Source organism: Equus asinus, chromosome 7 (genome assembly GCF_041296235.1).
Source record: "Equus asinus isolate D_3611 breed Donkey chromosome 7, EquAss-T2T_v2, whole genome shotgun sequence".
NCBI classification, from domain to species: domain Eukaryota; kingdom Metazoa; phylum Chordata; class Mammalia; order Perissodactyla; family Equidae; genus Equus; species Equus asinus.
Genome location: NC_091796.1, coordinates 11,578,101 through 11,722,279, shown reverse-complemented (window position 1 = coordinate 11,722,279; position 144,179 = coordinate 11,578,101). Strand labels below are relative to the sequence as shown.

The following is a 144,179-nucleotide window of genomic DNA, read 5'->3' as shown; positions in this document are numbered from 1 at the left end:
TCAGAACCACTTGTAGTGTCACTTGAGTGATGGATCCAAATGCTTGCTAAGTTTTGATATGGAAAGGTGTAAACCACAGCTCAACATATGTATGTTGAACTATAAAACTGCATATAACATTTATGCCTCTTTATCTAAATAATTAGGTAATTGTATCTAGCTAGTTAATATCTGAAATAACAAAGCTATGCTTGAATTATGATGACTACTTTTTGTATAGCCAACATGTATATGAATGCATATGTGTTTTTATATATACATATATATATATTTGTGTATATACATGAATGTGTATATGTATATATATTTGTGTATATATGTATACATACTATACATATAGTATATAGACTAACTCACTATGCATAAGTATGTTTCTATTAGTTCACATGGTAACATAAAAAATGCATATTTATTCTTAATATAATACAGATCTTTAAATTTAATCTTTAAAATAAAAACAAAACATAAGTTATATCTAATAATAAGTGACTTTTTACTTATCTTTCCAGGAATTATGGTAAAATGCACATAACATAAAAATTTCTATTAACCATTTTTGAGTGTACAGTTCAGTAACACTAAGTACATTCCATTGCTGTGCTACCATCATTGAACTACAGAAATCTTGTCATCTGGAAAAACTGAAACTCCCAGTTCCTCCCTACCCCCAGCCCCAGTAACCATTATTCTCCTTTCTGTCCCTATGAATTTGAGTACTCTAGGTACCTCATGTTAGTGGAATCATACAGTATTTGTTCTTTTGTGAATGGTATATTTCACTTAGCATGAAGTCCTCAGGGTTAATCTATGCTGTAGCACATGTCAGAATTTACCCTCTTTGTAAGGCTGAATAATATTCAATTGTATTTATATAACACATTTTGTTTATCCATTCATCCATCAAAACAAGCTTGGATTACTTCCATCTGTTGGCTATTGTGAATAATATTGAAATAACGTGAGTGTACAGATATCTCTTTAAGATCCTGTTCTCAGTTCTTTTGGGTATGCACTCAGAAGTGGAATTGCTGAATCATCCGGTTATTCTGTGTTTAATTTTTTGAGGAATTGCCTTACTGTGCTCCATAGCAGGTGCACCATTTTACATTTCCACCAACAAAGTCAAATGTTCCAATTTCTCCACATCCTTGTCAACACTTGATATTTTCTGTTTTTTGATAGTAGCTATACTTATGTAAGTGAGGTGGTATCTCATTGTGGTTTTTATTTGCATTTCCCCAATTATTGGTAATGTTGAGCATCTTTTCATTATTTATTGGCCATATGTATATCTCCTTTGGAGAAATGTCTGTTCAAGTCCTTTCTCCTCTTTTAAGTTGGGTTATTTGTTCTTGTGTGTGTTATTGAGATGTAGGAGTTCTTTGTGCATTCTTGGTATAAATTCCTTTACAGATTTATGATTGGCATATATTTTGCCCCATTTTGTGGATTGCCTTTTCACCCTATTATGTCCTTTGATGAACAAAAAAATTAATTTTGATGTAGTCAAGTTAGTTTATCTATTTTCCCTTGTTGTCTGTGCTTTTACTGTTATATCCAAGAAATCATTGTCAAATATAATGTCATGAAGTTTCCACACTTTTTAAAAACTTTACGATACTAGTACTTTGGCAAAACTATTATGTCGATGCAGTTCATCATGTGTGTGTTTTACTTCCTTCATCTTTTTGCTACATCCTTCCTCTGCAGTTGAGCCTGCACACCCCATGCATGCATCGCTATGTTCCTTCAGACAATTTTTCATGAACTTCACAATTTCAATCACACCTTATCTCTACAAGTAGAGATCAACGTTGTTATAATAATACAGAACAATTCCATCAGTGTGTTTCTCTATCAGATTTTCTCTTCTGTCTTCATTACACATTTAATTTTAATATTTGAATGGCAGTTACTCTGTTATACTGCAGTAGACAATGGAAACAGATATGAGCTTTCCAAGCAAGTAAAATATTTATGTAATGGTTCTCAAAGAAAAATCTTTAATTCCTTGAAAGATTTTCATTTATTCTACCCCTTGGAGCACCATGATTTATTAACCTCTGATTGCCATTCCATCTTTATGGTAATTATAACCACTTTGTAACTAAAAGTTAAGTGATACAACTTGACATCTTCTATTTTAGAATTTTATCATACCTAATGAAAATAGGGAGCCTCGTTTCAAAACAATGTCCCTACTATCATCTGTGATTTATAGAAATGAGACACAGCTGACCTAAACAACAAAGTCAGTGGATATTCTACCAGTGAAATTCTTATGAGCTCAGTCAACAGAGGGTTGTCTGGCTTTCTCAAGGCATGAAGTCATCTTGTAGGTTCTCTTACATGATAGATCCATTCTTGCATGCCCGCATTCTGAGTTATTTGATCATTTTCTCCACACTCTGTCAAGAGAGTTCTTAAATCTTTGCTTTACTTAAAGCAGTCCATCACATTTCCAAGCTTCTTGGATCATTCTAGTGGTATGTTATGATAGGTTCTGATGCTATAGAAAGGAAGTTAAATCCTTAACCAAAGGAGAATCTTCCTACCCATATCAACAAATTTTACTTTATCCAAACTTAAATTCTTGTTCCCTGTTTCTTATAACCCTCATGGTCCATTCACAAGCATGCTCCCCAAGTCTCTAATGATGAGTATTAGAGAATTATACAGTTGCTTTGGTGTATATATCATTTTGTACACAGCTTCTTCAGTTATGCCAGCAGAGATGTGATCCCATTACTGGACTTGTGACCAGGAGAGGATGCAGAGATCCAATCTTGAGAGAAAAATATTGTCTTGAAAACCATCTGTTTCAGAATTTCAGGGTAGAAGTGATAGGCCCAGTGAGGAAGTCTTGGATAGAATTCAATACTATTGTGTGCCAACCCACAGTTCTCTGAGTCCCAGTTCTACCACTTAGCAGGCATGTGAACTGTGATCACGTTTACTTCCTTTCCAGGCCTCAGCCTCTGGACAGGAAATGTAGAAATCACAGTATATGTATATGTAATATATCTACACCTATACCTATATCCATACCTGTATCTCTATCTATGTATAAAGTTGAGAATTAGTTTATTCTTGGAATTTTATGTTGCAATCTGCATGTTAGACTTGAAATAAATGACAAAACCACCTAAAATGAGTATGAACAGGATTGTGAGGAAAACAAAACTTTATACAAGAGAAATGAATTTTGCCTGTTAAAGAGAAAAATTACAGGACTTCAGGATTATCTTTAAATAACCAAAAGGATACTCTTGTAAGAGGAATTAGATTTGTAGAATAAAACCCTAGATGAGAGAATTAAAATTAATGGATAGAAATTGTGGTGAGGATGATTTTATATCAATATGATAATATCCTAAAAGGACTTATGGAAAAAAGTGACTAAAATTTCTTGGGAATGGGCTTATTCTCACCTCTGCGTATGTGTTTCGGCAGAGGCAGGAGGGGCATTTGCCAAATATGTTGAATAAATTTATACACCTCATTAGGGTCTGGACAATATGCTAAGCAATTGACTTTTGATTTTGAGATCCCAGTATTTTACCTAGCTTCATTATAAGTTATAATTAATTCATGATATTTAATAAAATATTCAGGGACAGGAAATATTAATATACATAATGTGGATTTCTTTATTAAATGATTTGTATCATAATACATATAACACTTTTATTTAAGAAAAAATAAATAATTACTGACAAATTCAAAACAGCCTAGAGGCATGGATTCATTTATAAAAGTAAATATGAAATGTTACAGTATTTTCTCGCACTCAGTACTGCTGAAAGTCATGGCTAAGACATGTTGATGTGTTTCCTCATTTTATCTTTTATTGATTATAGATTTATTTTTCTACTGCTATTAATCAATGTTAATGCAACTTAAACTAAATCAGCATTATTTATTTTGTTCTATTTTTACGAACCTTGGGTTTGCTAGGCATAATAATGATTAAGTTTTACACAAAATACCATTTATAAAATGCCAAGAAAAAAATAAAAAGTTTAAATATTTATTTCAAATTTTCTAATAGAATTCGCATCCAAGAAGTTTTCATCAACTTTACTTCTGTTAGTTTACTATCATTTGGTGAATATATTAAATTTATATTGGTGAATATAAATTTCACCAGTTTCACAATATATCTGAAAGTGGCCTGGAGCATCCTGGCTATACAACTGTTTGAAATTTAAAACAATTATCCCTCCTTATAAATATTTATATTTCTCTTATTTTTAATAACTTCACTTTTGAAAAGAATGCCTTTAACAACTTCCAGGGAAATGGATGAGATATGACAACATCGAAAATGAAAATGTTACCCTATGTGATGTTTAATTTACGTGTCAAAACTAGCTGGGTCATGGTATCCAGATACGTGGTCAAACACTATTCTAGATATTTCTGTTTAGGTATTTTTTAGATGAGATTAACATTTAAATCAGTAGACTTTGAGTAAAGCAGATTACCCTCCATAATGTGAAAGGGTCTCATTCAATCAGTTGGAGGTCTTAAGAGGATAAAGACTGATCTCCCCTGAGATAAGTATACACACACACACACACACACGCAGTTTTGTCTCAACTGAGTTGTTGTAGTTTTCCATTGACTGAATCACAAGCCATGGTAGTGCTGAGATACCATAAAGATCTCTTGTACTCCAGATATACTCTTTCTTAGTTCCATCGTGGAGTAGTAGCCCAATTTTCTCTTGATAATCAAGATCAACATCCCACTCAGTACATCCTCCTTCTTTGCCCAGTTTGGAGTCATGAGGAGGTCAAAGTGGATAGTGGCAGCTGTAACTTCCTGTCAATGGAACCATTTCATCTCTTGGAGGAAACGTTTCTCCCATTAGAAGAGTCTAAACTGGGAAAGCCTAAAGTCATGTGGATAAGAAGCAAATGTTTTGAGTCACTTGGCATGATAGTGAGTGCAGCCACTCCCATCTCCATCCCCTGGTTCCTGAACTTTTAAATCCTGGTTATGGGAGAAACAGCAACATATTTTGACACTGATTTAGAGCATATACTGAGTCTTGATGAACATTTCCCTGGCTCCACAATGTATTACCACTTAGCTGCTACTGAGAGTTTTCAAAAGGCCATTCTGCCCCTCTGTCAAGCCAGTGAGACCAGTGAATTTCATGTGCATGCTTCCACTGATGCACTTTATTTACTGTGAAGTGAGTTCCTTTATCACCAAGGATGCTGTCTGAAGTACCACGACAAGTAGTGACTATTTTTCATTTTCTTTCCCACATCTTCTATAACTCTGTGCCTAGAGGCAGGCTAGGTTTGCTTCTTTTTACTTATTGTTACTTCCAGAATATTCACCCTCTTTTATCTTTAGGCACCAGCCTTGAATCATGGGTCTTCACCCTACAGCACTCACTACCCCTCCTGGTGGCAGTCATCCACCCCTTTCCTCAGCTCCCACTTGTCATCATTCCCTTTCATTCCTTAAAGATTTTTGCTTCTGTCTCACTATCCCTCTCTCCAACATTATTCCTGTCCTAACTTTTAGCGATGTCAATATTCACATATATGATCCTTTCAACAGCCTGACCTCTTTTCCTCTGGTAACCTTGTCTCCTACCTTACCTCAACCTAGACTCTACCAGACCACCACAATCTCAAAGTCATGCATCCCACTCTCTGACCATTGCCGCTTGTATTTCTCGCTTATTTCTTCTAGTGCCACGTCTCCAATAATCTTTCAACTGCTAATACCTGATCCAGTGATCCTATTGTGTTTTTGTATGTTCCTTATCCCTCACTTATCTTTACCTTCTCCTTACCTATCTTAAATTCCACAGCAAATTTCCATAATCACTTCCTAACATACTCTCTCAATGGCCTTGCCTTTCTTTTATGTTGTTATATTCTTCACATTCAAATCTTTTACAACTCCTTATCGAAACCCATTTTGGTGAAAAATACAATGGTACAAAATAACGTTACTTTAATTCATGATTATTAATGTCATGTGGGACAGAGACTCAGCATATTCTCTTAGTCTATCCAGTCTCTCAGTTTCCAAGACGACTAGTTCATATATTTCTCTCCTTAAACCTCTAAAGCCTTCTCCCCTACTGTTACTCTTAGCTGATGACCTGCTTTCCACTAAGAAAATAGAAGCTATCAGAAGAGAAATTCTAGAAACTCCCCCTATCTCATCGGTTTATCTCCCTGCTCTTGTGCCCATATCTTTGAACTTCTCTCTTAGACTGTGAATGAACTGTCTCTGGTCTCCTCGCTAAGACCAGCTCTTCCATGTGATGATTAGATCCCATCCCCTATCCAAGGACATTACCCTCATAACGTCCCACTCACCTTCTAGCATCATTAATTTTTTCTGCCTACTTGCTCATTCTTATCATTATGCTGTTTCTCCAATTTAAAAAAAAAAAATAAAAAAGCCTCAACCTCAATCCTCCTTCAGCTAGCTTCACATTTCTCTTCCTATTTTTACAGAAAAACCTTTTTGAAAGAAGTCTTTAACTCACTGTCCCAATTTTTCTGCTCTCACTTTCTCCTAAACTCAATTCAAATAGGTGTTTGCCTCTGCAACTCCACTGACGCTGCTCTTGTAAAAGTTACTGATGATCTCCACGTTGCTGAACCCATTGGGCAATTCTCAGTCTGTCAGGAGCACTTGATGCAGTTGGCCATTCCTTTCATTTTTATTGTTTTTTCTCCTACTTCTCTGGTCTTGTCTTCTCAGAATCCTTTGGTGGTTCCTCCTCATCTTCCTTGCTTCTCCATTCTTCCAGTTGCTCAGGCCAAAAAACTTGAAGTCGTATTCACTTCATTTTGTCTCAGATATCATAGTAAATCCTGTAGGCTCTATCTTCAAAATATATTCAGAGTCCAGTCACATCTCACCACCACCACTGTCACCAGTCTGGCCCAGAACACCATCATCCCTTGCTCTATCATTGCAGTAGCCTAAGAGATGTCCCTGCCTCTGTCTTTCAGTGTATTCGTAACACAGTGGCCATATGATAATTTTCCACATAAGAGATATCATGTGCCTTACTTTATTTTCATTTTACTTAGAGTAAAAATGAAAGCCCTCACAATGACTTAGAAGACCTTTTACCATCTGGTCCATTATCACTCTGACCAAATCTCTTACTGTTCGCATCACTACCCTGCCCCAGCCACACTGACCTCTCTGTTGTTTTAAAATATTTTAAATGTGTTCCCGCTTTAGGACTTCTGCACTTATTATTCTCTGTGCCTGGCATGTTTTCCCTCCCATTCCCCTTGTATTCTTGTCTCACTGACTCATTTCTTTCAGATCGATATTCAGATGTCACAGTCTAAGCGAATCCTTCCTTGCCCATCCTATCAAGAGTGCAACGACCTCCCTCCCTCAACACTGCTACCTTATATTCTTCTGCTATTCCTTTTCCCTAACTTTGTCACTTTCTACCCTCTATGTACACAGCATATGGTTGAGTTGGTATTTTTTTAACTCACTTCTGCTAATATCTGTCTTTTGATGAAATTCAACCATTTAAATTTAAAGCATTTATTTCTCCATTAGAAATTGTCTGCCATTTTATTTGTTTTTATGTCATTGAAGGAAGTGATAAGAAAGAAAAAGAAGGAAGAAAAAAGTTAATTCCCAAGAAAATAATTTGCTTCTATGGAAATACCTTGAAACTGTTGCAAAGAAATCTCTATAAATAAAGCAGGACAACATTCTTACAATAATACACTCAGAACCCTAAAAAAAAAAAGCAAGGCTAAAAGAATGAATAATTTTTCAATGCAATTTAAGGTCCTGGTCTCAGATTTTTTCTGCTTAGCAAAATTTGCTTCAAAAATACACATTCCAGATGATGGAAAATCTAACCACAAATCAATTTTTTGTGTAAAACTAATTGCATATTAGAGAAGATGAGTTTGGCTGCATATTGAGTGATGCCTCAGACACTATTGTAAAACTGTTCGATTTGCTTTATGAATTTTGTCATTGTGCTGTACGTTTTTAAATTATAAAAACAATATAAAGTAATAAATGAAACTCAGACATAGTAAACCCTCAGTAAATATTGTTGAATAGCTGACTATATGAATGAATAAGGAGAGATCACAAATATCATAATAAAATTATATGTTCTTCTATGATATGCTTATTGACAAATCTACCTATTTTCCATCACTTTATTTTTCATAGATCTCTAATAACTGCTTGGAAATCTATTGGACTATTTATAATAATTTATCTTGTAATGTCAATTTTTATAATTTCTGAATTTTTAAAATTGGAGAAGTTAGCAAATCTTGATAATAAGTATTTAGAAATTTAAAAATATGAAATATTTGCATGTTATTAGACCACAAAAATATAAAGTACCACAAAAAGTGAATGAAGTAATTCTGAAAAAAGTGAATACTTATGATATTTAAATAATTGCATTTATGCTGAAAATAATTATTTTTAAAATTAAAATAAAGATGAACCAAGTGGACAAAACCCTAGTTATCTTGGTATTCAACAAAGGGGTTAAAAGCACAAATATCAAATTAAGAAAGAGAAGCTCACTGTTAGAACAGAGAAATTCCAAAAACAACAAACACTTAAAAGAGCTCGCTCTGTACAAATTTGAAAATCTAGATGAAAAATATGCTTTGGAGGAAAATATAATATATGAAAACAGCAACCAGAAGAGACAGAAAGTCTGAACATTTTTTTTAATCGAAAACAATTTTTAAAAACTTCCTGATACAAAGCACAAAACTCGTGCTTTTTTTCTGAGGAGAATTTTACCAAATGTTTAATAAAAAGAAAGTAAAATAACACCTAAACTGTTTCAGAGAATAGAAAAGGAAGGAAATTTTCCAGTGTTTATGTGAGTATACTGAAGTGTGATGAAAGCAATGAGAAGACCATACTATAGGCAAATATCACTTATGAATATCAAGGAAAATTATCAAACAATCTCACAGCATCTTAAAGATAATACGTTATGACCCATTACAGCTTATTTTTGAGATTTAGTGATTGTATAGATTAAGAATTCCTTTAATCTACTGTATTATATTTATAGAACTGCAAAGTAATATCATAATGATTTCGTTAAATACAAAAGTTTATTTTTAAAAATTGAACTTCTTTAGCAAATACCTAAGATAGGCACAATAATTCCCATTTTACACTTGAAAAAACTGAGTTTCAGATAATTTAAGGATTTTGCCCAGGGTACACAGCTAGCAAGTGGGGGATGTGGGATTCCAGCCCTTGTCTTCCTGATTACAAATGTGACCGTAAGCCAGTTCTCACCAGTGGTTAAGCTCTTCATTCACATGCTGGGCACTTGCACTATGCCAGGCACTGTGCTAAAAGTTTTATTTGCATCATCTTGTTTAATTCTCACAACAGCCTCATGAGCTAGGTAATATCATTTTCCCTGTTTAACAAAAGTGGAAACAAGCCCAGAAAGCTTAAACAGCAGAAGTATGCAGCTGGAATCTGATCCCAGAGAGTTAAAAAAAATAAAAAGCAAACTTCTAATTATTAAGAAGAAGCAATAAAATGATACAATATAACATATGGTTATTGTTTCTTTTTACAATTTTGTATATGTATCTTAACTCAAAAGTCAGAATCTTATTGGTCAAAGGGTACAGACTTCCAGATAGAAGATGAATAAGCTTGGGGGATCTAATAGATAGTGTTGTTATATTGTTAACAATACTGCATCATATATTTGAAAGTTGCTAAGAGAGATCTTAAAGGTTCTCTCCACAAGAAAAGCAGCAGAATTATGTGATGTGATGGGGCTGTTAGCTAGCACTATGGTAGTAATCCATATTGCAATACGTAAGTGTATCAATAAACACATTGTCCACCTTAAACTTCCACACCATTATATGTCACTTATATATCAATAAAGCTGGAAAAAACCTGTATATAAATAGAAATAAAATCATTAAAAAGAAAGGAAAAAAAGAGAGATTGAGAGAGATCTTACAGTGCCGCCAAGCCCCTTCCATCATGTGAGGATACCCTGAGAAGGAAGAGGACCCTCACTGTACCAGGCTGGCACCCTGGTCTCAGACTTCCAGCCTCTAGAACTGTGGCAAATAAATTTCTGCTTTTATAAGACATTCAGTCTGTGGTATTTTGCCATCGCAGTGTGAACAGACTAAGAGGGAAATGTAATAAAAATTATTAATGATATATCTCTGATTTCCATCAGACTTTTACTGTTAGTCTCTAGGCTACAACGCATGAATAACTGTTGTAAGAGCAGAAAATTCTACAAAACTCATGTAACAGAACTAGAACGGTTAACATAGCAAAAGCTGTGCTACCCTGCTAACTGAGGTCCATGCAGAGTTCAAGTATGAGCAGTAGTGGCATGTGAGATTATGTCTAAACGACTGTTGATTACTCATTTCTTATTTTTACTCCAATAATAGATGCATTTGTTTATAAGGAAACAATGTATTATTTGTTGTTTATTTTTCTTTTGGGTTTGTTTTAAAACTTTTTAATAAAAAGTATGCCTTGAGAGAAGCTTTTCACTCTTCTGCCTGGATTTATAAATCCAGGTCTTAGCATTTGTTTGGAGGGAAAGTGAGGAATGAGAATCTGAGGTCCCCACATTCAGTATGTAGTTTTCAGGAATATAATTGCCCTATACTGCATATTTTATGAATTAGAAACAGGACACCACACCTGTGCAAACACAGCCCTATGGGGGAAGAGTGGGGTGTGGAATCCTGTCTTGGTTGGTTTGGAATGCTATAAAAAGTAGCATAAACTAGGTGGCTTATACACAACAAACATTTATTTCTCATAGTACAGAAGAGTGGGAAGTCCAAGATTATGATGCCAGCAGAGTCTGTGTGGTGGCTGTGGAGGGCCTGATTTCTGGTTCACGGACAGTGCCCTCCCACTGTGTCCTCATGTGGTAGAAGGGGCAAACAATCTCTCTGGGATATCATTTATGAGGGCACTAATCCCATTCATGAGGGCTCCACCCTCATGACCTAATCACCTCCCAAAGGCTCCACCTCCTAATACTATCACCTTGGGGGTTAGGCTTTCAACATAAGAATTTTAAGAAGACACAAACATTCACACCACAGCGAATCCCCTGATTTCAGGCATTCCTCTCCTCTTCTGCAGGATACAACTTTTGCAGTAGAGACTGCATACATGTGGCTGTGTCCGGATAGATAGCCACTCACTGCCCTGTGTGCTACATGGTAACATTGTGCTCATCATCCCTGGCAGAGACACTCTGGTTTTTCCTTCTGCAAGAAAGACCTGCTAGTCCTCAGACGGGGTGCAGAGAAGTGACTGCCGGCTGCAGAACAGACTCTCTTCTTTCATAGATAGCCCACTTGTCTTTCTGATTTCCGGCACATTTTCAGCTCATGTTTAGGGAAAACTGAGGCCCCTAATTCCTAGGTATTTTGTGCATTTTGTTGTACAAATCAGGTAGCATCTCGACTTCCTTCACTATCAGTTTAGGATTCTACTTTCTCGCATCTGTTTGGTCAGTTAGCACTTTTACATTTGCTTTCTAGCTTTTGATATTTTGTTGTTTTCTTCATTTACATTCTCAGTTTTTTTGTGGAGTCATGTTTAAAAATACCACTTTTGTCACTTTAGGGGGATTTTCTGAGGCAAGCAAGGTAAATCCCTACAGTCAGTCCAGTGATTTATGTGAAATGACCAGAGGATTTTGAAAAGCACGTTTTTATAGTAGTATTGATTGATTTGTCTATCCTTGAGGTGCTCAATACTAGAAGAGGAAACGGTGAAAGGGCAACCGTGGATGTGGGTAGAAAAGCAGAATAGTGCTAGAAAGGCTAGGGTGACATTTCAAATACAACCTAGATGATATTACACTGCTTAAAGGAGAGGATTCTTTCAAAGCTATTTCTCCTCCAGTCATATTCTATTAGTCACACATATAAAGATGACAATGTAAATTTTAGTTCAGTCCAAACATACTCTCAAAGCAACAAATAAAATGAAGTTGAAAATACTTAGGCTTCTCTAGTCACCTGGGACTGCCAATATTGTCCATTTTCTCTTCAGTGTAGACGAGCTGTTCAAAGGAGCATTAGTACAGGTGTCCTGGGCATATACTCACCAAAACCTAAGTGTAATTGCCTGGCAGCTCTCAAACACGTTGAAATTGACTTGCCTTGTTTTAAGATAACAGTTTAAAGTTGCTTTTTCCACACAAATTTTTTATGGGATTTTATGGGAGGAATTGCAAAAGTTGAATCTTCAAGAAGCAAATTTTCTCTTTCAGTAGTTAAGGTTATAATTTGAGGGAGTGTCAGGATGTGTAAGTCTATGTAAATTTTATCACTTGGAAGTATTTTCCTGCTGAATAACTCTAAACTTTGCTTATAAATAATAAACTCCATGACTAAAAATTATACTAATTTTTACCAATATATAAATATTTCTTCTGCTTTCCATTTGTTTACTGTGTGGGATGCAATCAAGTAGGGGTGTTGAGGAACTAGTGTTAGTAATTGCCTAGTAATTTTCTTGCAATTAGCAAAGATTTTTGTTGCTCTAGAGGAGAGAAAATAATATGGGAGAAAACAGAAAGATCTAAACATTGAACTAAAGATCGGGGAAATCAGCATTAGAAGTTTGGATAAAAGAAATTAACAAAGTGTGCGCAAAAGTATTATTATTTCACCTTCTGACACCATGAGCTAATAAACTGAAATATCTGTTTCATGACCTGCAGAAATTTAAAAGTCTTTTTGTTACTACCAAAAGCAATTATAGTCTCTGTTTATGTCATTGCAATGCCATTCCCCAGCTTGAGAAGAAAAGTAAAGCTTCATGAATATTTTCCCTATAGATTATCAGAAAAGATTAACACAAAAAGAAAAAAAACCCCACAGAATGATGTTAGTTCTGAGGAAGATCAAAAGCCCAAATACAAAGTCAGGAGATGGAGAATAAAGAAATATGATATGGAGAGAGAGAAGGAGAACTCTGGATTTCTTCAAATTACATTGCATATTATTGGAACTAAACAAATATCAAACTATCTAGAGAAAATTTGGTCCTATATGCAGATTTTAAAAATTGGAAATACATCTGTTGGGGTAAGCCCAAATCAAATTGATCCACATGCATGCAATTCCATTTGTTCCATTTTACCAAGTTAGATAGTGTTAGAGAAGCCCAAGGGACTGATGCATTGAACCAAAATCCCAAAGGAGATTAATTTATTAACTTAGAATGCGATATATTTGGGGTTTTAATTCATGGTACTATCTTCTGGAAGAAAAGCCATGATGAAGATCAAAGTATAGACAAGAATGGTGAAGAAAAAAATGAGACCAGCAAAGAATATTTTCATGTGACAATGATTTAAGTATTGTCTTTCTATTCTAAGGCTTAATTCTGTATTTAAAATATAAGCAACAACAACAATAAATATGAAATAACTATTTCCTTTATCGTTTCCCAATGATATCTGGACAATACACAAAACAATACCAAGCTTTTTAAAAACATTGTTATTTCTAATAGGTTGTGATCTGAAGGAAATATAATATTGATTTAAATGCTCAGTTATATAGTCATTTTTTAGTCCTAAACATAATGTGAATGCTGATAACTGTCTCTCCAAATGCTAAATTCTGCAGATGGCTAATTTCATTGCTCACATAATAATTTCTATTTGTAACATTTCAGAGGAAATGTTCTGTTATTTGGAGGATGTCACCACCTAGTCACTGGCTCTCAGTACGTAGCTCGTTCCTTGGTCCTGATTAGGAAGATTTTTTTTTAAAGGCTTTAACAATATAAATGAACCACAAACAAACGAAAAACAGGTGATTCCATTGGGAGAAAGAAGTCTCATTTTTTTCAAAGAAGAAAAGAAAGTTCGATATGACACTAGGAAGGAAGGATGGAAGAGAGGAAAGAAGGAAGGAAGAAGGAAAAGAGAGAAGAAATTGCATGTCCCATGACAAATTGAAAGTACATTTTCTTTTTAGATTATGTAATAATATCAGACCAAGCCTTTCAAGATTTATCAAAGTGATTTATACCTAAAAATTCTTCATCACCCTGTCAAACAAGAGTGGCCATGAAGGCACAGAATTACATTTGATGCAATGAACTTGTCTTCCAAGTCCAGAATTCCAAACTCTGTTCTTTAAATTTTTATAATCATATATTTTTACATCACTAAATTGTATCAAAATTAAAACACTTTTATTAATAAATAATGGCAAGACAATTTGGTCTCCGGGTACAAGATTGGAGAAATGACACATATTGTCATCCGCTATAAACTGAATATTTGCATCTCCACAAATTTCATATGTTGACACCAGAACCCCCAAGGTGATAGTATTAGGAGGTATGGCCTTTGCGAGGTGATTAGGACATAAGGGTGGAGCCCTCATGATTGGAATTAGTGCCTTTATAAAAGAAGCCCCAGAGAGCTGGCTCGTCCCTAGCATGGGAGGTTACACGTGAGATTCTAGTGAGAAGACGGGCATCTATGAGGAAGCGGGTCCTCAACAGACACTAATCTGCTGGCACCCTGATCTTGGACTTCCCAGCCACCAGAACTGTGAGAAATAAATTTCTGTCATTTGTAAGCCACACAGTCTATGGTATTTCGTTAAAGCAACCCAAACAGACTGATATAACATCATATATCTAATTTTAACTGTTGCATATTTGACACTTTAATGGTATTGATCTTTTGATTCATTAACAAGGCCTATGTCTTTAAATTATATAGGTCAACTTTAATTTTTCTCAGCACTACTTGTAGTTTTCAGAGTACTTGTGTTCATTCTTTTCAGAATTTTTCTTGTTTAATTTTTTGGATAACATATTGTTTTAACTTCAATTTATATTTCTTCATTGCTGTATATAAAATATAGTTGAGTTTTGTTTATTAATCTCATGTCCTGTAGCTTTACTAAACTTATTTATTAGTTCCATCGTCTTTTTTGTAAATTTCATAGAATTTTATACATACCATTTGTGAATAAAGACAGTTTTACTATGACTGTCCCTATTTTAACTTTAATGTGCAATCTAGTTGAAAAGAGGAAACTTTGAAAATTTCTAGAGGACAAGATTTCTAGAGGGATTAAAAAAACGTATTGAGCAAAACAATAAGAAAACTTTATGTTTTAAGAAATTAAGAATATTAATAGGAATGACTCTAACTCCCTCTAATTATTGCCCTAAAACTAAATGTGGCTTGTGTCTTAGGGATGGTAGCAATGATAGTACATAATAATTTTACTTGGTGTAATGCTCAAATGAAATGGGCACTAAGATTAACTCGAAAAAACTGAAATAATCTTTGTCTGCCTTCGTCTTTGGAATGAGGCTATTGTTATTTTTCTTTCCACACTGGTAAGATTACACATGTATTATATGTTTAGTTTTGTACAATACAACGTAGAGAAAGATAATTGCAGTTCATTATAAAGAGTCAGGGGATATCTAATATTGGCATATGAGAAATGATTGGAAAATGGGACCTGCTTAATTTGCAGTAGAAAAACCTTGGTATGAAGAGAAAATTTACATATGACAGCTGATAGTGGCCTCTAAATATCTGAAGAGCCCACACATGCAAAAAATATTCCCCCATCCCACCTACGTGGTTTAATGTGCCTTTCAACAAATCACGGGGTATTGGGTTTTATTAATTCACCTGCCTTTAAAGTGTAACATGATGACATTGGGCCCATTACCACCTTGCAATTGAAAAATCCCAAATCTAACTTCCCATATTGGTCCTGGTGGCAATGTTTTCACTCTGTTATTCACAGTTAGAAGAGACATAACCATTCATGTTGTTGTTTCTTGAATTTATATTTGGTACAGCTAAAGCTTTTCAAACTTTTTAGCATCTTGGCAAATAAATTTGAGATAAAGGACAATTATTGCAAGTTGGCAGTGTTTATACCATGAATTATTTACTAATTTTTATTAGAAATATTTGAATAACACTACCAAAATTTATCACAATCAGAGGAAGGGGATTTGTGCTAATTTAGATATGATTTTTAGAGCAGCACTCAGTTAAATTTTTACGTAAAATAGTAAATACAATTTTTTAAAAGCTTATTCTTTCTTCTCTTTTTTTCATGATTTTTCTACAAACCTAAGTTCTTAAGGAAGTTTACATTAAATATTCTATGCACCACAAAGAATAGCTTTAGGATCTGAAAAAAATTATTAATATTTCATCCTCACATTGTTCTGGTTCCTCCTTCCCCTATCTATTTGCACATCCCCCACTCAAATTATTCTCACTAGAAAATTGATTATTAGTTTTAATGTAGGCTTACATATTTTAGTAAGTGTTACAAATGGCTACAACTGAGTGTTCTTTGTAGTTCTTATTCTCCATTAATATTTAGGTTAAATCACATTAATCTGACCATGTTTATGAAACAAACTCTATTACTGAATAAATTTGGGATATATAGTCAGTCCCTTACGTACCATAAACACCTAATGGACTCAAATAAAGTAATGATATAGATAAATTTAAACATAATTCATTTTCAAGACTACGTCAAATAACTAACACACATAAAACACTATTTTCCCAGAAACTGTTGGAATTGCTTTACATACACTATGTCCCTCAGTGATTGTAGGTCTGGTATCAGCTCTCTCCTACCTATGAGAAAGCACAAACACACAGGCGCTCAGATTTGCTCAAGCTGGAAACAGTTGAACCGGTTTCACACTCAGCCTCTGAGGCTTCCCAGTCCTAGAAAGTACTTTTAATTTCCATCACGTTACAACAGTTCTTGTTGAAATTCAGAATACATTTGTTGACTTTGCATTTTATGGAATACATTCTATGTAATTAAAATTGTGATTCTTGTGCATAAAAAATTTGAATGTGATAAATTTATAAAGGTCAACTCTATGTTTTACCTGAGGCATTTTCCTTTTCACTGCAAATATGAACAACTATCCACTAGTGTAAATCCTTTCAATATTCACACTATGTCAGTGTATGACGAATCCTCTCAGCCACCTAAATAGTTCAGGAAACTTTCATTACTTTTCCTGTCATGCCTGTGATAAACCTTGAACTTCAAATTGAAATCTCAATTTAAATATGAATAGCCCAAATTGCTACTGTACAAGCTGGGTACCACTTTTAGAGGGTTGCCAAAGTCAGGCCACTTTCAAACGCTTTCAGTTACGTGTACAATAATACTACTTGATAAAATATAGAAGGAATTCCCAAATACAGTGAAATAATGTCGTAGAATTTTTAGATTAAAATAAATAAATTTAGGGGCTGGCCCCGTGGCTGAGTGGTTAAGTTCACACTCTCTGCTGCAGGCGGCCCAGTGCTTCATTGGTTCGATTCCTGGGTGCGGACATGGCACTGCTCATCAAGCCATGCTGAAGCAGCGTCCCACATGCCACAACTAGAAGGACCCACAATGAAGAATATACAGCTATGTACCAGGGGGCTTTGGGGAGAAAAAGGAAAAAAATAAAATCTTTAAAAACAAACAAAAATAAATAAATAAATAAATAAATCTGAATTATTAGATTAAAAGAGATAAGCTTGTGGAAGAATAAGTTCATTGATTTATTCATTTACCTAACTTTTATTCCACACCTTTTTTTTTTTTTTTTTTTTGGTGAGGAAGACTGGCCCTGAGCTAACACCTGTTCACCTGTTGCCAATCTTCCTCTTTTTGTTTGAGGAAGAGTGTCCCTGAGCTAACATCTGTGCACATCTTCTTCTATTTTGTATGTGAGACTCCTGCCACAGCATGACTTGATGAGTGGCGTACGTCCTCTCCTGGGATTCCAACCTGCACACCCCAGGCTGCCCAAGTGGAGCGCCCTGAACTTAACTGCTACACCCCCAGGCTGGCCCCAATTCAGTACTTATTTTAAAGCTCACATCCATGTTATCCATGATCATGGCCCATGATGTGGGGTATTTAAATCATTCATAAAGAGTCCAGAGTCTCCATTTAATCTCTGTTTCATAGAAAAGTCAATTCTATTATCAAGCTGTTTGAAATGCTTCCCTCTACCTTCCTGAATATCATTGACATCCGACTTCTACCTAAGAATAGCACTTCCCTGGAAGTCCTTATGGGGTACGCTGCTTGTCATCTCTCACACTGCCCTTACTCCAGGCTCATTTGTGGAGTGGAAATCTGACTTTTTCACCTCTCACTCCTCCTATCACTGTTGTCTACCAATTTTATGGTCATTGTCCCCCATTTTTCATCACATCTTTCTCTCTACCCAAATCTTGCCTTCATTATGGATACCTAAAGTCTTATTATAGATGATTCATCCTCTCTACTTTACCCACTCACCCTCAGGATCATACCTTGAAACCTGTCACCATAAATAATTGTTTCTCATATAAAAGAGAGAATTTAGATATCCCATTTTCTGAACATCCCCATATAACGTTCCTCTCGTGAACACTGTCAACTCTTCCCCAAGAGATTTCAAAACTAACTAGTCTCTAGGTCTCTTCCTTCAGAAAAACAGCACATGTTCTATATTACAACTGAAATAATAGTTATAAAAGCTAAATATGATTATGAAAACTCTTTTTATCATAGTTTATTGTAATTTTGGAGAAATTGTCCACAATTCTTCAATATAACAGATAAAGCCTTTGTGAACTAGTGCAGCTTTTACTCATTAATTTTTTTTGTCATGGCCCACCTCAAGGAACTAAGAAATACATTTGAAAAGACAAAGAAGAGTGTATTAGTCAAGGTTATCTAGATAAACAGAACCAATAGGATATATACATATATATATATATATATGTATATATATACATGCACATAAACAGAGATTTATTCTAAGGAACTTGGGCATTAGCAAGTTCGAAATCTGTGGGACAGGACAGCAGGCTGGAAATTCAGGTAAAAGTTGATATTTCAATCCTGAGTCCAAATTCCTTCTTCTTTGGGAAACCTCAGTCTTTGCTCTTAAGGCCTTCAACTGGTTGGATAAGTTACCCATATTATGGAAGGTAATCTGCTTTACTTAAAGTCTACTGGTGTAAATGTTAATCATGTCTAAAAAATATCTTCACAGCAACATCTAGACTAGTCTTTGATCAAACAACAGGGCACCATAGCCTAGCCAAGTTGATACCTAAAATTAACCATTACAAACAGCAAGGGAAAAAAAAGATGAAGGTATGGATTTTAATATACATTTGCACATCCATGCTGTGGAGATTTTAGTCAGTATGTATTGACTATGATGAATATGTGTAGCGAAAAAAATAATGGTAAGTTACTCAACAGTATAGTATCATCCTGTATAGATAGAATTGAGAATAAAGCAACAAATAATCTGTGAATATTTTCGATATACGTCCTTTGTATATGCTCATATCCTCTTATACTGGTACATTTACCTCTTTCAGATAAAGTGTGCTTCTAGGGCAAAAGAGTAAATACAATTAAATTTTTAAAAACATTTTTAAAGAATTATTCCTTTAAAAATTACTGAGAAGTAGAAGGGTTGTAGTCATAATATCTGGTTTAAAAGAAAAGAAAATGCGTTCTGGGTGGAGAGCTAACCACGGGAACATTTCTAATAATATATCTCTGTGTTGAAATAAAATATTGTCAAAATGGGGTAAATCAGGCAAGTTATTCTTCTCTTATGCAGAAGAACTTATTTTTATATCCTTCATTGACACAAAATGGACATGATACACTTTGACACCAAATGATGTCTGATCGCAAGAAGTCAGTTGATTTGGAGATAAACAGTCAACTTTTGATGTGAAAAGACACCAACAATACTCTCTAAAATAAATCTTTAAAAAAACCCCAAAACTAAACGGGACTTGGCTGTGGCCTGCCTTAGGCAGTTCTTGAGGCCTTACGGAGTCTTTAGAGTCACAGATTAGACTGGGCTGTGGGCCACTAGCTGTTACTTGCTTGGGGTGATTGACTCAAGAAAATGTTTAAACTTAGGAAAAGTAAATGCAAAGAAAAACATCTAACTGAACTGGCATCCTTTGGGACAGGTTGGTCCGGCACTGGCAAATAGAATTACATTGCAAGTAAGAAATGAAAGGCATGCATGAAAACTTAATCTTCTACTAGCTATATTCAAAAAAGTAAAAATAAAATGTCTGTTAATTTTAATACCATATTTCACTTAACTCAATACATCCACTATATTGTCCCAACATGCAATCAATAGAATATTATTAGTAATATTGTATATTCTTTGTTTTCACATTGTTTCTGAAATCCTGTGTGTAGTTTACGCTTATGTAACATCTCCATCCAAACTAGCTTCATTTCCTGTGCTCGATAGCCACATCTATCTTGCAGCCGTCACAGAGTAAATATTGCACACAGTAAATATTTAAATAAATATTAGTTATTGTTACCGCCACTGTTTTAAAGAATTTTATTTTATTTGAAATGCAAAGGAAGACATGAAATAGTTTGAGCAGTGATGTGACATAATGCAATAAGCATTTTAGAACAATGACCCTGCCAGCTGAGCAAATTTGAAGGAGACGAATCTTATATTAGAAGTATTTGAAGGCCAGTTAAGAATCATTGCAATATTCCAGGTGAAAAAGAATGATGGCCTGTAACAGGATGATAATGACAAATGTGGAGATGAGTGAATACATCCGAGATCTGTTTAAGACATGGAATCGACAGGACTTGATGATGGACCATCCCTGGAGGAGAAAGAAATGGGGAACATGATATATCACAACTAACAATCAGCCTCATCATCTTTTGGCATTTCCTGAATTAGGCCAGGAAAGATTGACAGCAAATTTCTGGTTGAAGTTTTGCCAATGAGAAACTTTGAAAGTCAGAAAAGCCAATCTGAAAGGTAGAAGAGAGTCAGAACCCATTATTTGTCCTCCAGTGGTCTCAGGCCTAAGCCTGGGTTGTGGCAGACATGAAGCTGTGCAGCTCTTCTAATGCTCCCCTGAAATTTCCAGCTACTGTTATAGGCAGTTGCTATTATCGTCTGAAATGTCCTCGTATTTCTGAAAGTTTTACTGGTTTTTCTAAAATCTAAGACTGAAATTGAGTTTGTAATGGTTTTCTGGGCCTTGACTTCTCCAGAATTCTAAAGGAATTTTAAGGATATCTTTTCCTGTATTAAATATCTACTTGCAGGAAGAAGTGGTTTCTATTGATTTTCTGTCTGACTCTGGCTAAATTATGCTTGATATCAGAAATAGGCTAAATTTCTCCCCTAATCTGCCTTATTACAGTTTCACCTCTACTAAAAAGAAGTAGTTGTGCGAGATTTACAGAGCAAGAGAGAAAAACAAAGGCAATTATTCCAGCAGTGATGTCAGATTCATGGGCTTCTGAGAAAGGAATATTCTGCAGCTCCTCCAGGCTTCATTATTTTTTTCCTGAAAATTTCCTGTCCAGTGGTATAGCATGGACATTTTCCAGCTATTTTCATAACTTTTTAATTCCCCAAAAACTAAAAGGAAACTACTTAGACTTTTGTAAATCAAATCTTCCAATAATTCTTCCATTTAATTCCTTCAATTACACTTTATCACTTTGACTTACCTAGAAAAGTCTAACTTCAACAGGCACATCACTCAGTCCTGTAAATTATGTTTGCAATTACAAGATTAAGACATAGAGTCAGAAAATAGTACATCTGGATTTCAACAACCACCATCACAAACTTGACAGTGTTTCTTACAATATTCTTATGGATACCTCTGAATAATATGGGTTCTGTGATAGCCTTTTTAGAAGATGTATGCATGTCAATGAGAGTGTCTAACTGGAGCTCACCAGTAGATACCTTACAGGGTATTAGTAATGATTGTTTACAGAAGATTACCGTTGAACTTTAAGCTTTCAAAATGTTTGTCCAAGACTTCCATCAAAAAGCAGAAGACATTTTATCACATTATCAGATGCAATAAGAATACATCGCATGATGTTAAAAATTCTCTTTGCCTTTTGATTTTAGCCAGTTTACCACTTAAGTTTATTTTGACACCTGTCAAATTCAAATCTTTAATTTATAAGAAGTCACAAGAGATCTTTCACCTGCTTGGCACTTTTTCCCATGTTCGACACAAGACTATATGAAAATAATGTTGGTGTAAATTCATGCAATATAAATGCATGATGGCATTCAGGCTGCAGCAGTTCATTTAATTCTTATTAACATGAAATAAGAGGCATCTATGACCCAAAAAGAGCAATCATCTCTCTCAGCTCTGCTTTAAGCATTCCTCTTTTTGGATAAGTGAATTTTCTAAGGATAATTTATACCTCTCCCAAGAGCCTTCTTTATGATTTCGTTGATGACCTATTAAGCACGCAGCTCTGTACTATGCCCTATGATTATTAAAGAGATAACTTTTTGGCATGATAAATTAGGATCAATTCAGAAAGGAGTAACAGATATGAATAAAAAAAAATCTAAGCTAACTGAGATAAAAAGATCAGTAACCACTATATCTTCCTATGTCCTGTAAAGTGTCACTATGGGACTTTGCAAATGAAGTAACTTGCATTTAATCCCTTTTCTAAATGTACTTCTCCATGCATTTACAAGTTTCTCAAAAAATGAATGTGGATGGAGACAGTGCTTTAAAACTATTACAGAATATGCTCTGTTGGTGTTAATTTTAAAATCAAGAAGGCTGATCACACTGGACCATGTTTCAAAATAAAATTGCCCATAAAGATACGGTAGTTCCATCCTGACAAATTCATGTTTTAGAAAAGTTTCCACAATTCTTTAGTACAGCATTAAACCCACTTCACTGTTAAATTATATAAGAAAAAAAATGATCTACAAGCTTTTGCTTTAAAGAAATGACAGGGATGGCCACTATTTAAAGAAGATCTGTATCTTATGAGAAGTACTGTATATGATAATCACTCTACCAAAAGTGTCCATTGAAAGGAATGGCTGCATTGGGAGAAATTATGGATGAAATGTGGAGTTATATGCTGAAAATCTAGGTTATTTCAAAGTCATACCATCTTTTTTGAACCAAGCCAAGTTAAAGCAAGGCTGACAGCCAAAACTAGTGCAACAGAAACATCTCTTTTAAGGATTGAAAATACCAAAGAACCAAGGGTAAAAAAGTAATTGCTAATCAGTTAATTAATGGATTGACTATTGCTTCAACCCACTGGAATATATCCAATTAGAAGCTTAGATAATATTTACCTGGATATAAAGGACAGAATATGTTTAGTAGTTGTAATTATAATAAACCTTAAGTATCAAGTATCTTATCATTTACAGTATTTTTTCAGATATATTTTCTAATTTGATCTTCAAAACTAGGCCAAATACATAAAGGAGGTGTGTCTAATGAATTCCTACAAAGAACTGTAGTAGGCAGAGGGAGGTTATGATGACGTAATTTGTTTTCCTCAATTCTATCCTCCTCTTTCAGACAGGTATTACTACTTTGGATTTTGCACACCAATAAAGTGAAATTTGGTATTTAAATTACCTGCCCATATCTTATAGAATCCATACCAGAACCTCTTCTCCAAGCATAATCCAGGCAAATTCCATATCATATTGTTTAACTCTTAGGATATTGAAAATAAATCATTATTTAAAGCACTAAAGTACTAAAATACAGATGTAAGTGCATTGAATTTCCAAAGAATATTCTAGAACAAGGGTTGGAAAACTGTGGCCTGTAGGTCAGCTGCCTAATTTTACAAATAATGTTTTACTGGAACATAGCTATGCCCCCTAACTTATATATTGTCTATGGCTGTTTTATACTATAAAATCAAATGTTGGAAAGTTGCAATAGAGACCATATGCACAGCAAGCCTAAAATATTTACAATCTGAACCTTTAAGGAAAGATTTGCTGACCACTGCCTGTAATTCACAATGGCCACAAACAATTTCAAATTACAACATAACAGCAGTGAGAAGCAGAGCTTTTCCTGAGGAGTGAAGGGTTTGTACCCCACATCAGGTACCTCAGCTTTTAAGACTTGGACCTGAGAGATGATCCCCCAAAACACCTAGCTTTGAAAACCAATGGAGCTTACAGTGAGGAGACCCATAAGACTATAGCAAACTGAGAAATGGCTATTAAAATGCTCAGTGGGCCCAGCACAGAAGCAGTCTTGAAAAGCAACAAAACTTCATGTGAAAGAAGCTCATTTGCTAACTTCAGAGTGTTGGCTTCGGGGTCAGGGGACTGCTAAGATACCTCCAAGGATGAGGCTGGCAGGCGCCATCCTTTTTTCTTCTTCTTTCCAGCAGGCACCATCATCACACTCTCCCTTTGCCTTGCTAAAATTTTTGGGAGAGACTTCTGGCACAAGCAACAATGGATAAAGAGCTTGAGGATGTCACCCCCATTCCCCACAACAATAACAGCAAATACTGAACAAACTGAACATCAGTGACTTTTCTTAACCCCATCAGAGAACTGATATTACAGGGCAAATTGCCACACTGAAATTTGGAAAGACGTGAATCTGGTCAATCACAGCTCAATCTACATCCCTGAAGGACAAGCTCCTGGAGCCTCTAACTGGTAACTTGGATGAATTGCTGGAGACTGAGTGTGGACCAGCACAAGAGTGAGAAACTCCTGGGAGCTGCAATCTTTTGTGGATTTCTCCTCTGGAATTCCAGCATGTCCTCATCGTAAAGAGCCAAAAACGAAGGAAAGGGAAGGGAAAGGGAGAAAGGAGGGAAGGAGGAAAGAAAGAAGGAAGAAAGGAGAAGGAAAGAAAGAAAGGTTCCTATGTTTCTGGCAGTGGGAAAGTAAAAGTAACCATTGTGAAAGTATACCCAGAACGTTCTCTGTGGGCCTATAGAACAACATATCTCCATGGCCTACTCTCCAGGGGAAAAGACCTTACTAGAGACATACTCACCTGGAGACACAGGCATTTATCTAACTGTAGCTTCCACTAGCTTTCTGTCTCACCTAAAGAGAGAGGGGAACTAAGAAATACTTGTGAAGGTCACAGGACAGGGACACAGGGCTATGAAAAGAGATTAATCATAAACTGAAATTTAATCATAACACTATAGAATGCTTCCTCTTCCCACACCTTATTACCACATCATCAGAGCTCCAGTAAATAAGAGTGGATTATAGATGAAATAATCACAAGGCATAGACTTTATGTAAGGAGACAAAAAGGACACTAGAGGAATTTGAAGCAATGAATAGAAAACAACTACTCACATTATAGATATTAATCAAATATATCAGCAATCACTTTAAGTGTGAATAGTATAAGTATACTCATTAAAAACAGAAATTGTAAGAGCGGATATAAAACTAACCCACTATACAGTTACTCGTGACTTAACCATGGGAATACGTTCTGAGAAATGCATCGGGTGATTTCATCATTGTGCACCATCATGGAGTGTACCTACACAAACCTAGGTGGTATAGCATACTACACACCTAGGCTGTATGGTACTAATCTTATGGGACCACCATCCTGTATGCGGTCCATCATTGATCGAAATGTCATTTTGTGGCACGACTGTTCATTGTATATATGAAAATAACTTTAAAAATAACTTAAAAGTAAAGTAAAGGATTTGGAAAGATGTACCATGCTAATGTTAATAAAAATTTGAATCAGTATATACATTTTAGACAAGGTAGATTTCAGAATAGGGAAAATATCAGGTATAAAGAAAGAAAATATATATAATGATAAAGGAGTTAATTCTTCATGAAAATATAACAGTCCTTAATGTGTATGCATTTAGCAAAAGAGTGCTAACATATGATGCAAAACTTATACAACTTAAAGGATAAATAGACAAATCCACTATTTAGTTTGAGACTTCGCATCTTTTTTCAGTAATTGACAGTTCAAACAGGCAGAAAAAAGTAATGATATGATTGACCTGACAAGCCTTATCATTCAATCGAATTAACATGTATAGGATACGCCATCCAAAACAACAGAATACATATTCCTCAAGCTCCCATGGAACATTCACTAAGATATACAACATTCTTGGCCTTCAAAAAACCTCGACAAATTTTAAGGCATAGAAATCCTACAAAGTATATTCTCTTAACAAAATGGAATAAAAAAAGAAGTCAGTACAGAAAGATATCTCAAAAATCTCCAAATATTGGGAGAACAAACAGCACACTTTTAAATAACACAAGGCAAATAATAAAAATCAAAAAATTTAAAACTTTTGAACCAAGTGAAATAAAATTACAACTTATAAAAATTTATAAGTTGCAGCAAATATAGTGCTTAGAGTAAAATGTGTAGCATTGAATTCATGTATTATAAGAAATAATGATCTAAAATCAATAACTTAAGCTTCCACCTTAGAAAACTAGAGAAAGAACAATTTAAGACTAAAGTAAGCAAAGGAAAAGAAACCATAAAAATCAGGTCAAAAATTGATGAAATGGAAAAACATAAAAACAATAGACAAAATCAATAAGACCAAAAGGTGGTTTCTTGAAAAGATCAACAATTAATAAACCTTTAGTCATGACAACCAAGGAAAAAAAGAAACAAATTATTAATATTAGAAATGAAAGAGAGATGATCAGTATTAGTTCACGAACATTAAAAGGATAATAAGTGAATACTGTGAACAACTCTTTGACCATAAATTTGATAAACTAGATGAAACAGACAAATTCCTACCAAACTCACACAGGGAATAATATATAATCTATGTAGGTCTATATTCATTAAAGAAATTGAATCAGGGGCCGGTCCCCAGTCTGAGTGGTTAATTAAGTTCGCATGCTCTGCTTCAGCAGCCCAGGGTTTCGCTGGTTCGGTTCCCGGGTGTGGACATGGCACCAGTCATCAGGTCATGTTGAGGCGGCATCCCACATGCCACAACTAGAAGGACCCACAACTAAAATATGCAAATATGTACTGGGGGTATTTGGGGAGAAAAAGCAATTAAAAAAAAAAATATTGGCAACAGTTGTTAGCTCAGGCGCCGATCTCCAAAAAAAAAAAAAAGAAATTGAATCAATAATTAATAACTTTACAAAAAAGAAAACATCAAGCCCAGATGATCTTACTTGTGAAATTTACCAAATATTTAAAGAAAAAATGACCAAATCTCTACTATCTGGTCTAAAAAATAGAAGCCAAAAGAACACTTCTTAACTCATTTTATGTTCATTCTATGAGGCCAATATTACCCTAATATCAAAAAAACAAAATTAAAACATCACAAGAAAGAAAAGCTTACCAACCAATGTTGCTCATGAACATGAATTCAAAATTCTTTAAACGTAATATCAGCAAATCAATGTATAAAAGCAAACACTAACAAAACAGTGTATAAAAAAGATTGTACACCATGACTGTGTAGTATTTATTCCAGGAATGCAAGCCTGGCTCAACACTTGAAAATCAGTAAATACAACCCACTATATTAACAAGTTAAAGAAGAAAAGTCAAATGATCGTATAAATTATTGTTTAAAAAATAATTGGCAAAGTCCAACACTAATTCATGATTAAAATAATAATTTCAGCAAACGAAGAATAGAGGAGAAATTCATCAACTTCATAAAGTACTTCTACAAAAAACCCACAGCTAACATCATATGTAATGTGAGAAACAACTCTTTCACCCTAATTGGGGGAAGGCAAGAGTGTTCCCTCTCACCACTCCTATTCAACATGGTATTGGAATACTTATCTACTGCAATTAGACAAGAAAAGAAAACTACAGATATGTAGATTGGGAAGGAATAAATAAAAATGTCTTTGCTTGATGGCGTGATTGCCTATGTATAAAATCCCCAGCAATTAAAAACAAACAAACAAATCTGGAGCTAAAGAGTGAGTATAACAAGGTTACACAGTTAATAAAAAGAAAATCAATTACTTCCCTATGTACCAGTACTGAACAATTGAAATGTGAAATTAAAATGACTTACCAATTATATTAGCACCCAAAGAAATCCTTAAGTATAAATCTTATAACATAAGTGAAAATTGGGCTGGCCCAGTGGTGCAGCAGTTAAGTTTGCACATTCTCCTTCGGTGGCCTGGCATTTGCCAGTTCGGATTCCAGGTGTGGAGCTACACACCACTTGTTAAGCCATGCTGTGGCAGGTGTCCCACATACAAAGTAGAGGAAGATAGGCATGGATGTTAACTCAGGGCCAGTCTTCCTCAGAAAAAAGAGGAGGATAGGCAGCAGATGTTAGCTCAGGGCTAATCTTCCAAAAAAGAAAAATGTGGAAATCTACAAAACTCTGATGAAAAACATCAAAAATCTAAATAAGTAGATATTCCCTGTTCAGGGAATGGAAGACTCAATATTGCTAAGAAGTCAACTCTTCCCAACTTCATCTATACATTCAAGGTAATTGCAATACAAATCGAAGAAAGCTATTTTGTAGATAGAGACAAACTGATTCTAACCCTTATATGGGCAGCAAAAGATCTAGAACAGTCAACACATACTGAAGAAAAATGCCTTAAGTTGGAGGACCCACACTACCAATTTCAAGGCTTGCTTCAAAGCCACAGTAATTAAGACAGCATGGTATTGTAATAGACCAAGGAACAGAGTAGAGAGCTTAGAAAAACTCATACACATGTAGTAACTGGCATTTGAGAAAGGAGCAAAGAGAATTCAACGAAGATAGGATAGTTTTCTCAACAGTGTTGGAACAACCGGATGTACACATGCAAAAAAGTGAATCTAGACATAGACATCACAACTTTCTCAAAATTTACCCCAAAATGGATCATAGATATAAATGTGAACCCCAAAAGTATGAAACTTCTAGAAGACAACATTGTGGAAAATCTATGTGATCTTGGATTGTTTAATGAATTTTTAGATGTTCAAAAGTATGGTCCCTGAAAAAAATTGATAAGATCTAGCTTATTAAAATAAAATCTTCTGTATGCAAAAGACTCTGTTTAGGGAATAAAAAGACAACCCAGAGATTGGCATAATATATTTGAAAAACATACTGAAAAATATATTTACCCCAAATATAGAAAGAGCACTTAAAGTTCCACAATGAGAAAATAAACAACCCAATTAAAATATGGGGAAACAATTCAACAGACACCTCATCAAAGAAGATATATAGTTGGCAAATAAACATATGGAAATATGTTCACCATCATTTTTAATTAGGGAAATGCAAATTAAAGCAAAATCAGATACAACTACAGACCTATTTGAATAGCTGAGATCCAAAAGCTCCTGATATCAAATGCTCGTGAAGGTGCAGAGAAACAGGAACTCTCATTCACTGTTGGTTGGAATTCAAAATGGCATAGCCACTTTGGAAGATAGTTTGGTATCTTAGTAAGCTAACCGTAATCTACCATATGATCAAGAAATCATGCTCCTAGGTTTTTACCCAACTGATTTGAACATTTATGTCCACACAAAAAACTGTATATGAATGTAAGCAGCACTGAATTATAACCCCAAATATAAAGCAAATATCCATGAGTACATACTGATATAAATAAATGAATGAATAAATAAATAAAGCAGGAAAATAGACATATCCCCCATGGAAAATAATTCTAAAAATTATGCACTTACTCTGGCCTCAATGAGAGGAAGCATAACTCCCCATGTCCTAGGTGTGGGCTGCACATACTTACTTCCTTCCAAAAAGTATAGCATGGAAAGAGAGAAAAAGAGTAACTTTACAGTAGAGAAAACTGACAAACAGTACCACAACTAGGCAATCAAGGTCAACATCTGCAGCAATAAGCCATGTTGATAGTGTGTATCTTTGATTTGATATGATGAAAATGTCACTTTACCTCAGTGATCTTCCTTCCAAAGTCTCATAACCCTTGGGGCCAGCCCAGTGGCATACTGGTTGAGTTCTCACACTCTGCTTTGGCAGCCTGGGGTTCATGGATTTGGATCCCAGGTGTGGACATACACACCGCTCATCAAGCCAGGCTATGGTGGCATCCCACATATGAAATAGAAGAATATTGGCACAGATGTTAGTTCAGGGCCAATCTTCCTTACCAAGAAAAAAAACCCTATAACCCCAGGCTAATCCTTAGGAAGACACTAATCAAGTTCCAATAGAGGGACATTCTACAAAATATCTGAGCAGAACTACTCAAAGCAGTCAAGATCATCAAAAACAATGAAAACCTGAGAAACTGTCATAGCCAAGAAGAACCTAAGGAGCCATGAAAACAAAGAAATGTGTTGTCCCAGATGACACCCTGAAACAAAAGAGACATTAGGTGTAATTTGAGTAAGTTAAGCACTTTATCTAATAATGATGCATCATTATTGGTTCATTAATTGTAATAAATGTATTTATATTGATGTAAAATGGTAATACTGGGAGTAGCTAGGTATGTGGTATATGAGAAGTCTGTAGTATCATCACAATTTTTCCATACATCTAGAATTGTGTTTAAAAATAAAGTATATTCATAATTTTCTTGGGATAGAGACACTTGTGGTCGAAGTTACCTCATAAGTCACACACTATAAAACACTGGCTACAAAATGAATGGCATCCTTTGATTTCTGCAATACAGTGTTCTCTCTACCACATGACTGCACTCCCTACCTAGCTGTCTGCATTTGCATCACAACAGGAATACACTCCTTGTGTATTTGGTGTAAGCCTAGCATTAAGGTAATTCTTGTGACCTGCAAGCTGAACAAGGTATCACGCGAAGGCTCTAACGTCCAAAGAAATTCCACTGTGTGTTAGGTAAACGTGTATGAGGCACAGTACTGTATCTGCAAAGTACTGTCACGTGAATGACCATCTCCTTATCAATCTTCCCCAAACCCAGCTCAAATAGCAACCCCTTAGGAAGTGTTTCCCCACCACACCCCTCTGCCCTATCCACCACTGGGCCGTGATCAGCCAGTGAGTGGCTCTCCTCCATTTTCCCAGCCCACATTATATTTACCTCTGATAGCATCTGTGTTGTGATACATGTCTTCTTGCACACCCGTCTCTTGTTTAGAATACGTATTTGGTGTTTAGAAACCTAGTGTTATTTTCCTTGATTTTCTCAGCATCTACTAAAGAGCTTGACATGTAATGGGAGCTCAGTAAATATTCATTCATTGGGATTAAAAAATGAAAGTTGAATAATTGTGCTGGCTTCACGTCATTAGAAAGAACCCAGGATGAGAACATAGCAGCATGATGGATTCTCACTATCTTGTGGTGTGACTTCTGCCCCTTACTATATATGTTACTATGAGATTTTATATATAAAAAAGCATTTTCCATCGCACAACTCTATGAGGTACTTAGGATAAGTTTGTGTGCGTCTGTGTACACGTGTCACTTAGCAAATTAGAATCAAATCATTCCCCAGAAATGGAACAATATAGGGATCACATAGATATCACATTTTAAAGATAATCATATTTTTCAAATGGATCTTTTGAAGAAAATAGTTTAAATAACAAAAGATGTTCTAAAATTTGCATTTTCACCTCTTCTTGCTACTTATAGTAGTTGAGGCATGCTTTGGGGACATATTGTCTTACAAGCAGTTTAACAGTGGCTTAGCTGTATGAGATTTAACTTCTGAAAAGATTAACATACTAACTATGCACTATATTTCCCCAAAGATTATCTACTAAATACTTGAGTATTCCAAACCAATATTCCTCGACTCTTTCATTATTAATGCAAAGCAGTATAGGTATGTTATTTAAAAATTCATTATTATTCTGATCTTTTCTCACCTGGGGCAATGTCTTAAGGCAAAGGCTAATTGTAAAAGCCACATCTCAGATCATTTCTACTTGAATTAAGGAACTGCCTGGAAGAAGAGAAGCATCTTGAATTGCTTTATAAAGGTGATGATGGTGAGATCAGTACGTCTCTCGGTGGGACTGTTGCCATGTTTAACATATTTAATGCATTTCAGCATCCTACTCTTCAGAAAAGCAATTAGAAGTCATAATGAAATACTCTGATTTACTCAATGTTACATAAAGTATAAAAATAAATGGAAGTGATTAGGGAAGGGGAAATTGGGGCCTGAAACATGCCTCAGGGATTAGTGCACATGCCGTAGAAAGTCGCATTTGGCCTTCAGAATTGTATGGCGTGTGGCAAAATAAGAGTCAGCTTGTAAATGAAGAGCTCTGCCCTAATAATGCTCTTTGAGTTCAAATCCCAAGCTTCCACAGCTTTGTGCAACCAATTTAATTAGAAAAGAGAACACATTATAAAGTAGCAAATGGTTTACAAGGGCAGAAACCCTTCTCCAATCTGGAATGCTAAATACTCTAAGAAGATTCACTCATGAAAGCCTAAGCTATGGCTTTCAGTCCTGGTTATCTTTCTATATTTTAATAAATCTATCAATTTTTATTAATATTGCAAACCAATAATAAAAAACCTGGAAACCATAATAAATTTTAGATTTTTGTTTCTGCTTTATCTCCACAAACCTCCCCTGTACACGGCTGTATATCTTAGTTGCATGTCCTTCTAGTTGTGGGATGTGGGACGCCACCTCAACGTGGTCTGACGAGCAGTGCCATGTCCGCGCCCAGGATCCCAACCCTGGGCCGCCGCAGCAGAGCGTGCGAACTTAACCATTCGGCCACTGAGCCGGCCCCGAAATTTTAGATTTTAATGTAATATAAAATTTTGTGTGAGTTGGTGCTACTTTATATATTTTTAATGACATTCTCCTCCTCTGAGCTGATAATGGTAATGTTTGCTTTGGCATACAATACAGAAGGCCCCATAGTCTTCCATCTAAGTAAAAGTGGGGAGAATGCACCCCCTGCTGGGGCAGATCATGTGGATGCCTTGGCTACCTTGCCCTTTGCCAAATCAGAGTCAAGTTTCATTTCAGCAATAGGAACAAGGCATTTCAAGTACCTAGTTAGGAACACAGTAATGATTCCATGCTAATACTGCTCCCCACGTTCTAATATGTTCTCTAGAAATATTACAGAGTAAAGATTTTAGATTATTTGCTTTCCCCCGTGGAGAGTAGAAAGAGCACGCAGAGCAGTCACTTCAGCACATTTGCCCTTTGACAATAGGTCTAGATATGCCGCTCCTGATTTAGTCTCACTCTTTCTTCTTTTCACCCTTTCTGACTTTATCATTTTAAAGATTTCCATGGTTTTTTGCCTGAAATTTGACCAGAAAACATTTTTAAATAAGAAATTTCAAGTTAAAATTGCAAATTAAGTTGACTTGTACCATTCTACACTGGCCACCATAAAAATCAATACCACATTTGAATACATGTAGGAAGGTCAAAAATAAAGTCAATTACAATTCAGAGTGCAAAAAATTGGGTGATTGGCATGCTTCCTGGTGTGTTAATTTTATACCATGACCATACATCCTAATATATAAATGTGCATTCAAGGAATCAATAGACTTGAACTGGTGCTCAGTAACAATGATGTCCATTATCTTGGTATTTGAGGTCATCTATTGGTCAGTTGCTGTCTCCTTTAATCAAGAAGTACCACATTCTTTGATGTGATAGAGACCAACCTTGCAGGCTCTACGAGGAGGGAAAAGTTAAAGCAACATGCCAGGCTTATCGTTTTGCTCTTGTTCCTAGGGCACAGAGCATTACTGAAAAATGCCAGGAAATCATTTTGGTTATTTATGCAAGCTTACTTTCTGTTACCCAACCAAATCAGAATAATTCACCAATTGCGTGAGTCTTTATGCTCAGTTTCCAGTCTCTCTGAATCTCAAAGGTCGTTGCTTAAAAATAACTAATCTTTCTCTCTAGTTAAGGATTAAATTACGGAAAAGAGAAAAACAAATCAAGCACATTCTAGTCTCAGTGATATATGATACAGAAAATGCCGAAATAGACGGAAGAGCAAAGGAAGCAGCAGGTGGATGTGGTAAAAGCAACACGAATGAGCGGTAGCTGCTCTGAATTCTCCAATGTGAGTTTAGAGGTTTTCTTCATACCCTTGCTTTAATCTTCTTTCTTTCTTTTGCTCATCATTTATTTGCTGTTCACGACAATATAAAAATCACACACAAGTATTTACTTGTATGCCCTTTATGAGGGGATTGTTACTATGGAGAGGGAAAATACAAGTCATATTAAGTAAATTAGTATACTGGCTTTTTATGCTATTGTCTACATAATGATAATTTAAGAATGCATATCCTTGAATAATCAATGTTCTTTCTGTAACCATATGTTTTTCGAGAGTGTCATTTATATGGTGTTTAGTAGCAATAACAAAAGATATATAATAATAATAGGAAAAGAAAAATGTTCGGCATTTAATTTTGATAGTAACTCAGTCCTAGTAACAATGATATAAAACTGGATAAGTATGTTTTGAAAAAGTAATACTAATCAACTCTTTGTCTTATGTATGTGTACATATAGCATACATGCAGCCATAATACCTAAAATAACAAAAAAATTATTGGCAACCAAATATAATTAAAGCCCCTAGGTTAATAACCTGAGGAGGTGACTTAAATGGAGAGACAGCATGGCAAAATGAGCAGAAGCCTGGAACCCGGAACTAACTTGCTTGAGTTTACGTTATTACCACCTGTTCCGTATGTGACTTCAGGCAATTTGCTCAGTCGCTCTTGTCCCTGTTTCCTTAAGTATCCTGGCAATAACATCAGTGAGTTCCTCATGTAATAGAGAATTAAATGAGATAACATTGAAAAAAAAAAAAAAACACTTAGAATAGGACCTGGAAATACAGCTGCTTAAAAAAAAATCAGAGAGATTTAGAGGAACAACTTTGTTTGGTATATTCAAAAACATTTGAAAGACTACAGATGCTTTCATCAGTAATATTGTCCTTTTTTTGGCCAGTAGCATAACTCAATGAAAACCATCAAGAGGCAGCTATTTTTTCCCTTCGGAGCACGGAGGATAGCTGAGCTCAGGACAGTCTCACCCGAGCACCAACCCATCACCCTGGCCACATTCTCTCACTTCACCTCCAGGTTTCCTTGCCACTATTTCTCATGCTAGGACACCAATATTTCATTTGTTAAGATTCTATTCAGGGTTTATTCCATAGCACCGAACTTGGACATGCTCAGTAGATGCTACTAGTGGACAAAATCTTCAGTGTTTGTTATTTACTTATTGAGGATGAGTGAGCACAAGTGTGAGAAACACTTAAAATTTTTGTAGCATGTCCTTTGGTATAGATCTCATTTTCAGAGATTTATGTAAAAAAATACAGATGACTGTAGACAATATTTTATGAAAAAGGAGAATGTTTACTCTTAAAAACTGTTATTGGGATAAACTATTTTAACAATGTGTGATAATGGTAAGTTGCTATGAGTAAGTATATGATTTATCAGCTTCTAATTTTATTTATACAATTAGTAAATTTAAAACATTTTCAAACAATTGGGTGAAATTCTCTCTATGCAAATTGAATATGTCAAGAGCAGGTATGTGTTAAGTTTTAAAGTATTAAAATTAGATAACTTGCTCTGCAGAGAAAACTTCCAGAATAACATAGAGTTCATCTGGGTTAAGAAAGAAGTTTCTGAAAACTGAGGCGTCAATATAAGCTGGACAAATGCCTAGAAACTTGCCTGAACCCTAAGATTGGATAAAAGGAGATGCTAAAAACATATTCACCAGAACACATATGGTCAAAGTGTCCTTAATTCTTGTTTTTTAACAAGAAAGAATAGAGAGGAATGTAGATAGGAGAAGCCAAGGGTACAGCTTTTCATCCTACATTGTCAGAGGTGATGACAACAATCTACTTTGTAATTTAATTTTAAATTTTTAAGATAAAATTAAAACTATGGTCGCCATATGTTAGGTTCGAAAGCTTTCTCTTGGAGCCATTAGCATGTTTATTTTATTTATTCCATGTAGTTCTAATATAACATAGAAATAATTTCATTTCTCCATTCGTTACAAAGTGAGCAAAACCAATTCTTTCTTTTTTGATAATTTTTTTCTAAAATATCTATACCTAGAAAAGGTTGCTACAAAACGTAGTTGTTGCTTAACTTAGCAAGTTTTTTCCCCCAAATAAATGCCATGGAGGAGGGACTTTCAATCAGAACATCTCATACATAATGTACAACTTGAACAATTAGTTTTTTCCTTTGGCAATAACGGAACGTTACCCTAGAAGGGTCAAGGTGGGGAGTCAGTAAGTAACAGCGAGCTAAATCTTGTCCTCATGAATTCACTTTCTGTTTGTCCATATCAATTCCAGAGTAAGGAGATTGATCTATGAGCATTTCTAAAGATAAACTTTATAATATAATACTGATCAGTATGTTAACAATAATAACAAGTAAAAATGTCATGTTTGTCATGCATTTGGTACAGTTCAATCTTTTTGCTTTTAAAGATTTTTAAAATTTTCCCTTCTTCTTCCCAAAGCTCCCCAGTACATAGTTGTATACATTTTTAATTGTGGGTCCTTCTAGTCGTGGTATGTGGGACGCCGCCTCAGCATGGCTTGATGAGCAGTGCTAGGTTCTCGCCCAGGATCCCAACCTGCGAAACCTGGGCTGCTGAAGCAGAGAGGGCGAACTCAACCACTCGGCCAAGGGCTGGCTCCTACAGTTCATTCTTTATATGTATTATTTCAGTTAATTCCTAGAATTGTCTGATTATCTATTCTTAAGATCCCCATTGTCCAGGTGAAGCTACCAAAAGCGAAGGTTTAAATAACTTGCCAAAGTTTTTACAACAAAGAAATGTTACCAACTGGAAAATAATTAAACATATACTTCATAGATCACTTACTCTGACTAAGGTAAATTAGGTAATACAGGAATATGTGAATACTGCACATCACATCTACTCTTTTCTAGACAGAACATTCTATGGATCTTACCTCTGTGTAATCATGAACATATAGTAATTTCCTTGTCCAGCCTTATTTGTAGCTGAGATAAATTGCCTAGCACTGTAGAACTCAATGTATCACGTTTTAAATATTACGATGAATAAGCACAAAGAAATGGCATGAAATAAAGTTGTGCAAACTATTTTAATATGCTTGCGAATATTTTAAGAACACTATAAATTATATTTACCTTTACATATTTTGCTTATGGTTTACCTTAGAAAATTTAATTTTAAATTATTTAAACTATGTGAAATGCCAAATTGATTTGCTATGTTAATGTATACAGGTTATCGATTACTTTGCAACTTGAAAGAAACATCGTGAAAATATTTTATTTTATTCAGTTTTTAGACACATTTGCATTGATCTTTCTGATGCCCACCTTGGCCAAATCTCCATTTGCATAGCTTCCGGTCACTGTCAAATATTTTTTTAAAACCCCTTTTCTAGGTATGAGAAGATTTTAACCTCACACCCAGTGTAAGGTCACATCTTTCACTCTCTCCTGGTTGCTCTGCTGCTTCTGGACCTCTGGTGTCTGGGTAGGGATGGAGAGATGACAGATAAGTGGCACAGTAAACATGGCTGGTGCTATCACAATTTCACAGCCAGAGTCCTGTGTGATGACAGGCATCCAACCGCTGGCACTCTATCCTGGGGCACATGTGTGGGGTATTCAGAGACACTTTAAGGACTTGAGGTCCCTGTTTTTCCTTAGTCTATGTGACATATTCTTTGCATGACTGATTTAAGCTGCATCTTAGCTCCTACCTTTTGTGCAAAATTTCCACAGCTGCAACCACTTAACCTATGGGAAATTCATCCAGCCTTGCCTAGTCAGAGGCTCAGAACTGCATTTTGCCCAGCTGCGGCATTCTCCCTTACCTTGCCATTTCAGTCAGCCTGCCATCCTCAGAGCTCGCTATAAAAAACAAGACAGCACCACATTTTAACAAGTTCCGAGGATTTACTTCGTGATTGAGATTCTAGGCTCCCCTCCTCCAGGAAGTCGAAATTTCTCTCAATAGACAGATAGATGATAGATGATAGATGATGATAGATGATAGATTGATGGACATAATTGGATATGTAAAAAGCCACACATTCCTTTCCTCCATTTATCTTTCCATTTTGTCTCCCAGCCTTTAGTGTATTTGATATCTAATGCCGTTTCATATCATATAAAAGAACATGAAGCTACCTTGTAGGCTTTGTAGCCTTGCGAGCTTAACAATGCATTTGTTACCAAGTTGTATTCTAAGATGTGAAGCAGAATTCTCATGCATTGAACATGTTTTCATATTCATCACTCTTCGTGGGAACTTATTTATATGAGAATTTCTACAGCAGCCATCAAAGGACCTCTTTTGACTGAACAGTACAATGTCATTATCTTTTTTTCCTCCTGGGAATAATAAGTCCAAACAAGTTAAAACTCAAAGTCATAATCTCTAGAAAGATTTCAAAAAAATCTTACTGTACCCAAGAACTACCCAATGCCACCCCACTTTGAAAAATACATTAATTCCATATTAATAGTCAACAAAAGTCAATATGGCATCTATATATGAGCAAGCAAAATAGATTGATAATCATTATTATATTCATTTAAGAAATATTTATTGGTCGCTTTCTATGTACTAGAAACAATTTTAGACAATAACGAATGAACAAGACAGGTAATTCCTTGCCCTCTTAGGGCTTACATTCTAATAAGGAATAACGACACTAAGAAGCGAGATATATATAATGTAATACTTGGTGGCTACGTGATTTGGTGAAAAGGAAGAGCGAGGGCTACAGTGAGGGACAGTGGTCAGGTAAGCCTTTCTGAGGACATTGCAGTTGATCACAGACCTGGATGAAGGGAGGGAATGAACAATAGAAGTGTTTGGAGAAAGATTGTTTCAGGCCTAGAACATGAGATTGGAAGATCTAAGAGACTGTAGAAAGAAGCAGGGACAGGATAATCGACGGCCTTATGTGTCAGATCAGGACACTGATTTATAGTCCAAATGTGCTGTGAAGCCACCGGGATCAATCAGTGCTAGAAAAGAAACCTGCCTGTGTGTTCCAGTAGAATAACATCAGCCGTTATGATGACGCACAGTTATTCACTGAGCCCTTGTGTTGGTTAGATACTGCTTGTGCTGCTTGTTCTACTTATTCTTCACAACGATCATGTGAAATAGGGAGCTCAGATCTCATTTTACAAAGTACAAACTCAGATCCAGAAAGATTAGGCAGTTTGACAAAGTTCACACAGTTATTTAAATGAGAGTGAACTAATTCCCACTCAGATCCATGAAGTTCAAGCCCGTGTGCTGAGGGAACTACTACTATTGCTAATATTTTTGGATTCCTATGAGAACTTTAAATATTTTCCTGTTCCAGCTCATTAGTAACTTAAGACCTACACGTAAACCTGTGAGTCAAGTGAGGCTGATATTTAAACACTGCAGGTATTACTGTGAAGCTGTGCTATTTTTATAAATATCTGTGTTGATTTAGCCTTTATTAAAATTTATGAAAATGAGATCTTAATGTCATGTCTTTAGCTAGGGTACAGCTATGTTCTTGCAACACCCATGTGACAAGAATATGATTAACATAGTTATTAAAGTATTACCCAGTATAATTTCTAGAAAATTGCAACTTCTCTGCTAGAATCTGACAGTATTTTTATATAAATTAAAAGGACACTTTTTAGACTAGTAAATAGATATGGAACCATGTATGCTCGTTTCCTACGTACTCTATGATTGACAATTCTATCACTAATTAAAGCAGAATTTATTTTAATACAACTGCTTTATGTCACCGGACACAAACATTAAACCTCACTGATGCAGATATTGCATTTTGTGAGTTGTTCATCCAAGTTTATAAGTGGATTATAAGGCTTTCACTGATGACATCACCTACTACCATCCCCAGAAGACCCCATTTCTTTTTTCTAATCCATTTTCCATGGATTGCTTGATCTGTTGTTTATCGTACTTTCCAGTTCTTCAACCAAAACTACATAGCATTATTTTTTAAATATAGAGAACAATCCTCCATGGAATAATTCATGAAAATTTTCCTAACTATACTCTTTCCATTTTTATGTCAATATGATAGAAATGTAAATGTTCTCTCAAGTCATACATTTCTATTTTCTGGCAAATTGTAATTCTTTTTAAAATTTTCTTTGGTTTAGTTTTATTATTCTTCCCTAAGTAAATAATTATATGAATGCACGAGGATTTAATACAGCTGATGTCCTCTTATATACTTTTAATATTTTGCTAAATTGTTGTATTTTAAGTCTGATTTTCTCAGCCTTTTGTAAAGTGATATCTGTGTCACCAACATAATGGTACTTGATTGATATTGATGAAAAACTCTTCTATTACACAGTATGGGTGTTTATGCTTCAAAGTACAGAGGAAAAAATACTGTAGCCATTCAACTACTCTAACTTTAGCTAAATTTTTTTGAAATATTTGATTTAAACACATATGGGCAATTATGTTCAGCTCAATTTCACATGCTGCTAATAAAAAATGAGCATATATAAATGAATTTGGAGAACATTATATTCACAACTTTCTTTCTCTTCAAATTGTGAATTTTGAATTCTGCCTTTATTTAGATAGAATAATAAGTATCATTCTTAAAAAGATGATTAAAATTATGTTATTATCTCGTTGTCTAATGTTATCATAAAGTTCTACATCCAGCAGCTTAGCATATTTCCTTCGTAATGTTACAATAAAAGTAACTATTGCACCTAATTTTATATTTCATAATAAAAAATGACACTGAAGAATCAGTTCTGTTCTAAGCTCTTAATAAAACAGGAAATGCTGAAAATTTTATCATGTTTTATTCTACGCATGGAAAGAGTCGGTGCAGTTGATCATAATATTTAAGAGGAATATTAATTCAGGTTTCAATACAGTACTCCTTTCATTTATCTTTATCATTTTTAGTAGCAATAAAAATTTACTTAAAATTTTTCCACACTTTCCACCATTTTCATAAAGTTTAAATTTAATGTTGAATAAACATTGACATGTATTTGTCATTGTATTGTGACATACTGCAATATGAAAAACAATACAAATTTATACTATACCTTTAGTTAATGTGTACCAAATCTCTGTCTAAATTTGAAATCAGTTTTAAAGTGTGGTCTTAAGAATGATTTTAAAATACCAAACTAGAATGAATCACAAAATTTCACTCAGAAACTTGCTGATTCATAAAAGAGAAATCATTTTTAAAAGTTTCATATAATCACCCAGGTTATCCTAGGTGTTTATCTCTGTACAGTATTAGACACAACACACACAAACACTTTATTCTTACTTTTTTAGCTTCGAAAAATGAATAAAGGAAATAATATTAAGATGACCTGGTTCAGAGTCTTTCTCACATTAAACATTCAAAACTTTTGAGAATTTGTATTGGATGGTATTGAAAACAATGCTAGAGGAATATTTCAATGGTACACTAGAGTTGGCTTGCATTGACAGCCAAGAGCTAATTATTAACATTTCTTCCCATATCTGATTCACTGACAATGTGTGGGTAGCCTGCAGTAACTATGGGGTATTTACACCAAGGAAATCAGAAAACACTCTAAGTTGGTCTTTTTTTTTCCCCAGAGAACTGGATCACACAACTCTTTACCAAGAGACAACCAGTTTTCCCAAACAAACATTAGCATTTTTAAAATTTTAACAATAAAGAAGCCCTAATAATTTGATTGCATAGCAGAACCAAACATGCAAGCTAATCTTTTAAAGCGAGGTCCCAATTCATTAAGGTAATCATAATTTTCATCCTGATCAGAGACTGCTGATCCTAAGGAGCTCAGGGATCCAGCTAATGACCCTGTTCCCTCAAAAGCATAGGTCTGGAGGGAATCAAAAGGAGGGGCACAAGGATCAGTATTAGCTTCTTCGAGCTTTTCTAGAATGAATTTCCTGAATATGGCACTATCCGGGCCAACCTGCAAAGACTGCCTGTACAGGCTCCTGATCTCCGCAGCGGGGACTTTCCGAGTCCTGCGCTCCCTCATGATGGTGCTGCTCCGCAGCTCTGCAATGTCAAAGGCTTCTGTGTCTTCTTCTCCTCCCCCTTCGTCGTCATATCTGAATATATTCTCCCTGAAATCTTCACCTTTCTCCGGAAATAGAGTCTGTTTTCTTTGTTGTTTCAGACCTAGGATCAAAAAGATAAACCCTGACAAAGAAAGCATACCAGAATATCAACACACATATAATATTATATTATATATAAATAATATATTATATATTTATGTTACAATATATTATATGTAAATAATGTATTATATATTTATAATATAATGTTATGTATTATATCATTTATAATAGACTTTATAATCCTTGCTTTTGTTACAAGCTCAAGACAGAAGCTTAGATTTTATGATTATAAGACAAAAATCTATATTTGCTGTTGAAAATTTACAACAGGGACTTGTGAAATGACATAAGGAAGCATAATCATCTTTCTAACTGACAATTTAGAATAGAAAAACATTATGAAAATATAGTGTACTATTTTCGATGATGATCACTTTAAAATTGTACTTTTTCTGGGGCTGGCCCCGTGGCCGAGTGGTTAAGTTCGCGCGCTCCGCTGCAGACGGCCCAGTGTTTCATTAGTTCGAATCCTGGGCGCGGACCTGGCACTGCTCATCACAACTAGAAGAACCCACAACGAAGAATACACAACTATGTACCGGGGGGCTTTGGGGAGAAAAAGGAAAAAATAAAATCTTTAAAATTGTACTTTTTCTTATGTATTAAAAATAGACCAAAGTAGGATAAGGGAATATTTTCCAATCTATAGGCACTTGTCAATCTTAATATCCAATGATCCATGTTAATAGAAGTTAAGCACAATGGACCAGTTTGATATTCCCCATTGAAGCAAATTTGCGGCATAATTATTTTCTAAGTTAATATTTATTGACTACAAAGTATGTGCTGGGCATTTTTCTAAAAGCTTTACATTTATTCATTGATTTAATTTTTATGATATCCATGTATTATTATCATTCCCTATTAAATATGGGAAAACCAAAGCACAGAGATGCTAAATCACATGCCCAGTGTCACACAGCTAGGAAACAGAAAGCTGGCATTCAAAACCAGAGAGTTGGTTCAGAACCTGTGCTCTGTGATACCATGTAATTTTGGAAATTCCAAACTATCAGGTTTTTTCGTCATAACACTGGTACATCCACAATTAATATTTATTACATAAGGTGATTTTGACATCATGTAGAAATGGAACAATTTCAGAACACTTTAAAGAAAACTATACGTGAGTGTCTGTATCAAGGATAGCTCACTCATACTCAACCACAGATCGTGCATAACTGTTCAGAATTTCATATGCAGGACTTGAAGCAAACATGAAGCAACGTTACTAATATTATCACACAGAGAAATACATTACACAATATCTTATACAAAACTGACATTTAAAAATATTCAAATAGTGCTCTTGAATTAAATAAGGTCATCATGTTTGAACTTGGGTACGACACCTGAAAACTCATCTGAGATAAATGGTTGGAATTGAAAGGTATCTAACAAGTAATTTTTCATTCTATGAATTGGAGAGAATATTCATGAGACTTTCAAAGGAAACTGCTGACTATTGGCTGCCCCATACTTCCCACCCTCTAAATGCTACTCATGCCTTTCATAGTGCGGCTGCCCCTGGTTTACTTGTAGGGTTTCTGAGCTTGGTTATGTCTGTCTGTACCCATGGGTAATTCAGCACTTGCCATCCCCCAAACACTACACTGGTTTTTTTGCTTCTTGCTTCTGATATCTTGCTATTAGTTCTAAATTCAGATGTATGATTAAAAAATCTCTAAAAATAATTTGGAAAACTGAATTTAGGCAGAAAAGAATGGTAAAGTAGGATGATAAAAACGGAGTGCATGGCTTTTGACGCTTTGAGAAAGATGAGGAGAGCGAAGGCAAAGCAAATCCTGAAACATATGGTATTTAGTTTGAGCAGTGAGTTTGAAATTGCAGAACCAGTGGCTGATATAATTGCTTTCAATACTCAATCAAGTGTGATGGTTTTCGATACGAAGTTATGAGGGAAGCAAGAGAAGGGTTTAGATTATATGTCCTGGTGTGGTAAAGAAAGGGAAGATTATGCTAGGTGAATCATTTGTGGTCTTGAAAGCCTGACTAAAACATTTTGGGTTCATTCGCCTCATCTATAAAATAAATATAACTTATCTGCATGTGAAAATAATAATAAATAAAATGATGGTTGTTTCACTGAGATTTCCTTTATGTTTAGCCTTTGGTTAAATAAGGCTCTCTCTTTTACATCCCTCCATCCTAACATTCACTTTCTCCCGCAGTGCTCCCAGGGTTCTAGTGAGTTGCAGTACAGGGTTGAATAGAGGTATGTTTTGGTTGTGGGCTCGCGGCACATCATTTACTAGCTGCAAGACCCTTTGTAAAGCACTAAGTCTTTGAGTTTCATTTTCTTCATCTATGCAATACAGGGGATAATAGTTGCTACTCCTTGAGGTTATTTTGAGGATCAAATTGCATAATGCACATAGAGTACTTATGTCAGTCTCCTGGAGCGTGATAAGCAGTCAACGGAAGCTCACTGTTATTATTACTAAATTTTATATAACTGTATATGTTGCAATGCATATGTGTCAAAAACACATACTCATCAGAATCCAAGGATCACTGATTTTCAGTTTGGAATGCATATTCACTCTATTTTTCATTTACTCCACTTGGTTTAACAATTGTAATACGTTCAGAAGAGCAGTTTAACACATGCACACACACACACACAAACTGACACTATATTGGTATAATGTAATTAACTATTTTCTGTATTTTTCATGCTATTTTCAGTAAAGGAAGATATGTTCAGTTCAGCACTACTTACCAAATATTATCATGATGGATATCAGAATAGCAATGATGATTTCTGTCCTGAATCCCAAGGAAAGCATAAGATCCTTATTACTGCAGGTCTGTGTACTGCCATTGTCATCACAGTCACAGATGTATATGGTAAGGGTGTTTGTACTTGTAAGTGATGGGATTCCATTGTCGGCAATTAAGATTGATATATAGAAGACAGGCTCTTCTTGAAGGCTAAAACCAGTTCTATTAGTCAAAATTACAGCTGTGTTATCTAAAACAAAAATCCATGTGCATAATTTTTTCAATAATACAAAAGAAATCCATACCAGTCATATGTACTAGAGGCAACAGTACAGAGATATAAAATGAGTTCAAATAAAAGGAAGAGCAAATTTCTGATAAAAAGACAATTAAAAACTCCACTTAAAAGTCATTATTGTTTCTGATATTTCCTAAAGCTTAATTATGTAATTAGATGGATCAGGTTAAATGTCTTTGGATAAAGATAGGAAACATATATGTGGAACATAGAAAACAACAGTGTAGTCAGATATCAATATTATATAGAGACTCCTAGCGTTACATTTATGATAACAGTATCAGTTTCAATTGGGTTCTTTATTCACGACAGAGTCCTTTTTCTAATAGGGACTCATTATTTTCACAAAAACTGTAAATACATAAGGTTGTCAGAGTCACATACCTAATACAGCAAGTGATCTAAAATGATATACACTAATAAGAAAAAAAGGATTAATTTTACTTGATAGGAAAGATTCTACTAGGATGTTTCTTCTCACTTTGACATTATTAACCCATTTTCTATCTAAAAGTCAGAGAATCATTAAACTTTAGTAGTATCAATTTATTCATCCAGATAGAACATTCAAAAATTAACAAAAATGAACAATATTCATACTTGAACACATTTGAAATGGTTTTTCCCTGAATCCCTGAAAAATATTCTAAATAACTACTTTCAGTGCAATTTCTTGTGGCTCAGTACTATGTTTGCCCTTTTTTTGTGTGTATTGCTATCCCCCAAAATATTTTCTGTAGCAATCAGACAAACTTTAGAAGACACGAACAGCAAAATGCAAATAAAGGGAAGTCTTTTGAAATGTATGTCTATTTATGACTTTTCCTCAATCATCATTTTTAAATGAATTCTCAATCATGCTCTTGAAGTCTACAAAACTCTTGTGATTTTAGTTACTAGGCAGATTTAAGAGGTGAGAGAGTTTACAGTTTTTTCAGTGTATATTTTATTAAATTATTTGTAACCAGAATCATTAAACCAAATCAATTCTTTTCTCTATGTCTCAATATATTTATTTTGCCCCAGTAACTTATTTTACATTAATATAAATAAATCTAAGCTACAGTTTATTTGTCATATTGGTATTTACATTTTTCATCCTAAGTCTATTTGAGTTTTCACCAGGGAATTTGACAAGGGCAAAAGGAGAGAACGTGTCTGCATCTATTCTCCCACAAGGGACTCCTAGATGGAAGCTTACCCTCAGTTGTAAAGGACAGCTGTAGGTATTTGGGTAAAGATGCTGGAGTAATAAATCCTATGGTGTTTCATATCTTTGAGATATAATGCAAAAGTAAAGTAGAAATCCATATGACGAAAAAAACCTTTTACTGAAGTGAAGAAAAAAGGAACAGAGTGGCTTTGTACAAAGTTAATCTACTTCTATATGGAAGGAAAAGAAACTCTGTCTTTCCACACAAAGTCTTTTAGAACATTTTGTCTTTAGATTGATTCAATCGCTTTGTTTTGAAGGAAAAAGAATAATCTCGACCCTAAGTCATATATTTATGGCTCCTAATTAATGACTCCAAATCAATCAAACTAACCTGACTTCAAGTTGTACATATCATTTTCTTTCCCCAGAATAGCCTGAAGTTTGAGTGATATGAGGACATGAATGGAACACTTGTGCCAGAACCACAATTATCTTTGCAGGGTCATTCAGACTTTACAAGGGCTGATAGCCACTGGTGACCTGAAAAAGTGTTTCTGATTGGAAGAAGTCCAGTGAGAAATGGGGCTAGCATATTTAGAACTTGACTTTGGGTTTTGTTTCCCATTTTCATTGCCACTCCTCGTCCTATTTCTCAACATTATCATGTTGCAGGAATAGTATAAAAAGCAATGCTATAAATTCCCTTAAAATCAAAAATAAATCTCAAAAAATGTATCAAAAGCCATCGTGAGTGAATGGCATTACCTTGATTATCCATGATTGTAAAACTTGAGTTCTTTGCATCTTCTACAGACAGATTAAAGTAAAAATGGTGATCTTCTACGGATTCATCTCTATCCACAGCACTGATGGTCTGAATTACCTAGAAAACATTAAGGGCAGATTTTTTTTTGTCTTTTGTGGGGTTTTGTTTGCATTCAGGAGAAAGATCACTGCTGCTAATCATTATTATTATTATCATTAGCTTTTATTAAAATTGCTTTACCAAAACCTTTATGAACATTGCAGAAATAACTGCCAAATTGGTAGAGAATATTAAAATATTTTCTCAGGTTAAAAATGTGTTTACTTGTCCCTTTCAATAGAAGGTTTTGATATTATACAATAAATACATCCTTGATGGATCAGATGATTTCTCTAAGCTATGCTTGTTAGACGTTCTCAAAGCACTGCTCCCACGAATCAAGATTTCTTCCCATTCTTCCTGTCTAGATTTCTCCCTTTCTTCCTTCTTCCCTTCTCCCTTCCTCATCTGAGAACCAGCCGTTATGATTTGCTCAACTTATATATTTCCTGCTTATATTGAGAGCATAATTGTAGTAAACTTATTGTCTTAGTAAAGTATTTGCTAAAGTAATGAATTTTTTAATTGATTTCAGGAAATAATGCAATTAAAGCTTAGGGGTAATGAATAAGATTTCCTTTGACCCATAAAGATTATAGGAAAAGTGTTCCACATCAAATAAGTTCCTCTCTCTATCTCAGATCATAAAAAAGTGAAGTAGTGCAGTTATGAACAAATCAGTTCTCAATTTTCTTTCTTTCAAGACATGAATGTGTCAGTCAAGTAGTTCATTATTGTCAAAAAAGAGAGAGGCTGTCAAGATCACATAGTGAGATTGTGATTAATTCTGGAAATTAAAGTAAATTGATTATAGAAGTTATTGTTTTGAATTCTCTAGAATTAAAGTGCTTTTAATAATGTGTCAAACAAAAATATCTTTAGTTGCAAGATGACAGACCCAAAATTTATAATGTTATACTTCAAAGAATAGATCTCTCTCCACATGCATAAAGAGCCTTGTAAAACTAATGCAAATTGTATATTTCTCTACATTGATTTATCATCTTCATAACACATGCCTAATTAAATCATAACTATATAGTGTTAATTAAATAAGCTAATGAAAGAAAACATTTTTATTCAATCTATGCCTACAGTTATAAATGTGCATCATATGAGGGTAGTGCTTTTATTTTGGATTCTCATAGATTACGTATAGCCAGGGTGCAGGGCAGGGAACTGGAAGTCTGATGGTATGAATCCTGGCTTTGCCACTTACTGTTTTCTAAGCTTGAAAAATGGAGATACTAATAGTTAACTTTTAGCATTCATTTTTAGGGTTATATATCTCTGCTTGTCAACATGTTTGTTGCACAACCAGTACATGTCTATGAGATGCTTTCTTCGTGAAAACATTGTCTTGCTGGGATTTGCATAGCACAGTGTCCTGAATAGTGTGAGCAATCTCGTCATATGTATATTTGCTCAATTAAGATTGATAGAAAATTGTAAAAATTCATGTTTATCTTATTGGCATATGCAGTCTTGATTTTCAGAAATGGAATAATTTGTCTTACTATCTGACTTTCTGTTTTAAACCACATGTCTGAATTAATGTTGAAAATGTCTCTCTTTTGTGTGTGAAGGCTTAAGAACACTGGAGAGACTCTGACTCTGTATATATTTTAAAATACTTTTAATTAATCAAACTACTCTCTACATATGTATAGGTATACTGAATATGTATAAGCTTCAACACTGCCTTCTTTTCCATGAACCTACCTCCACTTATATTTGTCTTGTAAATTGGACTTCTGTATGTTTTCCTGAGTTCCACCACTTGTAAAATAGGAAGCCACTGATATAACAGAATGAGTCACATAGCAGGTCTCATTAATTCTACCAAACTAACCTTAAACATACACACTTTTCTTGAAGTCACAAATCTCTAAAACACGGCCAACATTAATGAACTCCACAAGTCTTCAGTGGAGATGTTCATTTTTCCTTTTAATTCAACAATGGAAAGGTTTTTGTTTTAATTTTCAAATAAAATTCTAAGAAAAATCCTTATTTGTTGCATCAGTCAGATTTCTAACCTGGTTACTTCTATCTACTTACCTGGGGCCTGTCGCTGGTCTTATGTACATATATGAGAGGAGCAAAGACAAATCCAACAGCAAACTGCGTACAAGAACGGCCATGTTATGACAAGTTCTGAGTGCAGCTTTTCAATTTCTCTTTGTTCTCTGGGTTGAATTTTGTTCAATTTCTTTCTGACCCAATACATGTGATTTCTTATTTATCGTACTTTGAAATCTATAATGGAAATATATTGTGCCTGCCTAGAGAATCTAAAAATAACAACCTTTCAATGGGAACTTACCTATGGACCAGGGATTGTTCTATACATTTCCACGGCTAATTCTCACAATGATCCTATGAAATAAATCCTGTTATTATTTATATTTACTTATATTAAGCTTCAAGTCAGCTAAGTATCTTTGTTGTTGTTATGTGCCGTCAAGTCAGCTCTGACTCCTGAGTGAATGAGTACTGTCCACAATATCCTGTGCTCAACAGCCCTATTCAGCTTCAGTAGACTCATGCCTACGTCCTCCTTTATGGAGTCAATCTATCCCATATTTGGGCCTCCCTTTTTCCTGCTGCCTTCTGCTTTTCCCAGCAGAATCCTGCCTTCTCATGATGGACCCCAAGCAGGACAGCCTCAGTTTTATCATTTTTCCTTCAGTGGTAGTTCAGGCTTACTTTGCTCTAGGACCCACTTATTGGTCTTTCTGGTATCCAGGGTATCCTTAAAGATCTGCTCAAACACCATATTTCAATCCCTGTTAGCCTTCTTCACTGTCCAGCTCTTGCTCCTATACATAGTAACTGGGGATATGAAAGGGTGGATATTCTTGGTCTTAGACTCTCACGACATTTTCTTACACTTAAGATATCTTAGTATCTTAGGCAGGTAAAATGACCGGGTCAGAATTTGAATGCAAGCTCCTGCTACAGCTGGTGTGGAATGTGGCTCCAAGAACACATCATTTTCAACTTTATTGAAACAAATAAAATTATACGAAATTTAAAGTGTACATTGTGATGATTTCATATACCTGTATCTTGTGAAAGGATTCCCCCATCTAGTTAATTATCACATCCACTAACTCAAATATTTATCTTCTTTTTTTTTAGTGAGTGAGAATATTTTAGTTTTACTCTCTCAGCAAATTTCATTTATACAAAGAGTGTTATCAACTATAGTCACCATGTTATACATTAGATCCTCAGACCTTGTTCATCTTAAAACTGAAAGTTTGTACCTTTTTACCAACCTCTCCCTGTTGCCCCGACCCTCAGCCCCTGGAACCACTTTTCTACTCCCCTAGAGCATATCATTCAAGCCCTAGACCTGTTCTTGTCCATGCAGATGTGCATACAAAAAGCTACGGTAAAAGATGTGGCATAGAGGAAGCAAACAAAACCCAGTCTCATAAAAGACAGAGACATACAAAAAGATAAGTAATACAATTGCTGTAGAATAGTTATAGACCAAAAATATCAATTAAAAAAAAGAAGAACATGATCTGAGTTTTGATATGGGAGAAAGGAATGATTCTTTAAAGTGAGAGTAAGTAAATGAGCTAATACTTGAGTAAAAAATATGAATTAATGGAGAAAGCATGATCCAGACAAAAGAAGAGCATGTGAAAACCATGAATACAGAGAGATCATATATTAGGTAGAAATAAATGAAATTAATATTTTGTAGGTCAAATATTGGCAGTTTCGTAAATTTCAACTTAATTATTTTATGGAACTACAAATATATATTTGACCTTAAAGATATCAAGGAAAGAAATATAATCCTTTTCCCTCTATCAATTCTTTCACATTACAGCATTTTTCTAAAAAAGAGGGCAAGTTTATTAAAATGTCATTCCCAGATTAACTATCCTGATTTAAAAAAAAATCAGTCCAGAGGCCAGCCCAGTGGAGTAGTAGTAGTTAAGTTCCTTCACTCCACTTTGATGGCCTGGGGTTTGTGGGTTCGCATCCCAGGCGTGGACCTAGCACCACTCATCAAGCCATGCTGTGGTAATATCCCACATAAAACAAAGGAAGATTGCCATAGATGTTAGCTCAGTGATAATCTTCCTCAAGCAAAGAAAGAGGAAGATTGGCAACAGATGTTAGCTCAGGGCCAATCTTCCTAACAACAACACAAAATAATAATAATAATAATCAGTACAATACTCATTTCTCCACGAACTATGGGTATGGCCTTTATGAAACAATTTCTTGATAACTAGTCAAAGAAACAAGTGTTATACACTATGATTTGGAGCAGACACTTAACACGTTTTAGTCTGTTTCCTTACCTGAACAGAAAATATCAATGAAACCTAATTCCAGGATGAGTTGAGGCATACATTTTTGAATGAGATTATATACTATAAATTAAATTATCAACTATAAACCAATATACAGGCATTGAGGATTAACTAAGTTATTAATTCTTTTAAATGTGCTTAATAAATAATTTTCCTCAATACAAAAATGCTAAAGAAAAAGTAGGAGCTGCAACAAGTGAATACATGGAAGGACTTTTTAAAAATCTCATCTAAATTGCTTGCTTATCTAGTTATTCTAGGTATCTGTAACCTACATCAAGCTATAGATGCAAATTCTTTCTCCCATTGTGAGGAAATTATCATCAACAAATATGAACGACTGTCACTTTTTATACCAGACCACTGAGAAAATGATTCCACATTAGACTTGTTCTGACAAAATAAATCTATAGGATTGAGAAAAGTTGTTGAATATCTCTTCAAAAAGTCAAAGTGCTAACTAATAAAATAATAGAGTTAGAACCAACAAGAACATCTAAATGGTCGTCTCTTTGTTTGCACCTTGTTAGGAGAAAAATGTTGAGGAAACTCATGATACTCTAACATTTTGGTCCTGGACAGAAGCAGAGATGCTCTAAGTTTCCTAAAAAGAAAAGGACTTTCCACAAAATTATATGTATTTTATGCCATAGATATTGCAATGTTTCGTCATTAATTTGTAGATATCTACCAGCATTCAGTTAAAAATTACACATTCTTAGATTTTTTTTCTCAGTATATATTTTCTGATTTTCCTTTGTAAAATTAATTTTTAAAATATACTTTAGAAAAATTCATCATATGTAAAGAAAAAAGATTAAATTATAAATTACCTGATTAATATCCCAAAGGTGTCCATTTAACAAATATTTCATTGGCACTTAGAACATGCCAACTATCTCAGGCCCTGGGGATACAATGGTGGCTAGGACCAACAATGTCTCAGTCACCACTGTTTACATCCTAGTGGAGTAGAGGACAAGGAGATTCCCAAACTTTAAGAGTATGCAGAAAATACCTAAAGTACAGAATAAAAGTACATAATAAAACACCTAAAGTACATAATACTTAAACATTTGGGGGTCAGAGGACCTGACATCTACACTAAAATTAGAAAATTATACTGCAGAGGTGAGCAGTGGCAACATCATGAATGTTCTAGAAAGGTATGTTACAAAGTTTGGACTTTATATTGAGATTCACTCACATGTTCTAAATTGGGAAAGACATGATCATTTTATTTTTTATTTAGGATCCCATAACTCTAAATCATTGGGAAAGATTTACACTTTAGAATGATCATTCTGAGGACATTCTTTGCATGGGTATGGAAATAAAGAATCTAGTCAGCAAACTGTTGCCATGATCCAGGGAGCAACTGGTTAGTAATCAAAAGTTCCTGATATGATACACAAAAAGACAACAACAATCACAGTTATAGGGCAGAAGTTATTTGTCATGAGAGATTATACAGAAATTACTGAAGAGTTTACATAAACTGAAGATAATACAACATGCTCAGTTGAAGATACAGTTTCCTCATCCCGTAGTTCCCTGATGAGTATGCTGATGTCACCAAAGTAACATTTCACCATTTCCACGAGGGCACACAATGTATTCTTCTGACCATTGCCCTGCCACTAAAACTGACTGTCATAGACACTGTCTACATGCTTACAACCTTGCCTAATAAAGGTAATTGATGAACAACTGTGGTATGTCCCTGCATATGGGCTTTGAGATTGGCTAATGCAAAGTTTGATTAAAGGAACATCCCCTGGAAGAACTGTCTAAGGTTCACTCCAGAAGAGATGTTAGGTCCCTGCTAGGGGAGAAAGGACACAGCAAGATTGACAGGTTACGGAGGTATTTGGGGGCTGGAATGAACGGAACTTAACCATTGAATGGATGCGGAGAATAAAAGACTAGAATGAATTAAAGATGATGTCCACATATCTTTCTTGCACAACTTGGTGAGTTATAGTAATTTTGCAAGCGATATTGAAAAAACAGGGTAGGCTTAGGAGAAAACTTGGTGTAAATTTAGGAGATGTGAGTGGAAATTTTCTCTAGGTAGTTGGACATACAGTTTGAAATATAGAAGAAAGAACTGGCATAAAGATCTAGAAATCATTTGAATATGAACTTTAATTGAACATAGAGGTGGTTGAAAGCAAAAAGAGTGAGTAGGAAAAAAATTAAAGGATAGGGCACAAGAGAGAATGGAAGATGAAAAGAAAATCAGGGATTACAATGTGGGATCTTAGAAATTTAGGCAACAGAAAATTTTTACATGGAGACAATGTAAATGTCTTTACATTAGACACAATATTGAGATGAGAGAATCTAAAAAATCATTGATATTTTACTTTACTTCTGGAAAAGAATTTGGTATCAGTCAAGATAATGAGAATCATTAATTTGAAAAATGATGACTATTTCCACCAAACAGGAGAGGCAAATTGCCCCAATGTCAGCTCATTTATTATATCCATGTTTTGCAAACCACTGAACGTTCTCTCCCGTCTCTCCTCCCCACCCTGGCCATTTACACATTGAGAACAAACACAAAAATTCTGTTTACCCACGTAGGTCATAGAGTGTCACTATTCTGGAATTTTGATTTTCTGTAATGAATGCATTATCTATCCAAAGAGAGAGATATAGGACACATTTTAACTTGTCATTTTGCCCAACTGTTTAAGCCTGTGAGAAATGAGATCAAGAATGATATTGACAGTATGAGAAAATATAAAAAACAGTTCCTTAATGATTTTTAATTTATTACATGTGAAAATAAGATTTTGTATATATTGTGTAAGTATACAGTAAAATTAATTTCATCTGTTTCTTTTTTACATTTTTAAAAACTTAACTGTGGAAGGACACTTAACATGAGATCTATCCTCTTAACAAATTAAGTGTACAACACAGTACTGTTAACCATAGGCATGATGTACTTCAGATCTCTAGAAGATAGTCATTTAGCTTAACGCAAACCTTTTCCCTGTTGAATAGCAGCTTCCCATTTTTTTTTTTACCTTTTTAAATGTGGCTTGAAGAAAATTTGAAATTCTATCATATGTATTTGGCAACACTGCACCAGATAATCTTTTCATCTCAACTAAATTTCCTTCTTTTCAGTAACTCTATTTCATATGTATTTTGTATATTGTTGTGTGGACCTGAGCTTCCGAACACTGTGAAATGATAGTGTGAAAGCAGGAATTTCTTTCTCATTACTGTTTCAAAGTATGCTACTACATGTGTTTCAGTATTAAATGAGATTTTGACTATTGATTTGAGTACTAGGTTTATCATTTTATTATTACTATATTCATTATGTGTGCATTTTGACTTGTTTTATTTCTAGTTCAGAATTTATCTTTAATTTTGCCAAAGGGCTTCTTAGAATCAAATGGACAGTTTATGCATATCTATTTATTACTTTGACACATTGATATAATGGAAAATAATAATAAATTTTAAAATATTTTGTTATCCTCCTAAAAACAACTTTTTTTTCTGGACATCACTTCTTAATACTTTCAGAAATTGTTTTTAATTGTAATTTACAGATGATGTTGACAGCCATACTCTTAATAAGTTTTTTATGTTTGAGTTTGTGTGTAGGTGTTTAATTTCATCATTTTTTGCTATGAGTAAAGCTACTTAAAGTAACTTTGGGAACCCTTCCTAATTTTGAACGCTTTGGGAAAGTTTATATAGCATTGGGAATAGCTGTAACATAATTTTGAAATCGCCCAACTTTACAGGTCTCTTGCACTAAAATATTCTCAATAATATTAATGACTACTCTTTTAACCCCATTTTTTAAATTTTTCCTACATTATTTCTTTTGTATTTTGTTTTCTTTTATTCTTTAATCCTGATCATTTTTTTAACTTCATGTTTTGAAATAACTGCAGATGCTCAGGAAATTGTGAGAACAGAGCACAGTCTTGAATACTTCATTCACTAATCCAAGGGTTACAGCTTACATAACTGTAGTACAATATCAATACCAGGAAATTGACGTGGGTCCAATACTGTTAAATGGATTACAGAATTTATTCAGTTATCATCGGTTTTTACATCCGTGTGTGTGTGAGTATGAGGGTTTACATGTGTGTGTGTAGTTCCGTGCAATTTGATCCCCCGTGAAGACTGATGTCACCACGCCAGGATCAGGATACAGAAGAGTTCCGTCACCATACATGAACTCCTTCGCTCTACCCCTCTACAGTCACACCCACATCCCCACTCCTTCCCTTGTCTCCTGGTCACCACTGATCTGTTCTCCATCTGTACAGTTTTGTCATTGGAGGATGTATCATAAACGGAGTCACAGAGCAGGTGAGGTTTTGAGATTTGCTTTCTTCAGTAAGTATGCTGCCTTTAGGATCCATCATGCTGTGCATGTATCAATAGTTTGTTCCTTTTTATTACTGGGTAGTATTCTATTTTATGAATGTATCATAATCAGTTTAGTCATTCATATGTTGACTGACGTTTGGATTATTTGCAGGTTTTGGCTATTACAAATAAAGTTGCTACGAACATTTGTGTAAATGTTTTCGTATGAACATAAGTATTTATTTTTCTGATGTAAACATTTGTCACACTCTGACCCAAAGTGTGATTATTACGTTACACAGTAAGCCTGTGCTTAGTTTTACAATAAACTGCCAAATTCTTTTTCAGTTTTTATTTCCACCAGCAATGTAGGAAAGATTATTCTTTTCGCATCCTCTCCATCATTCGATGTTGTCACTGGTTTTTATTACTCTGGCCATTCTAGGAGGTGTGTAATGATATCCCATTGCGGTTTTAATTTGCTTTCCCAAATAGCTAATGAAGTTCACCATCTTTTCATGTGCTGATTTGTTTTCTGTAGAACCTCTCAGTGAAATGTCTGGTCAGGCCTTTTGCCCATTTATATTTGGACTGTTTCTTTTTATATAAATGTTGAGTTTTAAGAGCTATTAGTATATCCTGGATACAAGTCCTTTGAGTAATCTTTGGCTTTCAAATATTTTCTTCTAGGCTGTAGATTGCCTTTTAATTATTTTTTTACCGGGGATTTTCATAGTTTTTAACTTTGATGAAGTTAAATTAATACATTTTTCACTTATGGATTGGATTTTTGGGGATGTATAAATATAAACTCTTGCCCAGCCACAGCGGGGAAATTTTCCTCCTGTGTTTACTTCTCAAAGTTGTGTAGCTTTAGGTTTACATTTAAATCTATGACAGGAGGAAATAATTTTCGTATATGGTATGAGATTTAGGTGGAGTTTCCTATTTCCTGCCTATGAATATTCAATTGCTCCAGCAAAATTTGTTGAAAGACTGAAGAATTTAAATGTAGTTATATAGCTGTTCCTCAATAATGCTCATATCATGCATATTTTCAAATGCATTAGAAAACACAAATATTATATTATAGAATATGGATTTAAATTTTTACCCCCATTTATCTAATTACTCTTTTTTTGTGATTTGCATACTCAACGTCATCATTTTTCTTGTCTTGCAAATAATAGTTTTGAAATAAAATAATCTGATCAACAAATAAACGAGTATTAAATTACTTCAGAGAGAAAAACGACAAGTGTAATTTATTGAATTATTGCTCCAGAGATGTAAAAAAACAACTTAATCTGTTTCAAACCAATCAAAGTAAATCAAGAATCTGACAAAATCAAAACTCCAATAAAATAACAAAACCAACCTCAATAATATGTTTATATTGGAGTTTGTAACTTTTGGTTTTTACCTTATAAGTAATGAATTCCTTTAAGCATTGATGAAAGATTTTAACCTGCTCCCACCCTCATCCACAATATATACTGACAGTGCTGTTTCTGTGCGATGTCAGGTGGACACAGACACCTTAGAGCTCATTCTGATCTCTCTAGAAGGGAATGGGCCCATGTTCAGAACTTGTAATGCGTGACACTATTCTTAGCTGTTATTGTCGACATTAACAAAATTACTTGAAATTTAACAAAGACCACGTCTACCCATTTTCTCATTTAATAGTATTTAATCTTTACTAAATCTTTGTAAGATAAGCATTGTACAACGAAAGCTGTATCCTTCTTCCCAAATGAGAAATTGGCATTCAGTTTGGTTAGATTAGCATTTAATTCAGGAAGCTTATGTGAGAGATAGTAAAGTCCTCTTGCCACCGCACCAGGCAATCTTTCTGTTATTGTTGCTTACTGTTGTTTTTGATGTTTCGTTCCAACATGAGGGTGAACATTTGGATTAAACCCATGATTTCCTACATACGTGATTTTTAAACAATAATGAAGAATACCAATCAGCCTGTACAATGCCCCCAAATTAACCATAGAAAACAAATGTTCATTGAAATCCTCTGCAAAGGACACTCTTTCTCTCAAAAACACAGAACAAAACAAAATAAAACAAACAAAAACAAAGGACAACGTTTAAAGAATAAATAAAAGGAAGAAAAATTATTTTGCTACCCTGTTCCTTTTTCCCAACTGGTGAAAGAGGCAAATCCATCAAATTTACCCAGGCACACTCAGTTATCATTGGAGAGCTGTGGCTATGTATTGCTTCAGACTAAGTTAGAAGTGTAGTAGATAATGCCACTCAAAAAAACAAAAAATAGAGAAGCCTGGGGTAACAAATACACATCTTTTTTTTGACTCTTTGGTCACTTTGGGGCCAAGAATGATAATTAGTTGGAAGAAAAATGGCTTATTGTTTGGTTTTCCGATATTCTACCACAGTTAAGCAATCTCTAATATCCCAAAATAAGTTCACCATTAAAAAATTACCATTCTTTTGGAAAAAAACAAAATCCTATGTAAAATAATCAAGAAACTATTGTATATAATAAAACATGCTTTTAAGACATGTATATCGTCACTGAAATGCATTTGGAAAATTTTTAATTGTTTTAAAATGCTACGCTTTTGCCCTCACGCTTACTCATAGATTTACATTATAAAAAATGAACAAGCAAAGCTCACAGACAGTCTTATCAAGTCTCACACTCATAGTCACATCATAAGCTTTTAAGATACAAGTTTCACAATTCAAAGCATTTTGCCCAAATTATTTGTGAATACAAGTTTTAAAATTTTGATAGTCTTGATGTCAAAATAAAAGTAACAAGGGAAAATGTTGCTCCCAAAGGATGATTTATTGATTGTTCTGGAATCTAATTGCCTAAAATTGTGTTATTTCAAAACTCCTTAATCTGGTTGTGCTAATAAACTAGGAGCGAATTTGAAAGACTGCTTTTCTTTTTATTGGGTTTAAGGTTCTTTATTAGGTAATTGGCATTCCAAAACACCCTGGACTTTGGTTGTTATTCCTAAATTAAGTAAAATTATCTATATGCTTAAATTATATTTTTACTCATTTTTACATACTGTGTTGGTATTTTTATACACATAAGTAATTTATCAAACGTTTTCTATAAATCAATTTATGAAAAATTCTCACTCTCTGTGAATAGTAATAGTAGATATTCTATTTTAAAAGACTATATAGTAGAATGTGGTTTCTGAACTGATAGAAAATAAAAAATATATTAATTTCTAGGAACGTGTATTACAGAAAATTATTTGGATAAACCTCAATGAGACCAAGATAACCTGGGAAAAACATTCACATGACAAATAATGAATGTGTCATCTGTACTGCATACAAAGCACCTGGATATTACTTCATTGACAAAGTCATTCATGGTATTTCTGAAAGATCACCTACTTCATTGGTACCAAGGAACCAGCTTTTAAACAAGATGACTTCTTATCAACCAGCAAGTCCTTTTGTATATCAATGACCAAATGACTTTTCCAACTTGCAAATAATTATTTCCCCATCTACCTTTGTCTTTATTTTTACTTACAATTTATCAATCTACTAATAAGGTATAAGGTTTGTGAATACAGTTAATGTAATTGAAAAAATTTACTAAATTTGACACTGCTTTCAAATATTTACTTTTTTGTAGGATTTACTTCTTCATCCACCGTCTTTTAACTGTATGATGGTATCTAATGTATAAAATAGCTTTTCCTTTTTTTGGTATTGTCACCTTTTTGGTTGTTGTTGAGGAAGATTCGCCCTGAGCTAACATCTGTGACAATCTTCTTTTATTTTGTGTGAGGGTTGGCTCCAGAGCATGGCTGATGAGTGACGTAGTTCCATACCTGGGATCCAAATCTGCAAACGCAGGCCACCGAAGCAGAGCATGCCAAATTTAACCACTACGTCGTGGGTCCAGCCCCTGGTATTGTCACCTTTCTATATTTTCCATATTAATTCTATCACATTCAAAGTTAGAGAGTCCTGGACTACTTCTAGGATTCATGTCTATGAGACATTTAGATAAAGTATTTTGACCTAAAACAAATTATTTGCCATAACTTTCTATAGCTTTATACATATATGTGTATAGATATGTACAGATACACATATATATGGCAGAACTATCCCGACTAGAGCTGAACTATAAGTGGGATTGTCTTTTGCAATTGGAGGAAAAAAATATCTACCTCTAAATATTTATAATAGCTCTAATTAAAGGAAACCCTTCAAAAAATTATCATATCTATCTTTCTCTAAAATATATTAATTGTAAAACACTGAGGAAAACAAAGAAATTCACAAAGAAATAACAAAATGAGATTGAGTTTTCCTTAGAGTGGCCTTTAACATTATTAAAAATAAAAGAGAATGAGAAAAAGAGAGCTTGATAGAACAAGAGAGAAGGAGAGCAGGGTTTTTCTTGGTTTATTTGGACGGGAATCCTCATTTTATTTACTGACCATTCCAGCTACATTTATTGCAGTTCCCCACTAAAAATATCATGGAATCTTGGGGAAAAACTCTTTCCAGATTTAGGATAAGAAATATAAAAGATGAGCCTATGTATCAGTCTTGGTCCAAGTAAGGGACAGGAACCACACACTAATGTAAATGGAAGAATTTTAACATAAAGAATCACTAAGCTGTAACAGGAGAGAAACTATAAAATGTAATGAGAACACAAAGGGTACTCCAGGCCTCAGTGAAATTATCAATGACAGACAAACGTACAAGGGAGGCCCTCTCTCCAAGACGAGCTTCAGATCTCCTTGGAGAAGGTGTGGCTGCAGCATCCTGTGTACAAGGCAAAGAAGTTCACTGGGTTGCCTGGGCCAGAGCTAGCCCACATCCTCCAGGCAAGCATGAACAATCCTCCAGGGTACAAAAGGGTTGGTGGATGGAAATGCAGAGGATGTTGGAAGACCACTGCAGGCCTGGATGACACAACGTCCACTTCGAGAGGGCTGAAAGATCTCATCTGGCCTGGCCTGAGTTGTATGGCTGCCAAGGGACTGAACATTTGGGAAGTTTGGGACTAGTCATGTGGCTAGGAAAAGCACCAATAATATCTCCACATCTCTAGTCGGCTGGACGACCGTGTGGTGTGAGAAAGGGACAAGCAAAAACCCCACACACTGGAACCAGGAAGAGTAATCCTTTTCCTCTTGCAATGTTCATTCAATGTCCTCTATTGACAAGGCTCAAGTTTGCACTCACGATAAAAGAGAAATACTTTAAAGAGGTCAATCCATTAATACAGTATCACAGCGCAGGTCCTTTTTAAGCAGGTACTGAAGGATGAATGTGCAGCTAGGAAGCAACAAATTAATAAATGGCACAGACTAGAACGTATTGCTGTACCAGAAAGAATGAAAGCAAGCAAAGACTAATAGGTCATGTTTAAAGTACACAGAAACTGATGTGGTCTATTTTCCTTGACATTCTTCATCCATTTGTAACTCTTTTTGTGATGTAGATTTCTTACATTCTTTTGTTTGTCGTTGTGTGTGTGTGTGTGCACATGTGCATGCGCATATGTACATGTTCTTTAAACTATAATGGTGCTGGGTTTTTTGAGCATCAAAGGCCTGCTCTTTTTAAGAGCAGCGTGAAGAAGGCGAGCATGTGGAAGAACAGTGAACTCACTTTGGGATTCTTAATACAAACAAATTCACGCCAAGTCTATCTTCCTTGACACAAAATCTCCCCCTAGATTTTGCTATTAAGAAGTTTTGTATTTCTAATTCCAACATCTTCTTTATATGTTCTCCATCTTTTATTCTTCCCCACCTTCTTATTAGCAATTTTCTTGGAGGGGTCTCAGGCTGAGATGTGTGTTTGTGATCTGAGGATGCATCTTCCCTTGGTTTAGTCAAGAATTTATACTATGTGTCATACATTTCACAATTTGTGTTTTGATGATGTAATCACTTTATTTTATTGATTGACTATTCTCTATTTTTAAACAGAGTAAAATGCATTTCCTCTGAAAGCTTCGAAACAGAATGCTCTTAATATTTTGCTAATCAGCACCATTGGGTTTTCTTGTCAAGGTTATGGCAAGCAATCATATAACTTTTATTACGCTTTGCAATAAATTTTTATAAAACTTATTTATATAGGTGTTAAAAACGATATGGTTTCTGTATTTAAACTACTTCAGTTACATAAGATAAGCTTTATTATCTTTTAAAGCAAATATTTTTAGAGACCTTACTCCATTAGTTTTAATGGTCACACATTACTACCTAACTTTTAGGAATGAGTAAGAGATTAACAGCACATTTGAAAGTTGTTGGTGGCACCTTGGGAGGTACATATTGATATTAGGTGCTGGGTTTTAGTTGTACTTGAAGGAAACCTACACAGTAAATTTCAAACCAGAAATCTGAGGCCTAGTCAGTCTTAATTCCACACATAATATCTGAGGAAACATATGGTGGAAACAACAACAATTCAGGAGCTATGAAAGCCCAAACACCCATGTTATTAAATAAGGCATTGTGTGTTAGGAAGAAAGTATCTATGGTAATGCTGGGTATATTGGCAGCAGTCAAACCATCTGTTCATTGATTTCAATTCCTAAACCAAAGTGTATGCAGCAAAGTGACGGGTGATTTTTGGGTTCTCCTTGGATTTGCATGGAGAAACATTACAAGTAGGCATGCTATGTATCATTCTTTCAGATACTTATAGAACTGAGACTAACTTCCAGATCTGATAGTGACACCTATGAGTCCCCTGAGAATTATTTTGATAATTTCTGGCTTCTTTCCTTCAAGAAAACCTCTGTGACATAGGGCTGACCAATGTTACTCATTCTGAGTTCGAGCAATGCATATCCCAGAAAGGAGGTAAGGATCAGTCAAATTGACCTTACTTTATTTCTGCCCTTAAAATTGTAAATGTAATTCTTTATGAGTACAGAAAGAGAAAAACGTTTATTCCTATTTTTTTGCATTATGCAGTCTTTTTTTTTTTTTGAGGAAGATTAGCCCTGAGCTAACGATGGCCAATCCTCCTTTTTTTTGCTGAGGAAGACCGGCCCTGAGCTAACATCCGTGCCCATCTTCCTCTACTTTATATGTGGGATGCCTACCGCAGCATGGCTCAACAAGCAATGCCATGTCCGCACCTGGGATCCGAACCAGCGAACCCCGGGCCACCAAAGCAGAACGTGTGCACTTAACAGCTGTGCCACCGGGCTGGCCCTGGACAGCCAGTCTTTGAGATTAGAAGGGCATCGTTAAAATCAGCATCATTTTTGGAGATAGATACAAATTATAATCCTGGCTCAATTGCTCATAAGTTACATGATGTTGAAAAATTTACCGAAATTTTTTGAAGCATAATATACACATCTGTAAAATTATAAAAAGTATATTATTCTATAGATTTTCCATATTGCTTTACATTTAACATTTCAGCAGTTCACAAAAGAACTCTATCCACTATATCCACTGGACATTTTTCTTCCTCAGCAAGAGTTTAACTCTCAGTATATCTTTATAGCTCACTGCACCAAAAATTAGTATTTGAGTTTCCTTTTGAGCAGCTCTATATATTGGTATTTCATTTTTTTAAAGTCTTAGACATGTTTCAAATAATAAAGAAATATTTACATATTTTTAAATAAAGAAATTAATCCTATCTTCAATTACTGAATGGGCACATTAGACACTTTTGTAAATCTAGGATACATTATGGAAACTTAGTGATATGGTTCTTTTTATTCCTTGAATATTGTGCTATTTCATCATCCTACAAATTATTTCATCATTACTCATGAATTTTTCCCAGTGTTCTTTTAAAAGATTTATATGAAACTTCAACGATGAATGTCCAAGAAGGATGATACAATAATAAGGTAAATCTTCCCACCGCATCAGTCTTCTTCCTTTTCTTTTTAAAAATGTTCCTCAAAGTATTACATCAATGTTCAAAAAGATATAAAAGAACTGATACACTATCTCTTTTTGTCTGATTTTATTTTTCATTGAATACAATTAAAAATTCAGAATTTTTCATTTTACATCCATAATGACATAGAAAATAAAATTGACTGCAGAAGATATTTCATAATTTTTAGATGAATTAGATGAATACCAAAAGCAGAAACCAGCACTATAGACTCAAGATGATGGTGAAACTGATAATGCAAGCAAAATTTCAGACTATTTGTCTTCAGATGAAGATATAACAGATGAATTTTCTCAAAATCAAGAATCAGAGAGTGAACAATATGATTCTAAGGATACAGAGAAAATACAGTAATCATCCGTTCAGTCATTCAACAGGAAGGACTTCAAATAATTTGTCATAAGAATCTGAGCTGTTCTGTTTTGCGAAAAATAAATGTCAGTATTTTTTCACCTTTTATAAAATTTCTGCACCAAAATCTATTTGCTCTATCTTGTAAATGGAAAAGTGCTGAAGGCAGAATATATCCAAATGTGACTTGATGGAAAGAGATGCAATAGAATTTCTTTTCAAGTTTGTTATTCCATTTGCTGCTTATAAATCTAAAGATTAAATGTTTTGTAATCATAGAGCAAAGAAAACAGCCATTCTTCCTTCAACAAAAATATGAGTTGTAAAAGAGTTTTAAACCTTCTGGAAGCATTATATATTGACAAATATTTTATTAACACTTGACCAAGAAGGCCATAACATTCCCCTCAGATTGACTCAATTTTAGACAGATTTTCTCCTGACTAGAGGTTCCTGACCTCCATTTTCTTGGTGCATTTACACCAGAAAACTTATAATTGCAAATTCTTTCTCTGCCCTTTGTAATGCAGATAAATCTTCTCCCCGGCTCTCCCCATTTTATAATACAGGATGGTCTTTCCCTAGAACCTGGAAACCAAGTGTTGAAATGTAATCATCAAGAAAGATAGAGCCCTGTCTCCCAGTCTCTGTGGGAGGGTAGAAGCCTAACTTCCGTAAGAACCAATTTGCAGACACAGAAGGTGTAACTACATTGACCAATCTCCCTCCTGATGTGTCCTCCAGTCCTTTTCCACTAGTTCACCGCGGTGCTTGAAAATCCTCCTGCCTTTTGTTTCAGCAGAGTTAAGCTCATCCCTCCCCACTACCGCACCAGTCTTGACCCTCATGGCAATAATCTTGAATCACATCCTCCTTATCCTTCTTAGTAACTGTCCGGTGCAATTTCTCTTGGCCACATTTTAATAAAGTCATTTTGCACTGTCACTATTTATATTGCTATGAATTATTTATAAAATTACTTATTTTTAAAGTGTGAAGTTGCCCATATGGTAAAATACGAAAGTATTTTTTTTTTCTTGGACTAGCAAGAATTAAGGCTATTGACACTGCCTCTTTCAAAAACTATCAACTCCATGAATGTTAATGCCCAAAATCTTCTTGTTCCTTCCTACATCACTGGTCGTACCTAGTCAGCCTCCTTTGCAATCTTCCCTTCCTTTACCAAATCCTTAAATATTACTGTTCCCAAAGGCTCTGTCCTATGTCTTTTCATATTCTCACTTTATATTTACTTCCTGGGTGATGCTATATATTTTGTTAACTACAAATACTCTAGTAAGTCCAAAATTTCTACTGTTAAATTCAACAGAATCTTTTCTTTTCTGCTTTTATCTGACCTGTAAGCAGCAAACAAAACAGGTAACAACTCCATCCTCCCAGGAGCACTTTCTTTATCTTGTTTCTAGGTCACCACACTCTCCTGGTTTGCTTCTTACAAATTTTGTTTTCTGGTTTTTCCTCAAGCCCCAAACACTTAATATTGGAGTCCACGTCTCAGTCTTTAAGCTTATTCTTTTCTCTGTCCACATATTCTCCTTAAGGGATCTCACCAAGGCTTTAAATAGCATGTATAAGGCCGACAAATTCAAATGAATATCTCCAGAGAATTATAGAAAAAAATACCATTGTTTTGAGAATAGTGTCTTCATGTTCTGTTCATTTATTCAATTAGTTATTATTGGGAGCCACACTGCATGTTATCAATGATATCAAAATAAACTCTCTCATTGTTCACAAGTATCTTATAATCTAGAAAACATGAACAACTAGAGATTACTTATTTGACAAATGTATAAGATCTATTTAAACTAGGAACAGAGACAATTGCAAAATATAGTGGTTACATGCATGGATTCTGATGCCAGCACTTAAGTTAAAACATTTCTCTGTCTTTCCTCAGGACTTCTCTGAGCCTCAATTTCTTCACTCATAAAGTGAGGCATGCAATATATTTTCCTCACATACTTTTTTGAGAATTAAATGGGTTAATGTTCAGAATGTTGCTAGAATCATGTCTGAAACACTGTAAACATACATTTGTTTAAAAATGATTTGATTATTTATGGGATATTGAAGTTCAGTTTTGCGAGTTAGTTAAAATTTTCCTAGGAATAGACAGAGGCATTTCAGAAAGAAGGGTTCATATGAGAAAAACTATAAAGTGGAAAGTGTAGTCTACAGTTTGACAAACAAGCAGTTCAGACTGTGAACAAGATGATTTTTTTTTTAAAGCAGGATAGATAAAATTGTGACCAAATCAAAGAGAGTGCTAAATACCAGGCCAGCAAGTTTTGCACTTTTATGTGCTGGTTTTGGGAAAGCTATTGAAGTTTTTGAGCATTGAAGTCAGAAAACTGTGCTGTAGGAAATTTCATCTGCTCTGCCCTCTGTTATCCATTCATCTGTGCCTAATTCCCAAAGCTTTCTATGATTGTGGTGTCACTGTTGGTAATCAGTGAGTAGAAAAAATACATATTGTTTCTCAAAAAAGGTGAATATTCCACTACATTACAAACATACTGCCTGCTGAGTTCTTGCTTAGGAGCCAAGATCTCCTGAAAAGAATGAGCGATCCACTCAGTCTGTCAAGATATGAAACAACTCTAATGCAATAGTGAATGTATTACTAGGAATGTATATGTCCGTCTTTTCACATGATGCAAGTTGAAAAGGTTGTTATCAACACTGTTAATTATAATTGTTATTATCAACAGCTGAGGACTTAGAATAAATGGTCCAGTGTGATCTTTGGTATTAAGTAGCATCATCCTAGAAGTATTTATCACCCAGGGCGAGAACTCTGGTCTCAAGGCTCTTATCAGATAAATTGTGTTGCCTTCCCAAATCTTCTGCCAGCTCAGTCCAGGTGAGACTACTGAACACTCACCTTTGTTGGGTAAGTGGATTTACCCAGGACGTTTACAGAAACAAGTCTATAGAAGATGAAGTAAATTAAGCCTATGTTTTTAAGTTTGGAAATAGGTTATCTAATCAATGGGATACTCTGAATACATTCATATTTATGTAAACTATACAAAATAATATACTCATTACAAGTTCTATACTTTAAATTTGATATAAATAATTAAATAACTATAAAACATAATTGTACTTACAATAATTAGAAATATATAATTTACCTTAAATATGTAAATGTAATATGTATAGCTTAGAAAATTGTAAGATCAATTACTTCCAAAATTACTTGAATTTTAAGAAAATGAGTTTACTACATTTAAACTATCCTTTATTAGATTCACCGGAATTATTTTGGCGATTTTTAAAAAATTGCTTATTGATATGTCGAGGTCACAAGATATGTTTGAAATGTTCAGAAAATCAGATATGTTAAATTCCTAAATATATAAGCTATTTATAATGCCAAGGTCAAAGAAATGTCTAGGCCTAGTTTCTAGAGGAGCCATAGGTCCCGGTTCACCTGCACTCTGCTTTTGTAATTCCTTCTTCCCTATGCTGCAGGTCCACAGGTTTCTAAAGGAGTATGCTTTTGGATTGAGGGGGCAGTGCCACGCAGAAGAGAATCTCTGAGAGTTTTATACCCACCTTTTAGTTTATCAAAAACCCTAGGTCCTAACCCAATCAAAAGAAGTAGTTTAAGTTTAAATTCATTTATGTATTTCTAATCATTTTATTATTACTTTCAAAAATATTTTTAGAAATACTGAGAAGATTTGAGTTATTTCCAGAATAAAATGTATTCTGACATAACCATAGCCAAATAAATTTCACAAGATATTTTAAGAATCATTGCTGATTTCCAATATGTTATGGTTGAATAAGCCTAACAACTAAGGTATACCTATTTCTTAAGATATGCCTATTTCTTACCATATTAGGAAATTGAACATAAAGCATAGTGTAAGCTACTACGATTTATTGGTAGAAAATTATAATTTGCACTTTTGTAGAGCTCAAATTGTCTCCAGACAGCTTTGTTGATAAATTCAAGTCTAGTTAGAATAACGAAGTTCATAATATATATATACACTTATTCAATATTCTAAAAACTGGTTTATAAATTTTGAAAAATTTTCTGTGACGTTTGGTAGCCTTCTACATCCTCAAAGGACACCTAAGAAAAATGTGAGGCTATCGTGTACTGGAACGGAGAAATATTCAAAGAACAATCTGATTTAAACTCTAAATTTTACAAATGAAAAAGGTGAGCTTCACATGAGAAAATGTGCGAAATAAATTGTGAAGTAATGATGATGTATTTCAAAATGAGTATGCTCTCATAAGGTTTACATACTTAGTAATTTATTTGAAATTGAGTTTCATTTGTAGTAGTATGTCTGATACAGCGGTTATAAGCCACAGAAGAATTCCAGCTCTTCCTTTCCATGTGCTTACGCTTATATATCATTTTATCTTTATTGTCATCATGGATGAAAAAATAAAAGTTAATTACAATTATTTAATCTATAGAATTACAAAATATTTTCTTCTTTATTGTATTGACCAAGTATAAAGAATTTACCATTGAATCCCTAGTGTTTGCAGATTTTTCAAACACTTAAGGAATTTGGAAGTGGAAAACTTGACGTTTACATTTATTTTTTAAAAAAAGAAAGAAATTTAAATTACACAGAACTTACAACATAAACATAAAAGTGTGTAATTAATGTAGCTAAATAAAGCTTATTTTTGTCATTTCAGAATGGAATACATAGCAAAAGTTATTATACATAATATATGGCAATGTTTAGACATCAGCAATTTATTATGGGTTCTTACCTGCCCAGAGGCTGCATTTTCACAAACGAAAGTCTCATAGTATTCAGAGAACTCAGGAGCGTGATCATTAATATTCAGAACTTGCACATACACAGGGACTGCAGAAATCTGTTGTACATTGTCTGCAAATTGAATAAACACAATAAAATAAAGAAGGTTAATGCTGTTTTTCCGGGAAAGGTCATGAAAACTGCACTTAGGTTGTGTGGAATACTTTTACTTTATGTGAATAAAAGCTATCTGAAGACAGTATCTCCATATAATTAATATATTCATCAACAATACAGCCTAGGGAAAAAACATTCTTCTCAATGCATTCAATTCAACCAACATTTATTGAGTGCCTGGTGCCTGCCATAGACTGCAGGAGCTGATGAGGAAAAGCAGTAAGGAAGTCAGGTATATGGGCAATTTTCTAGAATCCAGGAACTATTGAATGTGTTTGTACTAACTCATTTAATACTGATGAATATATGTATTACTTTTCTCCCCAGCTTTACAGATAAAAACATCAAGAAAGCATTTAGTTTTACAGATTATAAATGAGTTGCCTAAAGTCACAGCTGAAGTGGACAAGGCAGTTAAGAAGCCAGTAGTCAGTGCCCTTAGATGATGGCATTGTTCAGCGTAGTTTTTAAAAACAAGACTGGACGTGGTATAATGATCTCAATACATTTTAAAATAAAAGAATTATAATAATATCTAGGCAAAATTTTATGTATATATTCAGTTGGAAAGATTTTTCTTAAGTGAGCCAAGAAATATGGAAATCATGAAGAAATAGGAAGATATAGTTAAACACATTTTTTTTTGATGAAGATTAGCCCTGAGCTAATATCCGTGTCAATCTTCCTCCACTTTATATGTGGTTTACTGCCACAGCATGGCTGATGAGTGGTGTAGGTCCACACTCAGGATCTGAACCTGCGAACCTGGGCCGCAAAAGTGGAGTACACCCAAACTTAACCGCTACGCTATGGGGCTGGCTCCCAAATACATTTCTTAAATGGCAAAACAAATGTAAGAAGAGCAAAGACAAAACAACAGTGATCTGGAAAAATGTTTGCATCACAAGATGAAATATTCACAGTTCTGATATTCAAATCCTGACAATTGATTTGAGAAAGAAAATTCAGGGGAAGAAAATCACAAACTAGAACTTCACAGATGAGAAAATTACAATGATCTCTAACAGGGTTTCTCATCCTTGTCACTATTGGTATTTTGGACTGGATAATTCTTGTTTTGGGGGGTTGTCTTGTGCAGTGTAGGATGCTTAGCAGCATCCCTGGCCTCTAAAAGCTAATGCCAGTAGAATTCCCACCCTAGTGGTAATGACCAAAATTGTCTTCCAATGTTGTCAAAGATACCCTGGGGGGCAAAGCTGACTACAGCTGAGATATGTTCCTCTATCATAATATTCACAAAGGCTCTTGCTCACCAGAAGAGGGGAGATTCATGATTTAGTCCATGTGATTTGTGTTAATTATGAAAAACAACCAGTGATGGTGGAGAAAACTTTTCTAAAACCTACTTTGGCAATTGATAGCAAAAATTAAACTACATGTATCTTTGAGCAAGTAATTAGTTTTGGAAAACTTATGCTACAGTTCAAGGCAACAGTATATAAAAGCACATGAGCCAATTTATTTATCCCAGAATTGCTTGCATCACACCCAAATGACTGGATACAACCCAAATATATAGCAAAATGGAACTGACAAAAATAAATTACAACCATACTATGAAATTCTGTGTGCTGATTAAAAATAAGTGAGTCACTGTAACACAGTTATTAATATTGCAAGCTTTAAAATTGGACTGCTTGGATTCTTTCCTTTTTTGGAGGAAGATTAGCCCCAAGCTAACATCCACCACCAATCCTCCTCCCTTTGCTGAGGAAGATTGGCCCTGAGCTAACATCCACACCCATCTTCCTCTGTTTTACATGTGGGACGCCTGCCACAGCATGGCTTGATAAGCAGTGTGTAGGTCCACGCCTGGGATCCAAACCACTGAACCCCAGGCTGCCCAAGCAGAGCCCACAAACCCAACTGCTATGCCACTGGGCAAACCCCTGGACTACTTGGATTTTAATCTTGGTTCTCAATTTGAGAGAAACGCTTAACCACTGTTTGTTTGGTTAGTTTTCTGTAAATGGAAATGATACTGGTGACTACTTTATAGATCTAGTCTAGAGATTCAATGAATTAACACACATAAAGCATCCAGATTACAGAGCATATAAGTGGAGCAATAAATATCAAATGTTACTTTATTTTATCTACTAACCAGAAGTTATAGATATGATTTTTTTGTGAAATGGTAAAAAAAGCAAGTGGTAGCATAATGTGTAATTATATTTTATTATTTCAAATCTTTCTCTCTCTCTCTATCTCTTTGTTTGTTTGTTTGTTTGAGGAAGATTGGCCCTGAGCTAACATCTGTTGCCTATCTTCCTGTTTTTGCTTGAGTAAGATTGTCCCTGAGCTAACATCTGTGCCAATATTCCTCTATTTTGTGTGTGGGACACCGCCACAGCATGGCTTGATGAGCAGTGTGTGGGTCCACACTCAGAATCTGAACTGGTGAACCCCAGGCTGCCAAAGTAGAGCATGTGAACCTAACCACTACACCACCAGGCTGGTCCCTCTTTCTTTCTTTAATTAAAAAAGCCATGGAAGGGAGCATACATTAATGAGCGGGAAGAGGGAAGTTCTTTTATTTGTCTTAATGCCTTTATTTATAATCCACAGGTCATTTTGTTAATGAAAAATTATATTTGCAATTGTAGTTTGGCCACATACAAATTAAAAAAAAAAAAGAGGCTTAGTTTTCTCTGTTGAAAATAAGGGAAACAACTTTCTCTCCTTCCTCTTCTTAGAGCAGTTACATTAGAAAACTTGTAAATTCTTTCTCTATCCTTATGAAAAGTATGTAAATCTTTTAAAAGCTAAGTAAACCTCTTGCCAGCTTTGAAGCCCAGGCTTGTCTTCTCAAGTACTGGGAACCATCTCTTTGAAATGTAATCATCCAGGAAGATGGTACCCCGCCCTCCCAGTTTCTCTGCAAGTGTAGGAGACTAAACGTCACCAAAGGCTTTCACCCAAGTTGCAAACTACCTCTTGTCATAAAGGTACGAATAGTTTAATTTTCATTTGAATAAGGCCAATCAGCAAATACAAATGGTCCCTCCAAATACTTAGTGAATTTAGGATGAACTATCTCTAACAAATTGTGTTAAGTCCTCCTACTTGAAAGCTAATAATTGTTTATCCTGAGAAGGTGCATGGAATGGACTGTGTCTGCTGCTGTATACAAAGGTGAATTTTCTTTCTGTCTTAGCAATCTCTTAGCGACTTCCTGTGATGCACATCACATTCTGGTTTAATGCTTTTCAATTATAAAACTGTTTTCTCTTTATTCCACTTTTGTGGAAAGGTTTTCTGGGTTAGGATGAGATTTTGTTTATAATTACTTTGGCCAATAAATAACAGTTTTACTTATGATAGAAATTGCAATTTCTGATTAATTGAATATTAAAATCCACAAGGTATATTGCACAACAGAAAAGTCCATGGCCTTCAGTAAATACTGAAACCATTAGAAATTATCCTTTCAAAACTCTCCTGTATTTTGTTACATTCAGGATGAAAATAAATAAAACATTAAAATATGAAAAGGTATTTCTAAAGATTTCGAATTGGAATTATTCAAAATTAAGGCTCATATTTTTTATGGTTTAAACACATAATATATCACCATAGAACAACTTTTTGCTTAAGTAAGTAAATTCAAAAGAGTATTTCAGATTCAAAAAAATTTAGGGAAAATTACTAAGAAATTCATTTAAAGTTTTTATATTTTTCCTGCAAAATTTGTTTAAAATTAAGTTCAAATTAAACCTTTGGCATGACTGTACAAAGTATTCATATATCTTCATAGCTTCGTTTTAGACTAGTTAGTAATTTTATTCACTTAGCTGGCATGCTAATAAATAGCCTGGTGCTTAATTTGGGAAGCTTTCCAAGAAAAAGACTTAGCACAAATAACTTCACTTGCTGGGAAAACAAACATTAAACGGAACATCTCTTTCTTATAATGAGCAAAACTCTTATGCTGCAAGCTTCAAGGTAGTATCACATGCAGGGTATTTTTTTCTTTTCTTTTCTTTCTTCCTCTTTCTGCTTGAGGAAGATTGTGCCTGAGCTAACATCCATGCCAATCTTAATCTACTTTGCATGTGGGACATTGCCACATCATGGCTGGATGAGTGGCATGCAGGTCCGTGCCCAGGTTCCAAACCCATGAAGCTCAAGCTGCCAAAGTGGAGAATGTGAACTTAACCAGTACTCCGGCCCCAGCAAACGTTCTTATAACAACTTGGTGTGATGCTCTCTTTTCCATTCTTCAAGCGGTTTGTTTATATTACTACACAGACTTCAATGGTCAGTTATTTTTGATATTGACATCACAGTGATAAGAAATTTGCACGTAAAAATATTTTCTCCAAAATTGTTCTAAAATGACCTTAATGATGTAGATTTAAAAATTAAAGAGAAAAGAAAAAAATACATGAAAATTGGTTACTCAATCTTGCAAAAGCTCTTTCTAACCACTTTTCTCCTAAAATGAAACAAAAATTTTCAAAAATATATCTTCAAAGATAAGTGAAATGAACATTAACTTAGTGGGTTTCTGAAAATACTTATCTAATTATATTTTACTTTGAAATTTCATTCCCCATTCTGTAACTTTTCAGCCCTATCATAAAAATAATAATGAGAATATCAAATATCAAATCTCTTTAGCTATTTTTTTTAACTCTTAGAAAACGAATTATATAGTACCAGGAGCAGATCTGCATGAACTGTATAATTGTCACACTTGATAAAATTTCTCAAATCACTTTTCTCTGAAACAGTGATTAAATTCCTACGTGCTAAATTCTATGTAAAATAAACATTCAGTTTGCCTTTCATAGGCATTTAATTTTTGTCTTTGGTATTTTTAGCTGTCTTTTATTTATAAATTATGTTTTAATACAATATTCAATAATCAAACAAATTGTAAGTTTAAAAATTTACCAAATAAATTGATAGTTTTTGCTTCAAGAGATCACCTTCAATGTTGATCTAATCACATTTTGTGAAATTCTGTATCTAAAATTACATATCTACTTTTATTAAATCTCATGTTTTATTCTATTTTTCCCTTGAATTTTTCACTTTGAAGGCTTATTTACTTGTTTTGCCTCAAGAGAATATAAAATGTTTTCAAGTCCATTAATTAATTTTTTAAAATGTTACATGTATTTTGTTTTACTATCTGCAAATATAAAATGATAATTGCAATATAAATATATTCTGGCTTTACTGTTTCAAGAGCACATTTATTTTTTAAAATAATCACACTGTTAACATGCTTCAGCACAACAGAACCATATTCTTTAAAATTTATTCAAAAGTGGAATCATCTCCTGAACTCCCCTTCACTCAGAAAGACCCAATGAATAAAAGCTTTTTGCTTTTAGAATAAGCACCTTTGTGTTTTCTGACACCAAAAGCCTTGGCATTTCTTCTGTTGCAGCCAACATTTATTCCCTTGTAATATTTGCTCCCCATCCTTTATTGTTTAGTTAAATGGAAAACTCAAGACCCAGACCCAGTCCTCCTGCAGTGTTTCCATAGAGCTATTCAATGCACCACAAAAAATACGCAAGTTGCTGTCCACGCTACTATATCACCAGCAAACTGTTCACTAAAGTGAGGCATGAGATACATGTTTAATGCTTTCAAAGAACAAGCCAAGAATGTAAACAAGATTATTAGAATTCTATGCAAAATCAGTTATATGAAAGGATGTATTCTAAAACATTTCATATTCACAAATTTACTCCTTTACTATACTATATTAAATTTATGGGCTAAATAATGGGAATGATTTTGAAAATTTTTACATTGTGTTATATCTATTTCTTTGAGTTTGAATTAATACAATTATTTAATAAATGATTGATTGATAATTTTAAAGACACTATCCAAGCGATAAATCAGGATGATTTTATCTACTTTTTACAACCTGAAAATGGAATCATTTGCCTATCTCTGAAAAAACCTGGTCACTCCTAATGAAGACGTGACAATCAGCACAGCTGACACTATGAGTTTAATTTGAAAATGTGTTACTGTTTTTGTGATGTACAATCAATAAATTTTTTTTGTTTGAATCCTTCATATTATTTCCCATAATTTCATTGAAATATGACTATTTCTTTTTTTTTTTTAAGATTTTTTATTTTTTTCCTTTTTCTCCCCAAAGCCCCCCGGTACATAGTTGTATATTCTTCGTTGTGGGTTCTTCTAGTTGTGGCATGTGGGACGCTGCCTCAGCGTGGTCTGATGAGCAGTGCCATGTCCGCGCCCAGGATTCGAACTAACGAAACACTGGGCCGCCTGCAGCGGAGGGCGCGAACTTAACCACTCGGCCACGGGGCCAGCTCCTGAAATATGACTATTTTTAAATGCCTAAGTTTTAAAAGCCTGCCTTGGAGTGTCACCTTGTCTCTAATGTGCAAGACTATTAACACTTTATTCTAGAAACAGAACAAGGCACAGCCATTCAATGCTTGACTTCTAAAGTAGTCTCCTTATGGACTAACAGAGTCAGTCTAACCTGATTATGGTTAAATGGTACAACATTACTAGTTAATTTTAAATTATTTAAAATTTAAAATTTTAATTTCCACTCAATAGTTTTACTACCATTTGTATGTTAGTAAAACATGTACACCATTAAACTTCTCTATAAATTAAAAATTTTGCTCTAATAGAAAGATTCCAATGAAATAATCATTATAAATTCTTTCCACCTATAACTATCTCTTATGAGTGGATATTTTCTTTGGAATGTAGAAAAGACTTTGTTTGTTCATTAAACTCATAACTTAAAAAGGAACCCTTAAAGAACATAAATATATATATATATATATATATATAAAATATAGTCCAGTAAGAAAAAAATTGAAAAATTTATATTCAATTTTTATATACTGATATGAAAATGTCCTAAGAACATAAAATTATATAACAAATAAGTTTTGGAATTTCAGGTGATTTTCATTTCATTCTTTTGTTTTTCTGAATTTTCCATGACTTGTTGCTTGCATGAAACATTATTTATTGTCATAATAAAAAATATTTTAAAAGATATTTAATAGCAAGTATATAAACAAGCTGTAATAAGAATGAACATTAAAGTAATAAAATACATGTATGAATTGACATAAAATGTCGTTTAACTCTAGTTCCAACAACATTTTAAGCTAGCTTTTGTCACTACATAGAGATTATTGAGTGGTTTAAAAAATATGGTGAACCAACTTGTGGTTCCCAAAGGAGTACTTACATTTCTCTGTGGCTGTAACGCTGAGGTTGTACCAAGCACTAATCTCTCGATCAAGAGGGTTAGTTGCGATGATTGTGCCATTGTCATCAATACTGAACACTTTGCTTCTGGTAACAGAATACCTGCACCAAAAAAGAATTCCTTAATTTTATTATTTTCTCTGTATAACAGTGATACATAACACTCTTTTAAAGCAATAAGACAAATTAGTAAATACATGCTCAGCATAACTAATGTAGGCTGAACAATTTTCAAAAGGTGCATTCATATATTTCAGATTCAACTCAATGGAGATAGAAAAAAAAATGACCTCAGACTTAAATTGATGTATGCCAAATCTAAACACGTCACTCATTCTCATTCCCAAGAGAGAATTTTAATAAGTTAAAAAGAAATGGTTTAAAAGAAATGGCAAAATGCCATTTGCAAAGTGAAGAGAAATACAAATAAATAGGGGTAAACATTAGTGCTTATGAACTCTTGTTTCATCCACTGAAGCAACGTAAACCATACCTTCAGCCTAAACTGCTGTGGGTCTCTTTCCTACAACACATACATAGCTGCTTGCTAAATCTGTGCATTATATTATGATTACTTGATTGCTGACATATGAAAATGTTTTTGTTGTTTAAAGGAAATAATTTGATAATATTTAATAAAACATTATATACATATGTATATATATATATATCTCTCTCTCAGAAGTAAGGATAGAAGACCTAATGTGCTGTTAGATCATGCAGGGGAAGAAGCCAGATAATAAAATTCCCTCATGCAAAAGCCTAGAAAATGATCTAAACTCCACAATGAAAGAAGCCTTTGAAGCACTCAGCATGTCCTATCTGCTTGGAAATGATTCATAATAAAAATTACAGAAGACTAATAACTAGGATGCAGTCATGGCTTCTCATTACATGTAAATTCCCGAAGACTTTGATGAGACATCAATGAGGTTTGCCATAATTATGCAGAGAAAGATGAGAATATTTAATCTTGAATTGACAGGTCTCTAAAAATATCACACTGATTTGTGGCTTGGTGTTCAGGGGAGACTTAAAACAGAAATTACAGAGAATTAAGCTGTAGAGGAATTCAGCTTTTACTCTACTCATTTTTAAGCCTTTCTAGTAATTTATTTACATATCCATAAGTGGTCACATTTCCTGCTTAAGAGATTTGTTGAAACAGTAGTTTAACAGTTAATATTTTGCATTAAACATCTATACTATCCTGTTTCTATAATACACCATTCCAAAGAAAACCATCAAAAGCTTGAGACTATTTCCAAATAAAAGTGTTTTTTTTAATTATGACCTTGAATCATCAGTAACATTTTAAATAATAGGCAATACACATCATTTAAGACAGGAAAGATGTGTGCGATACATTGTAGAAAGAGCTTGAGCTTAAAATGTGAAATTTTGATGTTTAGAAGATTAATCTTTGGTTCATATCAAAATTCCTTTATATTGGAACTCTTCATGGCTCTAAAAATGCTGAATGTATAAAATATGACTGTGTAATGTATTCTCATTGCTGACCGCTCCTGCCGGAATGACATAAACAAATGATGCTTCCGTGCTTGCCTCCCCAAGATGCCTCTACATCTTGTCTTAATCCTCTCCTGCCTCCAGAACGTCTATTTCCACTTCACAGAAGAAGAAACTGAGACACAGAAAAGCCAAGCTCATATACAAAAGCTAGATGTTTCCAAGTAGGGTACTGTTCCATCAGGTCTTTCAAAGATTTTTAAGTGCTCCCTTCTACGGAGATGAAAGACATTTAAAGACAGTTTCTTCCACAGGTGAAAGGCATCCTTGTCATTCTTTTTTTTTTTTAATTGAGGTCATATTGTTTTATAACATTATGTAAATTTCAGGTATAAATTATTATACTTTGACTTCTATAAAGGCTGCATCCTGTTCACCACCAAAAGTCTAGTTTCCATCCATTGCCATACATATGTGCCCTTTTACCTGTTTCGCCCTCCCCTCACCCCCTTCCCTCTGGTACCCACCAATCTGTTCTCCACATCTATGTGCTTGTTTGTTTATCTTCCACAGATGAATGAAGTCATTTAGTAATTGTCTTTCTCCATCTGACTTATTTCACTTAGCATAATACTCACAAGGTCCATCCATGTTGTTACACATGGCATGATTTTGTCCTTTTTATGGCTGAGTAGTATTCCATTATATATATATACCCATAATGTATTATACATATATACTGTATATATACATATATATGTATATACATGTATAATATATAATGTATAATATATATTTATATATATACACCACATCTTCTTTATCCATTCATCCATTGTTTCTTGGACACTTGGGTTGTTTCTAAGTCTTGGCCATTGTGAATATTGCTGCAATAAACATAGGGCTGCATATATCTTTTTGAATTACTGTTTTCATGCTTTTTGGATAAATACCCAGAAGTGGAATAGTTGAATCATATGGCAGTTCTATTTTTAATCTTTTGAGAAACTTCCATACTGCTTTTCATAGTTGCTACACCAATTCACATTCCTACCAGCAGTGAATGAGAGTTCCCTTTTCTGCAAATCCTCTCCAACACATGTTATTTCTTTTATTTTTAATAATAGCCTTTCTGATGGGTATGAGGTGATATCTCATTGTAGTTTTGATTTGCATTTTCTTAATAATTAGTGACATTGAACGTCTTTTCATGCATCTGTAAGCCATCTGTATATCTTCTTTGTAAAAATGTCTGTTCATATTCTCCACCCATTTCTTGATCAGGTTGTTCACTTTTTGTTGTATGAGTTCTTTATATATTTTGGATATTGACTCCTTATTGGATAGATGGTTTACAAATAATATCTTCCAGTTGGTGGGTTGTCTTTTCATTTTACTGATGGTTTCCTTTGTCGTACAAAAGCTTTTTGTTTGATCTAGTCCTGTTTGTTTTTTCCTTTGTTTCCTTTGCCTGAAGAGATATGATATTTGAAAAGATACTAGTAAGACTGATGTCAAAGAGCAAACTGCCTATGTTTTCTTCTGTGAGTTTTATGGTTTCAAGTCTTACATTCAAGTATTTAATCCATTTTGAGTTAATTTTTGTGAATGGTATAAGATAATGGTCTACTTTCACTTTTTTGCATCTGGCTGTCCAGTTTTCCCAACACCATTTATTTTAGAGAATTTCCTTTCTCCATTGTATGTCCTTGTTTCTTTTGTTGAAAATTAGGAGTCCGTAGATGTGTGGATTTATTTTTGGACTCTCAATTTTGTTCCATTGATGTATGTGTCTGTTTTTCTGCTAGTACCATGCTGTTTTGATTATCATAGCTTTGTAGTATATTTTGAAATTAAGGAGTGTGATACTTCCAGCTTTGTTCTTTTTTCTAAGGATTGCTTTTGCTATTAGAAGTCTTTTGTTGTTCCGTATAAATTTTAGGATTCTTCTATTTCTGTTAGAAATGTCATTGGGATTCTGATTGGGCTGCATTGAATCTGTAGATTGAGTTAGGTAATACGGACATTTTAATGATGTTTATTCTTCCAATTCATGAGCACAGAATAACTTACAATTTATTAATGTCTTCTTCAATTTCTTTTAATAATTTCTTATAGATTTCAGTGTATAGACCTTTCACCTCATTGGTTAAATTTATTCCTAGGTATTTATTCTTTTTGTTGCAATTGTAAGTGGGATTGTATTCTTGATTTCTCTTTCTGCTTTGTTGTTAGTGTATAGAAATTTAACCAATTTTTATGTGTGTATTTTGTACCCTACAACTTTAGTGTATTTGTTAATTATTTCTAATAGTTTTTTGGTGCGTTCTTTAGAGTTTTCTATACATAGAATCATGTCATCCACAAATAGTGACAGTTTTACTTCTTCCTTTCCAATCTGGATGACTTTTATCTCTTTTTCTTGCCTAATTTCTCTGGCTAGGACTTCCAATACTATTTTGATTAAAAGGAGCAAGAGTGGGCATCCTTGTCTTGTTTCTGTTCTTTGAGGAATAGCTTTCAGTTTTTCTGTTGAATATGATGTTAGCTGTGGGCTTGTCATGTATAGCCTTTATTATGTTGAGGTACTCTCCTTCTCTATCCATTTTATTTAGAGTTTTTTTCATAAATGGATGTTGAATCTTATTAAAAACCTTCTCCGCATCTATTGAGATGATCATGTGACTTTTAGTCTTCATTTTGTTAATGTAGAGTATCACATTGATAGTTTTGCAGATGTTGAACCATCCCTGCATCACCGGAATAAATCTCACTTGATCATAGTGCATGATCCTTTTAATGTATTGTTGTATGTGATTTGCTAATATTTTCATGAGGATTTTTGCATCTATGTTCATCAGCGATATTGGCCTGTTATTTTCCTATTTTGTGTTGTCCTTGACTGGGTTTGGTAGCTGGGTAATATTGGCCTCGTACAATGAGTTAGGAAGCATCTCATTCTCTTCAATTCTTTGGAAGAGGTTGAGAATGCTAGCTATTAAATCTGCTTTGAGTGCTTGGTAGAATTCACCAGAGAAGCTGTCTCGTCCTGGACTCTTGTTTTATGGGAAATTTTTATTACTGTTTCAATCTCTAGTTCTGAGTGTTTTACTAAGATTCTCTATATGAATATCTGGGAGGTTGCATGATTCTAAGAATTTATGCATTTCAATGTTATCCAATTTGTTTGCCTATAATTTTTCACAGTATTCCCTTATAATCCTTTTATAGTCCTTTGTGTTTCTGTGGTATCTGTTGTAATTTCTCCTCTTTAACTTCTAATTTTATTTATTTGAGCCTTCTCACTCTTTTTCTTAGTGAGTCTAGCTAAGGGTTTGTCAATTTTATCTTTTCCAAGAACCAGCTCTTAGTTCTGTTAATCCTTTCTATTATCTTTTTAGTCTTTATTTCACTTATTTCCACTCTGATTTTTATCATTTTCTTCCTTCTACTGACTTTGGGCTTCATTTGTTCTTCTTTTTCTAGTTCTTTTAGTTGTAGTGTAAGCTTGTTTATTTGAGATTTTTCTTGTTTCTTGAGGTAGGCCTGTATTACTATATACTTCCCTCTTAGTACTGCTTTTACTGCATCCCATAATGTTTGGCATTTTGTGTTTTCGTTTTCACTTGTCTCCAGGTAGTTTTTGATTTCTCCTTTGATTTCTTCATTGATCCAATAGGTGTTCTGTAGTATGTATGTTGTTTAGTCTCCACATATTTGTGACTTTTCCAGTTTTCTTCCTGTAATTGAGTTCTAGTTATACCATTGCAGTTGGAAAAAAGATGCTTGATATGATTTCAATCTTCTTAAATTTATTGAGGCTTATTTTGTTTCCCAGCATATGGCCTATCTTTGAGAATGTTCAATATGCACTTTAGAACAATGTATATTCTGCTACTTTTGGATAAAATGTTCTCTATATAGCCATCAGTTCCACCTGGTCTATCATTTCATTTAAGGCTAATGTTTCCTTGTAGACTTTCTGTCTGGATGATCTATCCATTGATGTAAGTGGTTTGTTAAAGTCCCTTACTATTATTGAGTTGCTGTCAATTTCTGCCTTTTGGTCTGTTAATAGTGGCTTTATATACTTTGGTGCTCCTATGCTAGGTGTATATGTATTAATAAGCATTATGTATCCTTTGTAGAATGTTCCTTTTGTCATTATAGAATGCCCATCTTTGTCTCTTGTTATCTTTTTGGATTGAAGTCTATTTTGTCTGATATAAGTATGAGTATTCTTGTTTTCTTTCGGTTGCCATTTGCTTGGTGTATTATCTTCCATCCCTTCATTCTGTCTTTAGAGCGGAGATAGGTCTCCTAAAGGCAGCATACTGTTGAGTTTTGTTTTTCAATCAATCTAGCCACTCTGCATTTTTATTGGTGAATTCAATCCATTTATATTTAGAGTGATTATTGATATGTGAAGCTTACTGCTGCCATTTTATCTTTTGTTTTCTGGTTTTTCTATGTTTCTATTGTTTCTTTTTCTTTGTATCGTTTCTTTCTCGTTGCTATTTCAGTTGTGTGGTTTTCTGTGATGTTTTTTCTCAGTTTCCTCTTTATTTATGTTTTGTGACTCTGTTCTGATTTTTGTTCTGTGGTTACCATGAGGTTTATATAAAAGATCTCATAGATGACATAGTATTTTTTCTGCTGATAATATCTCATCTTCATTAGCCTATGTAGGTTCCATCTTTTTCTGCTTCTCCTTCTATGTTGTTGTTGTCACAAATTATTCTTTTATGTGTTGTGAGTTTGTTACGAAATTGAAGTTCTTATAGTTATTTTTGATACTTTCTTTCTCTTTAGCCTTTATGCTATAATTAAGTGTTTACTAACCTATTCTGATATGGAGTTGCAATTTTCTAATTCTGTCTGTCTATTTATCACCTTGCTCAAAGCTTTGTAAACCTTTGACTTTTTGTTTCAGGTATGAGGGCTCCTTTCAACATTTCTTGGAAGGCAGGTCTAGTGATGATGAACTCCTTTAGCTTTTATTTGTCCTGGAAAGCCTTTATTTCTCCTTCATATCTGAAGGTAGAGTATTCTTGGTGGATAGTTTTTGCCTTTAAACATTTTGAATATATTATTACACTCTCTCCTAGCCTGTAGAGTTTCTGCTGAGAAATCTGCTGATAGCCTGAGGGAGGTTCCTTTGTAAGTTATTTTCTTCTCTCTTGCTGACCCTAATATCTTTCATTTGCCATTGACTTTTGGCAGTTTTAATATAGCGTGCCTTGGAGAAAACCTTTTGGCATTGAGATAATTAGGAGTTCTATTATCTTCATGTATTTGTATACCAACTTCCTTTCCCAGGTTTGGGGCAGTCTCAGATATTATTTCTTTGAATCAGCTCTGTGCTCCCTTCTCCTTCTTTTCTCCTTCTGGGATACGAATTATCCTTATGTTGGTTTTCCTAATTGATATTTAGATATCTACAGATATTTCTTGTAGAATTTCTTCATTTTTAAAAAATTTTAGTTCTCTCTTCTCTTCCACCTGAATCATTTCTAGATATCTATCTTCAAGCTTGCTAATTCTCTCTTCCTCATGGTCTGCTTTATTAACAATGTTTTCTACTTTAGTTTTCATCTCATTGATTGTATTCTTCATCTCCAGAATTTCTATTGTTTTTCCCCATAGTTTCAATCTGTTTAGTGAAGTACTCCTTCGGGTAATTAATTTTATTCCTGAGTTCATTGAACTATCTTTCAGAGTTTTCTTGTAACTTGTTTAGTTTCTTTATGACAGCTATTTTCAATTCTCTGTCAGTTAGATCTCAGTCTTCTGTTACTTCAAGTTCGGTTGCTGGAGAGTTGTCATTCTCTTTCTGTCCTACCATGTTACTGTAGTTCTTCATTGTGCTTGGTGAGGTGATCCTCTGCCAGCACATTTGTAGGAGTAAACACCTTTTTTATTTGAGTAAGGCTTCAGTTGCTTTGATTCTGAGCTGCTTCTGGTTGTATTTGAGAGCCTGCACTTTTCACCCTCCACTGCCTCTGCCAGTGGTGTCATCAATACCTTCCTTGTGCTGCTTGTGCCTCTGAGGTTGCTGGAGCCTTGCTGCTTAAGACATCACTGCAATCACACGTGTCACCACTGGGGTCACCAGGCTGCGAGCTCTTCTGCTGCTTCTGGGGTCACCTGAGTCTCATGTTTCCCCACTGTCTCTCTATGGACTCTCCACAGACTTTTGAGTGCCGTTGTCTCATGTGCTACCTGTGCTGCTGCTCCCAGGTTACCAGGGGGTCCTGGAAGCACTGCTGCCAGGGGCACTGGGTTCACGGGTGTCACTGTGGCTGCCAGGTGCTCTGGTCTTGTATGCAGCCCTTGCTAGTAGAGCTAATGTTGAGGGTGTCACCAGTTGGGGCTCCCTCCTTGTCATTCTTGAACTTCCCACAAGGCTATTTCCTGCTCACAAGCTTGGCTGTTTCTCACGTACCTGATTACTAAGACTATTTATCTCTTCACGTGAATGTTGACAGTTTCTCTCTTTCAAGGAATCGGTCGTAATTCATGGGCACAGAGTTGTTCATAGCATTTCCCTATAATGTTTAATGTCTATAGAATCAAAAGTTATGAGCCTTCTTTCATTTCTGATAATGGTAATTTTTATCTATTCTCTCTTTTTTTCCCCACTTAGTTGTCTTATTAGAGATTGATCAATTTTACTGTTCTTTTGAAAGAATCAGCTTTTGGTTTCATTGCATGTCTCTATTGTTTACAATTTCACTGCTTCTGCTTTAAAGTTTTTTATTTCCTTTTTTTCCACTTGCTTTTGATTTAACTTGCTCTGCTTTTTCTAACAGAAATGAATACATCATTTTTCTCATATTTACAAAATATTTCAAAGTTTGACTATAGGCTCAGTTCAAAAGGAAGCTTCAATAATGTCCAAAGAATGAATCATGCACAGTAGAAGTAAAAGTATATATTCCCTATATCTAGAACCTCAAAAATACAGTAATACATAATGTTGGGGATAAAATGAAAATCTTAAGAGAAATTCCTTATGAAGTCTCTCATAATTTTATAATGGAATCTTTATTATAGACAATTTCTGGGCTCTAATTCCTAGCACACTAGGCTCCTTAAAACAGTTGTCTCATCTCACTTTCAGGTCTAAATATTGCTTTCTTCCTGTGCACTTGCCCCTTGATTTTTCTTAAACATTTACCATATAGCTTATTATTATCATTCATATCAAGGCATATCTTATTTCTTAAGCTTTTCTGTCCTTGACAATGACAAAAATATTTTGTTAAATCAGTTTATTTATCTCGCCAAAGACTTACTGGAGAGCCCCAGGCTTCACAGAAACATCAGGTGATTCTTACTCAGAAGGAAAAGCTAAGTAACATGAGTTAATTGAATTAGGTATAACCTACTTTGTTTACTATGTGTTAATGTCTTTCCTCTGAAATAATGCGACATCCCGGAGGGCATAATACAATGTCCTATCATTTCCTTTGGTTTCCACATGCCTTATCATGGAGTGAGTATTAAGGAAGAGCATTTTGATTTAGCTTTTTTGGTTTTAAGATTGGCACCTGAGCTAACACCTGTTGCCAATCATCCCTTTTTTCTTCTTCTTCTTCTCTCCAAAGCCCCCCAGCACATAGTTGTATATTCTAGCTGTATGTCCCTCTGAGGGACACTGCCTCAACATGGCCTATGAGCAGTGCCATGTCTGCACCCAGGATCCAAACTGGCAAAACCCTGGCCTGCTGAAGCAGAGCATGCGAACTTAACCACTTGGACGTGAGATGGCTCCCTGATTTAGCATTGTGATTTCAAATATTTTCCAATATTTTTTGCTTCCAAAATAAAAAAAAAGGAAACCTGAAATGTGTTCAAGTGGCTATTTTCATATACATTTAATTTGGTTTTCATCATATAGTTTGAACACTTAATCAAATTATACCACACAGAAAAAAAATCCGTGATCCTAATCTATGAAACAGAATCTTATTTAAAAGGCACTTCTAAATTAAAGAATATCCATAAAAGGCATTGAAAGATATTCTTTTGATAGGCACTCATAAACTACTTTTAAAAGTAATTTTAGTATAAAGGTGAAAATTGTAAGTTAAAATATTTTTAGTAGAAAATAATGTAAGCAACCACCAATAGTGACACTATAAAACACATAACCTCTGCTTATATTTGGGTGAAGGTCACTTATTTGTCTCATATATATGTAATATTTTTACTTTGTAAACATATGACTCTAATAATTTTCTATTATCTTTTAAAATCACGACATGTTTTTGTCTATGTTTCTAATGATTGTTGTAAAGCATTCATCATTAATTGCCTTATATATACCACTAAGATTAGATATTTAAATTGTTTCCAATATTTTACTATCATAAATGATAATACAATGAACAGCTTAATCATTAAATAATTTTTTAAAATTATGTATTCTTTAGTATTCTCAGAAGAACAATAAACAGGTTAATAGATATACCACTTTAAAAATCTAAACAATTGACTTACTGGGTTATAATCATATGTATATGCTACATATATATATACTTATATTTATTACTAAAATTACTATTACTAAACAGGAACCATATCTACATATTATAAGGCATCGTCTTCTGGTTAGGAATTACAGTGGAAAAGTGAATTTAAAGCAGCTCCTTCTTTGTACCAGTAGTCCCTCCAAAGCGCAAAGCATTAGCCAGCGTCTTCATGAATACATACAAGTTTGTGTAATTCTCTGGACTGTGAAATGTGGAGAATACATGAACAAAGGAAGGTAGTGGAAGGAAACATGAAATCTGTTTTGTTTTTATGTCTAACCAGACCTACAATTCAAATATCGGGGGAAAAAAGAAAACACAGTACCTGACTATAACAGACTAGTTTAATAGACGGCAAATATTGCTGAATTGTAACAAAGAAATCTATTTCTAACCAATTGAAATTATCTCATTTTTACTCCTTTAAGTGGCATCTTGTAAAAAGCTTTCTCAATTTTTGGACATCATTTTAATTAAATAGTATTAAGTGAACCACACTTTGATCAGCTTTGTTTCTGCTCTGACTTGGCATAATCAAGGGTTTCTTTTCCCTCACCTCCTTACCTCAATTGATAGAGAGCTGATTGCATCGAACTTTAGTTGGTGATTGTTGCACGTTTACAATTGCCTATTTCACTGCATCTTAACCAATAGTGAGGCCCCCTATTTGGACCTGTTTAAATTGTTGCAAATTTGATATGTACCATATAGAGAAATATAGATATATCCTTGTTACATTTGTATGAAATTTTATTTTTAAGCTAATCTGTGTTGACTTATTTATTACTGCAAAGCTGGCCCCCAGACATACCCAATAGGAGAGTTCCTCTGATCTGGATCTGTGGCAGAGACCACGCCTACAAACGACCCGTGCGGGCTTCCTTCAAAGATTTCAAATATGTAATACGGGAAGAGAAAAACAGGAGGTTCGTCATCATCTTCCACCTGAACCTTAATGAAAGTAGTGGAGGCTTCAGCGTGATATTTCATGAGCTTCTCATCAACATGGCGGTTTTTAACTTTTGCTCTAATACCGTAGTGGTTCTGGTGCTCAAAATCCACTTTCTACAAAGAAACACAGTGTGCACAGAAGAAATGGCTTCAGTAACCCGAGGAATTACTTAGAAAAAGAATGTCTCAGTTGTTAAATTATCTCATGTGCTGTTCCGTGAGGTTTGACTTTTTATGGACTTGGATCCCTTTGATAGTATCATTAAGCAGTGGCATAGTAAACCCCTATGGGTATTTTGTTATTTATATCTATTATAAAATGTTTGGGGATAATAACTATATTTTTTTGTTTAGGATTAAAATTATACTTTTCTGAGGATAAATATCTTACGGAATTGAGAATTAATTATCCATTACTTAAGATCTTTTCAAAAAGTTTGTCCTCTATTTGAAAATCTTTTTTTAAAAAAACCATTCTACATATAATTCAAGAAACTCTGTAATAACTAACTGTCATTTCTAAACTCCTTTACTCCCTAAACTGTAAATCACAGGTTCTTATTTCAATTACTTAATGAAACAAAAACTAACTGGCTACACAAAATAATTGTGTGTATTTCTGATTTGATTTTTCTGCCAAAGCAAATAATTTTAATACATCTACCTTTTTTAATATAACTATTCCTTCTTGGGTCTCATTATTAGTAATGATGTCAAATGTTTGAGAATCATCTTCTTCAATGCTGTAATCCATTTCTGCATTCTCTCCTATGTCATTATCATATGCCATGATTTTCCCTATGGAAGTCCCAGTGGGTGCAGACTCAGAGACAGTCAAGCGATACAAACCTTTAAAAACAAAATTCAAGATTTTGTGCATAAATAATTGACACAAGAAACTCTCACTTATAAAACCCTTTATTTATGGACTGTAGGAAAACCCATACCTACCCTATACACAAATTATTTGTTCTAAATCTCTCTATGTATGTATATTGAGAGAGAGAGAGAGAGAGAGAGTATGTGTGTGTACTTTCTCCCTCTACTTTTGCAATCTGAACATTTCCTTAATATCCTATTTGAACATCTATCATTGTCTCTCAAATATCTCTTAGGGAGTCCTATCACCAGTCCATATTATTTTCAAATATCTATTCATGTCCATACCTTCTCAATATTCATGGATTTATTTTTTATTGTATCCTTCAACCATCCCAAATTAAATTTGATGAAAAGAGTTTTTCAATTTCACTCAAGCATTCTCTATCTAAAGTTACCAATAAAAGTAAGTTTGAATTAAAGATGAGAGACACTGAAAGCATATAGTTGAGCTCTAAGAATAATAGTTTGACTTTGAAATTCTGAGCCTGGATTGCATTAGCCGTAATGGAAATGGAAAAGAAAGCTGGATCCACAATAGTTGGTGAAAGAACTATGTGGAAGTTAGATGACCCCATTGTTTTGGTCATTTGAAAATTGAAATACCCAGATAGAAATACAAAGTGGGCTTTTCTTCCTTATTTTTCAGAAGTAATATGCATAAAACTGATACAGAACTAGCCATTCATATGATATTACTTGTAATTTATGCTAAAATGTAGGAAATAACCATATATGTTAATATTTTAAAGAATGAAACTTCTTAGAATTAAAAAAAGAGCACATATAACATAATTTCTCTTTAAAAGGATTCTTAATTTCCTTAGAAGCATATAGCAAGTCACTTCACAGATTGCCTTGTGAGATTTTGCTTTTTTTTTTTTAAGTGGAGAAATACTAAAAAGTTGCCAATATTTAATGGTTTTCAGGAAGTAACAGTATAACTGTGCTGCAGTGTTTCTTTCATTGTGGCAAAATTAAAAGAATTCTTTATTTGATTGCCAAAATTAAAAATTGTCAACAAATTAATCCGGAAAAAACAATGTCACTACCCTAAACCTGAAAGCAGATGCTGTGTACACACTTCGCTAAATCAGCACTTCGTTTGTGCTATTTTCCGTACTTTCAAAGATTGTTTTTTGAATACCAATGCTTTACAAGGTCCTGTCTAGGGGCTGTGGCATCACAAGAAACAGTAGGCAGAAAACTGCTGCCTGGGCTAGCTTATGTTCTTGAGGATGAGGCAAACAATTAATACGACACTGATGAGTACTCAGACAGCGTGGTGGTGGTAAAATTTTCAATAAGGTGATCAAAAAAGTCTTTCTTGTGGATGTGACTTTTGTATAAGAAATGAACTAACGGAATGCATATCTAAGGAAATAGAATTTCAGGAAGAAGAAAGAGCAGGCAAAAAATCCACAATGCCAGAGTGTCAGGAGTGTTCTGAAACAGAGTAGGTCAATTGCCGGTGTTGGCTTGTCAATGAGCAAAGGTGGGAACGCTAGAACATGGGGGCCGAGAGGTAATGGGATAGGACTGGTGATGGCAAAACATTTAGGACCATGTGTGTTATGCTAAGGCCTTTGACTTTTTATCTTAGTGAGATAGTAAGACATTTAAGAGATATGATCTGACCTGTATTTTAAAAAGATCACTAAAACTGTGTTGGAAATAGACTAAAGGAAAATAACGGTGGAAGGTGATAGACCAGACAAGAGCCTAGTGCAACAATCGAGGCACGTGAAGAGGGTGGCATGATCCAAGGTGGTAGAATGGAGTTGGTGAGAAATGTTCAGATTATGGATATTTTTAAAGGCAGAGCCAACAGGATCTGGAGAGGGTTGACTTTTGGATACAAGAGAAAGAACAGAGGGAAAGGTGACTTCAAAATCTTCAAACAAAATGATTTTCTATTATCAGGAAGGGTATGTGTGTTTGCTCACAGAATATCAAAAATCAGGAACTAGCAGGAATTGTGCAGAATTGACTGTCAATTATGTATACATTAGAATTAAAAATTAAAAATTAGAATTGACCTGGATTTGTCCCAGTGTAGGCTGAGTTGTATCATTTAAACTGAATTGAATTTGAACTGAATGGGTGAGATTTTGCCCTGAACAATATGAAGCCTGGATTTGTTAATGCCTGAGATGGGAAAGTCTGTAGGAAAAGGAGGTTCAGATGGGCAGGTGAGATTAGGAACTCAGTGCATTTTAAGTTTTAAATGTATGTGAGAATACAAATGAAGATATTGAGAAGAGAGCTGAATATGCATGTGTGGAGGTCATGGGAGAGATTCAGACAGGAGATATGTATTTGGAAGTTGTCAGTACAGAGTGGGTATTTAAAGTCACGTGGCTAAACAAGAATACTGAGTTAGTGTAGAAGGAAGAAAGACGAGACCCAAGATTTGATACCAGAAATACTCCAATGAGAAGCGAAGGAGACTGAAATAAGTGACCAGTGAGACAGAAGAAAAAGCAGATGAAAGTGGCCCGTTGAGAGTTTCAAAGAGGGAGTGATCACTGTCAAATCCTGCTGAGAAATCAAACTATATTAGGATTGAGAACTGAGTGGACTAAATTGCATAAAATAGACCGGATCAGTCTCGTCAAGTAGTATGGATGAATCCTGATTGGAGTGGGTTCCAGAGTATAAGGACAGTAACCAAGGACATCGAGTGTTGATAACAGTTTTCAGAATTTTTTCTCTAACAGGAAAGAAAAGAAAATGAAGTATGATTAGCTGGATGTGGAAGTGAAGTTAAGAAATGTGTTTATTTTTTTTGTTTGTTTTTAAGATGAAAAACACCAACAACATGTTTGAATGCTAATAGTAGTGAACCAGCAGAGAGGAAAATTCGTGACACAAGGGAGAGGGAGGGGTTGTTTGAGCGATGCCCTGACTGAGAGGTCAGGGAATGTGCACAACAGAGGACATGTGTATTGAGTATTCAGATTGAGAGGAGGGCAAGGACCTTTCAATAAGGGAAAGTAGGTTGAACAACAGTAAGGAGCCAGCATATTTCTGTTTGGGAAGAATGGTCAATACATTTTCACATGATTATGGTGTGAGAAGGGAATAGAGAAAACATTTTGAGGTAACTTTATGGTCTAGAATCATGTTCACCCACACTGAGATTTGACTGAAGTTATTAATAGTATCATCTTTCATGAGGATTCTGAAAGAATTTTTAAAAACTACTTTAAATGTTCTAGTTTATATATAAAGTTGAGAAAAGTCAAAAGAAACTAAAAAAGGCAGCAGGAGTTTTGAGGACATTTTGTCTCAACGAGCTTCCTTGAGAGTTCTCCTGCCTTCTAGAATCTTCAACTTGCTATTTCACTTTCATCTAAATAAAACATAGACTAGATTTATTCAATGAATTCAGCCACCATTTTTCTCTATATATTATATGTAAATCATTTTAAAAAGTTCTGGGTATATCAGATTTAATTACACTATCTTCTTGCATTTAGGACATATTTATGTTGTAGAGATAGTCATATACACAGTATATTGCATAACATGGAGATGAAGATCACACACCATTTCCTCATAGCCTAAATTCCATCCAAAGAGGAGCTGTTTTATTGACACACAAAGAAATGAGATGTTGTTCAAAGGGTACAAAGCTGCAATTATGTAGAATGTATAAGTTTTAGAAATCTAATGTACAGCATGATGACTAAAGTTAATAATACTGAATAATATAATGGAAATTTGCTAAGAGAGTAGATCTCAGGTGCTCTCATCACCCACACACACGCACAATGTAACTATGTGAGGAGATGGATATGCTAACTAGTTTGACTACAGTAATAATTTCACTATGTATATGTATATCAAAACACCATGCTGTATACCCTAAATATATACAATTTTTATTTAAAAAAACAGTGGCCACATTTTTAAATTAACATAATTTAAATTGGATGATAGCATAGAAATAAAAATCCAGATTTTAATATTTCTTGAAAAATCAGAAGATCTGATAACCCTGGGCATGGCACAAATTGGCTGAATTGAATAGTGTCTGCATCATTTAGGAGTGTGCATGTGTCTGTGCGTGTGCGTGCAGGCGTGTGTTTGATCTACTTTCTTTGCTCCACGCTTATCAAATTTTCCTCCTATCATCATAATTCCTCCTGATTTCTGGGAATGCTTATAAATGTATTTCTGTAGCTAAGACAGAATCCCCTGAAAAAGAAACTCCTTAGAAAAGAAATTCTTCCTAGGAATTTCCTAAGAAATTCCTCCTGAAGCACACTATGTGATTAACCTGTATTTATTACTTAAATTGTCAGAGCAGGTGTGGCCTATTCTTGCTACAAACATAAAAAATAAAATAGTCATTTTAAATTGGTATTTATAGTAGGTAAAAGAATAAATTCCCAAAGATAATTATGTCCCAATACTCCAGAACTCATGAATAGGTTACCTAAAGTGGCAAAAGGGAATGAAGGTTGCAGAGGGAATTAAGATTGCTAATCAGCCGACCTTGAGATGTGGAGATTGTTTCGGTTTCTCCAAGTGGGCCCAATCTAATCACATTTGTCCTTAAAAGTGGGAGAAGAGGCAAAAGTGTGGGCCAGAGAGATGGCAGTGAGAGAAGCATTTGACCCCCTTGGCTGCTTCTGAGATGTGCGGGCTGTCTACAGGAAGCAGAAAGAGGCTTGCAGGAGCTAACCGTGTCCCCCAGTTGACAGCCATCAAGGAAACAGAGACCTAATCCTACAAACACGAAGAACTGAATTCTGCCAGCACCCAAATCCCAGGAACTGGATTCTGCCCTGGAGCCCACAGAGAGGGAGGCAGGCCTGCAGACACCCTGCTTGACCTCAGCCTGCGGGCGTCGTACCAGACTTCAAGATAATACATTTGTTTTAAGATATAAGTTTGTGGTAGTTTGTTATAAAAACAATTGAAAAATAACACATTACTCTTTCCCTTATATTTGACTTTCTACAGTAATGGAACTAATCACACCTTAGAATAATTAACAAATTTATTTTACATAATCTTAGTGCTGTTGCAGTGCTTTTAGAATGTGAACTCTATCATCTGCATCTATTCAACATACTTATAGTTACATTATAATAAACATTCAAGATGCTTTCTACTTACTTTCTTTAAATATGGGTTTATTGTCATTAACATCAGAAAGTTTAATTAATACACTCGTCGTTCCAGACAGTGCTCCAGGCAGACCAAGCATGTCTTTGGCTTGAATAATTACCCAGTACTCATCCTGCAGTTCTCTATCCATTTTAGAAGATATTCTTATGACTCCTTTAAAAATGTAATAAAACTCCAATTATTATTTCATTATTAACCATGACATCTTCCTAGTTAATTTTTAAGAATACAACCATATAATCATTCTTTTAACACATTTGGAACCACTACAATGTGCAAGACATGGCTCTGGAGAAAAAATATACCAATAATAAATTAAACACCAGCTCTGCCTAGAGTTTAGTGTGGTCACCACCATACTAAGCATGCTGGTAGACCTTGAATACAATACTGTGTCAAGATAATTGAGAGGTTGAGAAGAGCAGTGTCTTATTTTTACCTCAACCAGTTTTCTGCTATCTTCTCTAACATAAGTGTGCTAAAATTGACTTTTCCCATAAACTTTGAAGAAGTTTGTTTATTATAGGTAAATGTGTAAATTATAATGCCAAATTTATGCAAAAAAATACTGTGTCCTGTAATGTTAGTCTATTTTAAGTCATGATAGGTGAAGAAGGATTGGTTTCTGATGCAGTTATTCATAATCTACCAAAAGAGATAAATACATACACAGATATTCAAACTCAAGGTAGACCATGATAATTATTGTAATGTGCACTTTTTATAAAATTATTTAGTAAAAAATTAATTATCATTGAAAAAAAATTGGACCACATTGTGACGGGATTTTAATTGTGGACTAGAGTGTTTCACAAGTATAATTTGTTATATGAATCAGTATGGAAATCATTGAATATATTAAACAGATGCTGCTGGTATCTCCCCACGTGTGCCTCTAGAGGGAATTGTGTTTCATATTAATAAAGGAGAATACTCATAGGGCTTTCGGAATGATATATCAAAGGTGTAGAGATTACTCAAACAGTGAGCGACTGGAGCATAGAGACCTGCGCTCCCCATATATGGGGGCTTCAATTTACTTTGCTCTATTTTCAACCTTTCTTCTCACCTTCCGACTGAACAAAGGATATATATTCCTAGATCCTCTTACACACCAGAAAACTTAGCACTTCAATGTTCTGGCTCTCGTTTGTCTTGCTGCCCACTCCACCTCTGCTCCATCAATGCAATTTATGGCTTTCACTAACTTGCTCAATATATTTAAAAAGTCAGTGAGGGTTAGGGGAAAAGACAGTGCTTAAAATGGTCAAGAAGGTCCAGTGTGACCCAGCACATGTCTATTCCTCAGATACCCCACTTCTACTCTCCTCCTGGATACTTTTCCACACTGGCCTCTAGTTAGTGTAAGAGCTTCAACGCTGTCCCATCTCAGGAATTTCCCATACATTCTTCTCATAACCTGGAATGCCTTTCACTCTCTCTTCACCTTGGTCTGACTTCTGGTTTCAGTATATTCTGCCTTGACCACACAATATAAAGTAGGTCTCACTATCTTTCTCCTACTGGACCTTATTTGTTTCACTTCATAATATTCACAAACTGAATGGATGTGTTCATTAATAGTCACATGTATAATATCTACTTCTAAGTTACGAGAAAGAAGAGTCCATGCTGGGTTTTTTGTTTTTGTTATTATTTTTTTAATGTTGCGATTTGGTACTGCTGTAAACACAGTGTGTTGTACAATGCCTGTTACATTTTCAACCCTTCTCAACCAAGACTGCATGAGGGAATTAAAACTTAATGTCTTAAGGCATCCCCTGCATATGTTAAAATAACTTTCGTCCTGTGCATCCAGAATAATAGAAGCTAAGTACAAGCCTTGGGAGAATTAAGAATACAGTGACTTAAGTCATATTTTTCATATGATTTCAATCAGGATTTCAATAAACCCTGATTGAGAAAGGCTGAGGTATTTAATATTTGCTAAATGAATAAATCAATAAGAAATGTTTAAATGTCCAACAATGCTTTATTTCATTTAAGATTTTCATGTCACCACATTGGAAATAAGAATTTACCTCTTACTAATAACCATAGACTTTTACTTCTTTTGACACTTGCCACATTCTCAGTTGTTTTAGTTATGAACTTATGTGGGTTTTTTTCCCATCTTTAGAGACTATAGGCTCTTAAAGGCAGGACTCATATGGTCTTAATCTTTGTTTGGAATGTGGCAATCAATATTTCTTAAATGAGTTAGTTTCCTATAATTCTCATGGATTCAATAGACATATTTAAAAGAAGGGAGAAATTTTCCTGTCCTATTTACTTTATAAAGTATTCAATTGCTTAATGGAAATTGGGGAAGCAAGCTTAGAAAATTCAAATATTATTTTCATCTAACTAAAAAATATATAAAATACAGAACTACATTTTTTGAAAGTGAATGCCTCATACAAGTTTTTACACCTAGACATAAATTCATGCTTAATCTCAGTCATTCTGGTTGGGTATGCAGGTGGATCTCATGGTGGTTTTCGTTTGCATTTCCATGCTGACTAATGAGGTTGAGCATTTTATATTCTTGCAGGCTTTTTGCATATCAACTTTTTTCAATTGCTTATAAATGTCTTTTCCTCGTATTTTTAAATTGGATTGCCTGTCTTTCTCATTGATTTGTAAGAATCCTTACATATGTTTTCTACTCCTTACACGAATCATTTGTAGTATGAATATGGAAAATCCAGTCTTTCAACCTTAGAAAAATCAGCTACGAGATGAAAAACAATTAAATGTTTAAAATTACAGCCCATTTATTTATTTATGTAGCATCAGGTCTACTATACAACATGTTTGTAAGCTGAGAACTTTTGCTCTGACATTTGCGTACTTAGAATCATGCTGAATTTCACTTTGTTTCATTCAAAAAATACCTGTTGTTGGTTCAATGGAGAAATAGGGTTGGCCTCGTAGTAAACTGTACAGGAGACGAGCATTATTGCCACTCGAAGGATCATCAGCATCACTTGCTGTTACCTGGATGACTAACGTTCCTGAAAGGAAAAGAAATATTTATAGCAAATGAAGACCGTGGTCTAAGTGTACAATGAGTTCAGTTTTATAAAGCACTGTTTCCTTAGCAAGCAAGGTGATAACATGCAGTGAAAGACTGCCTCCTTCTTCTGAATTATAAAACTGACATCTGTCTGCATAGACCAGAGAATGTAACCTCATGCAAAATAGCTCTTAATTACCATATACAATGTAGAATTTTAAACATGTAGATCTATGACATAATTAAATGCAACTATTAAACAATCCATTACAATGTGTAATTCAGGATTTGAAAAAGGTGTATTTACTAGCGGAGGAATCAAACGTTAATTGAAACCACTTTTCTTCAAAAATCATATTGTTATCCATGCTTCCAAAAATAGTAAAATCTTGATAAAATATAAATAAATATTATTTAAATGAGCTTAAAATAGTATGAAGTTTAGAATAGGCATAATTATTTTGCCCATTTAAGTCCCTCCTATAAAATACCTACTTGTTTGAAGAATTTTTTTACAAAAGAGTGCGAAGCAAAATCTACCAGAGATTTATAAGGTAAACAGTTTCATTACAATTCAGTAACAATATAAATCATGGAAAATAAGTATTTGTACATTTAAAATTAATGCTCAACTTAAAAATATTTCTCGGGGCCATCCCAGTGGTGTAGTGGTTAAGTTCATGCGTTCCACTTCGGTGGCCTGGGTTCGCAGGTTCAGATCCCAGGTGCAGACCTATACATCGCTCATCTAGCCATGCTGTGGTAGCATCCCATATACAAAATAGAGAAAGATTGGCACAGATGTTAGTTCAGGGCCACTCTTCCTCAAGCAAAAAGAGGAAGATTGGCAATATGTGTTAGCTCAGGTCCATTCTTCCTCCCCCCTCCAAAAAAATATATATGTTTTCTTTAAAAGTAATAAGCTTTTTAATTATCTTTATAGAATCTAGCATTATGGGCCTCATTATTAATCCACATTTATTAAAACACTATTTTCTGTGTCAATAAGATGGCAAAATGAATGCACAAAATCAAATAGTCTATGTGATTTTCTTTACAACTAGCATCATGAAATTTTTCATTACAATCTAATTTTATAAACTGAGACACTCTGATAGGAAACCCTTCTATTCTTCAGTAACAAAATTGTTGAAACTTTTACCGTGGCCCTCAATCGTACGTAATATTTGCTGTTTTGTTTTAGTATTTTGTTAGTTATTTAACACTTGTTTTATACTGTACAACCATTCAAGAAGTAGACACCTTAATTTCAGGTGTTTTAAAATACATTCCTGCCATTTGTGACAATATAGGTGGACCTTAAGGGCATTATGCTAAGTAAGATTAGGTCAGAGAGAGAAAGACAAATACTGTATGATACCACTTTACGTGTGGAATCTAAAAACACTGAACTCCCAGAAACACAGTAGATGGCTGGGTACTAGGGGTTGGGAGTGGGGAATTGGGCCCAGACTTGTAGTTAGAGGATGAATAAGTTCTGGAGCCTAATGCACAATATAGTGATTAGAGTAAAGCAACACTTCATCATATACTTCAAAGTTGCTGAGACTAAATCTTAAATGTTCTCACCAAAAAAAAGAATTGATAATTATATGACGTGATGGAAGATGCTTGCTAATGCTACAGTGGTAATCATATTGCAATATATCAGAGTATCAAATAAACATATTGTATACCTTAAACTTACAGTGTTATGTGTCAACTATATCTCAGTAAAATAATAAATAAGTGAATAATGAATACATTCCTGTAGTAATTATGAGGAGTTATTTCAACAAAAGTCTTCTTAGGAATGAGCAATTCAGTTTGTATTGGACAAGACTTACTCTTTTAACTACCCTTCTGTGTACACATCCATTTACTCCTCCTGAATTTCCTCAGTATGTTTCCATTTTATTTCTTTCCATAAGGGTTTCCCATCCCTGGTTTACAGAACTAGACTACCTCTATTTAGCTTCAGGAATGATAGTGAAAATCATGGTGTGGTTAGTTGTTGACCAAAAGAAATTCTCAGTATTGAGACTTAAGCCTTCCTAACCTAGTACTATACAAATAAGACCTAGAAAGATGAAGGCAATGCACTGACGCACAGATCGCCCTGCACTTCATTTATACAAACACAAGTTATGGAGTCAGGTTGTTTCTCCCAGTTCAGTTTTTCTAAAGCACATTTTAACTTCTAACCAAACCTACCTCTTCAATGTCCTAATATCTCAGTCCCTTGCTCTCCACTAAATGGAAAACTTAGTGTAATATATTAATGAGTCATATAAAATAATTTCTCAGAATGTGTGGAAAATCCAAAAAGTCAAACTCTTAGGAAACTTAGTGGATAAAAAACAACATATTATAAATATTCTGTATAACTTTCTCTTGAATTTGTTACAGAGTTTACTTTCTGGAGAAATATTTATTATTCTCTGTGGTAAAACTCATGGCACTTTTTAAACTGAAAGTAGAAAACCTATAGAATTGGGATAATTCTATGACACTTCAGTGGCACCCAGCGCTTGATAACGAGCCATCAGTGACTACTCAGGGATTCACTTGATATTTGTGTATGTGTGTGCATGTGTGTACACGTGCATGGATGTATCCTACTATAAGTTACCATGGAAGAAAGAAATTTAAAACAATTAAGATGAAAAAAATGCAACTGAATTTCTAAAAATTCATTGCATGTTTTTGCTTTCGATTCTTACTCATGATTCGTAAATATTGCCTATAAAATTTAGAAGGACCTCAGCAAGTTTCAATTCTTATATCACTCTAATGATCTGATTTTGTTTTATTTTCTTTAGTTGTTTCTGGCTTTCTTTTTCACTGTTTTAGTTTTGACATCAGAATTCATTAAGTACGGAAGTAACTTTAAAACATCGTAGGTATTTTCTAAAAGATTTTTCTAAAAAAGTCAACAGAGAGAAGTAAGTCTATATATTTTCCTAGTCAGCAACTCAAATATTGTAGAAATCTTCAAGAAATAGTCAAGTAACATAAACAAATAATAAAAATAAATAATGAAAGCAGTCAAGAAATATAAAAACATTTGATAATATTTTATATGATTATGTTTTCCATGAGGATTTGTCATTTGTAAGGGAATCGATCTATATATTCACATGTAGTTAGGAATTAGTTACAGAATACACACAAAATTGAGAAAATTACTATGAGGCCAATAATGTGTCTTTCAATGCAGATAATTAATAATTGTTTCACAGTTCCCCCTTCCTTATATTACTGGTTAAATATAGGTAAACAGATATTTGGTGTTTGAGAAAATAAATGCTTAATTTCTACACTCATTCTTATACAAACATATGTAATCCTTCCTTTATATGTCAGTAATATCAGAAATGAATTACTCGTGTTTGAAGCAAAATGAATACCACAGCAATGCTCTTTTCAAGTACAGCAGGCTTTTGAGGCTTACGTAAGTACTGTTTATTACGTCACGATCATTATTTATTGTTAGAATCACTCTGAACAGGTTTATGAGCAATGTGGCTCCAGTCTCCTGGTCATCCCATTTCCTAACAACATCCCAGGCATCGCTATGAATTGAAGTTGCATTCTAAAATATTATGGGCACTATTCCACATAACAACACAGTTTATACAGGTCCATGTCAGCATACTTATGGACCTATTTTTAAATTTGTATGTCTCTAGAAAAATGCATTTTGAATGTTTAAACCTAAATCACAAGTAAAGATTTGGGATATATAATATTTACAAGACTGGGATATATATATATATAATGTATATTATATGTGATTCAATATATATATATCTAATGAATTCTATATAAATTCCTAAGAGAAATAATCTAGATAGCCATTGAAAGGGAACCTAGCTAGGATTCTAAAAAATGTTCAAGCATTATTACACACAAATAAACTGACAATTCAATTGATCAATATAAAGTTATAATAGAATGTCACCAGTTGGGTTCATCACAAAAGTTCAAGGTTGTTTAAACATTAGAAAATGAACCAATATAATTAGTGGCATTAATAGAATAAAGGAGAAAAATGGAAAAAAGAAATTTTCATTAGATATATAAAATACATCTGAAAATATTCAACTTAACTCAGAAAATTAGGACTATAAGGCAACTTTCTAAATCTGATAAAGGGCACTTTTATTGAAAGCAATCCTATTTAATTGTGAAAAGTTAAAATTTTTCCATCTGAAATAGTTAAAAAGCAAAAACTTTTACTTTCACTGCTGTTTTTTCAACATTGTACTGAACCTTCTAGACAATGCAATGAGACAATAACATGTACATGTAATTAAATGATAAATAGATGATGATGATAGATAGGAGATAGACATTGGAGAATAAAAAATAAAACTGTAACAACTATTCATAGGTAAGAACATTTTTGTTAGGAAATCAAACACTATACACATAAAATAGTATACAGAAAAATATCAAATATTAAATTAGTAAGGTCACGGGAACACAAAAAATGTACAAAAATCCTTTTTATACCAGGAATACATATTTATAAAATATTTTAATTAAATGTAATATATATGATAAGAAATAAAATATCCAAGAGTATATAAACAAAAATTATTGAAGACCTCTCCAAAGAAACTAAAGAGAAATGAATGACAGAAAAATGTGGACGAAAATACTGGGTTTATGAATTAGATGACTATGTACTTAGAAACATCAACAAACAGGTTCACAGTGTAAATGCTATCCAAATCAAAATCCTAGAAAATTGTATTAATAAGTTGAAAAGATCATTATAAAATATGTATGGAAATGCAAAGGACCAAGAACGGTCAAGACAATTTTGGTGAAGAAGAGCATCTGGAGGACTTGCACTAATAGAGGGCAAGGCTGATGATACAACGACAGCAATACAATGATACAACTGAGAGAATATAATGTTGGTTCCCGGAGCAAAAAAAGAAAAAAAAATGGAGCTGATAAAACCAATTAGAGCTTCAGAAACAAAATCATACATCCATGGAGAGCTCATTCATACAATGATGGTGCAGCTGAGAGTTGGAGAATCACTGAATCCGTTTCTTATCTTAACTTTGTTGTATCATACGGTGCCAGGTTTATCACTACCCTCGTTCAGATTTCACTATGTCTTAAAGGAGAACTTTCTGTACTGCCCATAAGTCTCACACAGTTTCTCACACTCCCTGAAAGAAGCTGCAAGTACAATGTAGATCTCTACCAAATTCACTCTGGCTTATTGTAATGAGCCTACTAATAATACTTTAAAATATAGAAAATCAGGGACTAATGCTTCCAGAACAAGATGCCGGAAAAAAATCGGGCTGAAGCAGGACTGTCCTGAGTAAGCTGGAGATCTGATAGCCCTACTTTAGAACACCTATGACAACGCAACACGACCCTGAGGATTATACAAAAGGAAGTAAAAATAACCCAGGACAGGTAAGTGCAGCTTGAATTGCCTTACCCTTAACTTCTATTATTCCACTTTAAGCCAAGTTCCTGTAATTAGAATTGCTCAGCTGATGGCAATTCTTAAAATTTTAAATTGATTAGATCCTTGAAAGTGAATTAGCAGGGAATGTAAACCAGAGAGTGGGAAAAGCCTCCTCTGGCTTGCTGAGGGATCCAAAGGCCAGCGAGTGTCTCTGAGACACCACAGCTTGACCAGAGATGGCCATGTTGTTTGGGGATGCAAAGAGCCAGTATGATTGGGCACTTACAGTCAAAAGATCCTTACAGTCAAAAGATCTGAAATCAACTTGTATCTATCCTGTTAAGTGAACAAAAGTTTACAAAAAATTATTCTCCTAGAATCGTATTTTAATCAGTAAATTCTCAGTTTGCTTTCTCCAATAATAAAAACACAAATATAATATTTAATATAATAATTCTGGCTTCTATTATTGCATTGATAGGTAATATTATTTGCCTATAATACCCTTGAGAGACTTTTTCATAAATGCACATTGAAAATTAGCTTTGCTTTCTAGCTAGCTTCTGAATCTTTAAAGCTGTCTTTTGCAAAAGGATTTTTTTTTAAAGATTTTATTTTTTTCCTTTTTCTCCCCAAAGGCCCCTGGTACATAGTTGTATATTCTTAGTTGTGGGTCCTTCTAGTTGTGGCACGTGGGAGACTGCCTCAGCGTGGCTAGATGAGGGGTGCCATGTTGGCGCCCAGGATTCGAACTGAGGAAACACTGGGCCGCCTGCAGCAGAGCGCAGGAACTTAACCGCTGGGCCTCGGGGCTGGCCCCAATGAAAGGATTTTTTATGAAAATAAATTTAAGATGATATTTGACTTTGCCCATTTTACTAGACACTGTATTGCAAAAACTTATTGTCAACATAGGTGACGCAGGAGGAAAACTTAAATAAAGTGCTTGAGAGAAAAATCATAGTTTAGTAGTCTCTAGAATCTGCATTTGCTGATAGACTTTTTTACTTATGACGGAAAATTATAAGAAGATAATGGTGCATTAATATAAGCTAAAATATTTATTGTGTATGAGAAATTACATATAAGTTACACTTTTTGGGACAATTTTAGTAAGTGCTAACACTTGTAAAACTACATAAAGTTTTTGAAGATTGAAAGCATTATTGGCAGCATCAATAATATGATTTCCCAGAACATCAGATTTATTCTCGCACCAAAAGTAAAACTTAACGTAAGAATAGTGTAACTCTGTCAATGTTGATTTGTAGGGATTTTAGTATTAACCAGAAGTATTACAGAGGACTGAACGATTCTCACCCGAATGTTCTTTAATATTAGTAACAAAACTGTATTAGATGTTATCTCATATTTCACACAGAATGTGTTCTCTTCTGGTGATTATGAGAGGAATCCAAACATACAAGAATGATAAATTTTGATACTCAGACTAATTTAGAAATCATGTAAGCCATAGAGAAAGTCTGCAATCTGTGATAGGACATTTTGTACGGAAAGCTTTTATTATAAAATACTAAATAAACAGCATGTCATCGTTTAACACAGTGTTTGAATGCCGAGATTTGGACCATAGATTTCAAAAGAACTCATTTATTTTACTATGTAATTTTGTTTGTTTGTTTTAAGTCCAGTGGTAAAAAGATTAACTGGCTTTTCTTACAATGAAGATATAAATTGTCTATTAGGAAAGCCATTTTTACATGCAGTTTTAGTACAAGTACTCTGATTAGTCTGAAACAAATTTATTGAGAGGATGTTGAGTTGTTTAATGGTGAGATTTAAAGCAGCACAAATTAATAATATTATTTTGACTTACACTCTGAATCTGTGATTTTTATAACAAAAACAACATAACGTATTAGATGATCAAGTAAAATTATAATTTTCAGAAATCAAGCTCATGACGGACACAAGGGTTTAATTTTAAACAGTGCATCTGCTCACTCCTTTACACTGAGAACTTATGTTATTAGGAGGATTATTATTTATTTACAAGTTCTGATTAGCCCATCTTTACTGTGTTTATATTTGAGATGCAATTACTTTGCAAGCTAGAAACACCCAGTGAAACTCAAGAAACATAATATTTTCCCACTTGTTACCTTAAAAGTGCAAAGTATTCTTCAAATATTTTTGTTTTTCTCTCCCCAGTCACCTGAAAATTAGGTCTTTCTTCTTATTCTTGTGTTGTATTTTTTAACATTTCTACTTTTCATAATTTGAGAGAGAGAACCTAAGTCACTGTGTTTAAGAACGCAAACAAGAATGTGTTCAGAGAGAATAGAAAGAGCAGCCATCTCCGTCTCACTCACTGTCAACCCGCGTGTCCAAAGGCAGAAGTTTCATAGAACCTAATTTTCAAATTTGATGTATTTATAAGATAAGGACATTTATTTTTCTGAGAAATCTCTGCTACATGTTGATAAAAAACAAAGTATCTAAATCTGTATGTATTTTACATAAATTGAATTTAATCTTTTTTTTGTTGGCTCTCCATTGTGACATATGTGTGCCATATTGATGATAAATACTATTAGAATGAATTTTCATTTTTTTCTAGCTTTAACGAGATATAATTGAAATATAACATCATATAAATTAAAGGTGTACAATGTGATGATTGATACCTGTGTATGTTGGGAAATTATCCTCACAGTAAGGTTATTTAACACCTCCATCACCTCACATAATTATAAATTTATTTTTTTGTGGTGAGAACAGTTAAGATCTACTCTCTTAGAAACCTTTAAGTATATAATATAGTACTGTTAAGAATACCATACCATGTATTAGATCCCCAGAACTCAATCATCTTACAACTGGAAGTTTGTATCCTTTGACCAACATCTCCCAATTTCCCACCCTCCAGCCCCAGGAAATCAGCATTCTACTCTCTGTTTCTATGAGGTTGACTTTTTTAAGATTCCACATACAAGGGAAATCATGCAGTATTTCTCTTTTTCTGACTTACTTATTTCACTTAGCATAATGTCCTCAAGGTCCATGCATGTACCAATGGCAGGATTTCATGCTTTTCATGGCTGAATAACATTCCATTGCATATATATAACACAATTTCTTTATCCGTTCATCTGTTGATGGACACTTAGGTTGTTTCCAAATCTCGGCTATTGTAAATAACTCTGCACTGCACATGGGAGTGCAGATGTCTCTCGGAGACAGTGATTTCACGTCCTTTGATATATATCCAGAAGTGAGATTGCTGGTAGTTCTATTTCTAATTTTTTTAGGAACCTCATATTGCTTTCCATGGTTGGCCACCCCATTTTACTCCCATCAACAGTGCACAAGGACTATTTTCTCCACATCCTTGACAATACTTCTTAATTCTTGTCTTTTTAATAACAGCCATACTAACAAGTGTAAGGCGATATCTCATTGTGATTTTGATTTTCATTTCCCTGGTTATTAGTGCTACTGAGCATCTTCTCACTTACCTGTTGGTCAGTTGTGAATGTCTTCTTTGGAAAAATGTCTATTCAGGTCTTCTGCCCATTTTTTAATCAGATTATTTTTTGTGGGTTTGTTTGTTTGTTTTTTGCTATTGAGTTGTATGAGATCCTTCTATATTTTGGATATTAACCTCTTATCTGATAGATGGTTTGGAAATATTTTCTCCCATTCCACAAGTTGCCTCTTCATTTTGTTGATTGTTTCTTTGCTTTACAGAAGCTTTTTAGTTTGGTGTAGTCCAACTTGTTTGTTTTTGCTTTTTTTGCTTCTGTTTTTGGTGTCATCCCCCCAAAATTATTGCCAAGACCAATTTCAATGAGATTTTTCTTTGAGGAGTTTTATGATTTCAGGTCTATGTTTAGTCTTTAATTAATTTCAAGTTCATTTTATGAGTAGTGTAAGACAGGGGTCCAGTTTCATTCTTTTGCATGTAAATATTCAGTTTTCCCAGCACCGTTTTTTGAAAAGACATCTTTTCCACATTAAGTATTCTTGGCTCCAGAGTATTGCTCTGGCTAGAACTTCCGTACTATGTTGAACACAAGTAGTAAGAGCAGGCATCCTTGTTTTTTTTCTGGTCTTAGAGGAGAAACTTTTAGCATTTAACCAGTGAGTATCATGCAGCTGTGGGCTTGTCATATACAACCTCTATTATGTTCAGGTATATTATTTCTTTACTTCATTTGTTGAGAACTTCCGTTGTGAAAGAATGCTGAGTTTTGTCAAATGCTTTTTCTGCATCTATTGAGAGGATCACATGATCTTTATCCTTTATCCTACTAAAGTAGTGTATCATGTTTGATTTGCTTATGTTGAACCATCCTTGCATCCCAGAGATAATCCCCACTTGATAACAATGTATGATCCTTTTAATATGCTGCTGAATTAGGTTTTCAAGTACCTTTTGGAGAAATTTTACATCATTATTAATCAAGGATATTGGCCAGTAGTTTTCTTGTAGTGTTCTTATCTACTTTTGGTATCAGGGTGACGCTGGCCTCATAAAACGAGTTTGAGAATGTTCCAGCCTCTTCAAATTTTTGGAAAAGTTTGAGAAAGATTGATGCTAATTCTTCTTTAAATGTTTGGTAGAATTCACCAGTGAAGTCTATCTGGTCCATGACTTTTGTTTTGGGGGAGGTTTTTTTCTTTTTAAGATTTTATTTTTTTCCTTTTTCTCCCCAAAGCCCCCCGGTACATAGCTGTATATTCTTCGTTGTGGGTCTTTCTAGTTGTGGTATGTGGGATGCTGCCTCAGCATGGTTTGATGAGCAGTGCCATGTCTGCGCCCAGGATTCAAACCAACGAAACACTGGGCCGCCAGCAGCAGAGCGCACGAACTTAACCACTCGGCCACGGGGCCAGCCCCAGGAGGGAGGTTTTTTATTACTGATTTAATCTTACTAGTAATTAATTTGTTCAGATTTTCTATTTCTTCATGATTCAGTCTTGGTAGGTTCTAGATTTCTAAGAATTTAGCTATAGTTCTAGTAATTCTGCACTGGAAAATTTCAGAATTAAGGAATCATTATTTAGAGCCCACCTGCAGCACTTTGGACCACTATGTGTCTTGGCCCACATCCTTGGAGTCTCCCTGGATTTTACATCCACTAATATCCTCTACTCATCTCCCAAACCAGCCTAATCATGTACGTTCACGTATGTAGCATTTTCATTCATCTGTGCACTCATTCTTTTACTCAATCATCCCAAACTTTACGTGCCGTGTGGCTCCTGGTCTATTAGATCTTATGTTTTTGTGTGAAAGATAGATAATAACTTTACAAATCCATACTGAGAAGTGAGAAAACATAATATTTTATCTCAATTTCACTGATAGTTCTACTTTGAAAGTAAGTGCATTTCAAATATAAGTGTAATCAGTAAAAGCCCATCATTATTTGTAAATAAATATATGTTTAATAAACAATGGCAGTTTAGTTTTCTCTTCTGATGGCATTCTCATGTAGATTCCTTTCAGAAATTCACCAAATTCTAAGTTCAAAGTACAGATTCAAATATAACAATTGGAAGTTGACTCCTATACAACACAAATATACCTAAGACAGACAACAGAGAACAAAATGTTTGCACTGGTTGCTTTGTAAAGGATAAAACATGGATAGGGAATTTGGAAGCAAGATCAACTCTCAAGAACCTATTAAATGGTAATGGATAAAGAAAGAAGTGAAGAAGTAAGGCTATATTCAAGTAAAAGAATCCACATTATTTATTAATTAAATACTGAGATTGAGGGAAACAGAAATCACATACAATATTATTAATTTGTTTCTTCAAAGGAAAATCAATAATTATAGGAATGCTTCAAAGGGAAACCACAGAAAATGTTTGACAGAGCAATAGGAATATTCCCCTATTTCCATATTAGATAACATTTCTCATAGCAGCTGACCACCATTCTTTTGGCCCCTTAATGCCATGGAAAGGTATAAAAAGAGCTCATTGACTGTAGTATGATTCCATACAAAGCCTGAACTCTGACTGGCACTCCCACAAGAGTGTATTGAGTTACACAGATTGACTAGGTTAATATGTAATGAAATTCAAAGTACAAAGAGATCTGTGGTAGCCAAATATTGTATAGACGAAACCGATGTTTTGTGATCTCTATTCGATCAACCACAGTGAGGCTACACTTGATGCTATGATACAAATACTGTGTCGTACACACTGTAATCCTCTTATGAGCTTACTCTCCAACTATGCAAAATGGCTATTTTGTTCCTTGGCTTTTCTATCTAGAATTCCACCCCTTTACTCTCAATTCCTGCCTTTCTCTCAGACTTCACTGATAAAAACGAAACAATCACTCATTAACTGATTTATTACCAACCGAGGTGTTGACCTACCTGAATCTATCCCTTCTACTAGTGCCCTAGATTCAATGGCTCTCTCCCTTTCAGGAATAGTTTTCCAGTAGTTATATCCTGTTTGTTTCTTTTAAAAATGCTCTTCTCTTGTATTAGCGCTTATTGTATTAAGTGTATTATTAAACTTCCCATCTTAATAAATGATTAAATAATGATTAAAAAAATCCCCTTTATCTTCATCTCCATCTACTCAGTGCCTCACATCTCTGTTTTTCTCCCTGTAGCAAAACTTCTTTTAAAGTTGGCTAAATTCACTGCCACCTCCACTTCTCCTTCCATTCATGCAACAGAATAATCTCTAACATAGTGCAGTTGCACAAATTCAACCAAATTCCTTTTGTCAAAATCACTAGGGGTCTTCAACTTGCTAAATCAAGTATCTTGTCTTGATTTTACTCAACCTCCTAGCAGTTTTCTACACAGTTGGAGAATCTCTTTTTTTGCAACATCTCTTCTCATGTCTTCCTATATCCCTGGCCAATTCCATTCATTGTAATTTACTAGCCAACCCCTTTTGCTTAACAGTCTAATCAACCTGCATTCTCTTCCAAGGGGATCTCATCCATTGTCATGCTCCACATGTTTGCTACATGCCAATAACTCCCATAATGATATATGCAGTCCTCATCACCCTACCATGGGAATTTTATTTAGAAAGTTACATGACTGGCCTCTTTGTACCATTCCCTTCAAATAACACCTCCCAAAATATCCCCACTTCCTCCACTCAATTAATCATCATACTTCACCCATACTTAACACTGTCGTAACATACAGTATCAAATATTATTACCTTGCTTATTTAAAATAGTTATTTACTGTTTGTGTGTTATGTTTTGTACCAGCAATTACCTCACATACCTCCTTTATAACTGAGTCCCCAGTTTCAAAGAAAAGTTCCTAGAACATGTTAGGTCCACAATATAAGCTTGTTGAAGAAAGAGAAGGAGAAGGAGAAAAAAGGGAAGGAGGAGGAGCAGAAAGAGGAGGAGGAGGGTGAAGAGGAGGAGGATGGAGGGCAAGAAGAGCTGTTTCATTGCCTAGTTACCAAATAGAAATAGAACAATATTAACGTGTCATTTACATCTAATGAGAATTGGTCTTGACAGATATTACACAGCTAAATTTGTTTACGCTGTAGTTAAAGACATATATTCTGAACACATGTAGAAAGACATCTTTAAATTGATACCAGAAATGTTAAAAATAAAGAATCAGGAAAATATACAATGGAATATACATTTTTAGACTAGCTGGCTAATGAATCAGATATTTTAATAAAGCAGTTTTAAAGCACAATAGCATAATTTAAAATGACCATTACTGAGTTGAATTTAAGTTTATCACTTAAGTAAATTTTATTAATTAAATGTTACTGTATATTGTGTTATCAAATTTTCTGACTGAAAGAATAAGTGGGCAAATTTTTCATAGCCATGCCATAATTTTACCCCTATTGGACACAAATTTCTGATTTCCAAGGTTAATTCTTATATCTTATGGAAAGCACTCTCTTCTACATGTATTATATTTAAAACATTTATAAAAATAACATTGGGTTTGAAAAGGAACTTGAAAATGAATACAGAGGTGTTCAACCACTCTTTGTTTTTAGTCTTCATATTCCATTGTTTTGATGTATATAGTACTTTTTTTGTCTTATAAATTGGCTTTTCCTATTTTTACATGCATTTCTTTCAGGATAACTTTATGTGCTATTTTAAGATACAAAAGTATATATTTTTTTGGAAAATAAATTCTTATATTGAAGAAACTAGTAAGGGAACATGCTAAAGAACTTTATAAATCATTCAACAAAACCTTTTTTTAACCGTTTTTTCTATTGCTTTGAAGACTGAGATTATATATTAACATGACAAATAATTTAATATATAGTACCATTATTTACAAAATTTTAATGAATAGTGTAATTTTTCAAATATTTTACCTAATGTATTTGTAGAAGGAAGTACAAGTATAGAACTTTAAATAATTCACTTCCAAAACATATGTTTGAAATTTAAATCTGTTTTCATTGTTAATATATCTTTGATGTAAATTAATATGCAATACCTTCTGGAGACATCTCTGGTACAATGGCCTCATAAGGTTCATCTAGGAATTTTGGTTCATTGTCATTGATATCCGAAACTCTGATGACAAACTCAGACTCAGGCTCCACAGCCCTTCCAGTGGTGGTGTCTATTACCTGGGCTCTTAGAGTGTAGAGGGATCGTTCCTCTCTATCAAGCTTCTGTCTGGCATATATGTCACCTGTTCTTTCATCAATGACAAAAATACTTCCAGCCTCAGCTCCCAAAAGCTTGTACTGGAAAGAATTGTTTCCATTGTCTAAATCGGATCTTAGCTGCAAGTGCAAAGAAGGATAATTTAGTTTCCAGACATGCTAAAATGGACAAATAAATTTTAATGATTTTGTGTTCATGTCTACTAATTATTCCCCAAGTTCATAATTCCACGTAATTCCCACATTACAAAATATAAGGTGAAATATCAATTTTAAGATTAAAATCTATCACCAGCAGAGAAAAGTGTCTGTGAATTTTCAATGTAAAGAATTATACAAATTTCATTACTCTAAATTTATGATTCTAATTAGAAAGTATAATAACTGCAAACAAATTTCATAAATTATGCACAACAAAGTTAGTTCAAGTTTGCTCTATGATTACATTCTTAGTCACTAAAATCTCTTCTCAAATATTTAAATTAGGTTGGGACCCAGAGACAGATAGGAAGATATTAATCGAGATAAATTTAAGCAGTGATATTCTCTCTCTAGGCTAAAAATCTAGAGAAAACATGGAAATATTAGAAAATTAGGGAGCATGTTGAGAAGATGATAATCATCATAACCATCCATTGGATATTTATTATATATCATGAAATCTACAGAATTGCTTTATATTATTCTCAATTAATCCTCATAACAAAATTATGAGATACAAATTATTGATATAATCAATCTTTTCTATAGAGAAGGAAAATTAGACTAAAAATTTTAAGAACTTGTGCGGAGTTACAGGGGTTTTGTGTAGATTTATGCCTTAATCCACAGGTTTGTCTCATGCCAGATCCTCTCCTGCAAACCACAATGTAACACAGTATTTTAGCCCTTGAGTTTCAGCCAGATTAGATCTAAGTTATTTCTTTCCAACATATTCTACTCAATTCTCAGATATACTTTTCATTTTGTGACCTCATTACTTTTATTTTTTAAAAATAAAGTAAATTTCTTTATCATTCATGGTGTTAATGAATTATTTGGAATTTTTAATTTGTATATAAAAACAAGGGTTATTATGATGCAGGTAACATTGGTTGTATGGTCTTCTATATGTAAATTATTTTTGTATAAAGGGAGGAAACATGCCATAATCCCTTAATTATTGTAAATCCATGGTTTTCTTGATTTACCATTTATGAATATGCCCTTCTCCAAAGTAAGAGCTTCTCTGAAATTTACAAAGTTAACCAAGAAATACAACCTTAAACAAATTCATAACTTTTCCAATAACTCGTTACAATACCTTATTCTGAACTAATTAATAAATTTTCTATGTGATTGAGGAGAATAACTGAAGATATCTAAAACACATATTAATAATTTGATAATGTGTTGAATATCACTGCTATGTAATGAAAGAAACAAATTTGGAATAATAACATCTAGATTGACTTTCTTGTCGCAGCTTTTTAAAATTTGATCATCCTTCATTACCCTCAAGATAAAAAGGAAGTCTCTATCCCCTATAGTCAGAAATTAAGGGTAACAAATGTATTTTCTGATAAATATATCAAATGAAAGTAATGCATTCTTCATGTTTTTCAAATATCTTTTTGATGTAGCTCAAAATTTTGATTCAATATTAGAATGAACATAAGTCAAATTTAGTAGTGAATAAATTATTTCAAGTATATTCACAGTGCAATTTTCATAGGTAAGTGAGCTTGATATTTTGGGGGTTTTTTGGGTTTTTTTTACATTTTTTTGTTTTTCTTTTTTTGGAAGATTGGCCCTGAGCTAACATCTGTGCCAATCTTCCTCTTTTTTTATGTGGGATGCTGCCACAGCATAGCTTGATAAGCCCTGCTAGGTCCACACCCAGGATCCAAACTGATGAACCCCACCCAGGCTGCTGAAGCAGAGCATACAAACTTAACCGCTATGCCACTGGGCCAGCCCCAAGCTTGATATTTTTAAGGACTCAGATTTAAATTAGACAAACAAAAAACTTATTTGAACATTTGCCTCTTAATGTCACAAGATGCATTAGTTAAACACATTTCATTTTCATGGATTCTAACATTATGAAATTTTCTATACTTCTATTCAAAAAATATTTTTTCAATTAGGTAGTTACTATCAACTTAGAAAATCAGTATAACTTTAAATTTTTACTTAATTGTGCTTTCTGAACTTAATCCCTTTTAACAAAAGGATCAAAAAGAAAGTAATATTGGACATATCAGCTATACTTAGTATTTTATCAGCTTTTTACATAAGCACCTAAACATTCAGTATTACTTTCTTCTAAACCAGTTATCTATGGGTTATTTAAGCCTAATGAGGTTATTTGGAGGGAAGACATCTGTTAGAATATTTTCATAGATATTTTTACAAAATTGAAAATAATAGATGAAATCAATCACCATGTGAAAGGAGGAAACGGGAGATTTGTTCAGGGAGCAGAAAAACGAAAACTAGAAGATGTGATAGTTAACCAGGGAGGTAGTCTCTGTTCTGATTGCACTTCCCTGCAGATCCTTATTCACTAAAAGCCACCAGCCAATGTTAGCCTGTCATCCCGTTCGGTGATGGGAGAGCATACGGTGCTCCAGGAAGTCCGTTGTAAATGTGGCTAGAAAGACTCGGTTACCTAGCAGACACTTAACTATGGACCTCCTGTATGGCATCCTGCCTGTGGTTTACCTGTAGTCATGTTAGAAAATAAAAAGGGATGAGAAATATTACTTGTGTCAGGCACACATACTCACTTACACACACAATGTTAGAAATCTGTTTGCTTAAGATCTTAATCTAAGCCTTCAGTTGAATGTACTCTTATACTGGTGGGATAAATGAACTGCTATGGAAGCCAGACTTCACAGTAACAGTGCAGCTCTCCTGAAAAGGCTAGAGCAAGAGAGTTAATGAATTTTGAGTGCTTCACCCTTTGGGCCCAATTAAATTTTAGTGTCAGTTAATTAGTGGTTAAACTTATTTCAGTTCATTCATCTAGAAAAGGAGCCTTACAGAAAAGGACATATTGTAATTACCTCTGTTTAAAGAAAATCAAATAATAATAAAAACGAAAAATATAAATAGGAAATGTTCTGTCTCATTAAGAAAACTTTTTTTAAATATATTTTTTATAAGAAAGTGAAAATAATTATTCTTTGCACTTCAACTTCACTAATGAAATGAACTGTGTAGGTTCTTGAAGTGACTTAACTGTAAAAGGATTTGGTATTAATATGCTTCATTAAAAATTAATGAGGGGTAAATCAACACCTACTTAGTATAATAGAAAATCAGACTAAACACTCTTGGTAAACATTTTTGTTCTCAGTATGGTAGCTGTGATCCATTACCAAATATATAGCGCCATCAAACTTCCAGATGGTGATAAATGAGGGCTGTGCTTTCATAGGTATGGAAGACTAAAGTGAAATTTGAAAATCGGAGCTTTCCCTCTACCTCAAATTTTTGTGGATATTTTAGGTGTTGGCACATCTGAAACAATTAATTATGCTGGTGTTTGAAGTTTCGAAAGGTTCCACCGAGAAAATGTAGAAAGTATCAAATACCAAAACTTCCTCAACTCATTCATTTAGATTTATGCAATGTTCTTTCCTATGACACTTTCAGAAAATTAGTACCTGGCCAATGCGATAACTAGTCCTATTCATTTCCTCTGGTACAAAAAACTGGTTCCACATCCAGCCACGCTTCACTCTCAAATGAGGTCCTGCTGAGTGCTTAACTTTCTCTGTTTTCGAGTTTTCTGTTGCTGGAAGACAAGGCCATAGGAGAGAAATTCCCAACAAAGAAGGTAGCAATAAGGAAAAATTCATTCTGCTCTTCTGATTCCAACCCATACTCTTCAGAGGAAACAGCGTGTTGCAAACGAAATCTTATGTTCCTTTATGATCCTTTTAACTCAAGTATCTTTCATATTCCTAAAGAACAGAAAACAAAACAAAACTTGACATTTTAAAAATAGCATTTTCTCACATAATTGCTAAAGGATACAACTTTTGCAACTGTAAAAATAGAAGAAAAAATATATATTTAATTTATCTTCCAATTACACTACTTAATTCTATTTGATAGTTCAGCAATAATTTGGATGGAATAATTATAAATTTCTGCTCAAGCACTGTCCATTTTAAGCTGTAGTCACAAATCTCCCTGAAGGCTGACACGTTGCTCTGGCAATCTTGTTGACTGATAGCTGACATTAAGATAGTTTTTTTTTTTTTTTTTTAATTTAACCTGCATACTTCTTCCTTTCTACCTCAGTAAAACTCAAAGTATCCCATTAAAGCTACAGTCAAACCAGGGGGAAAATGCAATATTTCTCCTCTTTTTCAATAGAAATAATTTTTTTGATCTAATTTTCCAAATTATGGTACTTTGCGTGGTTAATTAAATAGACAAAATGACAATTCAGTTTAAAACCTGGAAGATTTAATAATTAGTTATACCGATGTTATAAAACACGCTGTGAATAGAAAGCCTGTGCAAGATATTTACCATTTTACATAACAAAAAATATGAAGCGTTTTTCATCTTAACAAAGAAATAATGCCATTTTTAGAAACTAAATAAAAAATTATAGTCCCTGGGTAAAAATGGCCAAATGTTTATAAGACAGAAGATGGAGATGAAAGTTATCTTCTAGTATTTAGATATTAAAACAAAAAAACCCAAACTACTTTTTCCATTTAAAACTTTCTATGTGTCTGATATTGATCAAACCGACTCTCTTTGAAATGATTAGTAATTCTAACCCTTATATGAAATTGAATACCTTTACATTACCTACGTCTACCTAGCACCTCCGTATAACCAAACTGGATGCATTTCTTTGGGACTCATGAAGAAAAATAATTTTGTCAGATTTACAATGGAGTTTATTGTCATAATCAACAGAAAAACCAGAGTCCCTATTTTGGTTAGACATTTTCTATATGATCTTGTTTGAATTTTCTCCACGTATTTATTAATGTCCCCTGAGAGATTTTTTTAGGTCTTTGGCTCTTGTTAGGAAGAGTTGTTAAAAAAACACCTAATTAAGAAAGAACACATTGTCATAAATGGGAATTCTGTGGTCCCTCTGTAGTTTCTTTAAGCAGATGTATTTTTTGTTATAAGTTTACCTAATGAAGGTCATGAAGAAAATTAGCTGCAGTGAAAATTAAAGATGAATTTCATCCTTATGTTGAATATTTGAAATTCAAATAATGTCTTTGTTTAGAAATTGCTGAAATATGTATTTTTAGTAGCCAGTGAATAATGAAGACATTTGGAATGAGTATAATTTTCTTTATGAGAAAGATATTTTGTATAAATTTGGAAAACTATCAGTAAGAGTGATAAAAAGTTATACTTATAACTTACACTTATAACATTGGGTAAATAACATTTATGTTAACTTTATATTATGATCTTTTCATACATTTAAAAATAGAGAAAACAGTATAATGAAAACCTATGCATCATTACTCAACTTCAAAATTATCAAGACAAGGCCAATATAATTTCATCTGTATACATACCCACTACCTGATATTTAAGCAAATTTCAAATATCATCATTTTAACCATTCATTCCACTCACACACACTCAAGCACAAATACATATGTGTGTGTGTGTACCCTTTTAAGAATCAAAATTGAATATTAAAAATTAAGAATGTCTTTTTTTTTACTGCTTTATCTCCCCAAATCCCCCCGGTACATAGCGCAAGAGCTTAACCACTCAGCCACAGGACCGACCCCTAAGAATGTCTTTAATCATATATTCAATGTGTTCAAAATAAACATCTTTAAACATCTTTGAATCAAGATTCAACTATGCCCACACAATCCAATTTGTTGCTACATTCTTTAAGTCTCATTTAGTGCATAGGTGTCATCACTCTAAATTTAATTTTCCTTTCCATTTATATATTGAACAAACAAGGTCATTTATCCTGTAGAGTTTCCTACATTATGGAATTTGTACATGCATCCCCATAGTGTGCTTTAACGTGTTTCTTTATTTCCTATAAACTGGTCAAGACTTGATTAGATGCAATTTTAAATATTTATCAAAAAGCTCATAGCTGGTGCTGTACATTTCCTATTGCATGATATTCAGAGGCATAAAATACCTAGTTTTTTTTACATTTTGTTTCTAATATTGAAGTTGTTTTTGTTTATTAGATGCATTAGTAGATTCATGTAGTGTCAGTTGGATTATTTATTATGAATTTTCTAGTCACCTTTTCTTTGAAAGTTTTACCACTTATTGATGATCATTGCCTAAATTGAATATTTCTTTCCTTTTTTCTTTTAGGAAGATTAACCCTGAGTTGACATCTGCCACCAATCCTCCTCTTCTTGCTGAGGAAGATTGGTCCTGAGCTAACATCTGTGCCCATCTTCCTCTGTTTTATATGTGGGACACTTGCCACAGCAAGGCTTCATAAGCAGTGCATAGGTCCATGCCTGGGATCCGAACTGGAGAACCCTGGGCCACTGAAGCAGAGCGAGCAAACTTAACAGCTACGCCACCAGGCCGGCCCCCTAAATCAAATATTTCAATGACCACATGGTAAAATGCAACAAAGAAATAGAAATTTAAAAAGAACCAAATGAAACTCTTAGAATTGAATAGTATAATTACTGAAATACAAAACAAAACCACAGAATGGTTTTATCAAAAGATTGAACATTACAGAAAAAATATCATTTGCTTTGAAGATTGTTTAATAGAAATTATCCAAATTAAAGCACAGATAACAGCAAGAGTAGCAAAAACAATTTTAAAAATGAAGAGAATTTCAATAACTGTGGCATTATCTCAAGTAGTATGACATATGTATAACTGGAGTCCCAAAAAGAAAGAAGAGAAAGATTGGGTTAAAAAATAATGGCCAAGGCTGGCCCTGTGGCCTAGTAGTTAAGTTGAGCATGCCCCATTTAGGCAGCCTGGGTTTGGTTTGCAGGAGTGGACCTACACCACTCCCGGCGGCCATGCTGTGGAGACGACCAACATACAAAATAGATGAAGACTGCCACAGACATTAGCTCAGGGCAAATCTTCCTCAGCAAAATAATAATAATAATAATAGCCAATGGTTTTTCAAATTTTCCCAAAAATATCACACCCAAAAAGACTCTAAACAAACACTAATCAAGACAAAAACAAACAAACAAAATCTATGCATGTTACTGTAAAATTATTAAACATAAAATATAAAGAGAAAATGTTAAAACTCACCAGAGGAAAAGGAAAACAATAAGAATATCCATTAAATGTTCATCAGAAATAATGTAAGACTGATGGCAATAGAACGACATACTTAAAATTCTGAGAGGAAAACTTTCAATTTATAATTGCATAGCCTTCAAACCAAGGGTAATACAGGGGGCCGGCCTGGTGGTGCAGTGGTTAAGTATGCACAGTCTGCTTCGGCAGCCCAGGGTTCAGCGGTTCGGATCCCGGGTGCGGACATGGCACTGCTTGGCGCGCCATGCTGTGGTAGGCGTCCCACATACAAAGTAGAGGAAGATGGGCATGGATGTTAGCTCAGGGTCAGTCCTCCTTTAGTGAAAAGAGGAGGATTGGCCGCAGTTAGCTCAGAGCTAATCTTCCTCAAAAAAAAAAAAAAAAAGGTAATATAAACCAAAGTAGGAGAATTAATCAACAGCATAACTGCACTACAAAAATACTAAGGAGGAAATCTTCAGAATGAAGGACGTGTGAATCTTCCTAACATAATGAAATGAGATGGAAATATTAAATTATAGGTAAATATAAAAAGCTATTTTTGTGTTTTTATTAATATTGTAAAACAATTTACTGTTTACGCTTTAATAACAACGTGTTATGGGATATATAACATATGTAGAAGTAAAATTCATGATGATAATGGCAGAAATAATGGGATGTGGGAAATGGAAGTATCTGGTAGTCAACTTCTTACAATACGGATAAAGTGATGTAACGGTAATTCAAGTAGACTGCTGTGACAAGTGACGGATGCACCTCAAAATCACTAGAGCAATCACTAAAAACAAACAAAGTGCCATATTGAGTGACTAAAAGGGAAAATGTGACTCTAAAAAAATTCTATTTTTATTAGTACAATGATAAACAGGAGAGTATGGGGAAAGAAGTAGACTCAAGATACCAAAGTAAATTCAACCAGATGAATCATTGCATTAAAATGACATTAATGAGACACTACAAATAATAGGCAGAGTTGATTTAAAAACTTAACCCAACTATGTACTCTCTTTAAAAAAACACTTTATTTACAAATACACAGATAGCTTGTAAGGAAAAGGATGGGAAAAGATATGCCATAAAAATAATAATTATAAGTTCCCTGAAATGGCTGTATTACTATCTCAGAAACAAGATGTCAAGTATTACCTGAAATAAGAAGAGCATTTTATAAGGATAAAAACTAAATTCATCAAAAAGGCCTAACAGTCTTAAATGTGAGTGAACTTAATCTCAGAGCTTTAAAATACATGAAGCAAAAATCAACAGAGCTAAGGAGAGGTAGACAAAGTCACAATTGTGGAATGGTTAACACTGTTCTCCTATACTGAAATACCAATAGGACAAAAAAACTCACTGAGTATATAAAAAATTTTAAAAATACAATCAGCCAACTTAAAATAACTAAGACTTGTAGATTGCTGCACCAAAAGGAATATAGTTTCTTTTCATGCACTGATAACGGAAATGTAACATGGCACAATCATTGTAGAAGACAGATCTAAAAATGTAAACATATACCTACCATATGATCCAGCCATTCCATTCCTAGATATTTACCCCAGAGAAACAAAATCATGTGTCCATACAAAGACATTTACATGAATATTTACAGCAGCTTTATTTGTAAAAGCCAAAACCGGATACAATCCAAATGCTCATCAATAAGTTAATGTGTTGACAAAATGTGATATGTCCATACAATGTAATGTTACTCAACAGTAAAAAGAAACGAACTATCGATGCACAAAATAACATCTCAAAATAATTATGCTGACATAATTAAAAAGAAGCTTGATGAAAAAGAATTCAGAGTGTACGTTTCCATTGATATATAATTCCAGAAAATTAAAATCTATCACAGTGACAGAAAGCAGATTAGTACTTGAGAGAGAATGGAAATGGAGGGGAACAGGAAGGAAAGATTACCAAGGGACACGAGGGAACTTTGGAGGTGAGGGCTATGTTCATTATTTTGATTGTTATGATGGTCTCCCTGAAGTAAAAATATGTCCAGAAATCCAGTTTGAATATGTGCAGTTTATTCTGTCAATTATACCTCATTAATGCTGCTAAAAAACTTGATTTGTCAAAACTCAGAAGAACAAATTAAAGAACTATTTGTGGCACAACAGATAAGAGATTCCCTCTGATGAGTTACAATATGACGTAAAGAACACAATCTATGAAGTATTTCTGTCAAAAGAGTTGAAAGCTAATTTCCAGGTTATAGGAAATTAACCTGTGATATAACCACAAAGTAAATGAAACCAAAATAAGCAAACAAATCCAAATTGTCAGTCTTTCTACAGATTTTCTACACACACTGTGATCTGTAGAATAGCCGCATCTTGTTAAAAATGTTAAATCTTGAGCTGCTCCAGAAACACTGACACTGAGTGTGCATTTTACCACACTATGCATGAGATCTGTATACACACTGAATTTTAAATAGCACTCGTCTATCAGAAAACGGATCTAGTTTCTTCAACATGTCACTGGTTTGAAAAACAAAGTGAGGGATGTTAGGGGAGATACTGTTTTAGATTAAAAGATATTTAAGAAATAGAAGAACAAGTGTAAAATGAGAACATTGTCTGGATCCTGATTTGTACAAACGTATTTTTATATTTACATTTTTATAGATCTGTGAAAATTTAATATGGATTGGGTATTAGACGATAAAGAGGAAATATTGTTAATTTTGTTAGTTATGGAATTTTCTTTCTGGTTATATAACCTATTTTTGGTCATGAATATTGAAGGATTTTGTTGTTGAAAATAACGATATGTTTAGAATTTTCTTTAAAACATTTCAGAAACAATAGAAGCACAGGTAAAACCATTGGTGCAAAAGTTTGATAATTAATAATTCTTGAAATTTGGTCATGAGTATTTCCATATTTATTATTTTATTCGTCACTTGTTTTTAAAATGTACATATTATAACAATAACAACAAAAATAACAACAATTTATTTTGTATTTTTAAAATCAATACGACAGACAAAAATCATTACATATTTTAAGATCAGCTATTGATAAGAATGTAGAGAAAACAGAACTCCTATACAATGCTGAGGAAATTGAAAATTTGGACAGCCATTTTGGAGAACAACTTGGCCAAATTTAGTATATTTAAAAGTTAGTTTAATCTATAAACTACCAGGTACTTTTTTATTCCTTTATGTCTAGAGAAACTTTCTAATTTGCTCCCTGGAAGGCAAATGTAAATTGGATTGATTGGAAAAAATATATGAAAAAAGTTCAAATTAGGGTACTATATGACCAATTATATAAGTGTTTCAAAATTACAAGACTATGCCCTATGAGACTATTGTCATAAATAGATTTTGTAAAATAAGAAGCCTGGGAACTGAAAAATGACAGAGAAAATTTCTTATGGTAATTACCATGACAGTAGGAAAAGTAATTGGTTTAAAGGTTGAAGTTTAGAAATATCTGCCACATTTTCCTCCTTCTAAAACAATCTAAAGTAAATATGTCAAATAATAATACTCATTAAATCTGGGTGATTTTTCTACCACATGTGATACTATTTTCCTGTTAAGTGTATGATTGAAATAACTCACAATTAAATCTAAAATTAAAAATTAAAATATAATCATTTTATAATTCTAAATTATAATAAAACAGATACGAATACCCTTTCATTGGAACCTCTTAATATAAAAATGCAAGAATGAAATGGCAGCAGTAGGTATGTCTGAATGATGAAATATTGTGGCTTTGTTTATCTTCTTCTATATTCCAAAATTTCTATAATGGTCATACATTTCAGAGGAAGGGAAAAACTTTTCAAATAATGGTCTACTTCTGACTGAAGAGTGTTGGCAGCTGTCAGCAATGCCAGCCTGAGAAGTAGTCCAGGCTGAGTCCAGGCTAATAAGGAAAAATGCTATCAATTAGTGTGTCTGAAAGGGCCCTAGAGAAGCAAGCAGTGGCATTTCAACCCTACATCAGCCATCCCGGTTATATTTCCAATCAGGTGAATACATGGAGAAAAATCTGCATAATATTTCAATTTGGAAAAGAAAACATGCTAATACGTGTCTCATGTTAGTGTGTTTAGATTTAATTTCATTGATAGTAGCAAGGTATATTTATAAACATTTATTAAATAACATAGAGTGAAGTACACTTCAAGATACATAATGTATAAACATAAAATGACTAATATTAATGCAATATTAAATAAAATAGTTTTATTAATATTTGAATAACACTATTATAATAAGCATCAATATATTATGTCCACGTAGAATCATAAGATTTTGGTATTGAAAAGTGTATTTTATAGAATGTATTACATTAACAAATGAAGAAATTTATATTAGGAAACGATGAATGACCTGCTCAGTACCAAATAGTTATTTACCAGTGGAGGTAGGACTGGACACATCATCCTAAGGGCATAGAGTGTACAATATACACCGTGCTTTACTGAATGGAGGGAAGAAAACGCATAGATATCCAACATCAAGCATGGCATCTGTCACTGAGTTCACCTTATTTAAATTGAACAAAGATATATAAATTGCATTTTAATGTTTGGACTAGTCTTGAAACTAGACATAATAAAATGTTTTCTATTATCTCCTTTTACAACACCTTTTTTTCTCCCTTGTTCTAAAGATTCTTGAGGTCAAAAAAGAGAGGGAAGAATAAGTCAGAATGATGGATTTGGTGTCTGTGTGTGGGAAGATAAAAGTTGAAGCTGGGGAAATGTGGATGGGATAAATATAGAAATAATCTTATTTGTGATCTTTTTAAAATCAAGGGAAACTTGGCAGCCTCACAGGATGACACTTACATAAAGGCTTTTAAATGGTTTTCTCAGAACCACTAATAAGAAATGGAGAAAGAAACGTGAGTGGATGTAGCTTGCATACATTAAGTGAGAAGAAAGCGATATTTCTGGATCAAAAATGGTAATAAACCATGTGCCAACTCTTTCTCCGTAGACCTAGAATGTAAAAGATCTTTCTTTATCCCATTTATGAACTCTCATTACACATATTTACTGTCACAAAGAAAAGCCGTGTGCTACAGATAAAGCAGCAGAGAGTCAGACTGCCTGTATAAGAACGCCCCTTGAGCCCTCTTTGACGTCACAGCGTCCACATCCACAGTCTGTGTCATGTCCCGAGATACAGAGCTACAAGCGCCACTCCATTCCTGGGCTCCCACTGTGAACTCTGTTCCCGAGCAATGAGGAGGGCTGGGCATTAATGAGCACCATATTTGGAGCACTGAGCTTTTTGCAAAATATCTTAGAATGATAAGAGACAGAATCCAGTTGATGAAATACACACTGGCAAAATCTTATTTTTTAAAATCCAGTATCCCACTTTTTTTCCCCCGCCACAAGCCACCAAAACACAATTTCTCCTGATTATTTCAGGGCTAAATCTTTGTATGCCTCTGTACTAAAGATTTTCCTAAAACTGCTTTTGGACCATATTGCTCAGTTTATGTTTCTAATGCAATGAATCTGTATAACACTTGATTATGTCTTTAACATTTTTGTAATCTGATTTTAATTTAGCCGTTGCATATCCATAGGCTGTTTCTTACACTTATTTTCCCGGGTGACTACAGTCAAACCTATAAAATATTTTCCTTTTGGAAATCTTTTTCTCTTAATGTTCTTGTGAAAATATGTAACGGACAAATAAAGCAATGCTTTATTTATAATATCTAAAAAAAGCATTCTAATATCACTTACATTATTTTGAGAGGAAATCCACATATATTTGCCTACATTTTATTTTCATTGTATAATTTAAACGCACTGGAAATTCCCTGTATACCCTAAATCTATTCATTTGGAGAAGATATGTAAAATTAACCTCACAGTAACAAAGAAACAAATAAAAACAAAATTCAAAATTCATATTAACATAATGTTATTTGGCTATTAAATGTGGTGCTGTAAAGTCACTTAATGACATGGAAATATGGCTGTAAGACTTCGTTAGGAGAAAGAAAGAAAGAAAGAAATTAAATACATAGAAAATGGTCCCATTAATTCAAGACAAAAAAATGTAGACAAAAGTGGAGAAGAAGGTCTGAAAGACTATGCCCTCAAATGCGGAGAGAAATCATCTCTGAATTGAGGAATTATAAATGGATTAAAATTTCCCTCATATGTATTTCTATTTCAATATTTATTTAGTTAATATCTATAATTTTATAATAAATTATAAAACTATTTCACATACATAAAGGTTATTTAGCACCGTAGTGAAGATCAAGAAACCAGTGCTTACTGACCCTGATGCTATTCTTCCAAATACGTTGAGACGAAATGTTCTAAAGGCAGCTTGGAGTGAAGAGTACCACCCGTGGAACAAGGTGACCGAAGAACTACAAGGGCGCTGCCACCCACTAGCTGTATGACTTTGGACAAATGGCTTAACCTCCGGATGCCCTAGTTGTCTCACGTGAAAAATGAGGATAATGATAGTTGCTAGCTCATAGAGTTGTTATCTTGATCAAATGAGTTGATGCATCCAGAATATTGTCTGACACGTACTAAGTGCTATGTGTTTTTAAACTAATTATATAAAAATAGCTATCTATAATTGAGTGGTAAAATCTAATGATTTATTTATTTCTAAGCTTTGAAATATTCAGCTATTGTTATTTCTGCCAAGAATACACATACTTATAAAAAAACTTTATAAAAGACTGCTGGAGAAGTGGTGTAGGCTACACTGTCCCTAATGTGTGTGTTCTACATGTATTTGCAAATGATTTGAATGTCATTATTTTTTTTCAAGCATGGCTAGGTGACTATGACAAATAAACCTTGGCATGCTTGAAGTAATATGTGATATTGCATGGACATATATAGGCTGAAAATGATCCCAGTGTGACTCAGAACCATTACATTTTCAAAGAAGACTAATCATGACTTAAGGGATGAAAAATATTGTAATCTATGCACTTCTACAGTTTGTAACTGAATTGAATTAGAAATTGTCTTTTCTATGACTTCTTCGTTACGTAAAGATAATTATTCCGTCAGTGAAAACTTCTAAAAATATAACGTATTCTCGAAAGCTTGTGAAAGCCAAAACTAAGCTCAACTAAGCCAGCTTCTCACAGAGAAAAGCAGATGGCAGTTAATATAATGTCTCCATCTTTAGAAAACCATTGAGCAGGCTTGGCCAAAATAATATATCAAAAGACATGCTTTGTGCTGGTCAGGAAGTTCCAAAACATTAAAAAAAAAAAAATTCTTAAAATTTTCTTTAAAATTAATTCTAAATGCTACTTAAAAAATAAAATAAAATATTTCTCTTCATCGATTAAAGAAGCATGTCTAACTTACATTGTGATCTAAATCTGCAAAGCAAGAAAATTCTATAAAACTTCAGTGTGAAACGAATAGTGAACTGTAGCTCTTAGGGCTGTGAGTTATTACAGGGAAGCAGTTCAAGATTCTTTTCCTTTCTCTCTTTTAATCTGAGGGATTATTCATAAAAGGAAAAAACCGAAGGCCTTGAAATATCTATTAAGAATCTTCCTTTAGTCCATAAAACACTTTTATAATTCCTTATAGAGCAGTAACATGGATGGTTGGTGGTGGGTGATAGACTATACCTTGAAGTTTAATTGTTTTAATGTTATAGACATTACCTCAATACTCATTTCAAAAAAGGAACTCTATATTTGTCTGAATCTACTTAAAGCTTTGTCTCTTACTTGAACACAGAAGCCAAGATATTACTAACGGAAAAATATTAGGCTGTTGACTGTTTCAGCTGAAATATCTTAGGGAATCTGTATTACTTATTGTCTTTTTCCCCATCTCAATGTCTACCTTTCCATTTAATTCATATTTATTTTCATTTTAATCATTAGTTTCAATATGATGTTAATTTTTAACTAAATAATTTGAATCTTCTAGTCAGTAGTTAAAAGCATTTTCAATTCTAAGATATTGAAATAGTTGTTCTGTTTCTCCCATTTACCACTCTGGATCCACGACTATTTATTGCCCAATTGAAAGTGCTCATTCATCCCGGCACTCAGACTAATCATAGTCCCTAGAAAGGGATACTATGACTAAGAGAATCAATGGATAATATGGAAACAGAATTGACAAAACTTGATGGTCAACTGGATTTCAAGAGAGATTGCCTGTGTAGGGAGTGTCAAAGGTAGGTTTGGAAATACTGAGGTTAAGACATGTGAAACAATTACAGGTGAAGATTGTAAGTTGGTACTTGGTGATTCTAGATTCAGAGGGAACTGTAACTGCCACCGTGATATCCTCCCTTCTACCCTTTGCTCTAAAAAAGTATAGCTTTAATCCCGTAGGATTTCATAAACTATCCCTAACCTCTGGATAATTAGTCAGCTGAAGTGACTGTGACCGAAATACGAAATAAGAGTGTAAAAAAGCCACTAAAACCTTTTCGTCACTGTTTTAGACATACTATTGTTTACCAATATCCCTCTTACAAGTAGGCAGGGTCATGTGACTAGTTTTGCTAATGAAACATAAGTAGTAAAAGTGATGTCAATCACTTCCAAACCTAAGCATGAAAGACCTATGAATAATGCTTTTGTCTTTATCTCTCCCTTCTTTGGCATCTAGATGCTATATTTATGAGATGGTAGAGGCTCAGTTGAGCTCAGGTCCCTGAGTGACTGTGCAACTGAATACTACATTCCCACTGACTCCCATTAAATGTTTCCAGTATGAGATTACTGAGAATTGGGGAGTTACTGGGTTACATAGCCTAGCTTCCTAATAAAATCACCAACTATATTTCTGGCACCATAACAGAAACTCCGTGCATTCTCTTTTAATCTTCCTTGTACTTGAATGAAATACTACTTAATAACCTCCACTTAAAAAGAGAAGAAAGAAGATCAAAGTGATCTTACATAAACTAATGAGAGAAAGAGAGTCACAAAGGCCAACTAGAGGTGATAGCTGGAATAAAGACTTGTCTAAGTAATGGAAGAGATAAAAATGGCTAATCTGAATGGATACAAGAAGTTGAATAGGGTCAGAAGTGGGGAGAAATATGATGTGCCTAGGGACAAGTACATTTGCATATTAATTTCAAAAACATTATTTCAGACAGCAGCCTAAGTTAAGCCATTTCCAAGTTAAGATATTAAGGGTAGTTAAATAGTCTACAAATCTCCATAGCCTAAATAATTCAGCTGATTCTTTCTTGTTTATATGCCAAGCCTCTAGTTCTCTAGTTCAACCCAGTTTTGATTTTCTAGGATATTTTCTCCAAAATATAAGGTACTGAATTAATTCTCCTGTCATTTCTCCACTATTTGTAAAGGAAATGCTTAAAATATTTCATCCTGAGTTTTATTCTTCCCTGCTATTCAGCCATTTGTCTAGTTCATTCAGATTTGGGTGCATTCCTTGAGCATTTAGTACCAGGATATTTTACATACATGCCCACAATACGTGAAATATTAAAATCAGTTTCCGGTATTCCATTAAAAAATAAAAATTTGAGAGCCCGGTGGTGGTGTAGTGTTTAAGTTTGCGTGCTCTGCTTGGGCAGCCCAGGGTTCGCAGGGTCGGATCTTGGGTGCAGACCTGGCACAACTTGTGATGCCCTGCTGTGACGTCATCTCACATAAAATAGAGGAAGATTGGCATAGATGTTAGCTCAGGGCCAACCTTCCTCACACACACAAAAATAAAACTTTGAAAGAAATCTTCATATCTTCAGAGTTATAATGAACAACTTTTAAAATTAACATTAGCTAGTTATAAAGATGATAAATTTCCTGGAAAATAATTGATTTTAGACCCCCCCCCCGAACCACAGAGCATATTTATTTTCTTCTTCAGGTAATTAATCGAGGTATTATTTTTTTTTTTCATTTTGGAATTGTACTTGAAGAGAGAGAGAGAGATGGACAGACAGACAAATACACATTAGTCCTGGTAGTATTCCCATGAGGTGGCAAATAGAAAATAAATTTTTGTTAGCTGTTTTTAGTTTGTGATGCTAATTAATAATAGCACTTAATAGTTTGAAATGAGAAAAGTAGATGTGAAATTTCTACTGTAGATACAGAAATGTTTTATTTTATGTATGATAAAGACGAAAGGTAGTTAAGAGTAGTAGATACAAAAAAAGATATACAATTAAAGATGAGTCTACACTCATGCTTTCATAAAGCGGCAGTGGCAGGTCTAACACTCTCAAAAAGAATTTTAAGTGCACAAATATATGAAGAACTATTCTCAATTGTATATTGTATAATAAGTCCCAAGTCAATCAATCAATATGAACAATTTGGAGTCAACAGAAATTATATATACACACACACAAACACATACACATTGAAAACAATATTTATAATGTTTTATTGTTGAAAACAATGTATATATTGCTTATTATTGAAACAACAAATATAATATAATATATTTTTATATTATATATAAAAATTACTCATATACAAGCAATTTATATATACACATACAAACATATTGAAAACAATTGGAATTCAATCCAAAATTCAGTGATTACTTATTATTCTACTTTGATGAGTATTTTAAAGTTAGCACAATGAGTATTATAAAGCTTTTCAAATATTAACCTTTTATTATTGTATTTCACTGTTGATATTTTAAATAGTAAAATATTATAGATATACCTAAATCTCCAAACCACACGTATCCTCCCCCCTTTCCTCCAAAAAGAACTATTATCTTGGTTTATGAAGAGATGCATTTCCATAGATTGTTTTTTAAAATATTTACTCTACAGATGTTTATATATAAACTATATTCAGCATTTAAAAATCTGCACAAGTGGTATGTTACGGAGAGCCTAGCTCAACTTGAATGATTAATCAGCGATTTAGACTTATCTATATTGATATTATGTAGACATAGTCCATTCAGTTTAACTGATATGGATTATACTGATAAATGAAGAAATCTCAATTATATATCCATTAATTACTGAGGGACCTGTGCAGTGTTTTCTCTTTATTCATTTATCATCAGTGTTTAATAAACAACTTCACACCTGTTTCCTTGCATCTGTCTTTGTGATTTTCTCTAGCAAAGACATAAGGAAGTTAAACTTAAGGATTATAGGTAATTTTTGACTCATATTTACCAGGTATTTTCAAATGGATTCCCAAATTATATGTAGCTCTTTTCATTGTTTCCAGCAATGTCTAAGAGTTTTAATTTGCCAATATCATTATCGATGTACTATTATAAATATCATGCAATTATGTCAATGTGAGAATTAGGTAGTTTATTATCATTTAAAATTTAGTTTCTATATCCTTAATTAGTGAGACTAACCATCTTTGTGTGTGTGTGTGTGTGAGAGGAAGATTGGCCCTGAGCTAACACCCATTGCCAATCTTCCGCTTTTTGATTGAGGAAGATTGTTGCTGAGCTAACATCTGTGCCAATCTTCCTCCATTTTGTATGTGGGATGCTGTCACAGCATGGCTTGATGAGCAGTGTGTAGATCCATGCCTGAAATCAGAACCTGTGAACCCCTGGCCACCAAAGCGGAGCACATGAACTTAACCACTACGTCATTGGGCCAGCCCTCCTAAATAGTGAGACTAAACATCTTTTAATAATAATTACCATTAAGTTCTTTATTTCATTTGTGATTAACCTCATTTATTTTTCCAATTTTTAATTGTTTGTCTTTTTCTTACTGATTCTTACTGATGATTTTTAGGCATTATCTATAGATGCTGAAAAAAGTTACTCGTTAGGCACATACACTGAAAATTTCCTCTAGTCTAGGGATTGCTTTTTTACTTCTTTATGATGCCTTTTCTCATGCAGAAATTTAAAATTTTAAGAAGTCTAAATTATCAAGTATTTTCTTTATCAGTCCTCATGTGTGTGCCTTTTAAAGGAATCCTTTCCTAATCAAGTATCATATACATATTCTACTCTCTTTTTCTGAAAAAATTTCTAGTTTTGTGTCTCAAACTTAGTGCTTTCTCTATCAATTCACATGAAAAATTTTATTTTTGTTTGATTTAAGGAATCAATTTTACATTCGACCATATGAATAGCAATTCTCAGAACATTATTTTGGATAATCCATAGTTTCATAATAAATTTGTAATGCGACATTTGTTATACAATAAGTCAAGGGCTCTCTTTTCTGTGTATACAGACACACTGTTTTAATTACCATATTTACACATTTATATGTATTACTACTATTATATTTATCTAGATCTACCAACTTTTTTCTCCAAAATTCTTTGGCTATTATGGTTCTTTAATATTTTGTATACATTTTAACTTCAGCTTCTAAGACCATATGAAAAAATCTGAATATTTGGTTGGAATTTTCTTGATATTATGGACATCAAGGGGAAGTTTGTCAACTTTTATCATGTTGAATGTTTTTTGATTTTTGAGCATCTCTCCATTTATTCAACAGGTTTTTAAAAAGCATCTTTCTATGTGATTTTCCTTTAATATATTTTATTAAGGTTTTGATCATTTATGTGATAATCATTCCTTGATACTTTAGAGATTCTTTTGCTTTATTAGATTACATTTTTTTAACAATTACACTTTTAAGATTGATGATATATTTTTTCATTTTTCTTATATCTAGTGTATTTTTTTTGTAGCTAATATACTACTCTACCATTAGTTCTAATTGTTCCTTAATTCTGTATGAGTAACAGTACCTCAATTTCTTCCTTTCTAACCACATGTCCCCTGCCCACTAACCCAGCCCCTAAATTCTAACCTCCTACTAATTACCTAACTGATAGACTCAATTCAACCTATCTGGTTTAGGAACAAAGTAGAATTATTATGGGTAGAAAGCAGCTAAGGGTTGTCCTATTTCAACGATGCCAAATAACAAATAATTTAAAACTACATTACATGTAAGGGCTGGCCCAATGGCCTAGTGGTTCAGTTTGCACACTCTGCTTCAGCAGCCCAGGGTTTGCAGGTCCAGATTCTGGGCACAGAGCTAGCACTGCTTGTCAAGCCACACTGTGGCAGCATCCCACATAAAATAGAGGGAGATTGGCAACAGATGTTAGCTCAGGGCCAATATTCCTCACACACACACAAAAAACATTAAATAAATAAATAAAATTTTTAAAGTACATTAATTTATGCATATATACACACACAAAATTCCAAAATTCTCACTTTTCTCCTTGTAGTCACATGGGAAGGGTTTCAGTGCTTAAACATTAAGGAAGATATATATTGTGGGTTTTGTCATATATATTTTATTAGGCTAAATAAGTTACTTTCTGTTCCTAGTTTTCAAAGAACTCTTGTTATGATTATGCATCTCTTTTTAATTGAGATTACGAATTGATGTTACCATGTGGTTTTTTTTCTTTTATTTGATCTGATAACATGCAGAATAGGGTGAATAGATCCAATAATATGGAGGCATTCTTGAATTCCTAATATATACACACAACTTTGTATATACAATACATAATGAAAACAATATGTAAAGTATAATCTATGTATATAACATATTTTATGATATATTGTAGATAGAATAAACATGTTATATAGAATACACAGTATAAAATATATAATATATAGCATATGATGATTTCCAGCTAATATCAGATGCGAAGTTATTCTACTAATTCTCCCCTACGCTGTTCTTGTTTGGCATTGGGATAGCATATCTATATGAATTGAATTGAGGAACTGTTACAATTTGGATCATGACATTATGTTGTATTGTATTAAGCTAAATGAGAGGGGACTTATTTGTTAATTGGTTCCAAGTAGATTTTATCTTACGATTAGTTGGAACCAATTCATTTTTTATGAATAGAAGTAATTAAAGTGGCATTATAATACAGACAAAGATTGTGTCTAAACAAATAGAACATCGTATTTATTTCCAGGCTTGTGTTGTGTGTGTGTGCATGTGTGTATTTGTGTGTGTATGAAATTCATACAGGTTGAAGACTAAAGTGTAATTCATGCGGATATACCACTGAACCACTGATTAGAAACTATAATATATATCTGAGGTTTCCTTTATTATCAGTCTGATCCTAATGAATTCTCAGCTTTCAGATAGTATACAGCCAACGAATAATCATTTTCAGTGCTAACAATAACTAAAAAACAATTTAGAAAAGTAAACACTTTAAATAAAGATTGATAAATAAGGTACACTTTTGAAGATTTCATGAGCCACAAAATAAATCATGGCAGTTTGACAAAACCATCAGTTATCATATGCGGAAAGAGTGGGAAATTCCACTATCATAGAATTATACAAAGTGAGGGATTTTTTCTTCTAAAACATTATTAGTTAGTTATTTTTATCGCATAAATAAATTTGGCTAATTGAACTTACATATCACCATAGAGACCAAGATAAAGGAAAAAAATGTTTTTCTTATTACCAACAATATATTCCACTGTCTCAAGAATTTATTACAATATTTATTTGTCTTCAATTTCCATTATGAAGATATTACTTTTTATTTTACTTGTTAAAAATCTTTTTCAGCCTCTGCTTACTATAGTAAATAAAGGCACAGTTGTATTTTATTTGAATAAAGGCACGGTTGTATTTTATTTGATGATTTTTGCTGATGTAGTATTAGTAGCTACATAGTACCTAGTCAAATATATCATCCAAATGTTCCTTTTTTCAATTATCAATTGTCTTCAGTACATCTCTTTTATAGCTATAATATCTATAAATTTATTCTACCATCAAAAGCAATACTTAGTAAGCACCACCGCCAAATGGTGTGGAAAATATAATTTTGTTATTGAAAAAGGCACAATATAAACATTATTTTTTAAAGACCCAAATCTTGGTGAATGGAAACATTTTTAAAGTGATACACTTACTGGTTTGCTTGTGTGTTTGTGTGTGTTTTTAATCACAATTTCTCCTTTTTACTCACTTTGGGTATTAACAAACCAAATGCAGATAAATGCATTCTACTTCACAAGACAATAAGTGTCCTAGATATAAACAAACACTGGCCCAAAACATTCTTTCCAATTCTAATCCTACAACTATAATTTATTTTTCTTCAAATGTGTGTTCACATATGTGTAGAATCAATTGAAAACTTAAAATCTCATAAAACAGTGTCACAGAACTACACAGTATCTGATTCAGATGAACTGGGTGAAATAGTAAAAGCATTCCAGCCATCATGAAAAAGAACTTTATTTGATAATAATAGTAATAATAATTATTTTAAAATATGAGCAAACACGACAAAACTATTATTATTTTATGCTGGAGCTGACTGCATTTTCTCTACTTAAAATTTTTCCCATGCATGTGGAGAATCCCTTGATCTTTAAAAAATATAAAGTAAACAATAATTAGATTAGTTCAATCCCTCAATTTCTGAGGAATAATCTACATGCCTTATTCTACATTAGAATCAACTGAAAAGCTAGATAAAATGTACGTTCCCCACTCCACAGCTTCTGATTCACCAGTTAGGTATTTTTAACAAACTTTAAAGGTGATTCTAAGGCAAACAGTTGAAGGACACTATCATCATCATCATCGTCTTTATCATCTTGTCTAACATATATCGAATGCTTCCTTCATGATTGTGACTATACAAAGAGTATGCCATTCTTCAATTGATTTGCCTTACAACAATTCTATGGTACATGCTCTATTATTACTGCGGACAATGAGCACATAGAAGTTAACTAGCTTTCCTCAGCCATGTAATAATTAGGAAGATTGGAGCTAAATCCAAGAAGTTTGCTCTCTCCAAAGCTGGTCCCCCTTAACCAATGTCTTTGCAAGAATCATTTACTGGAATACGGATACTATTTTGGAAAAAAAATATATGTGTAGATATTGGCTGGGGTGTGTTTCTAACGCAGTGTTTTCTAAATTTTCATATTTTACACTCCTATTAGAAAAAAAACTTAGAGTGAACACTAATATTTGTGTGTGTATTTATACATTAATCATTTACTTCTGCAACTTTTACCACTATATAGATATTTCATAAAACATACTCCAAATTGAAATGCAAAAGAATGAGTTAAAACATAAATATAAATAGAATTTCTCATATTTTCCCACAGTTACGTTGCTCTTGTGCATGCCCTGTGTCACATAAACACCTATTTGGAGACTCTGTAGTGTGGAAGAGCATGGTATGGCCATTGCGGATATTCCAAGTCTCCTGCCTTATCTGTTTTCTCTCTCTTCAAGAGAACAACTTGTACTGGTTCTCAGATTGACTTTTACTTTAGAACCCTGATCATGCAATAGTAACTTCCTGGCTGCCAAACTATACCTAGAATAGATGGCTATAATAAATAATACAAACTGATAATATATAATAGTGGACAAAGGTATGTCATGAAGTAAAGAATTGTATCAAGTGAACTATATAATTTCCATCTGATTCTTTTTCTTAATTATATTACTTATTTAAATCCTCATTTGATAATATTAAATTAATGCTGAACATAAATAGAATCTGTATAAAATTTAAAGATTTTTACCACTATAATATGCTGTATGACACTAGTCAAAGTACATCAACGCTCTCAGATTGATTTCTCCAACTGCAAAATGAGATAACATGTCTAAATTCCAGGTGTGTGGTGATAAGTCACATAAAAATAACTGGAACTTTACCTGGAACATATCAAATGTTCAATAAAGTTATTATAATGCCATAAAAACATGCCATCTATTTAAATATTTATAATCCCAGATTTCTTTGGAAAATTCTAATTAAGCTGTTCCTAGAGTGCATAACAGAATCACAAGTAAGTCCTCATTGCTACAAAAATCAAAAATCAAAGGAGTAACTGTTAACATGAATGCTGTTAAATCATGCAGGAGCTTCTTCCAAGTCAGGGAAACTGAAAATTGGAAATACCTCCAACAGACTGTCTACAAATGATTTCAGGTTTACACACTCAAGGCTAATGGGTACAGTTTCTATTATGTGAAATATCAGGATTTGATAGAAGACAGCAGTAGAAATGTGCCACAAATACTTATAAGACCTGGTCAGCATCATGGCAAAGTGAGTTGTTCTTTTTGTCTCTCCCCTCTAAGTTAGAACCAGTTGGACATCCATTGACCAAGAAGTACTCTCTGCACAGCTCACCACAATATCTGAAAGCTCCTGTATCTATACATCTGAGGGTGGGTGGACTGGACGTCTGGAAAGCAGTGGAACTAGACAAGCAGCCCCCTCCCCTCCTCCACTGGTGGTGATCCAAAACACAGATCTTCACACTGGCATTCACACCTGAGAACAGAGGCTGCAAGGGCAGACATGGCACTTGCAGCTTAGCCCCAGCCACTCCTGTCAGCAGTGGCAAGTGGTACAAATGTCCTGAGGATTCAAGACACAGAGCAGAGCCAATGACCCAGCCTCCTCCCTTACCCTGGGAGTGGCACTGCTCTTTCCAGCAAGGAGGACAGCATCTGAAATATGGATTTTCCCAGCTGGAGTGGGGCACTTTAACTTGAGGTTTGAAATCACACCAGTACATGCCAGTGACCAGAGGCTGCATGAGCAGCAACAAAATTTCTGGCATAACACCTGCCCTACCCTTAGCAGTGGCAGGTAGAACCTATGACCTGAGGTTTCAGGAACAACAGCAGAGTCTGTGACCCAGCCCCCAGTGGCGGCACCCTTGACACCAGCTCTACCAGCAGTGGAGGCTGCATACAAGATGCCAGGACCCCAGCAGCAACAATGACACCCACCAAACCAGCACACCTGGCATCAGTGCTGCCAGCATGCACAGATAACCTAGGAGCAGCAGCACAGGTGTTGCATGGGGGCAGCAGCATGCGAGCCTGTGGAAAACCCATGGAGAGCCAGTCGGGGAACAAGACCCAGGTGACCTCAGAAGAAGCAGAAGTGCTGGCAGCCTGGTGACCCTCATAGTCAAACCTGAGAGTGAAGTGACATCATAAAGAGCAAGGCACTAGCCATGTCAGAGGCACAGAAGCACAAGGAGGGCACTGTCAAGGCCTGTAGCATACGTAGTGGAGGGTAGAAAGAGAAGGCTCTCAAATAAAACCAGAAGCAGCTCAGAACCAAAGTAACGAAACCCTTACTAAAAGAACAAAGGTGTTTACAACCACAAATGCACTGGCAGAGGATCAACTCATCAGATACCATGAAGAACTACAGTAACACGGCAGAACAGGAAGAAAACGACAAGTCTGCAGAAACCAAACTTGAAGTCACAGAAGATTACAATCTGACAGAGAATTCAAATAGCTGTCATGAAGAAACTCAATAAGTTACAAGAAAACTCAGAAAGACAGTTCAATGATCTCAAGAATAAAATTAATGAAGAAGGAATACCTCACCAAAGAGATTGAAACTCTAGAAAAAAACCAAACAGAAATTCTGGAGATGAAGAACACAATTAATGTGATGAAAAATAAAGTAGAAAGCATTGTTAACAGAGCAGACCATGTGGAAGAGAGAATTAAGGAGCTCAAAGATAGAAATCTAGAAACAATTCAGGTGGAAAAGGAGAGAGAACTAAGATTTTTAAAAAATGAAGAAATTCTATAAGAAATATCCAACTCAATTAAGAAAAGCAATATACGGATAATGAGTATCCCAGAAAAAGGGAGATAGAAAGGTGCAGATGAGAAATTCCTAAACCTGAGGAAGAAACCGAATATACAAGTACCTGAAGCCAATAGAACTCCTAATTATCACAATGCAAAAAGACCTTCTCCAAGGTACATTTTACTAAGACTGTCAAAAGTCAATGGCAAAGAAAGAACACTGGGGTCAGCCAGAGAGAAGAAAATAACCTACAAAGGAACCCCCAACAGGCTATCACTGGATTTCTTGGCAGAAACTCTACAGTCTGGGAGATAGTGGAATGATTCAAAATAGTGGAATGATTCAAAATATTGAAAGACACAAACTATCAGCCAAGAATACTCTACCCAGCAAAGTTATCCTTCAGATATAAATAAGCAATAATGTTTGTCCCCAGACAAACAGAAGCTGAGGCAATTCATCACCACTAGACTTATGTCATAAGAAACGTTGACAGAAGCCCTCCCACCTGCAAAACCAAGGCAAAGATTTACAAAGCTTTGAGCAAGATGATAAACAGACAGACAGAAGCAGAAAATTGCAACTCTGAGTAGTTGACAAGTCTCATGCAATCAGGAAAGTAGAGTTCCACAGTGAGCTGTGTTTAGTTAGAAAAATCAGTGTTAACAAACGACCATAAAAATAGATATTTTTCCTCACTTGTCACTAAAACAGACCACAACAATCTCAGCAGTCATTTACCTATGACCAGCACTAATGTGTTCCTTAAGTGCCCAGATTTAGTTTCCTATACCATTTGTCAATTAAAAAATACCAAAAAACTGGTACATCTTGGCGAATTGCTGAAAAGAAGGTTTAGGAGTGATTCTCAGGAATCGGAAAAGAGTAGATTGAAGACCGACTAGAAGTTGAGACTTGAGTTCCAAGAGTAGATGAGTCATTCAAAGTAGTTGCTAACAGAGGGAAAGCAGAGGCGTGAGATCTCCGCACTTGGGGTTTAGAGTAAATGAAGGATTTTTGAAAATACGAAATACAGTTTGAGCCCATCTGTAGGACAATTAAATGAGCAATAATAAGCAGAGATGTTATTGCAAAGAAAAAAGCAAAGCACCAATGTAACCACTCAATAAATTCTGTTTATTATTATGAAAAAAATAATATATAAGTAAATAATAATAATATAATTATCATTATTTCCTCAGGCTTCCCTATGACTTGAAAGTTAAAAATAACCTGAGGAAATTCAAATTTATAATCTGTCAGAGTATTCCATGTGTTAAAATAATACTTACTCAAATCAATTTCAAAACTGAAAAAAAGTGAATTCATAAAGAGTTTACTATTACAATATTTACTCACAAAAATTTTGGAGTAAAATTATTATAAATTTTGGATCCTAATATGGAATGGACATTTCAAAGGACATATTTTAAAAAGTAAATGAGAATACGTTACTATTTTGTGACAAAATATTTTTGAACAAACACTCCTTTGAAATATGTATTATTTTAGTTTCAAATTTATAATATAAAACTCAATGTTTCTTTAGTTTCTCTCACACAAAACACACACAGCAAAAAAATCTAGATCACTCATTTTATTCTTTTTCAGAATACTAAGTTAAAACAACTAAATGACTATGCTCAGATTTTTAAAGTTTATTTTGTTGAGTTTATGCAGAGTATGTAGACATGAGAAAACATTCTGAAGATAAAATTTGAAATCAGTTGGACTAGTTTAGCAGAGTGTTTAATGCAATTATTTTACATTTTGGGGATACTATTTTGTGACTTTGCTATTATTTATGAATAAAGAATGACCAAGTAATAACCTACCTTAGTAAATGTAACGTTGTAAACATCTCATACAGGAGATTTTTTAAATCCCTTTAACATGAATGGCATGGTTATAGAGTAAATACATCCCTACTCTATAATTTCCAAAATAACGAAATTTGCATACATCACTTTAATTCCAAGTAAAATGTGTATAGGAAAAATTAAAACAGACATGTTTTTAAAATCCAGAAAACAGTAAAAGTATACCTCAAAGAGATGGGATGGGTTAAAAACATGTAGAAATTTAAGGAAGGAAAACCATTATGAATATAGTTAGTTTGAGATACTAAATGGATTAAAAAAGTAAGATAGGATGTCTTCTTTAAGTTTTTGATCCCCTTGTAATTGATGCCAGAGGATAAGCATGCTTTCTTTTAGTGCTTAAATGTAGAAGCATTTGTTATAATCTAGATGAATGACTGAATGAGCTGTTGAGTGAATGAATGTCTCTTTTCTCCTAAAACTTTGAGTTATGTGGACTATGAGCCACTGCAATTTGTCAGTGGGTGGGGAGAGCTGATATATTCTATGGAAAAGGATGACGTTCTTATATGAAATAACTCCTCACCTTATTTTTTTCTAAAAGTGGCAACCTTAGCATTACTTCGTTTCATAATATGTAGAAAGAAGTTAATTGATATCTTGCTAAGAGGTGTAATATTTAACTCACATACATACAGCCTTAAACATGTATTGCTTGTTCCTTTTCTCCCTACAAAACAAAAGCTCAGTGATATCATTATAAGACAGCATCACAACATCCCATCAAAATTGTATTTGTGAGTTAAGAGTTGTGTGTTTTAAACATTGGTTTAAAAATTCATATGTGTATATATATATATGCACACACATACATACACACAAAATGGCAACATTGCTTCATATCTTTAAAATAGTTCAAATTTCATAAAAGTGACTTTATTAAATCCACAGTCTATAAAATAAAAGGGCATAAGACTTTAACAAATAATTTCTGTAGTCTTAAAATTATCAAATGAGTACATATATACATATATATATAAATTTGAAATAATGTCCAAAGACACATATATATGTATGTGTGTATGCAAACGTATATGCTTATTTGTTATTAACCAATAAATTTGGAGTCAAATCTTGATATGCCTATAGAATTGGTGTATTCTATAGACATTGAATAAAAGACAGAAAATAAATAACCAAAAAGAAAACAATGTCTTACATGGCCCCAAAGACAAAAGTATTATTTAGAAGGAGAGGATTTATAGCCAACTGAAATTTGATGTTATGGTCCCTTATTTGTTTCATGTAACACTTTAGGAAAGGGTTATATTTTACTTTACGAATTCAAGAGCAATTTCAAGAAGTGTTTGCTTAATGGCAAAGAACAATACCGTTAAAAACTCAAACAAAAAATGCATCTATATCCTTCTCTCTTTACCCTTTTCAGTGTTTTAGTTCTACTTTATATTTGTCTCTGAATTTGGTGGTCTCATCTCTTTATCAAAGGAAGTCATAGATTCTTGACTAGAGACTTTTAAGGATAAAATAGACCACAAACTCTCAGGAATAATTTAGCTATAATCCAGCTTAAAGGCAGAAAAACGGTGACAGTTTCCTTTCCTATCATTTATGTGTAATTTGTTCATTTCCACAGGAATGACATTTCTAAATTTTGTGCTTAGAGAAAATTACCTAGGTTATTTTAAGCCATAATTGATGGGCCAAAATTATTCCTACTTTAATATACTATCCTGCAAATTTATCAAGTTCATTTATCATGTAAGTTCTAAGAATGAAGGAACAGATCAAATGTGGATGTACTGATCCCTTATGTTGATAACTGTCCTATAATAACATTTCAAATTTGACTTCACATGCCAAAGCAGAGTCTCTGAAAATTATATACTTTGCTTTAATTTTAAGACATTCTTTGATGATTTTGAATGTCTTTTATTGGGTAATTAATGTGACAAATTTCTGTCAAAAATATTTCTGCTTTACTAATTCTAGAGCAGTTTTTGGTTTTTAAAGTGAGACAAGAATTCTATTACTGGGTCATATCAGGATCTTCAAGAGGGCATGCATCATTTCAAAAAGAAATCGATCTGTTGTGAGTTGTGAAAAGGCAGGTTTTAGAGCATTTTAGCTGGATTCTCTCGATTGGGTGGCGATGAGAGTTGGTACCAAACTCTCTAGTCGTATTTTTTTCTTAAAAAAAAAAAGTGTCAAACATCTTTCTGGTCACTTTGGCAGAAGTAACTCATTTCTCAAATCTGTGAGCTGCCAGTAGCATTGCTAGTAAGAAACAATTCATATGAGGCTACTAAGTTCCATATTTGTTTGTTTCACCCTCAATCTGTTATGCCAAAGCAAAGATACGGTCACTGGAAAATCCTGGATATAAAAGGAAATTGTCATGACAACAAAATACAAAAGTCCCATTTTGTCAGATTCATCAGCATGGTTCTCAAACATTAGGTCAGTGGCAATATATCCCTCTAAAGAAAGATAGATGAAAAGATCAATATGTCTTTTAGACCATGTAACACATTTGTTCCTATTGCATTACTACTCAATAACATGTTAAATACCACTCTGTAACACTTTAAATATGACATAATATTTAAAAGGTACATGTTAAGAGTGTAAGTTGCAAAAAATTCAGTATAAATTTATATCTAGTTATAAATTATCATTTATCAAATTTTATGTATATTATGGTGAATTCCTGAACGAGGGGTCAGGTTTCTTACGAATGCATGGGAGGCATTTGTGCCCATCACATCACAGCATCCTCAGCTTATGATAACTGCATTGATTTAATTTAAAAAAAGGCACATTTCCTGGGGATAAGTAACTTGGAAAGATTCCAAAGGGGAAAACAAAACAAAAATACAAGAGGATAATATACGTCTTAAGACTTCTACAAATTGTGTGTGTGTGTTTAGTCAAAAAGTATAAGTGCACAAGTAAAGAACTTACTAAATTGAGACTGTAAAATTCAAGTATAATTTACATAACGATCTGATAGATTTCAGTCATTGTTAAAAAGCCGTGGTAAAGTAGAAAACACATAAAAAGGATAAGAGAGCAGATGACTTCTACATTTCATAAACTGGTTATTTAAAAAAATTGAATAATTCTAGTCTTTTAATATTGTAATGTTTAGTCCTCTTTTGAAGCACTTTTATTGGTTTCAAAATTTGGTAAACAGAAATATTCACATTCTATTGCAATTTAAATATTTTCAAATTAAAAATTATAAGTATGTATAATTGCATACTTGTGATACTTAGACACCTAAAGTATTTAGAATTTGGAATAAAGAATATTATAGAAATGTATATTACTTTATTACATTACTTTTTATTGCAAATACATCCAAAATATATATATTACTAAATTTGCAAATATTTCACAAAATATCTTCTCTATAGATATAATAATTCAAAAAATGAATTCATAAAGTTAAAGTATAAATTTATATAATCTAAAGAAAGCATATGCCATTCTATTTAGATATTTTTGTTGCTAATCTCTTTACATATTTTTTAATGTTAGTTACAGATTTACTGAATCCCTTTGACAAACATACATTGAAAAATTTTGTTAAAATTAGTAACCCAATTAAAATGATATGTAACATTTCAGAATTGAAACAAAATTAAGTATCTTTCACATTTTGCATTTTCTTAATTGACACTTTTGTGTCTTGCATGTTTGCCAAATTAGCCTTTTTATTAAATGTAATAGATATAATATATTGCAAATTAATATGTGCACATTTGAATGCATATGTGTTCATAATATGCTCAATAGTTTACTAGCTCAATTAGTGTTATTATTATAACATCCTTATTCTTAATTAAGCTTTTTCACTTTAAGAATTTTCAAATCTCAATGGAAACTTTGATAGCCAGAAAAACTTGACAAAGAGGAAGCAAATGTAATAATCATATGCCAACTTTGATAATAGATTTGTCCTTCAGAGAAACATTTAGTTTTATTCAGCTATGCAGAAAGCTCCATACTGAATATATTTACTAAGAAACAAATAACTTATTATATTAAAAATAAATATTTTTCTCACCTCTTTAAGATTGACACCTTTATTGTTCAGAGCATCTGATAGCACAGAGCTAAACACGTGATGAATCGAAAAACAAATCCTGGGGAAAGAAAAAGACGCAGTAGTGATACATTCCTGCCGTTAAAACTGAACGTTTTAAATGTCCTAGATATCGGCAACTTTTCTTTTCCTCAATCTGAATTGTACAGATGGTGAATTGTTCTCACAAATATCTGTTTTAGAGAAAGTTCAATATACATGCCGTAGTTTAAAAATTTGGGGAATGTCTTCCTTATGAAGTGCGAACTAGAAAAGAGCTGTTCAAGAACTTTTTGACCTTACATTCATTGCGATAATTTATATATAATTCGATATATGCCTGATTATCACATTCTTACCTGTGTATCTTCAAATTTTAGGAGTTCTGCAGAAACTGAAATTCAAAATTCATGTTAAACACATGAGGAACAGGAGGAGAGATTGTTCTTATTTCCCTTCACAGTCTTCTCGTGAAAGCTCACAGGGGCCACACTGCTCTGAGTTACAGAAGCTTGCACTCTTAGTACCACGACACTCAGTATGTCACTGCTTGCTGGATGCTATTTTGGGTTCTCTGAGTAGAGCCCCGAACACTGAGCCTTTTGTGCAAAATATCATAAGGGCACTCTGAGGTTCATTCACAGTCTGGGATTAAAATGCAGACAGCTCCAGCAAGTAGTAGGAGCTGATTATCTTTTCTTTTTCTTTTTCCTAACAACGAACAAAAAGAAAATAAAGTACTTTTGGCTTTGGGGTGATAAGAAGGGAATTCAACTTATGTAAGAGAATTCTGCAAGTGGAAAGGACATGCCCTCTGCTTGGAGATTAGCTGATGAAACAAATAATCAGTTTAAAGCAGGCACAAAAGAGAAGCACTTTCTGCCATGTGTCTACGCCTTCTGGCTGCTTCTTAATTCAGTCTTTCTCCTTAGGAATCAAGTAAAATAATGAAAGAGAGGGTAATGTCTAAATTATATTCCTTTTCTTTGATTTATTACCTAAATATGCTTATTTTGTTAAATTAATAATTAGGTTTTGTTATAAATAGTTGTTGTTTAATATGAACTACATAATATCAAGCTCTATGCTGTTTACTCAACCTGTTTTTAGTTAAAAATCATTTTTGAACCAAATCAGAGAGAGGTTAAAATAATGTCAAGGGTGTTGAAAACTATGATTGATGTCTATAAAACTTAATATTTTTAAGGTTTACACATGCAATTATTGTGAGGAGACAGCCTCAACTTTCAGAAATATACCTGAGTTCCACAACATTGGGACTATATGCATGTTCATTGCTTTTTTATCATAACAAGGGAAGGATGGTAGGACAGGGATTATAACTAATGCTGGTGAGAACCAAGTAGATTATGTGATGTCTGAATCATGCTTACTTCATTTTTGAATTCATAAAACCAAATTTTATTAGTTACCATTGGCTAAATAAATGTTAGATGCCTCTGTACCATGCAACAAAATCAACAAAAATAAGCTTTGTCCCGTAAGCTTTTTTTAAATCACAGTAAGAACACTTGACATGAGATCTACCCTCAACAAATTTTGAAGTGCGCATACCATATTGTCAACTATAGGCACTACATCGTGCAGCCGATCTCTAGAATTTATTAATCTTGCGTAATAAAAACTTTATACCTATTTTTCAACAACTCCCATTTCTCCAACCCCCCAGGCTCTGTCAACCACCATTCTACTCTTTGCTTCTATGAGTTTGACTAATTTACATACCTCATCTAAATGGCATCATGTAGATTTTATCCTTCTGTGAATGACTGACTTCTCTTACACAATGTTCTCTAGATTCATCCATGTTCTAGTGTTTATGTAGGAATCTAACATTTTATGGGATATTGTTTCCTGCCTTGATACAATATCCAGCTCCACTTTGGATTTCAATTACACTTTTTCAACCTGAGAGTGCTTGTTCAACATAATGTCCAAGGGCTTATTT

General features: G+C 34.0%; 1 protein-coding gene across 5 annotated transcripts; it reads right to left on the bottom strand.

The window, feature by feature from the left end:
- Window positions 1-38,492: 38,492 nt before the first annotated feature.
- On the bottom strand, window positions 38,493-142,787 carry CDH19 (cadherin 19). 5 transcript variants are annotated; one of them, XM_044774848.2, is made up of 13 exons: window positions 142,570-142,786; window positions 142,193-142,271; window positions 114,083-114,382; window positions 110,252-110,546; window positions 96,228-96,347; window positions 93,319-93,483; window positions 87,974-88,158; window positions 87,170-87,423; window positions 76,332-76,453; window positions 68,925-69,046; window positions 47,073-47,190; window positions 44,852-45,103; window positions 38,493-42,106 (listed from the first exon to the last, which is right to left on the bottom strand). In XM_044774848.2, exons 3-13 carry the CDS (start codon window positions 114,299-114,301, stop codon window positions 41,637-41,639), a joined length of 2,322 nt encoding a protein of 773 aa, XP_044630783.1. In that variant the 5' UTR covers window positions 114,302-114,382; window positions 142,193-142,271; window positions 142,570-142,786; the 3' UTR covers window positions 38,493-41,636. The 5 variants fall into 5 exon arrangements, 4 of the variants coding, with proteins under 4 accessions (XP_044630783.1, XP_014683460.1, XP_070368988.1 ...); XM_014827974.3 differs by having other exon boundaries at window positions 38,493-42,127; window positions 142,570-142,762; XR_011504368.1 differs by having other exon boundaries at window positions 38,494-42,127; window positions 44,852-45,075; window positions 142,570-142,787.
- Window positions 142,788-144,179: the final 1,392 nt, after the last annotated feature.

Excerpts from the sequence above, each read along its gene's own strand:
- CDH19 (XM_014827974.3), bottom strand. The coding sequence starts at position 114,301 with ATGGGTTGGAATCAGAAGAGCAGAATGAATTTTTCCTTATTGCTACCT. Across the intron at positions 88,159-93,318 it reads TAAACCCATATTTAAAGAAA|GTTTGTATCGCTTGACTGTC; the intron begins GTAAGTAGAAAG and ends TTGTTTTTAAAG. Across the intron at positions 45,104-47,072 it reads TACAATCATGGATAATCAAG|ATAACACAGCTGTAATTTTG; the intron begins GTAATGCCATTC and ends TTTTTGTTTTAG.